Raw genomic sequence first — 107,169 nt, forward strand, 5'->3', positions numbered from 1 at the left:
CGACGCTGGGAGCATTTCTCCTCAAGGTTAGCGCCTCATTTCCCCACGATGGGTCTGCGGGGCCACACCAGATGCATTGTGGGAGCTGGGGGGCGCGAGTTAGGACAGGTGTCCGCCACCTTGGATATCTCCCCTCGCAGCTGGCACCAGCTGGCACCCCCAGTGCCCCATCCGGACGGTCTGCTCTCCCTTCTCCGTGGAGTAGAAGGAGGAGGAGTAGAGGGGGGCATGTCAAGGGCAGACCTGGTACAAGCTCACTCACAGGGCACCCATGCCATGACATGACCTGGCCACTAGGGGACCTGCCAGCAGTGAGAGGTAGGAGTAATGTGGTGCAGCCATGCCCGTTTGGAGACCTGCTCCAGCATCCCTAATGGACCGGCAATGATGAGGCCCAGCAGTGCCAGAGGGTCAGAGGCAGCTTCTGTGGAGGACGCTGCACTTCCCACTAGAGAGCTGAGGATGTCATGTCTGAAGGTAGTCTCTCTGGATGTGCAGCAGTCATTTTGCCACGAGGTAAATGAAAGAACAATCTTTGAATTTCTCAGGTATTTACTGTAAATTTGCCACATGCACATATAATAAAAACTACACCTGCAGGAATCATATATAAGATGTACTATTTACAAACATTATGAGCTCCCAATATTTACATATTTTGTTTTTTCTGACTAAAGCCAATTTAAGACAGATTTTATATAATACAAAAGCTACACAATTTACTTTAGGTTAGTTTAGTATAACATTACCATTTTTGTGTTACTATGTGTGACACAAATCTCATCCACAATTTATAATTATGTGGACCTACAGTTACCTATGTAAAATCTGAAATAAAAATTTGATACTAAACATTTTGTGTTCATGCAATTTCCGCTTACGTGGCAGACTGCATACATTACACAAGTTCAGCTATTATATTTCATCATGTATGTTGATTTTTAATTATACAGATAGAAAAAATAATGTGTGTAGTGAAGGGCTAGTGGTGTAGGGTTAAAGTAAATTATTATGAATGTAAACTAGCTGACTTGTCTCCAGTCTGGAGAAATCACTTCACATTATAAGCACATTATGTTCCAGGCAATACCACACAGTGGTTTCCTACTCATGATGTGAGTTAACTTAATATGTCTTTAATGGGGAGAGGCTTTTCTTTGTATAAAATGGTTTCCACACTGACCATTATCTGAAATCAAGCCTAATGATGGCTCTGGTTTATGATAATGACCATTATCACACAGACCACCATCATGTCTGCCAAATGATCAAATGATCTTGTGTTTCTTACTTGCAGTCTGCATTCATTAGTCATGTAAATTTAAGCCCGCAACACTACCACCACCCCCCACCACCCCAATATCTCCTCACACCGTTATATATAATATTGGACATCTGATGCTTTTGCTTCTGTTGTTAAGACCAAATATTGAGGGCTACTTTTAAAATTGCATGTAGTATATCATCTTTGCCCTCATTCACCCTAAAGGGCCACCCCCCACCCCCCTCGCGTTAGTTAACATAGTCATCATTTTCAGTATATATGGGTAACTATGAGGTTATAAGAATAATTTGCAATAACACACACTGGCTCTTGGTATCTGATGCCACATGAATCCTTTGAAGTGCAGACTGTTGATTACTGTAAATGAGAGCTGTTTCAGGGTGGATTGTGGGTAATTATATGCAGTGCACCCCAGGGAGCAGTGCTAGGACCCAGGGGACAGCAGTTCCACAGGAGAGTGAAGCAGAGACAGAGCAACACATGCTGGGCCACCGATTCCCAGCATGAAACAAGTCAACAGGCCTGTCTTTTATTTCTAATGTCTGTGATTTACATGAAAGAACCACTGTCATCCAACCGCAACAGACTGTTGTATACCGCAGTTTGATTGACAGGATTTCATATTTCACTTGTCCCTGCACCCCCCACTCCCTCCCAGAACAACTTGATGATGATTGCAGTATTATAACATTGAACATATTGCCAGTTTAGCTGCTGTGAAATTGAACTCCTCTGCATTTAGCATGTGCTATGGACAGCCAATGATTACCAGTTACCATGCCAAATCTAAAATAGAATATAAATTATTAACTGTAAGTGTAAATTTAAATTTAGAATGTCAACTTTTGAGATAAGAGGACATTTCATGGTTCATGTATAAAAAGGAAATAGTAATTGACAAACAAAAACATTACATTGTGTAATGCTTTACTTTAATGTATTATATAAATAATTGATAAGTAGTTTATAACCCACTATAATGTGCTTGTCAACAGATAAATTAAGATTTCTAAATCTATATTTATGTACATTATTCACTAACAATTAAAGCTTCCTCCATGAAGACATAGTATGCAAATAGTACTACAAATGTGTTTAGAATGTTGTCATTCATTATCTGTCTATAAATCCACCTCCACTGATTTTTATATTTTATTTATCATACATAGGATGTGTTTTATTAGCTCTAGTTTATGATCAGTGTGTAAACATTTGATAAATGAGTTATAAAACACTGTAGCTGTAAAGAGCATGTATTAAAGTATTTAGTATGAATAGCTTTACCTCCTGTAAGCAGCCCTTAAATAGAGACTGTTTATTTATAATTTCTCACTCATTGTAAAATACTTATGTATAATAGTATAAAACATGTCTTCACAGAGAAAGTTATCATTGTTGGTAATTATTAATATTAATTAATCATTAAATAAAACAATTTATTTATAGCTGTTTACAAGTTTATAATTAACCTGTTATTAAATGTTTATGTAGTGCTTATAAATGCAAACAGGGGAATTTAAGTCAGCAATTTTTCTCAGCGCATATTTTGTAATTGTCCTTATCTATTACAAATACATTGAAAATTGAATTCAAATTAGGATGCAACGTGAGGCAAAGTTTCCAATCATGCTGGGATCCCTGCAATCTCTTTCTCTTCACTTGAGCTCATTTCTTCACTAATGACTTTGCCCTCTGATGCAAGCCAAGGGATCATCAAAGGTCCTTGAAACAAAAAGGGAAATATAGCAATTACTGGGACTTTCAACGGCAAGAAAGAGATTAAAAACCCAGAGGTTGTATAAGCACCCAAAAAGCAAAGTGAGATCTGTTTCACCATTAAATGTATATTCAAGCACTTCACTGCAGACGTTATTCATCATCGTGTTCTTCTTTTCACCGCCTTCATTCATTTTTTTTTCCAAATGCATGATAATAGAATCAAATGTATTATGTATTACTAATCACATGATAAAAGCCTGTGGTGCTAGCAATGCATGTAGATTCCAAAATGCTGTGCATGTACAAGAAAAGTCATTGCCTTTTTAACAGTGGCCTGAGGGAATGGAATTGTCCCTTAGCCTCCATAACCATTGACACAAAAGGTCCCCAAACAATTTCAAATTACTGCTTTATTTCTCTCTCTTATATAATCCACCCACATTATTAAATCTACCACCTTCTGGGACTTTACTGATACAATAATATTACATTGCTAAGATGTTTACATTCGAGACCGCCAGCTTTCCTTGTTATAAACATGTATGCCCTTAGGACTTGTACAATATGTATGCATACTACTTGGCCTAAATGAGGCAAAGGTCATTTTGTTTTTAAGAGGTCAATATTACCTCAAGCAAAAGGGCCAAGGCCAACACCAGAACCTGACTGAGCAGAAAATGGCTCCTGATACTCACAGATGAGATCTATTATACATTAAACATGCTTGTAAATATTCACTAGTCAGACCATTCAAATGGAAAATATGGTTTAGGTCAAAGGTCTATGAAAATGTTGTCTCCAGAGGTCCCCCTAGAATAGAGGCAATGATGATAACAGGGAGAAACACCCATAGGGGACTCAGGAGAACATTAAGAGTTGTTTTACATGTTTGACTGTGAGACCGCGATGATACCAGGGAGATAGATGATGGGCACTTATCAGACTGGACTGACCCAGAGTTATGTACCAAGACTAATGGAATGTAACACTCCCATAAATTATACACAGCCAGACGGAATTACAATGAATTAATGTCTACCACGGTTTTCTAAATAATTCTGTTCAATCATTTTATTAGCATAAACAATTAACACCACATTAGACCACACAAATATTAGGAATACTTCCAGAATAGGTAGGCTTCGTGAAGACAACAACACTCATTGAAATCTGTGAATTGCAGATTTCACTGGGCACATAATAATACTTGGGTGTCAGTTTTATTAGTGGTTTGCCTCACTGACAGGATCACATGGCTTGAAAATTATTTCATCATGTTCAAGTCCAACTGTGGGACTACGGTGTTATCTTCTATTTTTGTCTCTCATGGCCGTATATTTCAGAGGCCAGAAACAATGTAGTCTGACAGACATATTCTTTATGAGGGGCTCGTGGTCTCTCTAATTTGACACAGTTGTCAGAGATAAAGCTCCTTAGAGAGTGTGGCCATGCTCTGGGTAAGAATGGGGATTAAATTAACACCCCCACCTTCACATCCTCTGACCCCAATACCGGAGAATAAAACATACATGGTGACTCACTTCAGAAGCCCACATTTGCCAACTTCATCTTCGAACATATTTAAATAAAACAATAATATACTGCTCAGGTTCTGACTGCCAAAAACAAAAATTTAAGACATGTCTGTAAACATGGATTAAGGACAGATTAATTAATTACTTAATCCAATACAAATAATTATATGAATAATAATTGAGATTGGTTCAATAAAATATAATTATTGTATGAAAAAATAAAGCTGTTTACCAACACGTTTCTTGGCTCTAAATGTAGCCAGTGGGAATGAAATGACACCACATACAGCTTACATTGTTAAACAATACGCTACCTCTCCTTGGTAGTTTCCTCTCAAATGACCCGAGCACATAAAATCAAATCAACACTGGAATGGATCATATCAAATTCTAATGAAAACATAATGTGCTCTTAAAATGTGTGTTGCCCCGGTAGCCAGTCATCCAGAGAGTCTCCCCCAGATGACGTGATGAATAGGGAACACCGATGGAATATGCATCAAAGTCGAGCTCATGATTTATGTAATAGCAGTCACTTGGACACTGATTAGCTGCTCTGTCAAGCGTGTAATACGAGAGGCACAACCCCTGGTTTATCAGTCATTTATCTGAAGTGCGTCCTGATATTATCACTGGATCCTAATGTCATCATTATGCCGCACAGCATGTGCGGGCCAGTGTGTCATGGTGCCGGCGACACTGCCTGTCAGGAGTTCAAGCCTCTTCATTTGCAAAGTGCTCAGACATTCATAGCACTATGTCAACAGTAAAATAGAGAAAGCACATCATATCAGAGATGGCGGGACGCAGGCACACAGGCACACTAAATAAGTGGGCACAAGAGAGTACAGACAAATTTTGTCACGTCTGTGTGGTCACGGCAGTGCTTATATGATGATCAGGCTAATTCTTTAGAGAGGAGTGGAATAACAACGTATCAGAATAAAAACAACAAAATAACAGGTTGCTTTTTTCATGCCTGCTCCATGGTTTGATTTAGAGGAACAGACATAACATCTACTGTACAATGGGTATACACAACAAGAACACCCAGACCTCCTCGATGTGCAATGTGAGGCCCACAGAGCCATTTCTCCTGATTAAAATGCACACTCACACACACTACTGTGTGAGAGGATGGTGGTTGTTCAGCCTGTCAGGACATTCCTGCTCTCGTAGAGAATATCTGATATCATAAATGACTTCAACTCCTCCCACGCCAACATGAGAGTGAGATTGCGAACACAGGAAAAGAGGGAAAGACACAGACAGGCAGTATATGACTGAGCTATGACAATCATATATGACCGGATGGACAAAACTGCTAATAAACAGTTTCTGTCATTAAGACAAAAAAGGTTAGGGTTGTTATTCTCACAAACATCTGGTGCCGTACACTAAAAGGAAGCTGTGCAACGTATAAGTCTCTCAACACCTTACACAAACAAAAATAGTGAGGGAAACTGAACAGGAAAAGGAGCTCTTTGAGTCTCAAACAAAAGATATCAGCCCGGCTGCCAACACAGACAGGGCACCACACCTTGGCAATGATGCTGCTCACAATCAAAGGAACAGTCGTCACCAGTGGACCCATGTTTTTAAAGGATATCTTAAAATGATTGAAAATATGTGTCATTATGGAAAACAATTGAGGCTGGAACCTTTAGTACACCAGGTTGTTATGTCACTTGCACGTACTTCAGGCTGTTTATTTCAGCACAGCGTGACTAAAGTATTTCCTGTTTTTAAATAAATTATTTGCACTTATTTGAATTAAGAAATGTAACCATGCAAACAAAATGTAACATGTGCAAAAGTGCCTTGATGTGCAAGCGGCAATAAAATTTTATTTTTCAATAAACACAGTATTACAACAAGCAAATGCTGTCTTTAAATAAATTTAAAATGGCACATTTGATGCAACTTTTTTAGTAAACATAATAAAACAATACAACCACATTAACTGTGACTGCCACATATGATGATTGTCTGGCCACTGAAAGCAGCATTAAAATGATTTCAAACAGTATGGCTCAGAAGATCCAGCAGAGGGGGCTGCTTACTGCAATCATATGCTGATTAATTGAGCTTGATTCTCCCCATGCTGCGAACATAAGTTGTCCCACACTGTAGGCTACATGTTGGTATGTGGGTAAAGGTTACAAGGCTTTATCGAAGTCACCTTTTACCACAGGTAGCCCCTCACATCATTTTTGATGAATATTAAGAAAACAGTGATTTTCTGATTATCCCTCATCAAGCCTATATCAAACTAGGTTATGTTCATTTTTATTAATTGTGCATGTTGCTCTCTAATTAGCTAATGAGAGACAAAAAGCAGGTTTAGAGCAGAAAAATGCAAATGACTCTTAGAAAATAGCACAAAAAATTAAATGGCAAGGCTGAGAATCATCCTTCATTGAAATGTCAGAGATAAATGGCTCAAATGTCACATCAATTAAAACGGGGGACAGTTAGTAGTTCATTAAAGAGAGAGCCATATTGCACCGTCGGGTACCGTTGCCAACCCTTACTATCTGGGGCAGACTGGCAGCGGGTCCAGATGGCACGGAAATCCTCACAGATTTCAAAATGGTCTCTGCAGGGGTGGCGTTTTCTCCCCCACTCCCACCCTCACCGCTGAGATGGGGTGTGGGCCACAGGCCCATGCCGGCCTACACATTCCAAGCGGTAGCATGCAGAGAACTGAAGGCACTACAAAAATAAAAATAAAGCTGCAGGACAATGTGCACTTTTAAACAATACATAACTGATGCCACACACTTGGTCATAATGACTGAAATATGTACTCCAGCTGAATCTATGACTTATCCAGTCAACATAAAGCAGCTCCCTCTGCTTTAAACTGCAGCAACCTCTAATAAAAGGATTGTGTACTGCCTTGTGCTGCTCGTAATATCATGCTGACTTTATTAGTTGGTAATACATAGGATGTTATTGGCTGTTGATTCACATAGGTGTTTTTTTATCCACAAACACTATACCCGGGACCCTAAAGGCCTCATCGAGAAGTTGGCACTGGAGATAAAGAATTAGATAAATGTCTCAGCTATAACTAGAGAGATAACATTGTTTGAAATTAATGTTGAAAATATGCAATATCATATTTTTCACGCTGTAAAACATCAGGAAAATCAAATATCTAAATCACTACCATTACTAGTCTTCGGTGTGCTTGGGACCCCTGAAGGACCCCAAATCCCACTTTGAGACCTATTAGACAAGCCTTCTGTGTCTGTCCCTGGCAGAGGGAGGAGCGGAGACTTACAGAGACATGCCGACCAATGGCAGAGCGAGGGCAGACTTTTTCCTCCTGTGATAGGTCAGCTAGACCACACTGTCTAGAGAAACAGGAAGAGACTTTCCTTCACGTTTCTTTTGCAGGGGAAAGACAGACGGGCAACAAAAATCATATCGATTGAAAAAAAAAAAAAAAAACTTCTGCGTAAGCTACAGGGATAATTTTCGCTGTTAAACTTACCATACAAAGTCGGAAGTGCGATTTATCTGTTTATTTTAAAAAATACCAAGGGCTGTCTGTTGAAAAAGTAAGTGTAGGCCTTCTTAGACGAATCTGCGCGAATGTTTTCGACATTTTAAGTGCACACTAACTATTAACGGTGTGTTTTTGCCACTTTTAACACATTTGCATAACGCAACAATTGCCACACTCGTCGTCTATTTTTCGGCACAAATTTACTTTACCTAAAATAGCACAATAAGGACACATGTTGCATTTTCACACCTGCGCAGCTTTATACTCAATTAATCACGCCGGTTTGACCAGGAACTAGTCTAATGAGAAACGAGTCAGATGATTGACGAGCATGAGGAAGCTGCCAGTGATTTTTAACAACACAAGCTGCTTATTGTTTGTTGTTCCTCACCGTGAAGAGCTGGGTAAACATTCAGGCATTCCAGTAGTTACTTAGACTAGTCTACTGCACCGAAAACGGCACAAAACAAACATGAGAGCATTATTTTTAATCAGTTTAGGCTATTAGCCAAAGCCATTATTGCCAAAGTCCATTGTTCTATCTATGAGTCTATTACCAGCTTGCTAAATGGCAGGCGCCGTGTGCAGCGCTTATCCAAAGTGCACTGTACCATTGTTTGGCTCAGAAATTTCTCGCCTTTATTGTCAGTTCAGGCAAACCCCTGATGAATACAGTGAGAGCTGCAAAAGTAGAAACAAGAAAGTTGAAGCAGACGCATTTGTGATCGCATACCATGACAGATGTGTGTGTGTGTGTGAGAGAGAGAGAGAGAGAGAGAGAGAGAGATGAGATGAGATGGGGGGGGGGGCGCAACTGAAAGTTTAAATGAAAAACCGTAAATGCATGACTTGTTTTTTTTTTATCACATTACTTTTGTTTAATCTAAAAATAAATACATCAGCTCTTAATTTAAAAGTGCAGGACACATTGAGTAGTGGAGCATTTTATTTATTTTCAGAGTATTTTTTTGGTTGCTTTACAGCTGCATGTAATGATTTTAAATATCGCATAGTACAGTACAAGACCATATGTTTTGTATGTTGTTTGTATATTAATATATATATATATATATATATATATATATATATATATATATATATGTGTATGCATATGAATAGAATTATATACATTTGTATTAGAAGAAAAGGGAAATTTATTATTATTGTTTGATTGGGTAACTAGTTTACATGATTCCATCTAATAGAGATTACTAGTACATTTTGAGAATAAAGGTTTATCTTTAAATCACCATAAGACCTACTGATGGAAAAAAAAAAACCTTGTCATCATAATTTTAAAATATCAGTCTTGCAGAGAGAGTTCTTAGAAAAACTGCCACATCTGTTGCTATACTGGAAGTTCAAAGATTTGTCTGTTGATTAATCAATGGACAAAATATTTTAATTTTTTTAAAATAATTAATTATTCATTATTAGGTCCACTTTTGTAGGCAAAACCTTTGGTTTTGGACTGTTTGGACAGTCGTACATACCAGGGTATTTGACAACATCAACTTTGAAACTTTAACAGACATTTCAACAATTTTTCTGAAATTTAAAAGTTAGATGAGTGAGAAAAGAATGTTCAAATTAAGTAATAATTAAAATAATGGTTAGCGGTGGTTCCGCTGTACAATAAATATACAAACATATGAGTTAAAATGTATGAATGTTGATTACTTTGAAAAGTAAAAAGGTAAATATGTTGTATTTGTACACTTTAGACACTTTACAGATCAGGGTTGCGGAAAGGAAAGGTTTCCTTAGTTGAAACTCCTACAATCAATGTGACCTTTATTTATTATAACCCCCATCTCTCAAAAACTCACATATAACATAGTCAATCATCTCTCCTTCCCTCAAAGTAAAAATAAAAAAGGAACTGCTGTCTGGTTATTGCCAGTATCCATCTCAGTCGTCAGAAAAGCTGCACGTTTTTGCTGTTGTTAAGGGCTGGAAACCAGAATCCCATCGGAGTTGCACCCTAAGGAACAAATTTAATGCTAGAAAAACATCCCGGCCATCAACCAAAAATGACGGATTGAAAATAATGTCGAGCTATCTTGGGAATCCCCCACCAGACAAGGGAACAGACTGCATTGTTTTTCTCATTTATGTGATATATAGAACAGAAAGAGGGGAAAAAATGGGCGATTTATTGGTTAGATAGGCGTATTCTTTTCCATGCACAAAAGAAATATTGGATAGTAATGTAGGGATCAAGTCACATCATGACATTGTTTGGAGGCTAGGTGTTCAAATATGTAAGTCATCATCCATTGGTGGCCCGCTAGGTTTTCAATAGATCATTCAATGCAAATATGTGTGGGAAAGTGAAAGTTGCCACATGAATATGTCAATGAACAGAGTGTAATTTGTGCTTCCTTAGCAGGGCAGTGAGATGAAAAAGCAGAGGGAGAGCCAGTGCACTCAGAAGACCATCTCATTGCTGAGCCCCCTGGGGACGATCCAAGTCAGTGGATGTGAGAATGGTGTGCACACCATCCAGATCCTAATGGATGTCGCACCTGCTGAAAGGTACTGTACAACAGCCGGGCTGGTGACGTGATAAACAAAGGTGTGAAATTTACAGGCAGACAGAATCCACTCCTGTGATGGAGTGCCACCATTCCTCATTGGAAGCAGGGCATTTTTGTAGATCCCACAAGAAATATCCTGGAGAAAGTTGGGCAAATATGAGCAGGCACTAGAAATATGAGGGGCACTAGAATACAGTTGGGCTTGAAATTAGATTTCTGATGGCATGTGGTTGTGATTCTTCCCGCAGTATATTTGAAATTTCAGAAAAATAACTTGTTTATTACCCACTAGGGAGTTGATTAGAGCTGATGTCTGTAGGGTCAGCAAAGGCCATGGGGAGCGTGGACTGTTCGCTCCTGTTTATTTATGTTTCCACCTAGTTGTATGCCGTGGTTTGGAGTGTCAAACAGCACTCAGTAATGTAATATGTGATTGCATTTCATGCCCTACCCATCCCTCAAAATTGTTAGAATGTTGACAGTCTTACTGAAGCGATTGAAACTGATTAAACTCAGCATTAATAAGCACTTATTCCTTATTTTTACAGGTCCACATCCTACATCTCAGATTAGTTTTGATTAGATTGAAATTAAATATCCATGTATCACAGATTTGCATTTGATAAACTTGAATGGTTTGGGAAATTAAACCATTTTCAAATGCACCCAGATAGCAAGTTATCCCTTTGAAAACGTATGTTCAAATTCTAATTTATGGAAACCCATTAATGACCTTGTATATTATACCTCAACATGTGTTTCCTTCTCCACTGTCTGCTATTTCCTAAAATTCATCAAGCAGTAAAACATTCCACTTGTTGTTAATGAGTTGAAGTGAGAAAATTAATAATATGGAATTTTGATCATGGAAGATGTCCTGTAACCATCCGCAAGCACCTTTCTCCATCTCCTAGTGAACAGGGTTTAATTTGTGTGTTCAGGTTCAGTAGGAATATGCAAATTAATTTAATGATTCGCATCACTAGATCATTTCTCAGTTTAATATCATTTGCTATGTCGGTCATCAGTGAAGTTTCTATCACGTCGCTATCTGTATGTTGTCAAAGGTGTGAAGAAGAAGTTATTAAACCAAATGTTTAGACTTTATCACAACCAGTTGAAACAATGTTGTTATCATAGGACGACTGAACTAGAGCCATCTCAGATATATGGAGTAATGCAATGTAAACAGGCATTAAGGGAGGCGAGATAAAGTGACAAAATATAGGCTTATCTTTGCAAGCGGCTTTACATGTAGATCTCACAAAAGCCTGCCTGTAGCAGTAATAGTTCAGATCAGCCATTTCCATTGATTTATTTATGACATACTAAACAAGGTTCTTTCCAGCTTTGGATGTGGTGTGGCACCAGCTTAGGAAGTCAGTGTGATAAATGATCTCTAAGAGCACATTTTGGATAAGGGAAATAGATAACATCTATGCATAACATAAAGGGAGACCTACAGTAGATATTAGTGAGCAGGTTGAAGATTTGAAGGCTTATGAAACCATGTTTGTTTTTCAGAATTCACTGTTGCCTGCTGTTGGAACAGCCGGAGCAGCAACAAAAGCATTTGTGGCATTGATAGATAGTTATTGATAAATGCCATTATGGCAACATAAACGCCCTTGAAGTATTGCTTACACACCATGACCGTCAGCTCTTTCTAATAGAAATGTCTCAAGCCCCTTTTGCTTCCTAACTGATCTTAGGAACATTTCCTGAAATCAACCTCCTCTGCCAGTCTAACGACAGCCCTGAAGGCACCATCAGATGAACAAATTCATTACATCTCAACAACCCCTGTTGGGGCCCTACGCACCAGCCTCCCTGTTAACCAGCTTTTCCCCCTTTTAGTTTTTTAGCATGGCCTCAGCGTTCACAGAAAAATGACATGCATTTTGTTTACAGGAGATTACTATTATCTGAAATATGATACTTCTTGCCTCTTTCACACAGAGCACAGACACATAATACAGAGGAAGTCATAGAGCACTTTTTTATTAGGGTGAAAAATGAAAAAAGGGCTGGACTCCTGCCCCGAGACATTTTGTGAGCATATTATTTTACAGTGCTTTGATCAATTTGTCTGTCAAGCTGGCTGAGATGTGGGGGAGCAGGAAAAAAGCAATTTAGCTTGTGAGGTCCTCAATAGAAATGTACTACAGGAGCCTGTGTATGACATGTTGCATTAGAACCTGAGTAGCCTTTATTGCCTGATAATGTCGCAAGGCAATGCTGATATCAATCACCCTTTAACAGCCAGTGTGATGTGTTTTTATGAAACGAAAAAAAAATAATGCATGAAGCATTTCTTGGAAAATAATTGATTTAATTCTGAGCTGAGGGATTTCTACTTTTAACAGTATGAAAATATTGTCTTGGAAGAAAAACAGGCACAAAATGTGCTAGAAGCTAAAAATTGTTACGAACAAGCTCTTTGCATATGCTCCTATAGAAAATTGTAATTAATTTTACAAGGATAAACATTCTGTCTCATTAGCATATAGATATAAACAATATATTTGTGCATCTGAATTCCCAGCACACTTGGGTCACGTGATGTGTTTAAAATCCTAAGTGGCTAAAACCAAAAATTATCATTATATTTCCCTGGCCATAAATCCGCCTTTATTCTCTGACACAAAGCCTTATAAATCTGTGTCTGATTTTTCACATTGCACATTGTTTTTAGTTAATGATTTTCATCTGTTTGTTGTTGCTGTGATAGCGAGGAAATGTACCATATGCTCCGGCAAAAGACAAATGATTAGCAAATGAAATTCTGGACAGCTGTCTGACTGAAAGCGTTTGGTTGATAGCATTCTGCTACCATAATTAGCTTAAGCTTTGGGTTAATTAACTTTCTACCTGGATATGCATAATAATAGCATTCTGCAGAAAGCCAAGGAGCTTCCAGTATATCAGCAGCAAAGGCTGGCTTTTTATTTTGTATTTCAGCAGCATATTTCAATTTCAAGAGGCGATTTAGCTCGGGAGCATCGTCAAATATTGTAGATTTTACTCCCCAAGCCAGATAATTCTGAAACAATAGAGGTGTATTATGTGGCAGAAATGCCATTTCTGAATGTAATTAAAGCGGATGAAAGCAATCACCAAATTTTTAAACGCTTTTGTCTAGCATGAGGCCTACTTGTAAAAAATACCCATCAAGAGGAGAAAGGAGGCAAGAGAACCCCCTAGTCCTTATATAAGAGGCCTTTGAGACTGAAGTGAAGTACAACAGTAATTAGTCTTTTGTATGAATTTGCCGGCCATGGTCATGATTAGTTAAGCATATGAGAGGACTGCAGGACTGCATTGCTCTTAAGGAGGAGGGTGTTAAAGTCTATTTATCACCAGTTATCCTCACAGCTTTCCATTATCACTGACAACACTGGATGAAGCCTGAGAACAGCCTAATTGTTCTGAGGTGGAGTGTTGTTGTGTCAAACCCGTCACCCCACTCACATTGGCATTCATAAGCAGCCAGACATTTTCCATCTATCTAGCCCTAATACCCAAGCTGTCGCAACAGCTTTTACACACTAGCAACACTAGTGTGAAATATCTGAGGTGATGCTTTTATCGTTTCTCTCGCACTCATGTAGTGTTGTGAATCAATGTCCTGGTTCACGCTGAATAGTATGGTAGACGTGTTTCCTATTTGCGATCTGCTTACGTGATGTGGTCAAACAGTAGAAGCAATTTCAACAACTTGTTTGTTTTCTTCCACCGTAATTTATCCCTCTTATCTTATGTGTTTCTCACTCTTTCTCTCTTTGGGTTCTGTTATATTTAGTCCAACAAATAATTTTCCTGTGAATTTAGATTATTTTTTGCTTGCTCTAAAGACAGAACAGTGTGCTAAATAAACTGCTTACATTTCTAGCTAAAATGCTTTGTCATACAAACAGTGATCTGCTGAGATATTGAATGAAATCATCAGTAAAGCAGAAGGGAGACTTTTTGGCGTGGTCCCTTTAGAAATGATATGAATTATTCATTGTGTAATGATATTCAGATGATTTTTGTTCTATTTTTTACTACGGCCTTAGAATATTGTTTTGCATGTTGTGAAGTGTAGTACTCAGCTGCGTATTCATTAAGGTGCTGCTCCCACTGGCCCTTGGACCCATCTGTGCTCTATGTTTATGTCTTTGTCTCTCGAGACCGTCCCAATCAGGCTGCATGTGCCATTTCCTGTGTAAACCAACACCTGTGTAACACACTACCTGTAAACTGCCCCACGCAGACGAGACACTGTCGTTCAGTCAGATGAAAATCTGCAAATGTTGTGGTTTCTAAAGCAGAACCTCCAGGGTAAGGACGGGAGCCGAGCGAGAGTTTCCTCTCACAGTAGAGATGCTAAAAGCAGCTCCTGCAGTTGTTTGTGTCCCCCCCCCCCCTGTTGTCGACCGGGAAGTTTTCCGGCGTGAGTGTTGTGCTAGTTTGTTTTAGAACTTGATTGGATTCTATATCTGCAACATGCAGAAGTGTACGGTGTGTGACATACTAAGGCAATATGCAGAGAGATGATTCCACTCTGACATCTTGGAGAGGAGTACGAGTCAATTATGCCCAAGTGTTGTTCTTGCTTATCTTCCTGCGGCACCAAACAAGGATTTAGTCAAGGATTTAGGGGTGAGGGGGCGGTGGTGGGGATCATGGTAAGCGGTTCACAACAAAACACTCAAAACTCCTGGGAGCGGGCACTGATTTAAAAATAAATTACAGAAGACGAAGCGCTAACACTCAAGGGCCCTCAGCAGTGCTGGCGTACACAGGTGAAGATTAGCCTCCTCGCTAATCAGAGGAACAAGGCAGTAATTTGCTCTGAACACAGACAGTAATTAGGACTTGGTGACACTGGATTCCCATAATGCCTTTGTGCTTGACGTGGTCAAATTTTGACAGAGGCTATCCATGCAGGGTCACTGTCCCCCCCAGTCTCTCGGCCCTCTTCAGTTGAGGCTCTAAAAGGTCCCTGCAGTTACAGGGGATCCCTAATGTACTTTATGCCTCCCTCACTGGCTCCTTACCATTCGGGTAATTGGAATCTCTTACTGTGGCACTTGAGAATAGAGGCTAAAAACGCTATTTGAAACTGCTCAGTAGTCTGTTGTAGATAAACATTGCTGCGTCGGGGTGTGGATACACTACATAATGGAGTAAGAGTTAAGGCTCTGGTAATACATGCCTTCACTGACTCCTGTGGCTAGCCAGTTGGGAGAAGACCTAATTGTTGTGTGCATTGTTGCCTACTCTGCAGTATTTTACCACCACCTTTATGTATTGGATTGAGTGTTGCAGCCTCTTTGGTGGACATTTGCTAATAAGAGTTGTTAAATATCTAGAGAGCAGTTTACCCGGCCCAGTTGTTTTTATTTTGAAACAGCGGAGCACAAAACGTGCGCCTCACAACAGAAGAGAAAGCTTTCCTTACAGCTTACCACTCTAAATGCGCTCAACTTCAGTGCTGCAGTAGCTAGATAGGCATCTGAATGATCTTCAAATGGTTGAACGAGCTGCATTGAACAAGTGGCTTACAATTGTATCACAGCCTTTGGCTCAGAGACCATCAGGATCTTGACATTCATAGAGACATGCTGTATTTTTTTCCCTTTTTAGACAGTCATTTTAGGCTTTTTTCATGCTCTCTTGAGTCTTTGACGTCTGTGAGTTAAGTATCTGCAGCTATAAGGCTGAGGAAAATATTGGACTGCTCTTGGCCTTTTCTATTTCATCCTCTGACCCACCATGTTACCCATGATCGGTGAAGGAGAACTCTGGCAGGCTGTGTCAAAAGTGACAGCCAATCGAGTCAGGATGAGCGCCATCACGCTTCACAGGATGGAGGCTTGGGTTCGGAGTTTTTCCCCTTTTTGTGCAATATACCATTACACCCTTCGCCAGATTCCTTTCAATTAGATCCTGTGGTTAACCTGTTTCATTCTTGTGTCTGCGGCTGATAGAAAAAGTCTTACTGAAGTCTTGAGCAGCTAGAGAACCAGAATATGCCAAAGGAAGTTGATGACTTTAATGTCAACTATTCTCTTTTTTTTAACTTTGTCTCCTTTGATTGTTTGTTCCACGTTGAACGAAATAACCTCCAACATTATATAAATGCTCAATTCATTCTTTGTATTAGAGTCGGCAAATAGGTAGAACTCCAAATGACTCCCACTCTACACAGCAATGATTTATGGTAATTGGAAATTGATTGTGACAGGAGCACAATATTAGAAATTTTCTGAAATCAAAATCTTCTATCAAGGGAAATATTCTTTTTAGTGCAGCAGGTCCAGGCGAGTTGGAAATTAGTTTATTTCTTTACCTGTGATGAAATAGTAAATGCCTGAAGTACATGGAAAAATGTGATTTTAACTAGTAAAAAGATAATAAATGACAATTGTTTATCGATTTGATATATTCAAACTTAAACACATGAAATATTGTTTATATCTACCACCAGTTAAACTTATATATTTATATTTTTGACATGGCATTGCATTTACTTTAAGACAATGTAAAGATTGGTCTGCCTTTGCGAATATCTGTGTAATTGCTAACATTTTTTACATATCTCTAATCTTTCATTTGCAAAGTACAATTTCTAATGTGGCAGCCTGGGCTCTATAAAGATCATATGATGCTTCTTGAGTTGGAATTCACTGAAGCAGCTGGAAATGTTGTCAGCACAGGAGCTACATCTCCACTGCCCACATGCTCTTTAGAAACAATCCCCCATCGCACCTAGAGGTGACAGACTTCAGCTCGACTGATGTTGTTCCACCTTTATTTATTTATTTCGGTGTTGTTTACTGGCCATAACATGTACTGCATTGCATTAACTTTTACTACTGTCAATGTTGTATCACTCAAAACACCTTAAAAGTGGATGCATCCATAACGAAAGGCTACGGGGCGAGGAAAATTAGCCATGGTGACAAGTCTGAAGTGTGAGTTGGAGGTCAAAGGTGCCAAGCCTTAAGCAAAGGTGCTCTAGCCTTTGTCCGGTAGATTGTAAGGGCCTGCGGGTCCAACAGGAACATTTCCACACACAATATCCCCGAGCTGTCAGTGTGCAGCGGCTGGAACATCCTCTCAGAGAAAAAGGTGGGGGGGTGCTTTGGGTGTGGAGGGGATGGTGGGGTGTAGAGAGGGAACAGTGGCCTGAAGATCCTTGCTGAGAGAAAGAGAGGTGGGGGGATGGTGGGTGTGTGGTGGGGAGCCAAAAGAGCTGGAGTGGGAGGATAGAGAAATAGAGAGAGGGGAAATGAGGAGGGAGAGCTGGGGGAAGAAGAGGAGGGGAGGGATGGAAAGGAGAGACAATGACAAGTAGGGGCTGGCTGGGCACTCACCCATGCCGACAGAGATTGCCATGAGCCATGGCCATTGTTTGAGCGGGTCTCAGCACAGGACTCGGCGGTGGGTTTCCGACTTCTCACCGCTCAACTATAAACTGCTGTGTGGCTTATTTAGAAATGAGAGTATTTACACCTTTTACTGTATTTACACCCACTGTTAAACGGCACCCAGGAGATTTTCATCACACAGGCACAAACTAGCAGGCAGAGCAGTTCTCTGAAAACTGGACTGCTCAGTCATAACACTCCAGTAAACCTCAGCTTCACATGTCCAATATAAAATGTTGCTCAAACTGTGACCTGCAGAAGTGTAAAAACACTTTAGGGCCGTCTTGTTACGGCAGGCAGGAGGGAGACGCTCTGTGTGTTTAACAAAGTAAATGTCTATTATTAATACTATACAGGATAAGCCAATTTTGAAAAAGGGGCACTTAAATGGTGAAATTATTTATTTATAAGTCCTGTACACCAGTTAATGGAATTGGTGAGCTGCTTTAGATCCTCCACACAGCTTGAGGTCCACTTTGCAGTAATGCACATGCTAAGAAAGGACCTTCCCAGTAGGGTCTTTAAGTGTCAAATATGGGTCAGTCTGCTTGCATTGACCTGGGGGGTGGTCAGCAGCGGAGGGAAATTCAGCTGTTAAGTGATGCCAACTCAACCATCGGCAAATTCCTCCAAGCATCTACTCATGCTAAGATGCACGTCCAAGTGCAGTGCTTTGCTGGCCAGCACCGCTCTGGCCAAAAAATCCATTTATTCTTGTCATGAACTATAAACTAGACCCCTGCAAAGTTGAAACTGTTGTTAACGCTGCCCTCTTAACTTTATCCGTAACAGCTGCAAGATTTTTGAAAACTTTTTTTTTTTTTTTTCAGGAATTGTTCTGCTTCCTTAAAGTTTGAAATAAACTGTTAGCGCCGTTTCTTATGACCTGACAGTGTTTTCTCTTACAATCATGCTGCAGTTCATATAAATGTAAATCTACTGTAAACCATATCTGGATTACTGTCTTCGTATTTACTCAAGCTTCATTCTGTCTTTCACAGCTCTGATATTTGTCGCAGCAGAGTGTCTAACTTTACATTTTAAACACATCTTGATGAACAACTTTAGTTTCAATTTAGCAAATTATGTCATCCTGCATCTGCGTCACCCGTGGTATGTTATTACACTCTTGTGACATTTTAGCACTGTTCAACCAAGGATTGGGTGTTATGATTGCACCTCTGATCCCCACCTCACCTCCCCATCCTGTCTTATATCCCTCACAGGAGCAGCGAGGCCCCCCTGAGCTGTGTGGTCAACGATAGCCTGGCAGAAACGAGCCCCGAGTTGCAGCGCTGCGTTGAATGGCTCCAGGCGTACTTCAGTGAGCCACAGACCACTGGGAGTCTCCCGCTCCCTGCCTTTCACCACCCCGCCCTGCAAGGAGGTCTGTCATGGATAAATATTTGCAGAGCCATGACTGGGATCAGGCTTTCACTCTTAATTGTCAGTTACATCACTTACACTCACTGGCTCAGTGTGTTATAATGAAGTATTTTATGGCTGAGAGAGATGGAGAGAGAGAGAGAAGAAGAAGAGAGCAAGAGCAGAGAAAATGCAAGTGAGGGGGTGAGCGAAGGAGAGAGAACAGAACACAGAGCTGTAACTTGGTTCAGTAATCTGTGGCAGCTCTTACCACGCGTGTTAGTCTTGGCAAGCTTTTCCATGATTCTTGGCACATTCTTTGAAACTGATCGAATTCCACTCTTGACATTTTCAGACAGGAAGCTTTTTCTTTCTTTTTTTTTTTTTTTAATGAGAACATGTGAATGGTGTTAAAGTTTGAATGAGCTTATTGTTGGCTTGACCAGTCACCTAGGGCGAGTAAAAAGAAAGCACCCCAAAAAAATGGACGATTAGTGCCCCTTCGATGGTGGTTGTGACTACAGAGTGAATAATTGATGGCGCTGATGAAAAAAATGAAGAATTTATTATCCCTAGTGTTTTTTGTTTTGAGGAAACAAACAATACACACAGCCTGACAACTCATTTTTGAAATGGTAAACTTATCTTGCTTGTGCCATATTCTAAACAATTACAAACTATTTCTTTGTCAAACTGCGACACTCATTGCATTTTAACTCAGATTTACAGAAGTGCTCATTTAGACCCAGAAGCACACCTACACAGAAAAAAAAACCTCTTAATATATGCATTTAACAATTGTGCCTCTCTTCCCCTGCAATCAGGCCTTAGTTGCTCTCTAATTTCATGCAGATCTGCAGTGCTTGAGTGATGGCATTTTCAATGAGCAGGTACTCCATCGAGACCCTGTATACAGCTATGAGTCCCACGCTCCCGCAAAGGCAATGCAGAAATACATCAGGACCAATTACGATATCAACTTTCAGTGTGATTCCCTTCGCCACCAAGTGCTTGTGTACCAGCCCCAGGCTCTTTCAAATCGCATCTCATCTGAAGTCTTTGGGGTTTTAATTAAATTTCAGGATAGATGGAATTCTTCATTAGTACCTGATCTGAATAGGTGATTGTGCTGTGTTCCACCTCTCTCCCTCGCCTGTTGTTTTGGGGCTCAGTAAATACAGGGTTTAGGCTTAGATTGCTCTCTAAAGTCAGAACCATAGGCCAAACCAGTATAAAAATGTTAAATGTGAGCATCTAGAGTATTTGTCTTTTGAGGGAGGAAAATAGAAGGTTTTTTTCTTTTTCTTTCTTTTTTTTTTTTTTTGTTGATTCACAAATATTAAGGAATACTTACTGCTGTACAAATTCCTACTCGATCTAGTCATGCAGCGGCTGCCTGCCTGGGAAAAAATACAAGTTTAATCAGGTCATTACAATGTGTGACAACCAACTTTTGTTTGTTCAGTTATCTTGTGGGAGAACCTGAATGCGTCAGCGCTCTCGCAGCACTTGTCATGTAATATTGAGTTGTGACCTTCACTTGAAGTGTTGCCATGTTTATTTACACATTTCTGACAAAACAAGCCACTTTTCATATTAACTGTCACGACATACGTGCGCAACAGAGGTGACATGAAAGGAGACGCAAGGTGCAGTTTTCTATACTGTCTGATTGTCATGCTCAACATCACACAGGAGTTTGGTCGTCAGGGGTAGAGGAATTGTGCGTGCATGTGTCGTGCTCAGTGACATTCACATTCGCCCCCCTCAGAAAAACACAGACACTGTTGTGGGTTCTTAAAACGATGCATATTCTTATCTCATTAATTATACATCCATATGTAACAGACGAGAGGATCTTAGTTCGGTAAGCGGCGCAGGGAATGTGCAGGGAGGGGGCCAGGCAAAGGGGGGGAAGGGCACTCTTCAAAGCCCAAATGACTGTGTTCCTGCAGGAGCCTGAACCTCCCCCTGTGCACAGCGCAGGGTGAGATGAGACACTCACCAGGACTCGCCCCTGTGATGTGGAGAGGAATTAGGGAAATGAACGTTTTCAGAATATCGAATAATCAGAGAATCATCAGCACCCCATCAGCCTTCAAAAGTATGGATCCCTCCAGACTCAAGAGACACTTTGACTGAGAGTCAAAGTCTTCCCTCCCATTAAACACAAAGGATAATGAGGTAGCTGCATTTCTACTATTGTCTTTTTGCTCTCACAACTATGTATGAGGTGACTGTCAGCTGGAAGTCATCTCTCCAAATCTGTCATTAGCAGAGTGGATGGAATTCAGTTTATTGTTTTCTTATTTTCCTTTCAAATTGCTCTAATACAACAAATTATGAGCAAATAAATCACATGTCAATATCATCATAATCACTTTTTTTTTTTATTTACTCTGGGTCAATCTATCTCTACCTCTGCAGTGGACCTGCCACCTGGCCTTGTGGTAGGTAATGGCCTGTGACATAATTATGGGATATCTGTAAACATGTAAGTGGATCCTCTCAACTTTTATTTAAACAATTGACACCACTGCACCCCGATCTAAACGGGGTCCTGACCCCAGACACACCGTATTAGGCTCTTTATGAAGTATGGGGCTAGGGGACTGCTCTCGAAATCATTGCTGGTCACCTCGAGTGACCCGCATGAAGGCTCTGTCACTAACACTGATGAGGGCAAAGTTCTTTCACCTCTGTATCTGCAGATAAAAGCACAGACACTTGTTTTTGTCCAGAACCGTTGGAGATGCAAAACCTTCCAGGAGAAACAGCTGCTCAGGATTTGTAAAAGGTGTAAACAGCACAGCAGCTTGTTGCTTGGTCTGCTTGTAGGCCAAAGTGCTCAGCAGTGTGTGTTTGTGAGAGAGACACTTTGGTTGTTTGTCAATACCGATTTCATCAGCAGGGATTTGTCATAGCCACATTCTGGGAAAACTATCGGCTACCCACTAGTTACAAAGCGTTATCACTATGTACCATGTATATAATGTGGCCACCTCAAAGCCTCATCCGTGAGAATAGTGTATAAAAGGAATTTCAGGGTTGTATCTTATCTCCTCATAACATTAAGTCTGTCTGCATAAGAGCCCGTCATCTCGTTGACAGCGTGATTATTACCTGAAAAATTATTAAACAGTACCTACGGGCCTTGTTCAAGACAAAGAACTCACATGGGTGCGCATCAATCAAATGTATCCCCTTTAGGTTTTACACTTATTCCCCCCAGTTTAGGCAAATTGCCTTGTTCGCGTGGCTTTGTGTAGCGGAGAGTGACTATAAGGTAGCGAGGGAGCCTGGGGAGCAAAGGATGTTCACTCTGTAGAAGAGAGACAGGGGTGTGACATGTTTTCACACAATGCCAATTTGGAGGGATTTCTCATAGATCACTTGTCATGTGCTCTCTTAGACCATATAAATGAGAGAGAATGGGAGATCACTAATTGAATTTTCATGACTGAGTACATGTATATACTAGAAGAATTTCACCCCCTCTTGATAACGAGACTATTGTTCCCCATCTTGTTCTCTCTGCACAAAAAAAGTGTTGTTCACTTGCTACAAAAGCTCAGTGCATCAATGTCTGAAGGTTTTGGGATGCTTCAAATACCTCTTCTTTGGCAATCACAGCTAGACAAACATGCCTCTCACTCACTGCCTGGTAATCCAGAATAAAGATAATGCTACTGCTAAAGTGCTAATGAAATCAGAGCCGTTAATGTGGTCGGTTAAGCTGCAGATGATTTGAAGAATTCCGCCATTTAAGTGAAGATGATATAATGAATCTACTCTGAATAGAAAGCAATTAAAAGGACAAATTGGTCTGATTAACCTCAAAGTCATCCCACTGCCACAAATGCTGTGCAACATTCAAATTATTATTATTATATTGCAGTCTTTTTGGCCTCTCTTAATCCTTTTAAATGAAGGAGCGAACTTTTTTAATTTTAGCTGTGACCTTTCAAAGCATAACCTAGATTTTTATGCCATAGAAATAATTTTCTCATATCATCGTCTGTAGCATGTTAATACTAGTTCTAAGGTCAAACAGAGCGACTACTTTCTATTTAGTTCTTTAATGAGTGTTATAAAGAAGAAAAGAGGGGATCATAGAAGAAGAATTTGACCTGAAACGCATGTTTAGACAGTATGAAAAACTATTTAGTGGATCAAAATGTTGTTGTGATAATTGTGATTCAGAACATTAGTTTGTTATTAAAAGATTATAATTGACATTGTAGTAAGCTGTCATCAGCGTTCAGTCACCTGAGCTTGATTGATTATATAAGGGACTGTCTCCCCTTCTGTTTTCTCTCTTCCACTCTGTCCTCTGCTTTGTGGTGAAGACGCCTTCACCAGCCGCGTGTTGCAGGTACTTCTGAAGGGCGTGAAGTTTGGAGAGACGGTGTCGTACAAACGGCTCGCTGAGATGGCGGGAAACCCCAGAGCGGTGCGGGCGGTGGGAGGGGCCATGAGGAGGAACCCGGTGAGTGAGCATGACATTGATTGACAGGATTCTCTCTTACTTACTTTATTTATGCACGTAGAGAAAGCATTTTATAGCTTTATAGTTTATCTGATTTTAATGGTTGCTGCATCTGAATCTGTTGTGTGTGGACAAACACTCAAAGTTAATTAGCAGTTTTAGAACAGTAATAACTAAAGAATTTGTTAGTAGTACTGGAAACATAGTGACATAATTTACTGTTTTAAATACAGAGCTGCAAAAATTTCTGATTTGCGTGACAGATAATTAATCAAATTGCAAATAATTTAGATAATCTATTAATGATTTGAATCACTTTTTTATTCAGTCATTCAGCTACAACTTCCAAAATGTGATGAATTGCCGATTTCCTCTGTTTTACATTATTGTAAACTGATTATCATGTGGCTTTGGGCTTTTAGTTATAAAGGGCATACGTGTGAAATTATTACACTTAATTTGAAACAGTGGGAGCTTTCCCTGTTTTGTAATGCTTTATTCACTTAATTAATTGATTATTGGGAAATAAATTGCACATTAATCAGTTGTGGGTCTAGTTAAATATTTGAGTTGCAGTAGATTTAATGGTTTTAAGTCGGTGTTTATGTTATAGTTGCATGGTTGCAACGGTTTCAAGGAAATAAAATGGATGATTTACTAATAAAGTAAATAAACAGAAATAAATGAATATGCATGCAATATATACACTGTACAGTTTATATATGGGATCACTTAACATTTTGAAAATGTATAATATACAGTAAATAAATAATTTACTGTATAGAGGCACTACCTTCAAAGACAACTTGTCTACTCAACTGGAGTTTGCCAATAAGATGTTTTTTTAAAATCTTCCTTGATACAGGATATGTATCATAAACTGTAGGTGTGCGTGAATATGTGCGATGGTGAAATAAACGCCCCCTCACAGAACGGCTAAGAAGTGAAAGTCTACCTACAGGTTTTAAGCCCACACCTTTTGTTCCTGTTCTCTTAAGTCTTTACTGTAGATGTTCGGTGCAAATCTCTCATTCTTGTAGGAAACCTGGCCTGCATCATTTTGCCCATGAATCCACTGTGTACAAAATGGAGGGCTAGAGGGCAAGTGGTGTGTCTTCTTTTGATCAAACCCTTTGATCAAAGCCCATTTAGCTCTGCCCATGTAGTGCTGTGGGCACCACCGGTGTGCTCTGTGAGGCAGAGAACACTTCTTGTACAAAAATGCAGTGAGATCTTCTTCCTCATATGTGCTGTGAAATAGCTGTTGTATATCCAAATATTAAAGCTATAATACAGTGTTGCGGTTAAATTAGCAGTAAGTTATAATAAAAGGAAGCAATTTATTTCTCTAGATATAGGCAAATAAACCATAAAATAACATTTTATGAATGTTATTTTATTTTAAGCAGAATGACTATTTTTACTATATACTTTATATGTTACATTAGCCAATGGCATTGCTGCTGGTTGGCTGTAAAATACTTCTCAGTCTCATGTTTTACAGACATTTCTTTCCTTTCGTCAGGGAGGCTGGGAGCCTGAGCCCTTAGCTCCTGATACAGATCCAGAGTCAGATTGTCAGTGTCAATTACTTGTCAGCAGCGCTGCTCCACTCGGGCTTCAGCTGTGAAAAGCTCAGTGTGTTCAATCGATTCTCGCCTCTCTGTGGCACTTCTTCACCAGGATTTGAGTATTGATAAGCCTGGTGTAGTGCTCTTTTCCCCCCGAAGTGAAGAGGCAGATCCGAAGGCCTTGAGGGTACCCTGCTCTCCCTCCAAACCCGGGGAACAGTATTGATCCAAATACTCAAGCAGTATTTCTCTGTCTGCAAGGTTAATCTGGGGCTCGGAAAGTTTTATTGCTGTTGATATGGGAGCGGGTTTAATGATGGATTTGAACCGAAACACACAAATGTCCAACTTTTAAATAAAGTGCTGTGCAGCCATCAAATCTGGATAACTCGTTTAAATTGGAGGAATAAAGTCACAATGCTGCTGTTGTTTTTCTGTTTAGTGTAATATTAACAATATTTTTAAAGAAATAATTGCTGTGTTACACTCCAACCATTGCCACTGTTCTTGTTCAGACTTCACAATGATCGAAGTGTTTTAGGCTTGCTTGTTTAATCTTTCTCCAGCCATTTAGTTTACAAAGAACTCGGGACCCCCCTGGCAGTCGTCTGCAACAAGAGTAAACGCACCACCGACTTCTTCTTTTTAATGATCACAGGGTTATCAGATCTTAATGTTGACACCCTCTCGATTGAATATTCATCCTGCTGGTGTTTTTGCCCATTAATTTTTGATTGCTTCTTTGCTTTACACTATTAAAGAGTAAAAAACATTTACACCCAAAGACTGAGCCATCACCCTGAATGTGAATTTGTACAGGATCAAACCAGACACTTTCTGGTGCAGCACTTTGTTTTCATGCAATGCATGAACATAAAAAGCCCCCCCCCCAAGAAAAAGTGCAGATTCATATTTTCCGCACGTTGGTTACTTTTAACTCGCAGCGTTTATGTGGTAAATCAGAGATCCTTTTGTACATAATACATATCCACTATCAACACTTCCAACTAGTGTGCTGCAGTGACAATAAATGTCAACCACAGAATAAGAGAGCATTTCGTTTTTAAAGCTCCAATCCGTATGCGCTTTATTTAAATATTAGTTTTGTACTAAGCCATCGTAGTTTTGTGTTCACCGGCAATTTAAAACATGTATGCTAAAAATGAGTTTATAAAATGACTTTTTTTTTTAATAAAAAAGAAGCAAACATTTTTAAAAAATCCCTCTGTCTGCATGTAAAAAATGTCCTTGCATAATATTTTCAAAAGCTGCACATGTTTATTTCCTCAGAGTTAAATTCCTCTCTGTCTGTCTGTGCCAGGTTCCTCTCCTCATCCCCTGTCACCGAGTCATTTCAAGCAATGGACAGAGTGGGCCGTACATGAGCGGCAAGGGCGACCATCTCAAACAATGGCTGCTCACCCATGAGAGGCAGAGAGGGGAAGAGTAAAGCATGACAGAGGCCAACTGTCCTTCATTTAGTACACACACACACACACATATACAAGGCCATTTTTTTTAAGAACACAAAACAGGGCCATAAAGTTTAGCGTGTTTGGCAGACACTGTGGAACAACTGGAGCTACTTGTAAATATTCAGTTTATATTGTTTTTTTTTTTATCTAAGAATAGAGATGCTGCATAGTTAATGTGATACAGAGTTGTTGCAGAATTAGAATGTACAAAAATAACTTAAACAGAGAACAGTAGGAATTACAAACATATGCTCCCGTGGGTCTCCGTTGCGTTTGCCAGATAGTGCTGGAATGGTTTTTCTAAAGAATTATTATTCCCTTAAAAATATGTCTCTTGCATTGTTGTTGTTGTTGTTTTTTTTTCCTAAGCAGAATTAGTCTTTGTACCTCTCGTTGGTTTTTTAATTTCCTGCCAAGTGAATGCTTTGTTCAACATCCAGTGATAAAGGCTCTGAATTTTACTGCTACAAAGCTTTGTAGTGAAGCATTTGTTTTGTCTTCATTTAGATTGTTTGCTCTAGCCTTATAATCTACCTAGAGTGGAGATGTCTTATGCATTATATACAGTACTTTTGTTGCATTAGACATGTTTAAATAAATACATATTCAAATGACAAATCCTGCCTTTTCATCATTTTAATTGTATTTAATTTAAAATTTGATTCCATGTAGTGTTCACTCAGTTCAGCTCATAATTAATTATGCTGTATGTCTTCTTTCCTCGCTGCAGCTCAGCACGTCAGAGCTTCTTGTTTTATTTCTGAGTGGTATTTTCCATTAGAGGGCAGTACAGAACGGGAAACAGAAGTCAACATTTCAACCTTGAATTCATCCTGCACATTTAATTTGTAACTTAAATGTTTATGTTATTTTGTTTTCAGCACAACCCAGTTTAATCCCTTTGGGATAAATTATTATTTCTTAAAAAGACCATATGGAGAGGACAGCACTGGTGGTATGTGTTGAGAAAAATGTTGCTTTAATTGAACATGTTCAATACTTTTATTTTTCATTTTTACTTTTTATTATTTCCCCCTAAATTTTTGATTCACCTCACTGTCTTATTACAGCTACAGAGTGACCCTTACTTGCCTATAGTTATTCTTCTTCTGTTCAGCCCAGGTAACCTAATAATCCACCCTCCAAAAATAACCTCAGCTCTAACCTTTACAGAGCCAATTCAAGTGGCCCACTCGCTGAATACAATTGAACTTCTGCATTTTTGAATTTCTTATCCGCTCAGCTCTATGTGACCGTCCTGCCGTGCTTCTGGACTCACTTACTCTGCCATTGGAGCACTATTGCAGCGTAGATGTTGAGGCAGCAGACAGGCAGATGAAGAATGAGACTCAGTCTGTGGTTTCACACAGGGCTAATGATGCCTGTGGTGACTACAGGCTACAGTCAGCCCCTTAACGAAGGGAGCTGTGACACAGCCACAAGGGGTCCCATTTAAGCCGGGCGTACTCTGAAGTGCACTGTAAGCACCCTCCTTTTTTGCTTGTGGCTAAGTAAATTCTATGGAATGCTACGAATTTAGCAGCCAGAGATACTGATGTCTGCATAGTTCTATGCTTGATGTTAAAAAACAAGTCCAGCATCAAAGCCTCAGACACGTTGGCAGTAATTAGCAGTCTAATAGTTTTCGTACCCTTGGTCTTGAGAAAATTCTCACCTTTCATTTTCTCCTCTCATTTTTAAATTGTGTAGGTGTTTTATTATTTATCTGTATTGGTAACAGTGTTATTATTATGTCTATGTTATTTTGCCGTTTTATTTTCACCTTGTGTACCACTTCTGTATCACGCTGGCTCAGAGATAAAAAAGAATTAGATTAAAGGAGGCTGAGACGATCTCATCATCCGCACTGTTAATCTCTGTGAAACCTTTAATTTTGGCCTAATATCTGCCCCCATTTCAGACAGAGAGACTACTTGAGTGCATGTGCGTGTGCATGCGGGTGAGTGTGGGAGCATGTGGCCATGCGTGTTGTGCACATGTGTATGTCCATATGTGTGTGGGTGAAGTGGATGATATTGAGTCTGACTTCATAAATCACCCAGACACTGATAAACTCCCCATGCACCCACACACCGCTAATGGGCAACCCTTAAGGAGTGTGAGTGTCTCGTGCGGCATTTGATTCAACATTTATTAACCCCCTCACACACACATACACTCTCTCAGCTACGACACACACTCATTTGAGCCCCAGAAAGAGCAAGGATATGGTTGGTGGCATCCGTAGCATTAGTGCGGGGTTTTGACCTGGCTGAGCTGTATTAATCATGGACGATAGTAGTACGATACATTTTAGCTTATACAGCCACAACAACAACTGCTGCATTTCCTAACATTAGTTTCCTTCTCATAACTTATATCCTGTCTCCAACTCCCCACTTCCCATCTCATATCCTGGCACCCCTCCTCATTATAGAACAATTTTCTGCCCCCACATCAAAAACAAACACTCTCTGTTCTTCCATCTCCTGCTCTTCATACATGTTGGCTCATAATTCCACTGTTATCACAACCTGCACCCCTTGGTACAAGTTGCAAGCTTAGCGGGGAGCCTGCAGAAGTTAATCCTGCAGCCACATCAGTGATTCATAAATAGCTGCTTTTATTCTTGCTAAGAAGTTTGTGTTCTTAAAAAAAAAAAATGAGTGAAACTTTTGGAACCTAATAACTTCGCTGCAAACAGTGCACTGCTGCGGGTAAGCCAGAGGAGTATCCAGCATGTAGATAGGCAGTGTCCAACAGTCAGACAGACACAGGGATAGATAGCTGGATAGACAGACATTAGAGTGAGGCTTGGCTGTGCTATCAGGTTTCCTCCCCCTCTGTCTGTCTGCCGGGACACCCTGGCCTCGGAGGCCCTGACACTGAGGCACCACGCAGCCAGGCACGACAGCTGCCACAGCAGCATCTAATACCAACACACTCCACGCTATGCCACAACTACAAAGAGAAATTTCATTTCAAACATGGCATACTTTGATGCTATTGTAATGATCTTTGTGTTTTGAGAGAGAAATCAGGAGGATGGAGGATTTGTATGGTGCCTTTTTTGTTTTGCTTTCTGTCTTTAGAACAAAGGGACCACCCCCCCCCCATCTGCATGAGCAAGTTTAAGACAGTCGAGTCGAATGAAATGACAAAGTAAGAGAAACCCTGAGAAGTATCAGCATGCACGTCTAAGTGTATGTGGATTACAATGACACACACTGGTACAAGGTTGGCAATTTTGTAACAGTGTGTCATTGTAACCTTTTGAACTCCAGTGTTGGTCTGGGGGTCTCTAATTAGGAACGGCTGATGAACTGCCATGCGTTATGTGGGAGCGGGTGCCTCTGAGTGTGTATTCCTGCATATATCAATCTGTGACTATGTAGCGTGGTTGTCAGCGTGGTAAGCAGAGTGTCTCAGCCTGGAGAAAGTGCAGATCTAGCCTTGGTCATGTTGACGGAGGGGCGGCACTTCAGAGGCTCCAGGACCCCATGGCACCAGTCTCCCCAGTCCCCCCAGACAGACTGGGAGCATCTGGGCTCTGTCAGCGCCTCTGGCCCCTGCAGTCTCCGATCCATATGACGGTGAGAGGAGTGGATTGGATCACGGAGTGGGAAAATATGAGCTAGATACCTCAGCCTTGTGCAAAATTCATGCTTTGTATGTGTGTGTGTGTGTGGTTGCATTAAGACATGATAATAGGTCATAGTGATTAATTTTGTATGAAGTGAGATGTGATGTGAGAGGTCATTGATTAGTGACCAACATTGGAAAACTCTTCTCTATAAACTGTCCAATTAGGCATTAATTAAAAGTGTGCAGCTAAAAATATGCAAAGCTTTTTCTGAGCGAAAACATCAAGATTGGACTGACAGATATCATTCCAGAGTTTACTTATGAAAGCAAGCAATGATTTGATCAAGTGGATATAGCTCCTAAGCTCTGCCACATGGAAGCTGATACACACACTTGCCAAGACTAATTAATCCATACACTAAATTAGGAATATAAATTGTTGTCCCAATTTAACAAGGTCAGTCTTAACTTCTCTCTTTACACTTTATTTAACTGTGTAGGAGAAAAAAGAAGCCCTATCAATGTGCTTCGCTTATTATGATTGACGATTGATGATTAAGTCCTCCAGCTGACACACACCACCAAAGCCGGTGAGTTGGAATTGGATGTGACACATACACAGTTCTGCGTGTTAGGTAATTCGTTGACGAGGGGCCAAATTCATTTATGGAACAGCGGTATTGGCAGGCATGGACACTCTCTGCAAAAACAACGATAATCACAGAGGTTTGGCGCGGCGTGACAAGGACTCTTCAGGGAAAGGCCCTTACACGCTGCTTTGTTGGCCGTTCCTCCCTAAGATGGAGGGAAACATCCGCCACTGTTCCTAAGATGAGAGCCGCTAGGAGCAGGAGCAGAGAGGTTTGTGTAAGGTGTGGACGATGTTTAAAGGGCTTGATTAGCATTTGCTGGACATGTTTTGGTGGAATACACTGGAAAGCAAATATTCAAAAATGCTTCAGTTACACTATTTAATTTTGGGAGGGGGGGTAAGCACTACCTTTTTAAATATAGAATTGATGAAATAAAGGCTCTGATAAAACCTCGGTAATGAAACATGAGGGGAACCCCGTCTCAAGCCATTTAATCTCTTTTTGCATTCTCCATTTTTTCTGCTAATGAGCCTTATTGACAATCAAACAGAAGCTGTCATCCCCCAGGATGCAACACTCCCAGCCCCTGCGTGTTTGTCATAGTGTCCTGGCAATCAGAGCTGCCTGCAAGACCAGGCTGGCAGTTAGTGGTTCTCACAGCAGCGCTGCCTGAAAATGGCACACTTCCTGTAGAGTTGCAGCTGCCACCTCTGCTACTTCCATTACTTTCTATAGCATGCAGATGTTGTATCAACATTCCCTGCCAAGGGGACTGCAATAACTGTGAGATTCATGCCATGTTTCAGAGGCACGTCAATTTCTCAAGTGGCACAATTAAAGAGGGAAATACAGTACCAGGTTTTTCGCAGGCGCTGAAAACGGAAAAGGGCTTTTTCACTTTTTTTCCAAAGGGGGGCTGTTTCATAAGGGTTCACAAATCCGCCCAATTTTTACAGCCCTTTTCCTGAGTTGAGCTGTTCTGTGAGGCTTTGTGCGGCAGACCTGTCGTGACCCACAGCGGATATGGAAATGGGGCTAAGGTTTTATGGGCCAAACGGATTGGACACAGTCAAGCTCAGGGGGCATGAATATTGGATGTTATTTCTGCTCCCTTTTTATGTAATCCATTGCCAATACATTATTAATAGATGATATCATATCCAGAACTACTGGACAAAGCACTACAGAGGGGTGCTATGAAAGGAGCTCTATGTGGTGGAGACTGTGGCAGAAAATACAGTTCATGTGATAGTATTTTATATCACTAACGCTCCCTGACCAGGCAATCTCTACAATGTAATTTTTGGACTAAGTGAAGTTCACAGAAGTAAAATATGGTGAATACTGTAGTTCTAGCAGGGGTAAATCCTGCATCTGTGGGTTTGAAATACACTGAAACATTGATGAAGTATCAAATGACACCCAAATACAAGTTTAATGGATTTTGAAGCACTGGGATACTTTGCTCATCCTTCTTGACTGCAGTGAGTGAAGTGGAAATCTTTGCGAGGATCTAGAGTTTTCCTTGCAAAGCTGACTCCCAGTGTACAGTAGCAGGGGAGCAGTGTCTTATCTGATGTACCGATTCACAGACAGGAGACTGTGCTAATGTGGGACTATTATTAAAAAAAAGGGTCAGATTCCTTGTTTTGATTTAAATGTGCAATTGTTCAAAAAAGGTCAGACTCCCTATTTTGATTCATTGTCATCTCAAAGTTATGATCTCTGGTTGTGCAGTTTTTCTGAGTCACAGCAGCAGTATCGTACTCATGTAAAAACTTCAGGAGAGTTGCAGCTTTTATTCCCACACAAAACACATCACTCAGCGGTTACACAAATCCTGTCTGACCAAGAGCAAATCCTTAAAAAGTACTTCTCAGCACTGCCCATCGAGCACAGAAGATAAACTACCGTTCACCTTTCAGTTTTACGGCCGGTCGTGATACTGTACACATGTTGGCACTAAGGTATTATCACATAATCATCCATTAAAATTGAACGTATAAGCCCCTCAATAAGGGTTACATAGGGAGTGGGTGCGTAAGGTAATATTCTCCTTTTAAGGTCAGTTTGAATTGTTTTTTCTCATGGGAAACGGCAGATTGATAAAGAGCAAACAAAACCTCTTTTCTGAATGCTTGTCCTCCATGGCCTCAATGAAGGTTTCATTCCTTTATATCATCCAGCCCAATTCCCAGCATGCGGCCATTGTGGCTCTTTCAACTGGAGCTCTCCATTGACTGGCTCATTGTCCGGCCACTCTTTTGTGCGTGCTATCACCGGGGCACAATCTTTCACCTGAACAGCACAGGAGCGCAGCCTGGATATGGTCACGCAGAGCTACAGAGTCACCCATGTAGATGCCAGGCAACAATTGACCCGACACTAATGAAGAAATATTTATTATCAACTTTTAAAAATCTCCTGTGACGCTTGTTAATAACTTGGATATTAGTCATGCTCAGGCAGCCTGCGTCAGGCTGAGATGTTCAATATCACCGCTCAAGCTCATATTATTGAGAGGAAGTGATTTTGTTTTTTGCTTTTTTGAAATGTTACAATGCATGAGCAGATGTTTGTAGTGCAGCCCTCGGCAACACAAGGCTAGTTAAGATCAATATTGCTTTCAATATTTCTTTCATTTGACAGATAACCAGCGCTGAGGAAATCTTGATAAGAGTGGCAACATATGGATGTGGCGAGCCTCGCTTTCTTTTGATTGCGTGACCCCTTGACCTTTGCCTGTGTTTGAGAGGGAGGCTGCCACATGGTATAGTGGGGGTCTGTCAGGCTCTGGTTATGGGGCATTATTGACCCAGGATTTATAAATATTTAATGCACACATTAAGATCATGGTTGAGGGTGGCCATTAGAGTTTTCCAATAAAGAGGCTCTCATGATGATTGAGTGGTGTGGCAGAGCTAGTGGCTGGTCGTTGGCTGCAGAGAAACCTGCTGAGGCAATATACTGTACCTCAAGCCCGCCTGCCAGGCTTCTGAGCTCTTACAACTGGCAACAACTGAGCAAACTTGCCGCATTTTGATTGTACTTTTAAACGCTGATTTTCTCTGTCTCTCTCTGCGTGTCGGGCTTTCTTCCACTGGTTATTATTTTTGCAATGAGAGGCAGTTTCCTTTACAGAGCAAATATACAGTTAGTGCTGATTTTGTCTTTGAATATTAAAGACAGCAGTAAGCAAGGTGATAGATCCGAACCTGCGCGTGTGTATCTGAAACAGATAATGCAGTGTCAGGAAGCGGTTTTGTGGCTATTGTTATCAGACACATTAGATTATCGAGGGAATGATTTAAAGCACGAGGCGATCGCAGCTGAAAATTAAATCGCTCTTTTGAGTGTATCTGTCCTTTGCGCTATCAGCAACTGCTGGACTATCTGCCGTGCCGTGAGATCCCTCTGCATGCTGCTTGACATAATAAGTTGTGATATGCTGATTGCCACTCAGGTTACCGTGGTTTAATTGTACACTAAAGGCAGAGGTGGCCTCGGACAATGTTGCCTTGATGAGAAATTGACATTTTGTGACCTGCTCTCCGTGACCACTCAGGATGCCAGATAAGATGTTCGGTTGTTTTTAAGGAGAACCACTATTCTTCCCTCAAACACTTCTATCCTTCTGTTTGACCCACTTGATGAGTATAGATTTCACGGCGGCCCCCCTTTCAGCGCTCAAACTATAAGAGGTTCAAAACGATACCAGCCCTTATAGACAAAGGATAACCTTGCTCTTTCAATGTATTGATTCTTTATTAACTAGGTGGCTTAATGCAATGAAATGAGGGATTTGAATGAGCCCCATTTGGGGTGCTTTGAATAAAAAGCTCGCACTGTTTATGAATGACTACAATGAACCTTTGAAGCACCACAGATGCAGGATGTGCTGATACAGAGAGCAGTAGGAATATGAAACAATGCCAGAGTGGTTTGCTGAAAGAATATGAGTAAAGAGCAGTTTTCATCTTTTATGGATGTTACACTTTTCCACAGGTTTCAAACAGTTATCTCTATGGCAAAGTCTAAACACTACAACTTACAGACAAATCACAGGTTTGTCCTCAGAAGCTTCTAATGTCTTTTTCTTGGTCCTGATTGTCAGTTTGTCTGCCAGCCAAACTGTACTTAAAACTGAAAAAGTCCACAGTTGAGGAACTATTGTGTTTTTACTGAAAATTTTAATAAAACATCACTTATTCATTTCTGTTTCCATTCCAAATGTTGACATTTTTAAATTTTCTTCCCTGTAAACACATGTAAGCTATGTGGCAGAGTCATAAGTGGTGAGTAAAAATGACTTCTATACATTCTACAAAACAGAAAAAATACAACCACAAATGGAGTGTTTTTTTATCTCCAAGGTTGTCCCTCATGCACATTAGTCTCTATTGGATCTTAACAACTATCATATGGGTCACAAACAATTTATTTGACAATACAACCAACAAAGTTTTCTCCAAAATGGTCTGTATAGATAATTTAAAATCAATATAAAAATAAACAATGAAGTTTGACTTCCCCTTTAAAAAAATGGACAGAGAGTCTTGACGGAGTAACACAAATTTTAGGATACACATGAAACATATGCACATTGCATTTCATCAAATACAAAAAGAAAACAAATGAAGGCAACAGTTCTTGGCTGAATTATCTGTGCTGCATCACTATATTAAGGGCATGACGATTAATACATACATAATGAAAAGCAATATACAAAATTTCAGAGATAAATACATTATTTATAGTTGATATGTTACAAAATTTCCCTCAGTGAGCGCAAGTGTGTGTTTGAACAGAAATATGACAATGAACTACTGTACTCCTACATTCTCATTGGATTTTAATTTTGTTTTTAAAATGTTTTTTGTTGATCTAAAAGAACATGAAAAAGACAGATGTATAAATATTTAGCACAAGTTTGGCAATATCACAATAGTCTACAATTTTTAACCACATATAAAACACATAGGGGAGTTGGAGCTAGAAGGGGGAGACTGCTCCTCATCAACAAGAAACAGACTTCACAGTAGCCTAGGAATGCATTAATATACAGTGCTAGCAAAAAAGTTGAAAAACATGGCAAAACACACTTGCTTAAAAGGAAGCTCTAGACATGGAAGTACATCATATTCATCAACAGAGCAGTGTTTTGTACACGTCAGTGTGCTTGTTGAATCAAAGAGGATTTTTTTTTTTTTAACTTTTGAAGATGATTTCTAGCTACAATAAATTACAAAATTTAAGTTAAAATGCAGGAATGAAACATGATACAACCTTACCCACCCAGCCCCACCCTATTTTACTTGTATGTGTTGTACTTTAATGATCAATTTTCTACATTATATATCTCATATATTTTCCAGTTGAAATTCAAACTGTCTTGGCCCCTGTGTATTTTTCTCACACATAAAAATACAAAAAGTCACATTATAAAGACACACAACTGTTGTGAATCTATTAAAAGAGAGTTGAAACAGAAAAACAATTTCTGAGGCAAACAAGTTCATTGGCAAATGTACTGTACATCAGTGTTTTTACTTTACAACCAGATGGTGAGTCCACAGAGTCCCTTCCAGTATCGAACGTGTGGTGGACATATCTGAGGCCGAAGCACAACCCAACAGGTATACAAAATAAACCCTTCATCATCCCATGTCCACTTTAAGGGTGATAAAATGGAGGGGCGAAAAAAAAAAAAAAATCCCACAGAAAAAATATTGTTCCTTTTGAAATCCTTTTTTTTTCTGTAGGTTGTGGAAGTCATTTAAAAGAAAAAAAAATTTTTTCTTCTTTTTTTCTTCATCTTTGAAAACAGAATGAGCGGTTGACTATACATTACACCAGCGTTTTGCTGTGTGCTGAGGGGGTGTCCTGTGAAGTGGTAGTGTGTTGACTGGTGCTTGAAATGATGAAAGTGCATTTACATTGGAGGGACAACCAGGCCGGACATGGCTGGGGGAAAAAAGAGAGAGAAATAAAAAAAAAAGATTAATTTACTGACGTAAATCGAGCTCTATATAACTATAAATATGAAATATTATTAAAATGTTGTTAGTGGATGTGTGTGTGTGTGTGCGTTTGTGTGTGTGCGTGTGTGTGTGTGCATGTGCGCGCAGCCACCTGACAGTGCACAAGTGTATGAATGTATGCCTTAATGTGCCTGTTTGCGTATGTGCCTGAGAGTGTTTGCCGTGTCCGCCAGCCTGCTGCTGCATGTCCTCTTTACGGGGAGAGTTTGAAAACCTCCCTCCTGCTCTGACATTTCAGCCCCCAGCACGCCAGTCTTGCTATGTGTGATATTTCTCCTGGCATTGGGGTAATGGCAAACAGTGGCCCAGACTCCCAGGAGACCTAGCCGTGGTGACGGCAGAGCAACAACACGGTCACTTCCCACAATGCCACAATGCTACAGTACTAGACACTCCCCAGACTCCCCTCAGATTCTTTCTATCGCTTATTTTCCTCCCCTCATCTCTTTATCCTCAACTCTCCAACACTGTACAGTGCATTAGTCCTACATTCCCCAAGTCGTGCCTCTGCGTCATTATCCAAGAGAGATTAGGCAAGATCAAAGGTAGCTTCCGTTATTTTACCAAGACCATCTGCTTAGGATATCATTAGCAACTGTACCTCACCCAGAGAGTTTATATATTCAGTATTTTCACACGTTTTAACAATTAGGCGACTAGTGAAGTGCTGGGATGATATATTATTATATTGCTCTGAGTATATTTGTAGAGTCATGGTTGAAATGCTTTTAAGTTTGCCAGCGCAGATGATGGCAAGGCATTGCTCATTAATTTCTGCACAACATGTATTAATAAGTATGAACGTGTAGCAAGATGAACTTTAATTTCCCACTTCATTAAGCCCAATGTTATTAATCTTGGGGCACACACTACGGCTAAGCTTGTTTTCAAAGCAATCATGTTGGTCATGACACATGCACAAAACCTAATAAACATAATTACTAAAACAATTCTGGGAAGGTCTTTTCCTGCGACATCAGGAGGGGATCATTTGTATGAAAGGGCAACAAGGATGTACGTTTGCATGTATGTTTGCAGAGACATGAGATGACGCTTGCAGTCCTATGTATGTGTAAAGACATGCTCTGTGTGAGTGTGTGTCTGTGTGTTTAACAGAAAAGTGTAAATTGGCCTGTCAAAATGCATATATTTGTAATGATTAATCCCTCACCAAACCGGACAGAGGCCTGAGCAGCAGTATCTGACCAGTAGTCCGTAGGGAAGGGATGAGGGGGTGAGGGGGGCTCACCTTGCAGTCCGTTGCCGTTGGCGCTGGTGCAGGAGGGGGGTGGGGAGGCCTGGGGTCGGACCACAGGGGCGAAGGCGCTCTTTTGTTTAACTGCAGAGACGATAGGGAGGGAAAGGGAAGGAGGGAGGGTGAGAGTGAGAACGTGCTGTGAGTAGTGCTCGAGAGGGAGAGGGCAGTTAAGGTAAGGCTAGGATAGTGTTTCTGCCAGGGGGGATACACGATCAGTACTCACAGGCCCCTACCATCAACATCTTGTCCGATTGAACAAATACAGGTGGCATATAGTATGAATGCACATAAAATGAATATTTCTTCTTTTCTGAGCTACACTTGTGTTCTGCGAAGTACTAAAATGAAACAAGCCTCCGTGAATGAAGAGTAATATATTATCACCATCAATAATGTTATAACCCTGTCACGAGTGATTCATAGAAGTGAAAATGAATGTGGGAGCTGGAATTAAATCAGCAGCAGCTTAGTGCTACTACAGCATGCGATAGTGGCAAGCTACTCACTTCCATATGGGGAGTTGGCAGAGGATCCGTTGAGGAACCCAGGGGAGCTTGGCACTCCCAGGTTCATGCCGGCATTGCCGTAGCCATTCATGCTGTTGCTGACGGTGTTGTAGCTTGACTGCTGCGGGGTGCTGCTGGAGATGTAGCCCCGGGGGGACACACTGCTGGTGTTCCGGCTGTAGCCCACTGAATAACACGAGTGGAAGATGAAAAGGGAAGTTTGTTCATCTCTTTTCTTCTGTACAGTATTTACCAGGGAAATTACAGCACTCATTGATTCACTGATTGCAGCAAATGATAATGGTAAATTACAGCTGCAATCAAACATTTTTATATCAGCACATGCTGCAGATGTCACTTTAATAAGGAAAGACTTAATTGGACCCTTTATCTGCCGCTATTGTAGGTGAAAATGCAGGGAGTGAACCCAGGGATCAAAAACAAAATTTTCTATCAATTTTCTCATTTTAATGAGCGAAAAAAGAGTAAATTTTAGCAATTTTACGTTTTGCTGCCAACCCCCTTAAATCCCCTCATGGACCACCGCAGGTCCCTGAACCCCACTTTTGAGAACCACTGAGTTATGGAGCTGTACCCTAAATCACATACCTTGGTCATTCCCTTGTGACTCAGACACATTGACTGCTAGCTGGCTGCTGAAGGAGTTGACTCCCATCATGCCGTGGGAGGCTGTGTTAGCGAGAGAGGGGATCTGGTTGTGGTTGCGGGGAACGCTGTACAGGGCCTCTGCAATGTCAGCTGCCCTCTTCAGAATGATCTCCTGAGAAGCGAAGACAAGGCAGAGGTTTAGTTATTTATGTTTTTTTTTTTTTTTGCTGTGCTTTTGCTTTGATGCATTGTTCATGGCTATATGGTTAACTCTCAACACATGTAGCCTACGTTGCTCCAGATATAGTGGTGAAAATACCCTTTGGTCATACTATCAGTGAAATTTCAATTGTTTATTATTTAGGGGTGATGTAAGCATGCCGAAGCAGCTGCGTGACTACAGACCTGATTGTTGTGGGGCATTCCATACAGGGCTTCGACGAGATCAGCCGCCCTCTTCAGTAATACCTCCTGATGAGGAAAAACAGGAAGCGTAAATGTTAAAACGCAAACAGATAATGTTTGAACCCCAAGTGGCCCGTACACTGAAAAACGATATCAAAAATAACACAACGCAGCAGGGTCGTGCAGAGCTTTACAAATGTTTACATATTCAACCACCTAAATAAAAGCCAGCCTGATTTAAGAGGCACCAGTGTTGCATTTATACAGCGCTACCACTTTGCTCCTTCCAACCATGCAGAGCAGTGAATAATGTTCCCTATCTTAATTAAACTGGCATAGTCCTTTAAAAACAACACCTCACCCCTGATTCTGGGCTTCACGTTTGCTTTGGAGTTCAGCGTTGAGTCCCCTCTCTTCAGAACAATAAAGTGAATTAGCTCTGGGTTAATCTAGTTCTGTTGTAATGACATTAAGGAATTTTTCAATTAACCTCTTTGACTGGCTGTTGCAAAGGACTTCACAAATGACTTCCCATCCAGCAAGAGCTGGGTGCTTGTGCCTTAGGGACACGGATGCTCAGGATGTGGTCTTATCCATGTCTGCATGCTTGCCCCCGCTTGACAATGCGGATTAGCTGTGTTGCTTTGGCTCTTAACACTGAAAATGAGTTGGCCTCGGATCCCGTTCCCCCCACTCTGTTTCGGGCTTTCAGCTAGGTGGGGTTTGGCCCGAGTGTGTCTTTATCTGCTCTTTGAATTCAGCACTTACAAATCAAATCCCTCTCAAGCAACCAGACTGCTCTCTTTGTTTTCCATAATACAGAAGGCAATATGCTGTATGAAAACCCTCTTCTCCTTTTTGAGTGCATTTAATCTGACAAAGGCAAGTTGCAGACATGGCTGTTGCATGTGTTTTTAAAATGCTTGCTTGTTGTCACCTGCTGTAGAGCAGAGATTTGTCGACTGTGCTGTTAGAACCCTGGTTAAAAGCAATGCAAATCTGTCACCAGAAACATCTCAGATGGCGCTTGTTTTCTTCCCACATTCGCTGTGTTTTCTTTTGCGGGCCTCGGTAATTTGTCTGAAGTGTTCCATCACTTGGCAATAGCAGTGTGGGATTAAGACGGCAGCTGCCGTAAATGAATGTAAACACAGCCTTCGCGCCTTCAAACAGCGGCCTCCAAGACTTGGCCTGCATTTCCAAGGCACAGTGTATGTAGTGTGTACGGAGAGTGTGTATGGGCCCTTTCATCCTGAGGAGCATATCTACCACAGTCCTTGATTTATCAAGATGAATCACTGTAGAAGCCACTTCCAGCATATGCCATGCTCTCTTATAGAAACATATCGCTTAATCCACCCCAAGTTACCGGATGGGTGGCTCTTAGAATGGGCATTTACCTCTGAAATTGGTGTGTATGCTCAACGTTGCATGCATCTAGTTTGCATACAAATAAAGAATTATGGTTGTCGTGAGGCAGGTAGACTAAATGAGAGGACCAGCTGTCTTGATGTGTTCTCATCAGGCAGAACAGATTTCTCTCTCTCTTGCTGAGTGAGATAAAGTGGTTTTCTTTCTTTTTGTCTGCAGTTAATAATTACCAATAATCTATTCTATCATATTTCAAGATCTCCTACATGGCTCTCAATTTTAAACAACAATTAAAGCAATTAAGACTGTCGCATTCACATGCCATGTTTCATTCTCTGTAAAACGTCCTCTCCCTCCTTGTCCATATGGTACTTTGCAGCAGTGACATAAGGACAGCTTGGAAAAAGGAGGAGAGAGAACGTTATTGCCTCTCATCCTTAATCTGTCGTTTACCGCGTGGTGTCTTAACTAACCAAGCTCACTCGCAAGGCTATGCTTAAGTGGCAACCTAGTCATATCCGAGGATGATGAGAAGTGCTGCACCCAATCAAGGAAGAAGTTTGTTTTCTTCTGACGAGATGCTTTCATGCGTATCAAGCTCACGCTGTGAATACGATTAACACGGAATAGTGTTCTGAGGGCATTTCCATGTAAATCTCAATACTACTCCAGCATAAGTGTAATTGGCTTTCTTGTCATGGAGACATATCAGAACACACCATGGTAAATTGAAACAATTAAAGGCCTCAAATGATTTCTGTTGTTATGTGACAAATGCATGACAGATTTCTGCTATTGTTTGCCTCGCTTTGCATAAAGGTCCCGTGTTCAACAACTGTTTAAATGAGGCTGCTCAGATGACAGATCACCAAAGATTTAGAAGCTGTTTTACGTTATTGCCGAGAAATGAGAGGAAGCCATAACAAATGATGTGTTGCAAAAAATACCTAACAATAAGGAGATGTGGTCTAAAACAGCTCAAATGTGATTCTTCAAGCACTAGATTAACATGGATGTTGTATTTATATTATCACAGTTAATAAAAGAGGGCCTAGGTTATGTAGCTTGGAGTGCTAATGCCATTATAAAACTGTAAGGCAATTACTCTGTTAGCTCTAGCCTGAGGTAATGAATGCATTTAGAAGCATAGGGCCATTAGATGAAGGTACTTCAAAGAGCACAGGAAGAGAGATTCATTTAAATACATGGGTAATTGCTTGACATGAACACATTTGTAATATTTTCTCCTTGTGGATTACACAAAGAATTGGAAAAGAATGGGCTTATGCTCATTTTGGGAGGAAAGAAAAGAATCCAAAGCAATCAGCTTAATAATAAAACAATATTGAGTTTCCACTTTTAATTTCATAATGAATCTAATTTGTTACAGAAGAGAGAAATTGAGTGTGATATAATGTGATATCCAGTCTATTTGTCCATTACTGCCAGAGGGCACAAAATGGTATTATAAATTGTCTTTTTTATATTATGAATAGAAAATTGTTTTATAACAAGATCTTAAAAAGGAGGGTGAATTCCAAAGTCTCTCTTCACTTAACGCGATGCCCGCAAACCAATCTCCTTTCTCATCACTTGACTGCTCACACTTATTACTTTCATATTCACTCTGGACTTTGCATTGAATTTTTATATCTCCACTCCTCCCACAGGGTCAGACTGTCATCTACGATGTTGTCTTAGAATTACGAGGTAAACTTCAATCAGAGGCAGCTTCCCCCCTTTTTTCTCTGTGTAGCAACAATATTAGCGTGCATCCCTTGCTATCCATGAGCACTCCCATATTGGCTTTCTGTCTCCTTACAATTACCACGTGTCTTACTGGTCCCAGGGAGAAGGCTGGTGGAAATCAATAGCGCAGTAATATTATCAACTGGAGGGTGAAGTCATGGAAGGGAGGGGGTAGAGGCGGTGAGTGGGCCTGGTGTCGATTTGCCTTTCTGCTAATGCACACCGCGCGTCCTCCAGCTTTATCTTCTTTTTATAGAGTCTCCCCGCCTCACCTGCACCCTGTAATGGCTGTTACTATATGCTGTTTCTGTTCTCATTCCAAATGTACACGCCGGGCTCAGCTCACCGCAGGCTGTTTTATTGGGAATGTGCTTTTGACCCCGAGAGCTGACCCTCAGATGGCAAGCTTAACAATGACGAATCACTTGGTTGGATCATTTACATGCCCCCTGAACCCCATATTTGGGTCCATTAGAGAGCAAATCAAATATTTATGTTGTTTATTGGAAGTGCAGGGTTTCATCTCACTCTGTGATTGTTTCATGCAAAGGCCCGGAGACCGTGCTATATTAAGTATACGCACACCCAGGAAACTAATCTTGGGTTCAGTGTCAAAATCTGTATCCCAGCCAACAACGCTTTGTATTCAACGAAAGAAGTAAGGTTTCTCTGTAATAAAGCTGTGTTTAACATTGTTCTTCTCTTTGTTCAGAAGATTTCACAAAGACACTGTGACTTTATGAAATTAAAGCAGTGGAGCTAGATTGACCGGTGATGACCGCGGAGACAGAGAGGGCCATGTAGATATTAAAGGTAAGCGTACCTTACCTTTTGGGCTGCGTTTACAGTTGAAATTAGAGTAACATTTCATGCCTAGGTGTTGTTTCCTGTCTCCACAGGGACTGAGTCTAATTGAAACACTTCATATACTGAACCAGGGACTAGCTGTGATGTTCCATTTCTCTACATTGCCTTGGTCAAATGTCTATAGCTACCACACAGTCTGTTCTTTATTAAATTGTCCGTTGGACGTTAATGATATTGCTGTGTTGCATGCTGGGATTTAATAGATAAGGTCTTTAAAGGTTTTAGAGTATTATTAAAACTCTGAGGTGGCCACCACTTTACTACATGCCAAGGGGTTCTGAGTGTACTAATCAGTCATATTATTACACTTGACACATCTGGAACGTCGCAGCAATTAGTGAAAACAGAGATTGTATCAATAGGAAATGGAAAGAGTAAGAGCATCAAAAAGAATGAGAAGAATAAAAGAATCAAAGAGTTTCTACGGGGGGCGCGGGGGGGGGGAGAAAGTCTACACCTTAGTTTTCATGCTCAGGTCTTGGATATGGTAGCTTATTAATGTGCCAACCTAGTGTCTAAAACTGTTGTGGCTTTTAACTCCTTCACTCAGGTTCAAAAGAAAACAATAAGAAAGCCAAAGCATAATAACATGCGGTCTTTGTCTATTAGTTGCAGTCAGACTAGGGGGTTTACAGCACAGGGTTCTGTAAACAAAAGATTAAACCAAATCAAGCTGCAGAAAATGAAAGGAAAACATGAGTGGGGTAATGAGGGTGCAGACGTCGTTTCTGACCAGATTACCATCTCCACAGACTACTGGAGAGGAAAACGCCTGATTGAGCTATTTTACCACACAGAGAGTTTACGCCTCTCTCCACACAGAAAAACCAATACCATTACCATGCTGGTTAGTACGTAAGCCACATTTGTTACGGAAAGCTGTTATGGTTCGGGGTCACAGTACTCTGCCTTCATGGTAATGTGGTTTTGCTCATTTGTAACTTTTAGAATAGTTAGGCACTATAAGCCACACTGGTTTGTCCCATTTCTGCACTGACCTTTGGTAACCTCTCAGGGTCGCCGGGGTGTCTGGGGATGACCTTCTGCAGCCTCTGGAAACCATAGTCAATGGTTGGCTCATTCAGGGCTGAAAGAAAGAAAAAGAGGATGAAAATTAGAACCATTTCAGTGCTAATTTTGCCAGAGACAGAAAGAAACTAATTGAAAAATCTGTTAGAGTTTACAGTACAGAAGTCATTTCAGAATGCCTAATTTCAAAGAAACCTCAGGGGTGAGAGAGTGTTTTATGAAACATTGGCAGCTCTGGAGGGTGAGTGATAGAAAATGACACCGGTTCCTCTGACACTTGTGTCACCAAGTGTTATTCCATTAACAGCCATGATGACCTACATCAGTCTGAGAATCCTTCAGAGGGACCCTCCCCCTTTTTATCTACTTGAGAATATTGACTACAGCAAACTACATAGCAGGGGTCTTTTAATCTAACAGAGCTTTAATAATCTGTGAAAGGCTGTCCACACATTGATCTAGTGTAAGTTGCTGTCATTTCACTCTTCTGCACCAACTGTACTGCAACACTGGGCCTGTGAAATACGGCAGCACATCCCATGGAGCCATTAATCTCTCCCACCCCTCAAATAGTAATCTGGGGCATGAGGCATATTGGGCGATGAATCAGAGGCACAAAGTAAATGAATCATAACCCAGACTTTGGTGAGAGCAGGGCGTTTTATGTCTGACAGTCCTAATGGGTAATTGAAGGCTTCCTTACAGCTCCGCCTGATTCTAAACAATCATGTGTACACTCATAGGCAGGACAAGACGAGGGAGGGAGGGCAGAGGAGAGAAGGAGGGGAGGGAAGGAGGAGAGCAGTGTAAAGGGGGAAGGAACGACTTAATAGGGAACATCACTTCTCAATGTAGATATCATTTTCAGGAGAGTAACTCCACCGAGCAAGGCGCTTCATAAATCAATGGCTTTCTATGGAGACTAATAAGAGCTGCCTGCCTCTATTCATTGTTCAGCCTGTAATTTGGCCCATCACTCATTACTCAGCATGTAATTTCAGCATTAACACCGCACAGCTCGCTGAACCTGCTGAACACCAGAGAATGTGAAAGCAAGCAAATACCCCCCTACACACGCACACACACACACACACACACACACAGGCAGGGCCACTGAAGCACAAGCCAGGGAGTCATGGCAGGAAAATGAACATTTATGTTTTTTTGTTCCCTCTCATCTAAATACGTGCAAGCATGTTCATAGAAACTCACAAACACACCACACAAACACAAACACACACACATACTGTGCCTACTCATGCATACCTACAGTAGCCATGTACTCACACGGATGTACAATCGAACACGTGGACCACTTCGGGCCAAAACCTGAATACAGTAATTGCCAACTCGACCATGATCAAATAGAGCAATTATGTGTTCAAGCATGGACAATGCAGGATGCTAATCGATAGCAAGGATCTAGCTCGCAAATACAGTGGTATTCAGCCGCGTTGTCCAGGCATACCGGAATAAACCCCACACCACAACAACACTGCTAGAAATCTGATTTGACATGTCATCACGCATCCCACAATGACAAAGGTCTGCCTTAAAATGTGGGGGAACGCCACCGTCCCTTTAATAAAGGACTGATCTTGCGTATTGATCGTACATGACAGGGCTGTAGTGAGGAATTTGCCCCCTTTCTTTTGTTATTTCCACCCCCTTTCTTATCTATGCACTCTGGCAATCCCATACATGTGTACACACAGGAGCATGCATATGTGTGTGAGTGTGTGAGCGCCAGTGCCCGGCTGTGAGAGTGTATGTGCACGGCAGCCCTGCCAGACCCCGCTGCTCAGTGTGATGTAAATTGTGTATGTGTAAAAAGCACTCCATAATCAGGCCATCCATCATCAGAGGCTGTCAGTGGGCTCTCTCAGGGTGATACATCACGCTCTCCTGTCCTCTGCCTCAGCTGGGGACTACACAACCCGCCAGGCATGCTGGGAACACAGCCGGAGAGACGTACAGTACAGGACAAGACCTAGGTTAGGAGAGGTGTTCGGTTTGATGTGCCTTTCCTATGATAATGATGCCCCACTATAAATGCGGACCTAAGAATTATAATGAATGTGATTTGGAGGGTAGGATACTCTAGCAAAACTGAATTTTACCAGCAGTTTGTATAGTTTATATACAGTATTAACAGTTTATATGAACATTTCCAATAACAAAAATCATATTTAGACTAATATCTGTCTAGGCTTCCAACGTGACTATGTGCTGTGCAGTCTCAGTCCAAGCGTCAGGCATGATCTCTACATGTCGACATGTCGCCATCTCATCTATCATGGAGATGATCTTTGTAACGACCCCAGCGTAATGAAATTGGTGACACACACCGCCATCTGCTATTGATTTCATGCAAATGCTTTTGACAGCTGATGGAGACTTGCATTAGCGCTAAACGGTGCTGTCAGTTGATGAGTTGACAGTTTTGTAGTCATAGCATGTACATGGGTGAAGACAGACACAGACAATGTCAATAATCCTGTAAGAGCTGCTGATGATATATACTGAGCACTTATCTTCAATCTGGATAATAAATGTGTTATGTGTGTATTCATTGCACTGCTCTGAATACTTTTTCTTCCAAGCAAAGATTTTCTTTCATCTGCTATGCTTTTACAAGAATCATCAGGACTACCCCTCTTACTTTTTCTTACACCACACACATTGACAGCAGCCTCTCGCCCCCTTTTACTCTCACCCAGTCTCTTTTTTAATCTTAACACATCATTATGTTCCAACTTCACACTCCGTCGTAAACTTTACTCTCTCTTAAAAATGTATCGGGCAAATCTAGCTCTGTGGTGCCCTTGCATGACTCCATGCATGCCAAATTTAGTTTAGCCCCCCTTGCCCTTCCAACATAATATGGTGAAACAGGGGAGCAGGAGGTGTGGAAGTAGCAAGCTGTCCCCCACCCCCACCCCCCACCCCACACACACACTTTTTTTTTTACCCCTCATGTAAGCATTCTCAGTCACTGCAAGGAAACATGAAACCCACCACACACATCCCATAAATTCAGCACTGGGTGGGGAGTCTAGCCAAGGGGAGGAGGGACCGAGAAAGGTGGTGTGCGTGTGTGTGTGGGGACTAGAGGGGAGGTATGATAGGACTGGATGGGGGGGTGGGGGATCGCTGGCACGTTCCAGTCACGCCCGCTTCCCGGCTCGCGGCCAATCAATACCACTTTCCTGTTTTAGAGGCGGGTAATTATGAGGTGGAGAGATTGTGTGACCTCTCACCCCTGCTGCATTACTCGCCTGATATTAAGATAAATTGCCTGATTTTGGGTAAACATATGCTGCAATTCAAACTGTCAGCACTGGTTTGCTCAGGGATAATTTGTATTGATCTCCTGGCTTCTTCCCCATTTTGCTTACTGACCTCATGGATAATTAGAGAAAAAGAGACACGGGGAGGTAAGGCAGGGCTTGCATTTGAATACTTTGTAGAAGAGATGAAGAGCACATGGGAGGGGGGAGGGCAGAGTGAACATTATGGACTAATATAATTTTCATTTTCTCTCATCTTCTGCTCAGATTTAGACAGGTTACATGTTTCGTTCAATTACAATAATTACAGCTTTTTCCCTGCATGTGTTAAATATACAGAGATAGAATTGTTCATACATTTGTTTCCATGGTTTAATTTCAGAGATGATTGGAATTCTAACAAAAGTAATGAGATAAGCAAACATGCCTCAAATTTAACAAGTGATAACAAAAAGACTTGAGTACAACAAGCTGACAAAAGAACAAGGCTGCTGGAGAGTCGGCTTTGCCTTCATGAAGGTTTAGAAGAAAATATTTATGAATATCTGAGCAATTTTCTCACTCTAGAGAGTGAATGATCATGTTTCAGAATATGAAGAAATGGAATGCATGACTCGGTGTGCAGCTGTGACCATGTCATTTCCAATTTTGAATATCACGCATGCGCACAAGTGTTTGTGGCAGGCCTTCAGTGGAATTCCTCTGACTGCAATGTGCGCTTCCCAATCTTATTTTGATCTGACACCTTAATCTGCCTGTCCTTTCATGTCTCAAACATATTTTCTCTGAGAGCCCCTTTAGCCGCCTCAGTCTAGCCACTTTACTTAAAATGTAGAGTGGATGGCGTGTACATGGCATCTGACTGTGGTCTGCTGCTCCTTCTCCATGTTCTCTAGAAATAGGACATGAGTAACAGCTCTACAGGAACAGTGTAACATGGCCGACGTTGGCAGCCAGAAGTGCTTACATGGCAATACACCACTGTGCCCTCAGACTATACTGTATGGAAGTGGATTGAACACATGTATTGGCTTACAGTATTGGGGTATAAACATGGGGAAATGTTTGAGCAAAGCAGTAAATTTAAGGAAATTGTTCCTTGTTAAGTCTATGAGCCTGAATGGAAGCTTGCACAGAGTACTAGCATTCCTGCCAGCCATTACAGCTTATTACGATAACTCTATCTTTCCAGGAGATAAAAACCTAGCCTTGTTGCCATTTGCCAGCTATTACTTTCGCTAATTATACTTAACTGCTTCGAGCTTATCTCCACTCCTCCTACACCATTGAGCAGTTATTTTTTCTTTCCCCTTAACACAAATTAGAGGTGGAGTGGGAGTTGGAAGGGGGGAGACAGATAAACAGCACAGGCAGAAGTTCATTCAAGTGTTATTGCATTTGTGACTTGTCAAACAGTCTAACTGAAGCCTTCTAGGCACCTGCAGTCTGTTAGATGGATGCACTTCAGAACAGCATCAACACACATAATGACCTTTTCTTGTTGATGCTCAGGAGTCTACTAGAGGCGAGGATAAAGTGAATATGTTCTTAGTGTTACTGTAAGGAGTTAACATTGAATATTGTGCCTAAAATGAAGATAAAATATTTCGAAGACATGCTGCTGCGCCAAAGTATAAATATGTTCCAGTTTTGAGAGAATAGAAAACTTGCATGCACATGTAAAGACTAACTCAAAAAAAAAACCCAAAACCAAGCCAAAGTGGAAATTTCACAGCAAACCCACGCAAAGCAAACCTCATCTGTTTTAACACTGACCATATCATCTCCATCCACTGTATCCAGTTATTACTGAGTGATTCCATGTCCAGCAGTCTCAAGATGAACAGGAAATTAAAATTTCAAAGATCTGCAGTTAAGATAAATCAATGGAGACAGATCAATGTTCATTGAAATTTCATGAACTTGGAGCCAATACAGATGAAAAAACCTAGACAGTTACAGTCTCCAGCAGATATTGCTCCTGCAACAGATAAAATGTAATTAACACGGTTAAAAGGGAGCAATGTTACAGATTGCACATCTATAATTTCAGACTCCCTTCATATTGGTTGTATTATTAGAAAGGGCCAAAGACAGCTGTTCAATCCTCTTAGATGACATCTATAGTATGTGTGCCACTTCTTTAAGGACATCGGCGGACTTTCACACATTACCAGCCAACAGAAATCAAATGGGTTCCCTTCACAGCTGATTGCAAGCGCAAATTAATATTGTAAAATGAAGATCAATACATGGACGGGGCACGGATCGATGACGGCTAAATTACGACCGCGTTTTCCCCCTCATTCAAGATGAGTTGTGTTTTCCTCTCAAAGTCAATACCGTCCTGCCTCCCTCATTCATTTCTCAATAAACTTGCCGATGAATTTCAATGAAAATGCAGCAGTGGAGGAAGGAGGGGGGAGAGGTGGAGTTCTTTTAAAGCCCGTTGGGTGTGGATCACAGAGAAATTGGGGCAAGAAGAGGAGGTAGAGAAAAGAGGAGGGAGGGGAAAGATTCTCGTCTATCAGCAGCACCCCTCACCACTTCCTCTGAGTATCTTTGCTGTGGCAGAGGACTAATGCTGTGACTTAGTGAGGACAATCCATTTTAAGAACCATTACAAAACAGACCTCTAACAATACTGTGGGACAAAAAGTGGGTCCAATTAAAATTAAATCAATGAATACCATCCTTACCGGGAGAAAAAACACACCCATACTTTAATTTTCCTCTTAAAAGATACCCACAATGCATTTCCCACAGAGATGTAATAGGGGAAAATACATACTCAACTGCAAGTACTTATTTCAATCAATTTCCCTGAGATGGATTTCACAGGTCACTTGCTGATAACATGCTGTGGAATAATGCCACAGTGTGCTTCTCAAAGCCTACCTGACAAGCTGCCTGACAGCGGGGGAGTGTGAGCACGTGTCACGTCAGCCCTCTAATTGGACACAAGGACCTTCCTCCGTGGAACCTTGTCACGCTCCACACAAGCTCACAAGGCCTTCAAACCAAGCCCATCTAACTTGGCAACGAGTGTCTGCTCCACTCCTGTGGAGCTAGTGCTAAATACCAGAGTTGTAATGAGACAGGCAGCTATGGGGGATAGGGCTAGTGGATAACATGGTCTGACACATGCTAAAACTGTTGTGCCAATTGGTTACAACCCACTTGACTGTGGCAATGACATTTATAAATGCCTATGTCATCCTTTCTCATTGTAGCACTTCATACTGCAGAATGAATTTTTTCAAAGTATCTGCAGATGAATTTATGATAATGCTGTGAGCATTTCAGATATACACTGTAGTCTTTAAACTTTATATACAGTATTTGGCGTGTGTTTAGCAGTCCTCCCCTAAAGGGGATGTTTACATACCTCACTGAATGCCTTTGATTATAGCATATCTTTACTGTAGGCCACACCCCATCAGTGACCAGCAACCAGTGGAGTACCAAACCCAACCCTGCAGGAAGGGAAATGAAAAGGAAGCTCTTCATCTGATCAGCTTCTGAGTCTGGAACTTCAAAGTGACAGCAGGGCGTAGAGGAGACATAAGGAATGGCCCGATTCACAGGCTGAACAGCACAGGGCCATATCTGATGTGCTCCGATAAAGACGTCTCTGTTTGTTTATTTAATTTTTTATTTTTTTTTAAAGGGAGACAGAGAGAAAGAGAGAGGAGGGTCCAAGACTACATAGCATGTTCTTCCTTTTGCTAAGAATGAACAGGAAGTGAGTTTAATTTTGGAATTTGAAGACTGGACATCGCTATTTTTACCTCTGACTTTCGCAGTCGATTTTGCTTGTTTGGACATGCATAAAAAGACAAAAATTGGGTTGTTTTTTTTTTACATCCTTAAAGTAAGAAATTGTAGTGACTAAAAAAGAAAAATTACTTCTACACTATCAACATCTTCCTTTTCCATCCCTTACAGGACTGACATTTCTTGATCTCCACCAGTATTGAGTGAAGCACAGATGACCCCTTTGTCCTTATGTTGATGAATGACTGCCTCATACCCATTTTGTCAGATTTTGGTGCAGTGGAGTCGATAGCGTCACCTTGACGAGGAAAGTTTGTGATCCATCAGCCCTCAAGGCTGTCTGGCCTCAACTAAGGCCTGGCAAAAGCAGCTCACTGTATGGGGCTTCTGCTACATCCAAAATCCTTCACCCAGTGTGTTGCAATCTTGTGAGGTCGAACGAATGGCTCTTATTACTGCCGCTTTAAAGTGAGGAGAAAAAAAAAAAACACTTGACTTGTACTAATAGCTGAGAAGCCATGCTGGTCACCAAAGGTCTGAAGACGAAGCACCCTGTCAATGCCCAGCTTGGGAAATTAGCAAATAATGTTCCCTTCCCCCTGACAAATGTGTGACAGCTCGCCTTCGCCAATCATTCTCTCCTAACGTTATGATGCATGTCCTGGATCCCCACTGGAGGATACAGGCGAAGTTTACTGACCCTCAATTTACCCATGACAAATGGGGTCCTGGTAAATGTGCGTTTTCTGGGGCGCGGAAGGGGGTTCATTTTAAGCAATCCTGGTTATGTGGATGTCACTGATTAGGATAAATAGTGGCTGAGTGTGTTTAGGACTGCTTGCAGAACCATATTACGAAGGGGCTGCATCGTTGCCCCCAGAGGGGAGCTCTTGTGGAAACTTGGCCAAGATAGAAAACCAAAAGCTCTGATGCAATTAGGAGCTTGAATTGGATAAACTGTATGGTCAAAGTTTTTTTTCATGATTCAGTCTCTCAAATAAGACTGTAACTATGGAGTAAAAATGTTAAGATGATGGAAACAAGGCTGAAAATTGAGACATTTTGTTTAAAAAATATATCAAACCAGCCTGTACCGTTTGCAGTATTTAATAAAGTGTAAAGTATAATAAAGTATTGACTCAGGTACAGCCAGGACTTTCTCCTTTTGATTTTCTACAACCTTGCTGACAGCTGGTTTTACCAGTCCTATCCTGACCAATGGATAACCAATACATGGATTAGACAGAGGACAAGCTAGCAAACTCCAAGGGACAATACTTTGTTAGAAGATAAAAGGTATAGACAGTAAAAATAGCCAACATGTCATTCCTTTAAAAATGTGCCAATTAAAGTAAAGATATAAGCTTCTTGGACCAGTCCGTGAACTACAGCCTGCTGAAGTTTTCTAAAGTATGTACGTTATCTCATTATTGTTTTAACTATCAATAGCCAATGCCAACAGGATTATTTGACAAACACTGCAGGGTCCTCTCTTTCTGAGAATGGATTGTGAGTTTTGGAGTCATTCCAGGGTACTAACCCGAGTGAGTACGTGTCCCTCTGCTGTTCGAATTGACTGAAGTCTCCTCTGTGTTGACTCTTGGTAATTTGTGATAATTTCTTAAATTGAGCGAGTTAAATCTCCACAATTAGGGTGGTGGTGCAAGAAGAGTCAACATGAAAAAAATAAAAAAGTCGAAAAAGGGCCTCCTCTCAAGCCGTGGTCTCGACGCTTGAAGCCATATGCTTTGATAACTAGACCTTTGATATGCACATGTTCCTCTCCAATATGACACAGGAACATTATGTGCCTCTTAGACAACTCTGTATCGCTACATGCCCTTTTCAGTCTATGCAATTTGCTATTGTTACTCCAGGTCATTTCAAATCTATTTGCTTGTGTAGTGCCGCTTGTTCAATTGCTGTTACGCAGAAAGAAAAGCTGTGGTTTCAAATGAGTTATTTAACTCTTAAATACATGATCTGCTCTCCTGCACCCAATGCATCAGCCTATTCCCTTTTTAATGTCTAAGAGAAGTAGCTAACATCCTTTCACCTAGCAATTACTGTACATATGGATACCTAATTCTAGCGTTATGCATTCTGCTCTCTTCGTAGGTTTCATTCTCTCGAGTGTCAACCCTTGTACAATCAGGGTGAGCCACACAGGGAATAGAATAGCAGAGGAACTGGACCTGTCTATTGGTGACTTTCTCTTTTAATTCACCACACTAATCAATTGTACCACCGTTGCCTCCAGGGGTAATTGTATCTTTATACTAACTGGAAGTGAGTAGGAACCCAGAGAAGACAGAGAGGAAGAATGGGGGGAGGGAACCAACAAAGATAGAGAGAAGGGGACACGTTTCCCCAGTAAAACCTGATGGTAATCATCCCAATCCGCTTAGCCTCTGTGACTAATGGGGTCTGTTCTTAAGGGACCTGGCACTTTCACCAGGGTGCTATAGAAGCCATTAATGTCTTAACTTATACACCTTCTCAGGGCTGTGCAATAACACACGTACACACACAGACACACACTGCCGCGCGCACACGTTTTCCGTCTTACTCGCTCTCACGCTTTCACACAAACAGACACACATACACTTACGCAGCCACACTACACTCCTGTTTCATTATCCCGGTGCCTTGTTGGCCTCTGCTCCACTCCTGCTAGGGAGGTTAAATGCAGGAGAGCTAGGCCAGACTGCATGGTTGGAGGAGAAGGGGACGGATGGCTGGGGGTGGTAGTGATGGTGGTGATGGTGGAGGTTTTGGGAGGGAGGGAGGGGGGGGGGGGGGGGCTTGATGAGAAAAAGCTGCCCCAGGACGGATGGGTCTGGACGGGGGTTTTGGGGTGGGGGGTTGATTCTGCTCTGCTCAAGGCCAGGGCTGTGCTGGAGGCTGGAGGCTTTGGGTTGCAGGGGGAAGTAAGAGTGCCCCCATTTCATTTTGTCCAGAGTTGGAACAGACAGAGTCTTCCAGGTCAGACAGGCTCTGACCCCCACAACCTCTGTCTCCTCACCAATGATGACAGATAAGACCACCACTTCCTTCTGTTAGCCAAGATAATCAGATCCCTTACTTATAGTGTGACACACACACCCTTTCTCCCTCTCACATACACATCGCTGTCATTTCTTGTCTCACTTTCTCTCCTATTGAACACAAATGAGAATAACTTCAGACACACTGATGCACTTAACCTAGATACTGCTTCTCTAATCTGATTCATAAAAAAATTAAACCACATTTTGCTTTACAAAATCAACAAATTAGCAGAAAGCATTATCTGTCTCAGAGTGGGGTAGATACTGAGAATTGGGAGAATGAGTTTTCCTGACAGCTTGGGTTTAACAGAGCTTGGCAGCACCCTTGTATGATGGCAGGTCAGAGGAGGATCGAGTTGCACTTGTAGAAGCCCCTCAAAAAAAAAAACCTTTCACCAGCAGTTCAGATCTCACACATTTAACATTTAGCAAGCAGAGCCATGGTTAGTTCATTATTAGCAGCTAGACTTGGGGCCAAGGGCTCCATCCAGAGGAGGGAGAAGGAGGGGGTGGTGCAAAGGAGAAGCCTGTGGAAACAGAGGGAGAGAGGAAGAAAGGGTTGTTGCTCACCAGTATAGACAAATCTCCCAGGGGCACCTTTGCAGAACTGCTTGGACTTGTAGGACAGCGTGACTTCCACAACACCAGGGATGTGCCGAGGTGGAGTCTGGACGCGGATGGCATGGGGAGTTATCAGCTGGATTACAATGGAAAGGAAAATAAATAATGAACCCTCTGCAATAACACGCTGGAGTCTTGAATACAATATTTATTTATTTTTTTAAACAAAACACCTGACTTTTCATTATTTTGTCAGAATTTCACTTCAGCACTTCAGCATGTACAGCTATTAATCATACCTCACTCCATACGAGCATGGTGCCAAACACGACTTGTAGACCATCAAAAAAGTTGTCCCCTATGATGATGACAGTGGCTCCACCAGTGGTCCATCCCTCACTGGGGCTGATAGCCTTGATGCATGGGGTGGCTGCTTATCCAAGACAAAAAGAAGAGCAAATTCAGCACCTAGGCTTCAAAACTCGGGCCCATGTCTCTTTCCACACAGACACATTACTGCATCCCCTCCACATTCAGCCCTCCATGCCTCTCTCACAAAGACATATCATGGAAATTGCCCCTGGAAAAAAATGATGGATTTGTCCTTTAAGGCATGAGAATCAAAATCATTTATCAGCGCGCTGGAGTGGTGTAGTTAAGCAGACCCTTCAAATGGTCCACTTCACAAAGGCTAAACGCTGGGCTCGCCAGGAAAATGATTTGATGGAGCAAATTATGTGTCAGGGCAAATGTAGCTATCAGAATTGATTAAACATGCACCCACATGTACAGTAAAATTTCAAAGTTGAACACATCTTAAATGAGTCAAGAATACAGCCTGTTAAAGTGGAAATGACAAGCTAAAGCTTTGCTGGTACATGTTATTTCATTACCTTTGTTCTGAATATGCAGTACAGTGCAGGCACACTGAGTATAGTTTCAGGTTTCATAATGTGAAATGCACTTATGAATTATTCAGATAAAGTTTTTTTTTTCTTTCTTTTTGTGATCGATTCAATCCATTTCATATTGTTTATTACAATGCTTTTCATCTGGCATGACTTCTGCTACGTAGCTCTACCATTCATCAACAGTCTGGGTTGTTATTATAATCTAATTTGAGTGATCTGGTGCCTCACACTCACTGTCATTTGATGCATTACCTTAATATGGTGTTCAGCACAACACCGTGTTTACAACAGAAATAGCATGACAGCTAGCCATAAAATAGCAATATCAAATTTAATCTATATACATCAATATCTTTTAATACACTATGAATTGTGCATGTTTTGCCTACTCCTCAGAGCAACTATTTTAGCAAGTTTCCTTCTTTACAAGCTCAGTTCTAAAGCTCTATTATCCTTTCCATCCAGTAAGTAAATCACAGTCGGCCATTGTTGTATGGATCACCTCAGACAAGACATCTCCCTTTGTTTGCCTTGCTGTTGGGTCTGTTCAGGTCATGTTTGCTCTTTCTCCCTGCTCATAAAGTGCACACACACACATTGGTACTACAGGGAATCTGACTTTAACAGGCGCTGTTGACTTCATGCTAATCACCTCGTACAGATTTTCATTTGTGAGGCCTGGAGGAGTGACATTTGCTTTCCTTAATTGCGAAGCGGAGCGTCTGAAAGAGGACCAACCCTCTATGGGCATGCTGGGCCCCCTCTAAGGGCCTGACCTTCATCAGTGCGGACGATTACAGCAAATAATTCACCCTTCAAAATTACTGTAAACAAATTGACTTTGGGAATGGGGCGGGGGGGTTGGGCAGGAAGGAGGGGGGGCAAGAAGAGGGCCTGATGGTAATGGTGACTGTTGGGGGGCAGCTGCAGTCTAAAACGTACGACAGGCATACACAATCATGCTCACACACACAAACACAGACGCAGGACCTCGGAAATCCCTGTGCCCCCTCCCACACACAGAAGGACCCGTGGAGAGGCAGCGACTGAGGCCCTAAGCCGTCCACCCTTCTGCCTGAAAATTTGCATATGTCTCAATGACATGACAGAGAGGGGAGCATGTGCTGAATGGGGACCGTGGCAAAGTGGATTACACAGTCAGCGCAGGCGATCTGATGACAGACACGCACAATGCCCCCTCAGCAGATGATAGGTATCATGACGAGTGGACGGATGAAGATGCAAAGCATGTCGGTCTGAGTGTTGTATCACTAAATCTTTGCAAACTTTGTGCTACAGTAACAAAATAAACTTGATTTGAATTCATATGTCACAGCTTCTTTGAATTTCTTGTGCTAAATTGTTACACTGTCTATTTATTTGTGTGTCTAAATGTATTTCCAGATCCACTTTGCTGCATGAAATGACCGCAGGCAGCTGATCTATGATCTGCCCTAATGTTTTCCTCTCTGGTTAGGGTTAGCTGTAATGGACGTCAAAACTGATCCAAGATCTGAGCAGAGGAGGTCCCATCTCTACTATTGTGACACTCAAACAGGTCTGATGTGGCCCCGCGAAGCCGTCCTTTGTTCTGCCTGCTGAAATGTGTTGTAATTGTGCTGTGGGATGTCCAGATGGTCGGTTGATAGTGCAGCTGATGGGATTATACCTTTTACCTCTCCCTGGGCCATCTGTTCCCTTTGACTCTCTCTCTCTCTTTCTGTCTCTCTCTCTCTCTCTGCCTCTCTCACACTCTCAACCTCTCTCTCTCACACTCTCTCCTTCGCTTTCTCCTTTCCTCCTTTCCCCCCTTCTTTCCCCCTCTCTTTCTTCCTCTTAGGCCCAGCAGTCTGGATTCACTTGTCTTTATTGCATAAACCCTAACAGCATTACAGCCACTTGGCATGCAAATGAGGCAGGCGCTGCAGGCTCTATGCTGAGTCTCCTATATTGTCTGGGGCTCTATAATGGTGAAACTGAGCTAAGGAACGTGTGTGTGTGTGTGAAAAAGAGCGATGGAGTCAGTGTGTGTCTGAGCTGTCCGAGTGTGTCTGTATGTGCGGAGAGGTGATGTTGTGTGTGAAACACTCGACTATTTTTGAGCATGTTTATGCACCTATGAGTCTGAATCTATACATGTTTGAGTGACAGGCAGTCACAAAGCACAGTCGTGTCTGAATGCATTCAGTGCCTGTTGTGTGACAATCCACACAAGTGAACAAAAATGACACATGGTGGGATTCCGTCTGTCATCCACACGCTATCCCTTCTCTCCACCAATAGGGGGCAGCCCCTCTTGATCAATGGAAGGCAGTTGGTCGCAAGTGCAGTATGAACTGTGGGAAGGATGCCTGTCTGTTGCAGCCCCACAGTCCGTCACTCAGTTAGCCAGCCACATATCTAAGGCTTCTCCCCCAAAGAAGTCTTGAGGAAGAATGTGTTGCTAATTTAAAGCACACTGTCTGTCTGCTTGCTAGTTGTCACTGCACTATGGAGGGCATGGCTGGAATTACATTTTATGACTGGCTCTCTTTTTCTCATGTGTCACATCTCTGTTTGTTAAAGGTGACTCAAACAAAGCGAGCGATTGTTGTTGATGCGTGTTAAATTAGTTTGTTATGGAGCTGAGTCTATGAGGTGGTGAAAAAAAAAACATCTCAACTTGTGAGAGCACACACGGTTAAACAGAGGGAAGGTGTATTAAAGTTATTAGACAAAGACATGTTCAACTGGGCGGTTGACAATAGCTTCTTTTCTTGCTTTACGGGGTGTCACTCTGCTGCTTTGAAGAGTGTGGTGAAGAGAGGAAGAAAAGGATGGGTTGAGGTAACCTGTAAAGAACACAAGCACACCCACACACATACGTAGACACACACAAAACACAGGGGGTCCCATGGGAGCCAGGGAACATGGAGGCGAGGGCTCAACCTCTTTAATTGCTCTCCTCATTAAGAAACTGGTTGCTAGGCGATCCACACCTATCGTGTCATAAACGTGAAACACACAAACAGAACGTCAGCGAACATAATGACTTTGGTGCTCCGGGCAGGACTTTAATTATTTGATTTTGTTCTCCAGTAGAGGAGTCATTAATAAAGACAAAAACAAATAGATTAGCTTTTTCCCCCACTAGGACTGGAGAGCACTGAGATATATTAATTGTCTAGTCTTTTTTTTTATTAGTAGTTGTTGTATTAAACATTACATTTGCTTTTGGTGATAGAACCATTAATGCCCATTAATGTGTAGAGAAGCTTGTTTTAGTCAGTGGTGTATATAAACTGTTTGCCCAGCCATAATTGGCTCTTGAAATCTGAAGATAAGCAATTTGCACAATTTGCCCAAGTCAGTTTTCTCCTTTTTTTCTTACAATGTTTCAGCTGTGCGTGCTCCCATCTGCACACGGAGGCCATGAGGGTCATAAGGTTATGTTTAGTGCATTTTACTTTTTGGATTTCCCATGGTTTGGTGGTCCTTCTTTTCTTTCTTTTGGCTGAGCAGGCAATCAGTCTATCATATGGAATCAGTTGGAAGAAAAACAGTAAGTTCTGTTTTTCTCATAGGCCCCCACCTTGCATGCGCACACACACACACACTTGTGCACGTTCTACCCACCATCCCCTCTCCCCTTCTTTCTCTCTTTCTCCTTCCTCCCACTGTTTCAGCTCTCTCACAGTTAATTCTGCAGAGCCCAATGACAGGAAATTGACCTCACAGCCAAATTCTTAAGCAATTTGATCATGTTTTACGTGGGCTTTTAGGAAAAATGTAGGTGGATTAGGAGATTAGAAGAAGTATAACACTTCAAAATCATAAATTTGTGATTATTAATATCATTTTTAGGAATATTGAAATGATACATACACTTGATAATGCAAACTATTTCCAGTCAAGAGATAACAATATTTATGAGGGAGGCAAAAAGCAACTTAAAAAGCAAAAATGAGGCAACTACACTAGGTGTGTGACTGGTAAAGTGGGAAGATGGCTGAAAGAAACTAATGGGGAAAAAAAAAGAGCTTAGCAAATTATAAGATGTAAAAATGTGCCTACCATTCTCCAGATAAGGAGGCGTACCTTCTGAAGGGTCGAGTCTGCGAGCCCTTCGCCCATGCTTGGAATTGTTGTGTACGAACATGTTGTCAGAGACAGCCAAGACATGGCCATCCACATTGACGGTCGTCGATACGACAACCTGCAAGAGGAGTAAAGGTGAAACATGTAATTCTTGTTATTGTATGATGATAAAGAATAGTTTCCACCACAGTCTCAGTAGTATTGTGGGAAAAGGGGATGCTTGAAAAAAATTCTGTTCTGTCCAGGTAAATGCCTGTGTGCTATTGATTACTATTGTCCGACCTCTGGAAGTGGTTGTTCTCTTTGGATATATCACATTACAGTTACCCGGCTTCACAGCCATTTTGCTTTTTAGTGTCTTGCATTTGTGTACAGCTAATTGACTTTTCAATCACTAAAATACCATTTCCGTTTAGCCACTCTACCAACTGTCATCATAGCCGAAGCTCAGAATTATTGATCAGCTTGTCCATCTATTTGAGGATGGAAGGCCTCCCTTTTAAAATGTTACTAGAGTCATTAGCAACTCAACCGTACTCCATCCCATCACTCAACAAACATTTTACCAGGATCAGATTCCAAGCCACACTCCATATTTCATAATGCTTATTTTTGTTGTTGTTTTCTTGGCTACCACATCTCCAAACAGTGAGCCACATGTGAATGGCCAAAGTGTTTCTGAGCCGGAAACAGAGAGCCCCTGTAAGCTTTGCTTCGCCGGTAAGTGACCTCAATGTAGCAGTGGAATTTAGGGGGGTGCTTTTTTTTGGGTTGGTTTGGGAAAGGTGGGGGTGCATGGGGTGGAGGGGAAAGAAGGGGAAGTGAAAGGGCTCCATTCTTGTGTGCAGGTTCAGACCTGGGCCAAGCTGAGGATGATGGATTGGGCCCTCTCTGGCCTCCAGCTGGTTTTGGGGGGTAATAAGTGGAGTGGAAGGCATGCAGAATACACAACTTTAGCGAGTGAAATACCTATGGTGGAGCATCTGGGAAATCTATTTAGGGGAAAATGTCATACTAAATGCTTAACTAAAGACTAGCTATGATCATAAAGCAAAACAATCCAGAATCTTGTTGTTCTACACATCGTATGAACATTTTGGTTTTACAAAAAAAATTCATGCTACAACTTAGTTCTCGCATTCCTTTTGACACATAGGAGTAAGAGGTGAAAGCCCTTGGTGGCTGTCATGCATCAGTCCACATTCACCCTGAGGGAAGATTTGAGAAAGCAGGGGAAGTCTGATGGTGGTGACATCAGGAGGGACACCCTGTCTTGTCTGTTTCATGTCTGGGCTTTCTCCTGAAGGATGCTGGTTTGTGTGTCTATCACACAACAGTGCTGTCAGAGACAGATGCCGTCCTGTAGTTTGTCGTTGTCCTTATAGAACAAATCACACTAAACTCTCTCTCTCTCACCTTGACCTAGTGGGCTGTTTGTGGTGAAAATGTCTGGGTAGGATGGATGGATGGTGGAATAAATGGATCAGCAGGGGGTCAATAATTTCAAGCCTCAACTACTTGACACATTAGAAGCAAGAGGGTTAAACAAGCAGTAAAAGTGCTCAACAGTCAGTTCCTTTTAAATTGCATTTTATCAGCCTGCAATAATGATTTTTCAGTTGACCATTGGCCATATAAAGAATTGCATATGTGACTGTATGCATATGTAATGTGGGCGGGAACGAGAGAGGGATTTGAGAAAGCAAATATATGCACTCCGGGCATGTATGTGCATTCTTCCATATGTGTATGCGTGCTTGCGCATATGTGTGTGTAAGAAGGTATGTGTTTCCGCTGCCAGACAGATCCTGAGTTAACACTGTTGTTACATGTGGTTGGATCGTCCTCCCCTCTGCGCTGAGGCTCAGAAAGCTGTCAGGAACCCAATTGATGGCACTCTTAAATCCTATATCCTTATTTGTGTCAGATGGTATTCCTTAATAAATATTTTGTCCAGGGCACAGAGGACACAAAATCCCTCAGTCTCCTTTTTTCCCTGGTTTTTACCTCCTTCAGTGCCAGTAACAGAATTGTATTCATATGTGAATGTGTGTCAACGAGACTTTGTGTAGTGCAGTTGTGCATTTGTTCACCTGTGTTTGCGCGCACTAAAAAAGAGACAGACAGTGAGAGACAGAGACAGAAATAGACAGAGCATATGTGTGAAATAGATTTCAGTCACCTGGAATCTGCGCATGTCTCGTGGATTGCCTGCATTCTTCAGACAGTTTTGATTGCACTTGAGAAAGAACTTTAGAAAGAATCTGAAAAAGAGCACAAAACAAAACAAAACAAATGTTATTAAATATATCTTTAACGGTGATGGGTTAAACAGCTAAGTGATATAATATTTAAATACGATTTCTCACATTTGATCTATTAACCAAGTCGGCCGAAAACATTTGTTGTTGGAAGTCACTCTATTTATTATTCACTCAAAATCAAGAGCATAAGTCTCTTTGTCACTTCATGCCCTCACCTGAGTTCATGGGTCTTTCCCAACACCCATCTGCCACTAACATACAGGAAGTCACTTGATATTCCACCCACCTCTTTAATCCCAGGACACCCCTTGTGCAATTAAAGTTCTCCTGTTCAATAGGGAAGCAAATGAGGCCCACCTGTGACCAGGTCTTGTTTGAAGAGCATCAGGGATAAAGGACCTAACAAGGTGAGAGCGCGCCACAAAACTTATAGTCCTGTCAGGCAATTAGGGGGACACTCCTGGGACCACCGTATGCCACACACACACAGACACACACGCATAACGCATACACACACCCATGCACTTGTGGGTGGGTGAGGCAATTATGCCACAAATTACAACCTGGCTAATCGTCTCTGAACAAATGTCACGTCTGAGTGAGATCTGGGCTTGGTTCGTTCGTAAGCTGCCTTTCCTCTCCTGCTTCCCCTCGGGTCTCACTGAATTTATTGATAAAGCTGTGTATTGAGAGCTGTATATCAGATGTGGCCTCACAGACACAAAATAGTTAAGCAGAGGAAGATTAACAACAAGGCCAATAGGAAAAAAAAAGTCTCAAATGTAGCCTATTGTGTAAAGTCTTACACAACCACACAGAATAAACAATGAAATTGACTTGTTTTTGCAAATTCCCCCCACAGAAACATGACTGATGGCGCCTTTGCTTTCTCCGATGCATTATAAATACTGTGCTGTGATATTTATTTTTCATCACATTGCGCTAGCATTACTATATGCAATGCTGTGGTTTCTATTGTAATACCGACTTGGCTCAAAGAATCACAGCGACTCGCTGGATTACCATAGATTGCACCATAGATTGCATGACCATTTCATTCAGTTAAATACAGTGGCTTGTGTGGCCTATGACGACGCTTTCACAACACTTAAGACTTCTCGTTCGCCCAGTGGGATCCTGGCCAGGCCATAAATCAGAGTCTGGAATGACCCTTCTAACCCTGGCCACATTAACACATGCACTGGTCATTTAGAAGTGTTCTTCAATAGACTCCTATACCTTGTGCTTCAGTGAGGACCCAAGAGGGAAAGGAGAGGTGAGAAAATATTTTCACTCCACATCCAAGGAGCTTTGGCTTAGACATCAATAAAAGACGTTTTAACCCATGCCAGAATGCTGATTGCCTGTCGGTGTGTGGTGAGGCCATAAAAAACCTGACTTGTCATTAGTGCATTTCGCTTGATTGTGTTCACTGTGTTTTCGGGTTGCATCTGTTGGCTGATCATCAAAATGACCATTATGTACTCTAATTCCCTGACCCTGTTTTTATTTCCCCAAAGAGTCATAATGTAGAGCAGCAGACATCTGCGGAAAGCAGACCTGAAATACGACTTTTATTTGTCTGTCGCCTCTCATACAGATTGGGTAAGACCAGTGTGTGTGTGTGTTTTTGTATGTGCACATGTGTTAGTCTGTTTGCTTGCACCTCTACACTTGCATGTGCATGTGTGAGCATGTATGTGTACATCATCAGCCGATCGTAGATGTGTAGTCAAAAGATAGAATACATTTCCCCACCAATCCATTGACTTTATAAAAGAAAGACATTACTTCTAGAGTAAGTCTTGTCTTTTTTCTTAGCTACTTTAATGCTTTTACATACTGTTTCTACTACAGCAAAACCAAAAGTTAAGAAACAATAAACACAAGAAATTGAGTGCCCACGCAATCATAAAGTAGCTCCTTTATGTTTACTGTTATGAAGGCAATTAAGCACAATTTCTCTGCTAAAAAGATAAGCTTAATTTTTATATTCCACAACAGTGGCAGTGCTATAGCATCCATTACATTTGAGTTGGTTAAGATTCTCCATGAGCACAGTGCAAATTGGTCCTTGGTGAAAAGGAGAGCAATTAAGACAAGGCCCCTCTTTCTCTCTTTTACTTCTTAAATATCTACAGAAGTTTGTGCTGGTGTTTTGGCACGCACAGAGACAAAAGGAGGTTGTTTAATTGTTTTTTAATGGGATATCAAGTCGTCGCTGCCATTAGATGTTGGCAATGGAGGGCAAAGGGGGATAGAGAGAAAGAATGAACTGCAATTAGGTTTGATTAAAGCTATCCTTCTCAATAATCAGCTGTTCTGACAGGACAGGGGGACCCTGGTGGCCGCTGAGATGGAGGAAGGTGTTGAGTGATATTAAGGCCAATGAAGGGGATATTAACATGGCTAATTAAAGCTCTTCCAAAGCCGGGAGAGGAGGCTCTCAGTGGACCGCACTGGATGAAATAATCGGCCAAGGCAGCTATCAGTTGGAGGAGAGAGAGAAAGGGAGTGCGGGAAGGGGTGGGGTGTAGTCCATCTGAGGGAAGGGGGGAGTTGAGGGAGGGATAGTGGGAGGCGTAAAGGAAAACTATGAAGTGTGAAGAAAGACAAAGAGGAAGACATCGACAGGCATATAGAGAAAGACTTCCAGGGCAGCTGAGGAAGCTCATTTTGACATCAACCTTCTCTGTCTGTGTGCCCGATGTCTGCCAGTATAACTAAGACCTGACATCAGCTTTTATCTCCGACAGCTAGTCATACAGGTCCACAAATCAGCGTTAAAACAATCCTGCTCATGCCTTGGTCTAAGGCAATTAATACGATTCTCCTGTAGTACCTCCATGCTCGCCCACTGCCGAAGCTACTAATCATGCCATAATGATTTCTCTCCCTCTGGTCAAAGGGGAAATAGATTGTCTCTTTAGTAATGCAGCAGGCTCTGCGCCTTCCACTCCCTGGCTTCACAGACCCGGTAATTGAGGAGAAAAAGGCCGACTTTGGCACTTTGACTGATTTGAGGGCTGCTAGACCCTCTTATCTTTACTCTGATCATTTTAGGCTGACACTCAAAGGAAGACCCATCGCCCTAATTCTAGCTCACCCTCTCCCATCATCAAACAGAGGGGGAACAGAAAAAAGAGAAGCGGGAGAGGGAAAAAACAAACAGGGAAGGTGAGGAAGGCCTTCTCTCTCATTTAAATGGCCAACTTAATTGCCGGGTTGATGTCACTCATAGATAAATGTCCATCCCTTTGATTTAAATGAAGAGGGCAAATAAGAAAAATGTTGTATTATTAAAAAGGCTCAATTGACTGTGAAGGCTATCTGTTCTGTGAATTTCATTTATCCATTCATTTGCAGATTTTTACCATTTTTAATGACTTGTAAAAAAATTTACTGTTAACTTTGAGCTATTTGAAATTATGATCGCTGACTGGTTTCTTAAAATATATGTCTGAGAGTTTTTCCTCTTCTTCAATAGTACACCTTATTCTTATTGTACAAAAGGGCTTCCATTTGTTTAGCCTGTTACACAATACGCTGACAGATGGCCACAGTATCTGTAAGAGTCAGGTATTGACAACTCTAAGCTCCTGATTGGTGCCCCGGCACTAATGACTAGCATGCAGTGTCCACTGCCGGCAGCCATGACAGTGAGGTCATCCGTTGCAGAACGGTGAGTATCGATCACCACCCAGCTCCAGCCCATCAGGCCCCAGCTGCCTCCCAGACTCAATGGGCCCCTGTTACAGGAGCCCTGTAAGAAACGGCTCCCAACACTAGACTACAATCTGCTGACACCAGATCTCTACGCTGAGATAGTAGTACACGGGTCAATAGCGTATCGGATTTCCAAAACGCCAGGGTCTTAATGTCAAGCCTCCTGCCTTTCCTACCTACTGCTCCAGTTATTAGGCACTCCACTGAACTGCATTCAGATCCATGTTGTGACAAGGCGGAGCAGGTAAAACGAGAAATAGAGACACTTATAGATCTTAATCTGCCCAAACACTTATTTATGCAACACAAATATATATATATATATATATATATATATATATATATATATATATATATATATATATATATATATAAAGTCCCTGAGAGTCAGAGCCAAGCTGTATGACCATTCCTGTCGTATTCTGGTTCGCCGCTGTCTTCTCTCGTCAAGCAGGGCTGTTTTTCTCGCCTTAGCTGAAGTAAACCACAGCACATTAACAATATTTGCTCTACCCCTGTACAAGCGCCGAGGGACCAGACCCACAGATCCTATCACTTCTTTATCAGGGAACAAGTGCCTCACTATCCAACCTTATTGGGTTTGGAAGATTAACCCCTTCCGTTCACGGGCTCGGCCCATGTCCGACGACAGCAGCAAGGCAGATGTCACTGTGATTATTGTTGTTCGACATTAAATGTCCCAACTACATGTTTTGCAGAATTTATTGGGTATTTCCAAGGCCTTTTTGTTTTTATTTCTTTATTTTTGCCAGTTCATTTTGTTGCTCTATATTTCATATTTTTGTTAGTGGTGTGTGTGTCACAAATAATTGATGTGCTTCCTCTGCACCCTAAGATGTAGCTGTGTCCCTCCATTCATCCCTCTTTACCCTCTCCTCCACCATCCCCCTTTCTCTCTAATGGGCAGAGTGGCATTGACATTATTTCACTTGAGGATCCCTCACTCTGTCAATCCCTCTTCATTTACTCCATGGCTACAGGACTCATTATGGTATCTCTTCCTCCTTCTCTCCGTCTCGTACTCTCACTCATTCTCCTCACCTCCTGTCTCGCTCACTAGCTCTCACTCTCTGGACACTGTTAGTTTCTTACTTAAGAGAATCGCTCGTCTTCACAAATGGTTTCACGTCAAACCTACTCCTAGCTAACCCCCACTGATTCCCTTCAGGGTTTGGCGCAGGTTTACTGTAACAGATTAGACGAAGACTCCAAGCTCCTGCTAAGTATCCATCACTTGCTAACAGTGGACTAAGGCTGTGTGCTTTATGCAGCTTTTAGCTCCAGCCCGCCACATACTGCATGTTTAGCCCCAAGCTTTCTCTCTGCTTCACCCAGCCCCTCACATCAAGATACTGCTGAGGCTGTGTACTGTTGCACGCTGTTCTTTGTTTTACTCTGAATACGGCTTTTCTCTACCAGGACTTTGAACACAATATAATAAGACACGAACCATAAATAATTCTGCGTTGTTTTGTCTTGTGGCCCTGTTGTAAATATGAATCAAACAGGGGTTCCTGCTATAGATTCAACATGAACTACACCCAATCTTGTATTCATAAGTACTATTTAATCATCAACAGTGCATACAAAATCAATGAATCATTGATGATGAACACCGATAACAGCTAGGACTGTCTTAACAATGTAAGTCATGGGTTTGCTGACATTACAAAATAGTCATGTAAAACAACACTGTCCTTAAGAATATTTATTCTGTTCACCACATGGCAGAGAGGTATCTCCTTATTTCTATGCAGGAGAAGAAATATGGGGCTTTGATTACTGGTCAGCATTGGAGCTTGGAGCCTTGAGGAAATACCAGTCAGCACCTCCCTGCACTAGTGAGATGGAAGATAAGCATATGTTGGAGTAACTGGCATGGGTGAATGGTGGTATTTAGGGTGTTGGAAATGGGGTTCTGGAAGGCCCCAGAGCCGGCCTACAATGAGAGCCATACAGCGCAGTCTCTCTCCCCCGTGGCACCATGGAGTGATCAGACCCAGGCAAGATGCAAAGGAACGCAGCTGGACAGGGAAGGCTAGCAGGGGGGCTCTGACCATTCACCAGCAGCCACACTGGATCTAGCAGGACAGCAGGAGCTTATTTGCATGTGTTTGTATGTCTTACATGTAGGTCGATGAGTCAGTGGTTTTGCTGTCTGTCCATGCATGCTCAAATGTATGCAAGTGTATTTCTACATCATATTATTACTAATGTATAATAGATACATCTAAAGTGGCTGTCAGGACTGGTCAGTCATCATAAAACATGAGGCAGCCACTCTGACATCGCCGCCACATTAACGTGTTCTCAGAAGAGGAAGAAAAAAACATCCACTGTGGACTGTCATGTAGGCAGGGGGGATAGAGACAGAAAGACAGAGAGCGGGTCGGTGCTTAAAGCTAACAGGTAACCTTTCTGTGCACCTAGGACAAAGGCAGGGGGAAAAAGAAAATGTCAAATTAAGAGAGGCCAGGCAGAGAGACGTGGCTGCCATATTTGTGTGAAAGCCCAGTGCTGTTGGCAGCAGAGATGGCTGCTTTCTGATTCATCTGGGGCCGTATGGCAAAGCTTTGTCAGTCTGTGCGAGGTATAAATAATTCAGGGTGAGAGATGGCAATTACAGGGCCCTGCACAACCAAAATGAATATTTTATAAGGACTAAAACTGCCCTGGAATGAATCACACACATGGAGTCACACACACATACACACTCACACAAACGCACACACGGGTATAAGTGAATGTGTGCACATGCACACACGTACACACATGCACCCAAACACACACAAAAAGGTAGCACATATGAACCCTTAGCACTGCTGTTGTATTGTTGACAATATAACTATTGTATTAAAAAAAAAACAAAAAAAAAAACAAGCATTGTGGGTTAATAATTTTTAATATGCTTGCATGTGTGACTTCTCATAATATTTGCTTAAGGGTGAAGAAGCAGGTCAGTTCTCTTGTTCTGGATTGGTATTTAGTTGCGGAAAACATTTATTTATACTACAAACAAATACACATGTTTCAGATTTTGGTAAACTATTCAGCAGCTCATATAAAATACATTAACAGATAATAAAAGCAAAAAGTGTTGTCAATATATGGTAAAGATCTACACAAAAAGCAGCCTCCAGAGACTCAGAGCCTTTACTTTTGACCCTGTAAATATGCTCTTTGTGTGTGAGCAAGGGGGTGGAGGGAAGGGGGTGGGGGGGGCAAAATGCTAATGGGAAAAGATTAAACCCAAAAGCCGCCTGGAGCATTTACCTCTAAAGGGTTTTGTCTGTCAGGTTTCCTGCAAAACTCTGTCTTTATAATTCTGAGACAAAAAATAACATTGTTCCCTAGTCCTGAGGAGTGCTGTGGCTTGGTTGAATGGGCATTGTGTGGGCCTAGCTAATGATACCTTAGCTTTTGTGAGAGGGAGGCCAGGTAGGTCTGTGACATCAGCACCACACAAGTGCTCCTCTGTCCGGATGTTTAGGGAAGGATTTCGTCCGTTGTGGGAAAAGGGTATAGAGAATAAACAGGTCTTGTTTTGGTACCAGCATTTTGAAACCCTCTGCCTAAGACAGAGGTATCCTGAGAAAAAAAATATTCTTTTAAAATAGCTTTTTGTTTGTTTTAAATCAGTAAAATAACATTATACCTAATTATGTGAATTTTATATATGCACATGAATTTTTGAAAGAAGTGCTTCAGCAGAGAATGATGTAATTCCAGGAGAGCCCCCCCCCCGCCGCCCTTTTTTTTGTATTTCAGCGGCAGTGTGTGGGCGTTTTATTTGTCAGTCCAAAGGGAAGATGGCAACCCTCTGAGGGAGGAGAGACCCCAAGCATGAAGACACAGATCGCATGTGTTGGAAAAAGTGACAGCAAGGCAAATGCTAAGAGAAAGCTGCTTCCTTACAGAACTGCACACTGTTAGCGATATAGCTAGCTGTTGTGAAGGCAGCTGACAAAACCATAGCGTGGCATGTCTCGCCCCGTTTGTGAGTTTTCAAAGAGTGTGATTTGCAAATAACATGAGTCTCTGGGCATAGACTGGGCATGTAAGTACGGTGAATAAAGCCCCCCTGCTCTGCTGAGGGAAACCCTTCCTTGTCAGCTCAGTTCTTTGTCAGGAACCTGACAGATAAATAGACAGTGTTTTGCCGCTCACTTCTCCTGCCTTATGTACACAGAGGCGTGTGTCTGCTTCCACATACAGGTTGACTTGCTTTAGGGGAGGAATTTGTTGAAAGACACCCCACCGCTTCTCAGGGCAATGACTGAAAATATTTTGGGCCACTTCAGACAGCCTCAAACAACAAACAATGGGGGTTGATGTGTAACCAGATAAAACACAGATCGAATAGCTGGGTCTAAGCACCACTACAGGGCTTATTTTTCATGCAAATTACTACTAATGAGCTTCCTGAAATCTGACTAATTATATCAAAGTGATTTCTTTAATTAGTTTGTAATAATTCCTCGCATAAGCATCATAGTAAACAGATTAAGCTATATAAAAATATCAATTTGTCACACTTTATATGAGATGTGGTGAAGTTGACGCTAGTCTTGCTTTTCCAAAATGTAAACATTTATTAAAGAACTAAATACATACATAAAGAATGTTTGGTAACATTAGGGAAGTATATCTTTGGCATATTTGCCCTGGTTTCTCCACAGTTATCTCATACATAAAATTACATAAAATACCATAATGAAGTGAGCATAATGTCTTACACATATGTAGTTGGTGAGAGTCCAGTAATAATTCAATATCATAATTTACAATTATATAATTAAACTCATATATTATTGCATGAGTGTCCAACTCACACAGAGCTAATGTTATTGTTATGTTATTGCAACTGACATCAGAGATTACACCATTAAGCGACGGAAAATACTGCCTGTCAAAGCCAAATACCTATTTGAAAAATAACAGACAACTTCTGAAAAGATAAGAAATTGCATTTATCTACCACTTTGCACCTCTTGTTAATCCAGCAACATTCTTCAAACCCCTGAAGAGTAAAAATATCTAATATACTACCAGTCACAAGAGAACTCATACGACTACCGATCTTTCTGATACCCTCAATCTGCACTGAGATGGATTAAACATTCAATTTGTTACTTGCCAGACCACCACCTAGGTTCACCGCTTACCATACAAATGGAAAACACGCTAGTAATCTATTAGCCTGCCTGGCCTGACACTGTATTATGTTGTATTTGTATTATATTTACTTCAGGGAAATTACAATTCAAGTCATATTTATCTTCATGTGGAAATGTGTGTCTAAATGGAAATCACCTATAGTGCGAGGGTGGATGTAGAGCAATACTAATGTGATCCATGAACCATGCGATTTAGTCACCCTCTATGGATGCACTATGGGCTGATTCTACATATCAAACATGCTCTCCCCCTGTTAAAGCCCATACCCAGAGCCCCCGATGCTGTTTGATAATTATTACGCTTACATTACAATACAAGACCTTGCCTGTGGAGCTGGAAGAGACGCCCCCTTTCCCGTTAACACACACACACACATGCACACACGCACACACACACACACACGTGCATGCACACCCTTTGTCATATACAGTAGTAAACAGCTTCCCAGTAAGCTGTTTGCACTTCACTGCCCGCTCTAGGAAATAAAAACAAAGAGCAAATTGGGGGTTTTGCGTCTCACTGAATAAATAAGGTTGTTTTAGTCACAGAATCCATTACCTTTTAAAATATGTGCCTAATGCGTTGAGCCTTTCATTTTACAAACAAAGCCTAAATTAGGAATTAAATACATTCGTATTTAGATAACGGCATTAGCTTTATGACAGCAATGTGAAAAAGTTGGACGCCATCCATATCATTCCCATGCTTCCATTGTTACGTTAAATTGCAATATTAATCCTGGCTCAAACCAAGGTACTGTAGCTTTTATGCAGTACACTTGAATTATGCTATTGAAGTAATTGATAGTGATTCAGTCATTGAAGGTACTAATCCCATGATTCAGTTCATCTCTCTCAGTGCCATTTACCTCCAGATGTTTAGAGTTTGGGGTAATCAATAAAGAGGGAATAAAGATTGGCATTCACAATACTCCCCTTGACAAGCTCCAGCCGAATGTTTGTCAAGCAAATTAAACACACTTAGACTTTTCACCTGCTCCTACAACGACACCACATATGGCCGTGAAGTTAAAAATAAGAAACTGTGCATACATTACCATGCATAATGCAGAACTCCCTCCATTTAATATGCAAATTTTGTAAAATATTACTGAATACCTTCTGTTCGGAATGAATAAATTTGAATTGCAATTAGAATAATCTTGTATAATTAATGAAAACTGTCAATTTTGGTTCCGAAGTAATTTGATTAGCATGTTGATAGGACACTTATCAAGTTCAGTAAACTGTTAGATTAAGAAGATGAAAAAAAAAAGATTCTAAGGATATTTTTCTCAACGGCTCTGACATTTTCCCTTGGCATTGTAAACAAAGACAGTAGCTGGCAAACTTCCTGAATCGAGGGGCGAGAAAGGGAGGGTGGAGAAACCGAAAAAGAGAAATAGAGACGAGGACAGAGATAGAGAGCCTCTTGAGATAATCTGTGAATCTCAGTCCACAGATGAAAAGCAGTCTATCGTCAAGGCTCCTGAGTGAGCTACTCATCTCTGCCCTCTGCACTCCAGCTAAGCCCAAGTTTATGGGATTTATCTCATGAACCATTTGTAGTTTTCACATCACATGATGAGTTAAAAACAGCACACAGCTTTTCTAAATGTTTCGAGGCTATAAATGTAGAGTTCTCAGCTAAAACCCACAGACAACTGATCCCAGTCTGCAATTCATCAGAGAGTAGCTATCTATTAGCGATCAACAAATTGATGTATGCCATTGTTGTATTGTATAAAACAGAACCATCTGTACTGTCTACAGATGAACAGAGCTAGTGACCTCCTTTTCCCCTCTCTTTCTCTGCTCATTAGCTATCCTGAACCTCTTTCTCTCCTGCTTTCAGTTTTCAAACCCCCAAATGAGACCTAAATCGCTTGCAATACAGGTTAGCTTGAGGAGGGGGGGCAAACATCTGTCGTGCTAGGTACCCGCACGCAGCTCGGGGTATCTCCTGCGAGGAACTTTGGGGATGTTTAATTCATAAACGCTGTCATCCATGTAAACCTCCTGATTTCATAATGACTAACTCTTGGTGGTTTAATTAATTTAATAATGCCTTTCAGAAGCCATAAATGAAAGGGTCTCTGAAGTGGTGCATTAATTAGCCGGCACCGATGCTAGCCCTGTCAGACTGGTGGCTGTCAAATGCTGGGCAAAGCGGAGGATGGGCACAGCTGACATCCTAAGGTCACAGGTCATGCCAATCATGCTCCTCGCTACATTTAATGACTCATAATTTTTGTCTAGTATACACATATATTAGGGCCAACCTGTGGTCATGTCCATAATTCTCTCCCCTTGCCAGACTACGTGAAAATAACTGGCGGTGTGACAAGGTAGTTACATTCTCAGTAATAAGCTGTGGCACGGCCACATTATGTTGCTACTTGTATTTACATGGCAGCTACCACTGTGGCTACAATCCATCAGTGAAGCTTTACCTTTTTATAAAGTTGATGTCCTTGCTGTCTACATGTTCTGTTACAGGATTTGGTTTAATTACAATGTTAGCGTTTAGTCGCTCAAAAGGTTATAACATGGCATAAATGAAACTTCATTAAAAGTCTCTGCAACTCAACGCATGAGCACACAAAATCATCACAGAACCAACCAGATTATATTCCAAACTAACTCCATGCATCTCATAAAGTGGTTGTTTTCCTTTTTCATATTTCATAAATATGAACCAGGGAGGTTTGTGTCTGTGCCTGTCCATTTATTACCATAAAAATCAGCTGACTGAAGTATCTCACTATCAGTGGAGGCAATTAACTGTTTTGAGAGAATGCGTAATACGGGACTTTGTAATGGTATCATTTGGAGTCAAGGCACAGATGCGCCGTGCGGAGCCATACTGTAATTAGAGAGAAACGCTGTACAGGTTTTCCACTAATTAGCAAATTATGCTGAAAATAGCATCAAGCTAATTAACAGTTATTATGGCATTTTTGAAAGTATGACTTTAATTAGCAAAGTCCTGACGCAGGCAATTTCAAACTCGTCTCCGAGAAGATGAGGAAGAAAAGAAAAAAAGAGAAACATGGGGCATGATCAAGAAGATACCCAGATTATTATGATGCCGTCAAAAACTAAAGCAAGGGGAGAAAAAACAGGAGGGGAAAAGAGAGACTGAGTGAGTGAGGGAGGGAAAGGAGGAGGAGGACTTGGGGGGTAAAGCTTTTGTGTGTTGTGTCTGAATCTCCATCCAAATGAGGGGACATGTGTGCTGTGCCACGTTGCCAAGAGGAGCCCTGAGCCGTGTGCCCAGTGTCAGGTGGCAGCGGCTCACCCCTCAGCTACCAGGCGAAGACGAGAGTGAGCTCAGCTGGTGCCCACAGCCACTCACTTATTCTACTCCGCTGCACATTAAAGGAGCCCTCGAGTGGAGCCAAGCAACGCCAGCCAGCCAACCTGACAACAACACTCCACCTCCTTCTCATTTCCAACAGTTCCTCTTAGCACATCCAGGGACCCACCTTGGACCTAATGATGATCAGTGATAGCAGATAAACCTGAAGAGTTCTACATCCGCTTGGTTTAAAGAATGAAAATAGCGCTGTTTAAAATAACTTCTGTTTGGAGAACAGTAATTTGTTAACATCACAATTTGTGATACAAGTGAGTATTTTGGAGGCATTTGATGGAGAAATGTGTTTAAGACACCTGTGTAGAATCTTCTGAAGGGAGGAAGTGTCACTAATGGAAATGGGGAAAAGAGTAAAAGAGGAGTGGAAGAGATGGATGAAGAGAGGAGAGAAGGAGAGGGGTGGACTGAAGGGTCTTTGAAGGCCCAGTGTGTGAGAGAGAACAGAAGTGTGCCTAGCCCCAGGCAGCCTACGGCTCAGGCCCATTAGCTAGACTGACCTTGCCCGCGCCTTTGTCTTTGTGCTCTCCTCCCGCTGCTTCCCCTTCTCAAGCATTCCCTTTTTGTTGTCTCCGAGTGAAATTGGGAAGGGGGCCATATCTTCCAGCTTTCTAAACCTCCCTACCCCCCATCTACCACTCCAACCCACCACACACCCCTATGCTTTGCCTGAAGCTTGTGCCCCAGAGGACTCAGTACAGTGACACCCCTAGCCGGTGGCCACCTCTGCCCCGACAAGAACTTGGCTGGAGTGGTCAGTGCCCCCAAGACCCCCAGAGAAAATGCAACATATCAGGGGGCCCAAATCATGGCGCTGCAGGCCTCACATACGTGCACCCAGTCTGGGCAGCCTGCCTCTTTATTGCCTGCCTCTCATTTGAGAGGATGGAGCCTGGCTGCCAAGTTTTGACACCGCCACATATGGCCTCCTCCATCAATCGGACTAATCAAGCATCAAGGGGAGGCAGGACCAGCTTAATTGCCAGCCAGATATAGCTGCTCTCACTTGACGTGCAACCTGAAATAGAAACAGGTCTGAGGAGACATGACAGAAGATAAATGAATACGGCCATTGTTCTAATAATTATATCAAAATACACTTCTTCTCAATCCACGCTTTACAGTGCAAAAGATGCCTTTGCTTCAACATGACTAATCAACACTATTGCAAATATTGCCTTAATATAGCATCATCTACTCATTAAAATGTGGATTATGTTCACATTTGTAACGTTTGGTACCTCGGGTTAGAGAAGTGTACTGTAAGTTGTTAAGGAGTTTTTTTTCCCATGCAGGCTGCAGTGCTCTGCTCCTCCAGAGTCCTTGAGGCATTCTGTCTGCCTCAGCCTTCCTCTCTCAACTTCCTGTTTCCCTACACCCCCCACTGGGGGTAGCAGCCACGGAATAACTTAGCACATGGAATGAGAAGGAGAGATCAACAGCAGTGATCCATTCATCTTGGGTTTTTCCTGTCACTCTCTCTTTCCGTTTGTAAACACTGTGGGTCTGTGGTCAGAATGGCCTTTTGTCCACTGTGTTTTTCTGCATCCCTCTCTTATTCACTTCAAAGGTAACAAGTGACAGATGTCTGTCTTCTCTGCAGTCTTAAACACTGAGGCTCCGTGATAGCATCTGGGCTGAATGTCAAACTGTGAATCTTCCCCAAGAACGTACTGTGGTTATGCCAAGCTCATTGTTATTAATGTCAGGGACACTGCCTACAGAAGTATTTAAAATGCTCCCCATAGTTCACAGGAGGGTGCGTGCTGGGGTGCGCATGTGTTTGTGTGTTGTTAGGTGATTTTACATACATAAAAAATGATGGACAATGATTATTAGAAAAAACATTTCAAATAGATAAATAACAACAAATGACAAAGTTAATGAAATAACAGTTCAATTGGATCTATAACAATATTTCCTGGTGGGTGTGCAATTTCCTAAGGAGTCTGACTCTGTGTGAATCAATATAGCCACAGGAGATGATAATAAACAAAAAGAAAATATAAAGAAACATATAATGTATAAAAACAGAAGTTTAGCTAGACTTCAGAGCTCTGAACTAAAAATAGGTGGCAAAGGTGGTGGTGTTTTTGAGCATGCAATCACAGCACGGTGCTGTATTTACTTAACTTTCTCATCTCCATTGCTGCCTGCTTTTGGTATTTACATGTTTAATTGAGAAGTGTGCTGCCGGTTTCTTCTGCCCATCTGCCGAGTCCCTTCCTCTTATCAGCCTCATTCCTCAAACTGACAGCTCTCCCTTTCTGCATATCTCTCTTTCACTCCTGTGCCACTACACCCCTAACTCCTCACTCTCCCTTGTCCCTGTCCCTCTTCGATCTGTCAAGGCCGGATATGAGTAATGACAATGCATTTTCCCTCAAATCAAACCAATAAGTACAAACACACACAGGCAGCTTCACAAGAAAATTCTGTACCAAGGGGTTCACATCATGAAACTCTCTGTTGTGCAGTCCAGGTTTTTTTTTTTTTTAAGCCCACGTCTAAATCACCGCCTGTCAGACGCAACATGTGTGTCATTGTATCCCCATCAGCGTGTTTCATTGTACACACTACCACCTCTGAAGAGCTGCCTCTTATCAGTCGAGTGTCAGAAAGCCCCCAGCACCACCACCTCCTCCCCTGCTGCCTTTCTAAATGCTTTTCTATTAAGAGCAGTGTTGTGTCCCTCTGATAGCAGCAGCTTCTCCACTTCATCATTCACAATCCCAATGGGCATCAATGGACTCTATAGCCTCGCCATCCACACCAAAGGCTTTGTCATTCAGTGCAAATGAAAACAACCTAAATGAGAGTGAGAATCTGAGGAATGCACTATAAGAGACAAGGAAATGGTCCAATAGGCCCAAGCACTCCAATCATGAATAGTCCACTCCACAGCAAGGCATTGGCGATACCTCACATGTTTGGAGTGGGCTTTCAGTGGGCTTTGATTCTTTTTAGATGACATAAAACATATGGAGGGCTTTTCACAAGTGTAAACTGATACTACTTTTGCTCTTTGTCTTTAACTGTTGTTCTATTTTAGCTTACTGCGTGGTATGACAGAGAAAAAAACAATAGATTCCCTGGGGTGGACAAGTGCTCTTCAAATCAAGCAATGGAAGCCATATGTGAAAACAAGGAAGAAAAATCTCCACTACTCTCACCACTACTCTGCATTATAGTGATGGCGAAGACTAACTTTCACACAGCTCAAAAAGTCTAAAATGATGTTCCCGCCCTTCCCAGCATGCAGAAATCCCGCTGGGGGCCTCAATGTGATCAGCAGCATCCCCACCACGTCTCCTCATTATTGAGTAAATAGGTTTGGGCATGTCCTCAGTAAACAAAGCCAAGACTGACAGTTAAGGGAGTGAGGGGAGTGGGAGGCAGCCTCGTTCCCAATTAGAGTCGCCTCAGGCAAAACTTTAAAGAGGAGATCAATCCTACAGATCGCTAAACTGATCCTGTCACAGGCTGGGGATATTTAAACCGTGGTGCAGAGCAGAGCGGTGCAGGGCAGTTCTCAGTACAGTTTGACTGTGTGTGCTAATGATTTGGGGGTAGGCTCTCTCACCAGGACACACACCCCACAGCGAGGCAGCCATGATTGACGGGTGAAATCGGACCTCAGCTGCAGTTCTCGGCGCAGTAGGGGCCAGATGGGAAAATAGTGATTTGCGTTTTTTAGTATGCAGCTCCTGCACTTACGGATATTCCCTAATTGTCTCCCTTACTTACCTGTGAGGCTGTTTCCCATCACAGATGCAGAGTACATTTCAAATTAACCCAGGATGTTTTGATTTTTTTTCTCACCCTACACCTTTGAAGCAGACTTATTAAAATGTGCCAGTGGGGCTCATCCTGGTCCATCTAGTCAAGGCAAAAAGTTAGTTCTCACGAATGTTGAGACAAAATAAAGGGACGAGCGCGAGGTGAGCGAAGCTGGTGGAGATGACACCTGACTTTAATTGCGTCGTCAATTCTTGACACCCCGCTAAAGCAGGGGATACTGTATCTTAGGCTACAAGTGAGTAGCTGGCACTCCAACTCTCAGGCACACATGGGTAATGTGTAATGAGCTACCAAGCTCTCTGCAACTGCAGAGGAACTGAACATTTAAATGAGCAAATGATGCATTATGTATATCACAGAGGTTCCTGTGCAGGAATTAATCATGACCATAAAAGCCAAAGACAAAACAACATACTCAGGCCTTTGCTGAATTGTTGTGATCAAATGCAAAGCAAATTCATTTTTCATGCCATTAAAGATAAAGAAAATCTTAAAAGGTTTGGTTTTGCTTGTCTGCGTCTCTTATTGAGAGTCATTCACTTTCAACTTTATTTGCGGATTATTGCAAATCCCCGGTACAAATCATATCATGAAATCATGTAGCTGGGACATTGGATGTGTTCTGCTAATGCTCAAGGAAGATCCCCTGAGGGAGCCATTGAGTGGGGGAGAAGGGAAAGAACGCAAGAGGAAGGCTGATAGAGGGAGAGAAAGCAAAAGGGAGGTGGAGAGCAAGTTGCAGGATAGGGAAGGGAGAGAAGGGCGAGAAAGAAAGACAGAGAGGAAGGGAGGGCGGCAGCAGTCAAGCTGCACTTTATCCTGACAGATCTCCTTTACACACTAATTTCCTTGTTAAAGAAGAGAAAATGGCACTCAATCCAGAGAAATCCTTTTCTCCTGGAGCAGGCCTGTCAGCTGTGGGATGAGTGGATACAAGCAGAGCTTTCCTCCTCAGGCTAGCTCCCCCTGGCACACAGCAGCCTGGCTACCGCTCACAGCAGACCTCTCTATCTATAGCCATAATTAATACACCATCGGAATATAATGAACCATACCATGATACATGAATTTCAGTAGGTGCTGTTGACAGCAGTCATTTAACCGCGTACTGGAAATCAAATGAGAAGTGAATTGATTTTTTGACGATGTCATCTGCATCAGAAATGGCAAACAAATGGTGTACAAACATTTCATGCTCAGTTGCTGTTTGTAAGTATTTCCCATGACAAAATAATAAGCCCTGCTTCATTCATGGTTACCAGCAAAGATGACAAAATCCAGCAAAATCACATCTTTCACTGCAACATATTTATCACTGAATTTGTAATTCACCAAAGTGCATTAGCTTGGATTTGAAAAAGGAAGAAAAGAAAAGCCTCTTTTATTTTAAATCAGGGGTGTTAGCTGTTCAGTCTGGATGTTCCCATCTCCCAAGATTACTATTCGCAGGGTGTGTGTCAAGACTACTTCTCAGAAATCTCGGTAACAATTCAGATGCGATCGATAAGGAGTGACAGTTTATTCTAAGGCTTAGCACAGGCCAAGAAAAGAACGAGTGAAGCATCAAGTTTAGAGGAATGAATTTGTTTTGTATTTGATTTTTCCATTAAATTTATCACCACTTTGACTCTCTCTTTCCCCCTATCCTTCTTGGTCCTTCTCTCTCACTTTTTACTCCTCACTCCGTCACTCACATCAACAACAAGGCTTTAAACGGCTGTCAATTTCTCATCTGTGATTTCCATGTCTTCACTTCCATCCATTTTTGATTGCTTCACACCCTGTACCTATGATGCTTTTAGTGCTCATCTGTGACCTTGTGAGATGATGGAGAAAATTATAAAATAAATTTTCAGTGGCAGACTGCTACTGCCCTTTATAACACTTCATTATATCTGCTGTGGACGGAAAATAGTTGAGAAACATTTTCTTGCAAAACTGCCTAATGCTGGTTTGGCACAAAATCCTATGGTAAATCTATTACCACTTTGTCAAGAGAAACCACTTGAGGTTTCCCACAGTGTAGCAGCAGGCAAAGTGGGAAATTGTAACCCTGAAACTACTGTCTGATTTCTCTTATTAAAGTGTTTTCCAAATCTTCTTCTTTTTTGGATTTAAGGGTCATTGCGAAAGCCAATCAGAGGGACAGGCCAGTCAGAGAGCCAGCGACGTGAACAGGACAGGAACCAGATGATGAAATTCATCCATACTTCTCACTTATGATGACATGATTGATTTTCCCTCAGAGTGCTCAAATGTAGGATTGTCTTCCTACCCCCATCTCCTCCTCCATCCCGCCTCAATCTGCCCACCCACCCACCAAGCCAACAGCTAATGGATAAAGCCTCTGTCTGTCTCAGGCATGGCGGAGAGTTGACGAGTGGAAGAACAACTGCAACGAATGAAGGGTGAAATCTGAGAGTGCAATTTTCCGTCTGTCAATCTCCCTTCAAGAGAACAAGTTGACCACCAATCAGCAGAGTCGATTCGGGGCTGGTGGTTGATGGGAGCATTCTGAGTGACAGCATCATGTCACTACATTAACACAGCAATGAAAGACATAAAAAGGATTTTTTTTTTTTTTCGGGGGACTGGCCAGTTATTCGGTTTCTGAATGTGGTTTGGAGGGCTGGGATCATATATTTTTCCCTTAGCAAATGAACAAACCGACAGATTAATGCATAACATACCACTCTATAATTCATGGTTCTGAATTTGGGAGACTCCTATCATCCACTAGGTGCTTCAAAATACAACCAATTAAACTTTACTTAATTATTAAAGGTAGAAAGTGAGGGAGAAACATGCCTTAAAAACTCCTGCTTGCAGTCAATTACGATAAAACTTTAATGAGCCTGGATAGAGAGCCATAAAAACTGATAGCCCCTCCGTCATGAATTATATATCCATATCGATTTTGTTTCTTTGCTATAAGAATTGCAGGTAATCGTATGTTACCACATGTAAAGTGCACTTCCCTTGCGAGGATAAATATTAACTATCAAATATATATGAGGTGCGTGTGCATTTATGACCAAGCTCATGTAGAAAATGAAGAGCAGAGATCTCGAAGCAAGGGCCATTGGGAATGGATGAAGGGTGCCATATCTGACAGTAAGAGAGACCCTTAGTGGTGCTGGCTTGATATGTTACCTAGTTAGCGTCACAGAGAGAGGAATAAATAGTTCTTTATTATTTGTGGTTGCCATCATGTCTCTCCTAATAGACAGGCTATACTGAGTTTAAACCACATTATCCTCTGCGAGACCATCGCAATTACTCTTGAGAGCTAGGTCTGATGTGTGGATAAGGCAGGTCGCCCATGTCTTAATGAACACAAACAATGTGAAATGGAGGAATGGAGCAGTGGGGGGAAAGATAATGGCAGGGGAGGGCTTGTTTTAATAGAGACAGCACTAAGTTGTTTGCTATGATCTATGTGAAGACTGAGAATGCTGAAAACCCCCAATGTTAGTTTGTAGAGATCTTTTTTCACAATCCTATTACCCAATCAATCCACACCCTTTTCTCTGCATTTTACCAGCAAACAGCGGGCACAAATCCTGTTTAGAGGATCTCCAGTTGTGGACTTTTGTGTCTTGCTGTCATTCTCACCCAGACTTGCCTTGTTGGACACTCATGGAGGTTAAAGGGCACCAAACTGGATCACTGTGACACCCAGCACGAGCCTCATCCCTAGCACAAATGGCTCAGTGCTGGGTTAATTGATAAACTGCCGCTTCACTTCATTAGTCAGACAGACCGGGCTTAACGAACGAACACAGAGAGAGTGGCACTCTGAATATGTTAATCATGACTGGCCATTATGGGGCTCTTCCCTCTACTTTCTTGTCTCAATCTCTGATAAACTGCAAAGACATGGGTTGTGGACTCACTTCAAACTCTGTGTACGCTTGTACAGTGCAAGGCTATTTATCAGTGACAGTAGAAAAAAAAAAACAAGAGACAGACAGACATAAGAGTGGTCCTTGGTGTTATTGAATATAAATATATAATAACCATGTAAAAAATGCATCATTTGGCCTTTTCACAAAGGCAGTTGTAATATAGCGCTAGGTGAGCACTGTACTTGACGTACACACTGGAGGTGAGGGTGTCAGGGGAGAGCTCGCTGGAGCGAGAGGAGGTTTTATTGTTGCCCAGCCCTTCCGCTTAAGTGCACATGGCTGGGAGGAAGCCGGGACCTCCAGCTCTGACCTCTGCGCATGTATATTTAATAGGCCATCAGTTGGCCGGGGCAGCGCTCTGATCAGGATTCAGAGAGGGGCTTTGAACACCCCTGTGTATTCCTGAGCGTGCAGCCTCAAGCTGCTCTCCCCAGCTGTGTCAATCCGACAGCACTGTTACAGGCACCCAGACAAGGTGCTGGGCACTCCACTGCTACCGCCTAATGACTACAGAAAAAAAGCAAAACAAACAGAAAAACAATAACATTTGGCTTATGGAACGCTGCTACCATCTAATGAGTGGTTTTAAAAACTGAAATATTATGCCACTTGATATACCTGTAGGGTGCGTGGGATGTGTTTGGATTACATCAGCTATACTATACAATGCCATGTTCCCATTAATAATAACAAAAAGGCAATCTCACGGTGACTGCACTACACACGCCGGTAACGATTGCAGAAACAAGACAGCAAACAGAGAAGTGCCACTCGTGTGTCTTTTCTTCTAACAAGGTATCACTACTCTTTGAATCAAATCGGCTGTGTGTGTGTGTGTGTGTGTGTGTGTGTGTTTGTGTGTGGGCGTGTGTGCATGTGTTTGTGTGTGAGTGTATGAACATTACAGTGCATGTGTGTGTGTGTCTGTGTGAGGGCAGCTTAACGAGGGTGGTTCATTTGACAGGCAATTAGTTTGCGGAGCTGCTATTGACAGCCCCTGTGCTTGTGTTTGTTCAACAGCTCTGGGTGAGTTCCACGCTCCCTGGGCTACGTGACAAAGCACCTCCGACAGGGAGCTCCTGATCTCCACCGAGGCTCGGAGGCTCGCACTGTGAGGGGGGTGGATATGTGACAGCCTAGCAGAGAGAAGAGAGAAGAGAGAAAGGGGGAGAGATATAAAACCCACAAGGGTCTATTAGGGGGTTGTTGCAAGTTAATGTAGCTACAACACACTTTTTGTGTCGTATTTTGAAAAGGCCTGAGCAATGATGCTGTCATTTGTTGTTTGATTGCGGGGATAGCGGAGGGTAATCTTAGGAGACACATAGGCTCTCACACTACATGCACACACATAAATGCAGAAAGAGAAGACAAGGAGGTGGGGGAAAGCTAGAGGGAGATGGAGGAGAGGAAAATATAACAAGATCCAAACACTCTTTTATCCTCGAAAATCCCATATTCTAATGCAAGGGCCCATCCCTCTTTTAGTTGCAACCGTTTCGTTTGTAGAGCCAAGCTCCAATCAATATCATTATTTTCACAGAGGATCGAAGCGCCTTCACCGAGTTAATGGGGGATTGAGGTGGTAAACGTTTACCCTCTCACTGTCAGCAGAGCAGTGGTCCATAGTGGGCCCAGATGACAGCACTGGCCCCACTGTGGACACACTATGTGGAGATGTCCTGTGGGTAGACAGGCTGCATGGACTGTCAACTGCCTGCCATGCCCTAGATGGCCTAACATATCAGCCACTTGAGTTAGAGCAGCAGCATGGGCTTTGACTTCTGCTTGAGCTAACAGAAACAAACCGGCCAGTGCTGGCAGCAGCATTACTGCACCGCTTGACATTGTTATTGTTGATACAGGAAAAACTGGAAGTAGAATCTGTTTTTCCTGTGTTATTTCAACAAAATATTTCAATGTAGAACAGAATTAATTAAGTTAAATATTAAATATCATTGTGCATTTAGATAAAACATTGTTTTGGCCAACGCTTGCCACCTTAAACCATGCATCAGCTGTTCTGTTGGATATTTTAGAAATGAAGACTAATCTGCAGCTGGCAGCAGCAAAGCAAATTCTCCCATATAGCAGCATATGCTAAATAGCTCTTCAAGTGCGCAGATGCATTGCTGTAAAATACTTCTCCTGTCTGCGTATCTGCATCTCCCAGATGGGTCCCAAGCTGTGCCAAACTGCATCTCATCAACTGCTATGAACTATGGCATCACATGACCGCAGAAGATATGTGGAGTCCTATTCTGTTTTGCCTTGGCACAACACGGTCAAGCGATGCATCATCAGGAAGCCCGCACTTTGTCAAAGAGGAGGCGAGGCAGAGGAGAGAGTCCATTTTCTGCTCAAAGTTGTGTTCAGTAAACAAGAGATAAGAACAAGACTTTGGTCTGATTTCTTGTTTTTTCAGTTTGAAAAACGAAAGACTAATCCAAAAAGTTTGAGTTGATTTGAGTTAGCATGAGGGTGTGACAGAACAGGGACAGATTTCATGGGACATTGCCCCATGATTCACTGAGTTATTGGTTTCCGCCCTGTTTTAATCGCTGGTGGGCTTGAGCCAAAAAATCTCGGAGGATTCCGAAGAGCTCTTTTCTCCACCGTTCAGCAGAATGGAATTTGGTCTGCAAGTGCCTCACGTCATTCGAGGCGTCCTTCACAGTTTCAGGGGCCCTAATTCAAACCACATGTAGGCCAGCGTCCGGTTACGGACCTCTGCAAAAAAGGACACATTCCCATTGGCTGCTTTAGGATGGGAAATGGGGTATCTTGATGGAAAAAGATAACAAACACATCTAAGTAGAAGTCACAACATTGCCAAAACACACACATATTCACATGCATAAATATACATACACATGTACATACACAGGGACATATGCAAATATACATGGATACACAAATACACATAGGCTCAGATACATACACTTATGGGCCTGCAAAAGCCGTTTGCTTGACATGATGGAGGAATGAGCAGCAGGCTCTGTAATATTGCTCCTATTCTTCATTGACAAGCATATATATTTTTTGCTGTTCCCAACTGACTTTGCAGCGCTGAACTCCATTTATGAATTATCTGACATATTTCCTGCTATTTTTTTGACAGGAGTACTCAGAGGAAATTTCAAGGCACCTTTCTCCTGACAAGTAGAAATATCAATATTTGAATAAATTGCAGATTTGGATCTCCTCACATGGATGCTCTCCAGTAAGTGTGTGTGTGTGCAAGGCTGGGTGAATGTGTGTTTGCGTGTGTATGTTTTGTGTGTGTGTTTGTATGTGGGTGAGTGAAGGGAATGGGAAGGGGTTTGTTTCATTCTGTTACCACGGTCTTATCCCCCTGAGCCCGCAGGCAGAAATCTGTATGCAGCATTTCATTAGGAGAGAGCTCGACTGAGTGACATGTGAAGCACACCTCGCCGTCGACCTGATGAAGTTTACTTCTCTCAAACGACAAAAAGCCACTTTGTAGACTAGCCCTTTTTTCCACAGAGGAAGAGAGGGGGTGATGGCTGAGCACCAATAAAAGAATCATGAATGTTGTTTCACAGAATGACAGGCCTATCTGTACACAAATATTTCTCTTCCAGAAAAATGTAAGCTTCAGAGCTTTCTTCCACTCCTCTTTTTAAAGTTGATTTGACTTGATAGAACTGACAGTGTTCAAAATATGATCACCTAAATTCAAAGCCTTGTAGAAAACAGCTGACAAAAAGAACAAAAGGTAGAATAAAAACAGATTGTTCTTGTCTTACAAAAGTGGCAAGTGTTGTTTGAGGAAAATAGCATTTCACCCAGTGAACTAAATAATTTACAAACAAATACACCGTTGTCCTACAAGCTTGATAAATACAACATCTCTGTATAGGTCAATGTCAAGCATCCATAACACTCAGTGCTGTCTCCTTAAAGCTCCTGGTGTTACGTATGAGAGACTTGTGCCTATCTGTCTCACTCTGTTTAGCTGCAGTAGCTGCCATGCTGTCTGCATGTCTGCTGCTGCTGCTGATAGATCACTCTCTTGCCCACTTCTTCAACCTACCCCCTCCTCTTCACACCCCACCATCATTTCAGGGAGCCTGAGAAATGGCTTAGCCATGTGAGGTTACTCAGGTACCAAAAAGGCTGTGACCCCTTGACCCTCAGAGCTGACTTTCCTGACCTGAACATCATACTTTCTCCCTCTCCAGCAGAAAACAAAAACAAATCTTATCATGTGCCTCCACTGCTCTAAGAAAAAAAGAAAGACCTTATATCAATGTGGTGCTTTGACAATAATCTATCCACATGACCTGTGATTTCTCCGACAGGGTCTGCTTGACACTTACAACAGAGAGGTGACGGCACACAGGTTGTCCATCTCTCGCCTCGGCTGCCCTTATCTTCCCTCCTCTCCATCTCTTTCCTCACTCCTCCTTGTGTGCACAACTTAATAAGCAAGCAAGGGGTAGATTCCCATTATGGAAACCCTGGAAAATGGCCCGGACATTTCCCCCCATATCTGGGATCTCCATCTGGAGAAGGCACTCTCGCTCTCACTGCCCCCCTCGTCCAATCACTATGTGTGTGTTCTGGTGAGCCTATGCTGCAGAGATGGCTTTCACTCTCCACTGGCTACAATGAGATTGGCCCACCAGGTTGAATCTATTCGAATCGACAACCCATTTCAATAACGTAACACAACAGAACAGAGTGGTGATGTTGAATAAAACATTTTAGAGAAGTGCCCAGGGGGAAATATCTGGGTCTTAAATTATCTAAATCTGTAAGACTTTCGGGAACACTTTAGCAGAAACATACATTTATCTAAACATAACATGAAGTAATCTGTTAGGTATTGATTTAATAATAGCATGCATCTGTGTCACTGCACTCACAGGGTTGTCTGCTTCAAAACTAGAGTATTTGGTTAACAGACTAATAAAGATTATACTGAGGTCACCAAGTCACTAATCCCCAGCGTTATTAGTAAAAACAAAGCCTACAGCTGTAGCCATGCACCCCAACACAAGTCCGAACATAATATGGTGTGACTTAAACCACACAATGAGAAGAGAAAATAAATATGCTAAGAGCAGCAGGGGTGGACCGAGCCAAGCCTCTGCGGACCTATGTCATCACTCCCTCTGGTTTCTGCTGTGCTCCCCACCCGAGCGAAAGGCTCAATGATTACTGAGGCTCAGCTTCCCTCTAAGAAAGCAAACCGGAGCTGCAGTCCAAACAAGGCAGAGTCAGCAGCGAGGGAGCACTGCTACACCAGGCAGCTCGGGTTTACCGTCGCCTCCGACCTGGCTGGCCCCTGGGCTTGCATTAGTCCCCTAGCCCAGCCTCTCTAGGACAAACAAACAACCACCACTTACACAGTCAGGGACGAGCAGTGAGCCAAGGAGAACTGGTGCCACCAGCGCTGTGTGGAGGGGAACCTGACCCAATTGGATTTGCTTTATCACCCCTTATAATGACTCCCAGACTGGTGTGTTACACTGGTAGAAAATAAAAGATTATTAAAAAAAAATCTGCCTGCCTGCCATTCTGAGTTTGGCCCAAAATGGGCAGTTCCCCCAAAACAGATGGGGAGGCATCTCAAAAATGTTCTCTGCCTCTGGGGACATGTGGTTTTCCCCATCATTATATAACTGTAAACTCCTGGATGTCAGAGATTGGGGATAATAACTTTCAGATGTTGGCAGCCTGGGCCAACACTGGGACCTGCTGGATGGGAACAGTTATTTGGCAGAGGGGAGGAAGTCCGAGAGATTAGGACTAAGATGTGACAGGGAGAAAAGTGGATCTGGACTGATGCTGAATAAGTCACCTTAGTCTGTTTCAGTGCATTTTGCATTGTATTGGACCCTAATGAGGACGGTGTGGGAGGTAAAGACCCTTTGTGTGTGTGTTTGTGTGAGTAAGTGCGTTTGTGTGTGTGTGTGTGTGTGTGTGTTTGTGTGTGTGTGTTTGTGTGCAGGCAAAATAGAGAACGAAACAAAAATTAATATCAAAACCACAGGAAATCATGTCATCGTGTTAACATGCTAAAATCAAGCTAAAGTGCCCTGGCTTGATCCCCCACTTTTAGCATTCCATTTCAATTTTCAGATAAATTTGATATGACAGTTTTAGCACTCCCCATTGCAGTGCAGATGTGCCACTAATTCAGAAACAGACACACCTCCTTCAATAAATGAGTTCTTATAGAAGTGTCATCCTGTTAAACCATTTTTATTGGTTTGTCTCACACGGTGGGACAGGATCATTGTTCACAGCGGACATGCTTGCTGGTTCCCGGTGTGGTCAAGGTTTGGTCACTGAAACTCATACACCTCTAATGAAATGAAACATCTCCTCACATTTTTATGCTTTCCAGATGTATAGTAAAAAAGCACAATTTTGTTTTTCCTCCTTTTTTTTGTGCTTTAAAGTATCGATCGCGGTGCTGAACAAGCAGAGGAGTGTTTTTTATTGTAAATCAATACTGATCGATCGGCAGCCTGGGTGTTGAATATGGATCAATATCACACCAGGCTGTGGAAGAGATCTGATTTCAATTGGCAAGAGAAGCCCGCAGCAGGTTTCCATCAAGCGGTAATTCAAGACATGGGAACATAAGTCAGATGGATTGATATAGACTAGCCAGGACCTTTCTTGCCACTGAACCAGCACAAGGAAATTTCTGTCATATATCATTAATGCAGTTGGGGCAGGCAGTAAAAAAAAGGAGGTGCAGAATACCTCAGTGACCCTCAATGAAGAGCATTGGTCAAACATTGAATAAATACTTCATCATTAGCATGATTTGTATTTTTTTTTTTCATTGAGAAACTCCAGAATAAAGTGCAACCAACTTAAACACTAAAATAGACTACTCTCTATGCACACATGCACCGCAGTGCGGTCATGTTCTGTGGAACTTCTGGTACTCATTATGCAGAGGTCAGCTTGAGATTCATTCTGTAAGCTGTTATTAATTTACTGAACAAATGTCCTGGAGAAATCTGGTGAATGGTAAAATAGTTTTTTTCACTTATCATACAGTTGATCTTTATTAAACTTGCACATTTGTTTAATTTAAGCACCCTAACAAAATGCACGATGTAATTTAATGGCACACATGTCGCTGAAGTGCATTAGGCATGTGTGTATGTTAAAAAGCAGGCCACCTTGTTCATTCATCACTTGTTTGTGATTCCTGAACAGAGGGGCACTGTTCCAAATGACAGCATTGTAAAACAATAAAAACAGAGCTATAGTTAGAAATAACTTGTCACTTTTAATAAATGACACTGGTTCAGGGCTCTTTCTCTGGGGCTTCTCCTCCGATACATCCCAGGCACCCCTGGGGCCAACAGAGCAGCCAGCAGACCAGCTCGTTTCCCCGAGGTAACTGATGACCCTATCCCTGAATTCCCCCATCTTTGTCCTGTGACCTCACACCAGCGGGAGCAGGACCATGTCCGATGAAATCTTCAGACTGCTTCCCATCCTAATCTTGCCCGTGTCACACTACAAATTGCTACATTCAGAAAATGGAAATAGATTGAGGTGGAAATGGAGGGAGGGACTGACAGAGGTAGGGAAAAAGGGAAAGGTTGGGAGGGTGGGGGGAGTGGAGGAGTGTGCATCGACAACCAGTCCCCTAAGAAAAATACTTGAGGAAAGAACGACTCGGGAGATCCCGACAAGGAATCACATCTCAGTGAACATATTGATCTGATTTACAAAACCTCTACTCTAATGCGAAACAAATGGCGTGGGCGTGAACTGGTACTTAACCATAAAACCCCAGCATTACTCCGTCTCTGATGAAATACCACATATATCCCTCACCAGGGCCTAATGTGCTGTTTTACGGCCAGATACGACTGAGGTTGACCCAACAGTTTGTTTGACAATTAGGGGAAACCTAATAAGGATTGAATGGGAGTAAGAACACGCCAAGAGAAAGAAAGGAGACCCTTTTTCAAAAGAAAAAATGCCTTTAAAAAACACTAGTTTGACTGACCTAAATGTGATTCACAGAATCAGAAACTCTTTGACAAAGCTCTTGTGTCATTAATGCTGTAAGAAAACCAAACAACATCTTCAAAACAGCTACAAAGTTTAATTATAAAGGAGAGCTGCTAAATATTTGAGTCAGACTGGCATGTTTTATGAACTTCAGATTTAATTTTAATAATGTAAGAGTTTTACCATAGTGGCTTATAGCAGCAGTGTGTCAAAGAAATGTAAATAAATCTTGATAGTTTCCTAAAATAAATCACTTACATTGCTCTACAGCTGAATTTAAATCACATTTACGCAGCACTAAACCAAGTCAGTGAATGCAACGGAACATAGTAAACTTTAACAACATATAAAAACATACACCAAAAAAAAAAAACAACTTTGATAACCTCTTCTTATTTCTCTTTGGCATGTGTGTGTGTGTGTGTGTATACAAGGTCCAGTGTTGCTCTTGGCCCAGAATTCATCCCATCACCCCAGCTCTGGCCTTGTTTCTGTCAGCAGTGAACCACTGGAGTAAAAGAGTGGGGGGTAGAGGAGAGCAAGAGAAGGAGAGGAAGAGAAGGAAAGAGGGAAAGAGAAGGGGTGGTGAAGGGGGGAGGGGTTGTCTCCATGGACAGATGGACTGCTCTTTCTCAACACATGTGGAACCATGTTTCTTCTTTCACTGCCGTCAAGCTGGAGCCGAATCCGTCGCACTGTTGGCCCGCGCCACTCTTTCGTACTGCACACCTCTCTCTTTAGCAGAGCACACTTACACACGCAAGTGTGCAAACACACACATGCATGCAAGAGCGTGCATGCACAGAGACACACATGAAGCACAAGCACACATGCCACACAAACATCTCCGTCTTTCTCGGCACACATGTTAAAGTCATCACCCCTGCTCAGCGCTAGTAAAACACAACACCCCCGGCTTCTCTGCTGTTGTCAAGTCTTGCCATTAGCTGATGCCACTGGGGAATCCTACCCTAGTGAGGTGGGTCTCCCTCGGGAACGTCAGGCACCACGTTACGTTCAGCCGCCACTCATGTGAACCCAAACATGTGAGCATAATTTGGAAAATATCATTTATACTGTGCGTCTTTGTACGTGTCTTGACATTTACAAACTGCGATAAAACCGACATGAGGGAGGAGGGAATAGAAAACAGGGCGAGAATAATTTGAGGTAATGTTTTGCTTAGTGAACAGTATTACCCAATCCTGGATGTTGGAGCACTGGGAAGGAGGTTCTGGCTCTGGAGCTGCAGAGAGGGTCTGGGTTTCATTTTTCGGCAAGTGCAAGCCAAAGGAGAGCTGCCAAGTACAGCTTTCGCTCTCAACACTTCCTGCTCTTCCTACACTGGCTCAAGAGTTCAGGCTTCACTCAAACATCACGTTGACTTAGGCCAGTTTATTCTCCTATTTCTCAATGGGCGTCAAAAACTCACATCTGTCAGATGAATTACACCAAAGACGGGCATAAATAAAAAAGCCACAATGGCCACAAACAGCCCCACATATGCGCAGGTGTTTGTATGCATGTGTGTAAATACTGCAAGAGACTATTTCCTATACAGGTTAACAGCTTTAAGTGACTCACTGTAGCACCTTAAAAACATTGCAGTGCAGGTCCCACAGCTCAGCTATATAATGTGGAAAAAAACAGAAGGAACACCTGCAGCAATCAACTCTCAATCACAGCAGCACTGACACCATCCACTGCATCATTTTCATTATGGATGGTGGGAGCACAATGCTAGATTAACACTACCTACCAAGTGCCATCTTAATTGGCCCTCTGCAGATGCAGTGAAAACATGTCGTTTAGGTACTTCATAAACAGACTTCTCTTTGCAGGTTATCAAAACAGCCGCTCAATGAAAATACACCCTCTTTTCCAATTCTGATGTGCAATTAAAATGGTTTTAGAAATCCTCTTTGACAGTCCAGGGCTTAGCCAAAAATGTAAATGACATTAAAGGAGACAATGAATTTAATTTTGTTTAATGTCCCCTTTCGCTGATTCTCATTTACATCACATTTCCACATAAAGGGCTGACCTTATAAATACTGGCATTTGTTCAGCTTTTGGAGGTAATCACGGTTTTGCAAAAACCAGATGGGAGCACACAAATTTTCCGATTTGTTTCTTAGAAGGCCGAGGTAACCACATGCGAGACGTTCTAAGGCTGTGGTCTTTTGTTTCTCGTAAACAACTTGACAACAAGTCAAGTGCACTCTGGGAAATGACCTCGTAGGTGTTCCACAAATGAACGATAACGCAAAGTCATTTAGAAAATACAGGCTTACTAATGAGGGACATAACGGAAAGCTAAGCAAAATTTACATTAGGCCAAAATTTAATTGCATTAACACACAAACAGGTGCGGTGAGGCCTTTATAAATGAGCTAAATGAATAAAAGCTTCCCACAGCACAACCATGTGTGCTGACCAAAAAAGAGACAAGGGGAAAAATAAGGGGAAAAACAAGTCAATGTCATGAATTATTCAGTGGCTGGGCTGCACTCCAAAGGTCAGTGCTCTTTGACCTTTCTGACAGGAAGTGAAAAGGAGTGCCGTAGCCGCTGGAATAAATGGAGCTGACATGTTTAGATCTGGTCCAGAATCTGTTTCTGAATGGCAGCGTAAATTGACACAGGATGTTAAACTGTATGAACAGACATTAAATTCAAAATTCATATATGGGTAGAATACACACCGGTAACGCATTGTCTGTCTGTCTCAATGCTACTTGCATAAATTGCTCCAGCCTCTCAGAGTAAAATGTGACCTTTAAACTCTAACACACAGAACGGGTCATTTTCTCTCCTCTTTCAACGGCGTGCTGTCTTATTCCATGCGCGAGTCCGAACAATGTATCTAATCTTTCACACAAGAGAAGACAAAGTCAATATGCAAGAGAGGGGAGACAGATACTAGACCAGCATAGACATCGCAAATTGAGTTATGTTTGCCTATAGACCACATGCACTGTAAATGGGAAAACCATCTAATCAGATATTGGGCACCTCATCACTATAATTCTAAGGACTCAAATTACAGAGTGAATAAACCTACACCCCCACTTACTTTAAGGCACCATTAACTTATGAGTGTGACATCTGTAGCCCTGCTGGATTTATAAACAGGAGAAATGATTACACTAAACGGCAATGAGATGCGGTCATAGCAACAGTGCTACAACTAGTAACGAAAAAAATTACCCTTTTCTTTGATGAGTGGCAACTGACTTTAAAATTCTTATTTTTTTTTGTTTTATCTTTTAAAAAAGAAAAAAAAGGATGCTTCCACTGTTTAAAGGCAAAAGCAAAAATTAACTCACTTTATTGAAATTGGAGTCACAACACATATAAATTCACCCAAATGCAATAAAAATAGGGCTTTTCTTCATCCAAAAAAAGAGTATGAATAATGCAAGGGCATCAAATGTAAGTGCTGAAATATTTAAAGACCAAGCAGTGCTGAAACTTTGTGACAGCTGTTGGGCCTATATCTAACCAACATTTTTTTTAAGAGAATCCTTCCTCTTCAAAAATCTGACTGAAAATCTGTATCAAAAGTCTGAGAGAAAATAGGGTAAACAGATGTCTGGCTTGACCGCAGGAAAATAGGACACATTTGGAATGATAAGTTTCCCAAACTCCATTGGATATGCCAGATCCATGGGAACGCCAGTTAATGTCTTGCTAGATGCCAGCTAGCTGTGTGCGCTTTCCCCTCTTACCATCTGGGAAAATGTTACAGCGAATGAACGCCATCAATGATTCACTCCAAATCTGTTTCTTAAGGTTCGGCCATGCTACTGTTTCTCTAGGAAATGTGGCAGTGCTAGCTGGTTTTCATACTGTAATTGTAGACAGATGAGACATGCCTGATTCAACAATCAAACCTCTCCTCTAGGTTTATGTCACTCAACTATGTTCTACTCAATTGGAAATAATCAGTTTCTGCCAGCAGCGACCGCAGCACAGGTGCCTGTAATGATGTGCATGAGAAAATGACAGATGTAACAGAAATGGCTGTAAAACACGGAAGCTTGAACGGAAAGCTTAGCGGGAACACTCAAGTAATTGCAGTAAATAATCTTACATAGCAAGCCTACAGTGTGATCTGGTCATGTCCGTAACTCTTGCTAAACCCTGCAACCTTTCACAAGCGCCCCACTCTGCAAGACTCCTTCAGTCACTGGGAACCTGCGTGGGTCTGTTAGGGTGAGCTGACAGGCTCATAGTTACGACATGGAGACAATGGGAGGGTCTAATGAGGAACATATGCTTTTGTGTTTCAACAGAGCTGCTCATTGTGCAAGGAAAGGGATACTCTACTCCTATTCAGACTCGTCACAATGAAAATCCGAGCCCTCCCTGAGCCAGTTGAGCTTACAATATCCATCCGTTTCTTTTTTCCCTGTTCTTTTTTTTCCCACCCCTTTTCTTGACTTTAATTCTCAATGCATTCATTTCGCTTATTGTACTTATGTTACATGTTTTGTCCTGCAGATTGAAGAACAATGGTGTGCGAAACTCCAAACAGTGAAAGGCAGCAGAGTAGCACAAAGCAAAGATCAAAGCAGCGGAAATTAGCCAAAGTAGACGTCTCAAGTTATATATTAATGTTCACATTGTTTTCCTTCACCACCAGATGTACCTGACTATTAAATGAAGCAATCCATTTGGTGCAAGATACAGCAACAAAAAACTCTCTTAACAACAAAGCACTAAATACCTCACTACTTTTTGTGTAGTTGCTGTGACAGTCATAGTGAACATTCAACTAGAGCAATGGCAGTGACAACATGAAAGTGGCGCGCGAGGATGTTCATGCATGTCTGTCCGCATGTCTGTTTGTCTGTCTGTCTGTCTGTCTGTGTCCGTGACCTCAAGCAAATCTGCGTTTATCTATGTGTGTGTGTGTATGAGTTTGAGTTCAGACAGCAGTAGCTCTGGTAATCCATCCAGGCTCCCAGGGCAGCCAGCTCCTACTTCCTGATGCATGAGAAGCCGCTGGAGTGGAGTGGCAGCAACAACTGCTCAGCCCTATTTGATTACTAATAAGAGAGTTGTCCCCTCTGTCAGATACCAGGCATTCTCCGCTAAGCAAACAGTGATTCCGGCTAGTCAAACATTAGCATTGCTGTCTCTCCCTACTACGTGGTGAGAGTTGCATTGAGATTGACGCTCAAACGACACCCCCTACCTCACCCTTATATCCACGCACACACACACACACACACACACACACGAACACCCTCATACAACTACTTAAACATAGTCAAACTGAGCAGGACATATATGCCTGAAAGAAGATCAATTATTCTCCCTCTTTAGAAAGTGATGAAGGTGAAATAAATTATATGTGGCAGATGTAAGTTGCCTGAAGGTGCAGAACAAAACAGCAGACATAAAATGTTTATCCCTTTTAAAATGAAACTTTAGCAGCACCTAGGTCTTAGCTAACTCGAGAAAAGGAAACAGTCAATGAAAAACAACTATTGACAGTGTGAGCATTACTGTCGTAAACAAAGAGCGAGAGCCAGCCAAATAAATGTGAACCTGCCTAAGCTAATTAGATGCATTCTTGCCATGATCCTCTAGTGATTGAACCACCTGTGATTGAACAAACCCTATCCAGGTGGTGACCGCCCCTCAGTGCACAAGTACCTGGGAAAGACGCCCCTCAGCCACTCACACAGGATCACCCACAGTTCCCACAATGTGGGCTATAAGATGCAAGTCAGCCCAACAGGACCGTCTGGCACACCAGGAGGGAACTCATTTGTTCACTAGCTCAACCATTCAGTCACTCATCCATTTAGTCAGCCAGACACTCACTCGTTCACTTACTCATTCCCCTGTTCACAAACACAGTAGAAGCTGCACACAACCTACCTGTCAATGATCACAGGGTCTGATGGGGTCTCGTTCCTGTTTCCACAGCTTTTCTTGTCACAGCATCGGCTATAGGAGCACAGACAATGTGCGTCAGAACAAGGAATACTTTTCTAAATAAATAAAAAAGAAATAAATAGTGCACACAAAACAGCATACATGTATGAAGTGCCTTGGAGTGCTTTTGATATTGGGGAAAAATTGCCATGAGATTTCCTTCACTCAATCTATCCTTTCCATTGATGCTGATGGCTGATAAAAATGGTGAAAACAACATGTTGTGTTGTTTGGCTTAGTGTTGGAGGGGAGGGGAGTGGGGATTGGGCCAGGAGGCAGGGGAGTCACTTTTCACAGCTTCAGCTTTTGTTTACCTCTAATTGCCAAGCTGCTATTTCTGAGGGAGATGCAAGGTGCCACCCTCAACCAATATTTCTGCAGGGCATTTATCAATTATGGCCTCAAAAGCACTAATCTATCTTCCACCGTGTTTCAGCCATCTCCTCCCTAAGCCTATAGCTAGCTGCTTTTCACTTCTTTGATTGGGACTTAAATCAAATAGGCAAAAACAAATACATCATCGTAGCTTTCATTCGAAATGAAAACATATAAAAATATGTGAACAAGAGTGATTTATGCCATATGGTGCAGAAAGCAAAACAAAGATTTTGTGTAAAGCTACTGTCAGTCAACTACACACTATTTAAATATGTCTGATTTACATGACATTCTAACACCAATAATAAAGGTATGTTTTATAGCTGAGGCGCTGCAGGATATTAGAGCAAAAATACAACTTAAAACTACTGTATTACAATCATAGAAAATAAGATAAATTAGAAGATTAGCCTTATTATAAGTTTTTATTATGCATATCTGCTTATCTGATAATATGTAGCAGTTAAAAAAGCTCTTTATTCTGCAGCAAAACACACTTCCTCTTGACAAAACAAAATATTACCTCTAGAGCATGAGCATATTCAACATGTCCCAAATAAGTGATGGATGCATGTATAAATTGAGCATGAGTGATGAGTTTATGCATGGAAAAAGACAAATCATTCTCTGCTCACATGCTGTACTTGCTCTCAACCAGTAACTTGGAACAATGCACCGGTGCAACAAAGGAGAGGTTAACTGACAGTATCCGAATTCAGTGTTCACAAAGCTCACGCTGAGCTCAACAATAACAACAAAAGACGTTTTTCCTTTTAGTATCAATGACACCGGTGAATAGCAGCGCAATATAAGAGGTTGAGATTTATGTGGTTAAATGACGCTAAAAGGCTTGCTGATCATTGTTGACAGGTGGGATCAACCAAGAACTGAAGCTTTGCTAAAAAAAAAAAAAAAAAAAAAAAAAGATGCATAACATGCAGAGTCTATGCATAACTTAACAGAAAACACATTGTTTCTGGCAGCCATAAATGATGACATAGAATTCATGAAATATAAAAATAAGTAAACTAGAAATTAAAAAAGCATAACTTATGTACTGTGTCACTGACAGTTTATTATACAATCAGTTTCCTTTCACTGCTAACGACAGTTCATTTTCACTGTCACATTCATATCAAAGTTGAATCACATCATATCAGAGTTAAAAAACGATAGCAGCTTTGTGTATGTGTCTGTGTCTGTGTGTGTGTGAGTGAGTGTGTGTATGTATATGTGTGTGTGTTTGAGTGCTGAAGGACCACAGGACACTCTGAATTGCTGCATCACATCATGAGTGTCAAAACTTATTGAAGGGGAGGGAATTACTTTTTGCCTAGATCTGCAAAATGGACAGAACAAAAATAATGCTTACCTGCACATAATTTCATGTGTAAGAAGAACTCTGCACATTTCTGGATTCTTGTCTTGGCCCTCATAAACTATGGCCTTTGAGAGGAAATGAGATGGAAATAAAGTGAAAACACAGTAATCTCTCAAACACATGTTAATTTGCATGAATTCACAAATAACTGGACTAGCATATCTGCTGTTTTTGCACTTAATAAAATAAATCAGGGCATGAATACACATGATGTCAGGACAACACAATATATTAGATGAGTGCAAAGGCTGAGTAAGAAATATGGTTAAGATAATCACATCAGTCCCAAGCGTTATTTATATTCATTTATATATAAACATCAATTACATGCACTTAAATTAAAAATATATATAAAAATGACAATTACTGGTAATAATAGCAACTACAATATTTTTAGTGACAGTAATCACTAAAATATAATTATACAAATTAATGCAAACGATAATAATAAAATTGTACTTTTTATTAATCTAGATAATATCCTGTGGCTCAGGCAGACAGAGAAATAGGAAGAGACAGAGGGATTTTCATAAGGAGAGATCCAATAGAAGTGTCATCAATATGCTTATAATCTGGGGATATTTGGGGGAAAGTGTTAATGGGCAATCTGTTGTTTATTTTGAGCCGCTAACAATGATCTTTCTGTGGATAAAAAGCGGTGTCTGGCGGTACGGTTGAGTAATTTTTGAGCATTGGCTGAAACAGATGGCGTGGAGCTATCAGTTCTGCCGCTCTTCCCTCGATCCCTCCCTCCTTCTTCCATTTCTAAGGATAGACACTTTACTCCCTCGTACTGAACCGGCACCAAGTGAAAACGCAAGCAAATAACCACATTAGAGACACAATATTTAAAAATCTACATAAAGGAAATATACAATAAATAAACAGCAGGACGTTTCTTTGTTTTTTGTTGCAATAAATTTATAGTCTGTAATATATATGTATACATATATGTACACACACACATATTAATATATGTATGTGTATATATATATATATATATATATATATATTTTTTTTTTTTTTTTTTTTTTTTTTTTGGACGCTTCAGGCCAATGTGAGAGTGACTTTGAAAAGTGACATATCTGAACCAGGTCGCATTACTCTGCCGCTTTTAAAAGCTGTCCTACTAGACTGGTGCTTTTTTTTCCGGGAACCGGCGGATTATCTATATTGGTTTGATTTATGTCGCTATTTGCAGCTGTAGAAACAGAAATCCATAAATTGCTTGTTCTGCGTCATTGACTCGGATCATTCGCGCAGGAATGTTGTCTGTGACCAGTGGCCCTGGCTTCACGGCTCTATTCAGAAGGCTACACCTAAACACTCCATTTAATAACAAAAAGTGGAGCTGAAGAACAAAAATAAAGAAGTCAGATTTTATTTCCATATCTATAATCAAGTTTTCAAATCTTTGCCTTGGCTGAAAATGTGCATGTACACTTAATAACGTTTTGTGCGTTTGAGTCTGGGTTAAAAGTCACCAAAATGCCTATGAGACACATGAGCGAAAAGCACCTCAGCCCAGTATTATATATATTTATAAGTATAATATTTGATGCAAATTTTTAAAATACATTTAGAGCGTCACCTCTGACTCTTTGCAGGGAAAGCCAAATCAGATCAGAAGGAGCAGACGTAGTGTTTAAATTTTAATGCTGGACAAACTGAGCCTAACTCTGGCAGAGGGAAATTGACTTTAGTCTTGCAATATGATATGGCCAAATGTAAACAGTCAAAATAGACGGTCTCTTCTGGTTACACTGGTAATTCGATTTTATTTTGTGCCACAACTGGCTTTTTTTCTCGCTGATTTTTTCTTTCTTTCTATCTTTCTTCCTTTTATTTATTTTTATTTATTTTTTTGGTGGGGGGGGCGTATGTACATCTCAGGTGTGACAATTTTCCCGGCGTGTTAAGAGTTTTACACACGTGAACCAAGCCTGTGATCAGCACTGCACTGTGCGTAGTAGCAAATGTAACAGCAGCTTACCTGCTTCGTCATGGAATCGATTAACCGTATGTAAAGATCCTGTTCTGTTCTGACGCCTGGGGAGAGAAAAACAAGACCACGTGTGAATTGTGAGAAACCGTTGGCAATAAATAATAAAGAAAGAAATCTCTCTAAAATAAAGTTTGGTAAAATGTCATAAAAAATGTAGAGTTCAGTTTTATAAAATTATCAGACTACTAAATAAAACTATTATTGTTATTATTATTTTTTATTATTGTTGATGTGTTTTTTTTTGCATTCAGACAAACTGTTATTTGATATATTTGCACGTGTTTGCAAAATGTTAAAGACACTTTAACTTACCATTGCTGTACAATAACTGTAGTTTGTAATGTATCCCATTGTTAGTTTTTTCACTGGTTGGTTCCTGCAGAAGACAACAGTTTGTGAAAATCAACAACAAAACAACTGACAGTCATTACCACACGTGTCTGTGCTGAAAAATATTTAGAGTTTTTGTGCGAAGGACGAGAAACAGCATTAGCTGTTAAAAGGACTCTCTGTCATCAAGAAATTGAGCTTTTTTTTTAAAATCAATATTACACGTGACTGCCCCTTAGTAACCCATTGCCATTTCAGAGAACATAATTTCAATACATGTTGTGCTCATTATGTATTTCTAAAATACGCCGCTTACTTTTTCTTTCTCCACAAAGTCCACAAAAGCTGTCCTTTCGATCTCCACGGGCTGACCTTGTCTGTCATACAGCGCCAGGACGAAATGGAAAAAATTGGATTTTCTGAGGTTGGAAGGGGGCTGCTTTTCATAATGTGCCCGTGCCAAGCCGACACCGCTGCGGGGAGAAAACAAGAGACCATCTCGGTTAAGCACCGGACACCGGGGATACTAGATGATGGAGAAGCTGATGGAAACATTGGAGATGCAGAAGCACGCTTGAGTACTGGGGAGATTTCTTGATTTGTCACAATAATGGGTAATCTGATGTAATGAAAGAAGGGAAAGCCGAAGGGGGGGCATTTATTGGGAGACCGTAATTGATACAGAGTATTCAGGGGATTGAGGGGTCGATATGATGAGGAGGGAATGCGTGAGAAAAATCAGATGCTTTTGGCATGCGTACCTTTGGGCGGCTGTGTGTGCATCCACCACCCCAGCTGTGTGCATCCAGGAGCGGACCGAGTTCAGTCCACCCAGCGGTTCCTCCTTCATCGTCGTCCCACCCCGCGGTATAGTTTCCTGAATCCCAAACATTTAGAACAATTTGCGTGAAAAAGAGACTCCTGCGAAATCAGGGAAATAAACGTCCAAGCGTGTTATCCTTCAGGGTTTTTTTTTTTCACGGGATAAGTAGCGAGAGCCGATTCAGACTTGCGAGGGAAAACCCGGTCCACAGGTCTTGCCTCCCTCTTCAGTCCGTCCGATGTGAACAATTCTCAAAGTGCTGTACTTAGTTAGAGCGGTATCCACAGACTGGAAAAGTGAATTGTTCAATAGACAAGATTTTTTTGTGTTGCTATTGTTCCTCTTTGTTTTTTCTTTTTTTCTTTTTTTTGTGCTATTCACAGAAAAATCGATGGCAGTTGTTTGTGTTTGTGGGTGATGCTGCTCTCAAAGTGCCCACATCCCTGAAGCACCGCATCCAAAACCTTCAGGACTTCTTCTTGAATAAAAAACCCACTCCTGAAAAGGTGCTGCTGCTTCTCCACAAGACAAACACAGGCAAAGGCTGATCACCAGTGGAGGTGTTCCTAGTACACAGGAGAGGTGGATAAGGGGCCCTTTCGCGTCGTGCAGGATGGATGGGAACATGCAAAACTAAGCCCTCTTTCCCCGAGGACTGAAATCTTTCCCGGGAGCCAAAACTCTAAACCCACGGGAGAGGCGCTGTCAGAATATGACGCGGAGGAGGCGTGGTTTTGACCATATATGGCGCTCTGACGGTTCCTGTCAGGCAGTGGCGCTCCACTGTACTGGTACAGCCCTATAGTGCAGCAGCCTGAGAACACTCATTCGCTCCACTTTTCCTCTTGCTTAGGCCCTATATGTGGTGAGTTTGATTTTTTTGATGATATGGAAAATTCAACCGGGTGTAACCATCACATAAAACGAGGAAGCAAATAAAAAAAAAAAGCATTATAATAACTCGGAATTCAACATTCATTGCGTGGTAGTTTTAGTTGGCCTAATTGTTGCCATTTCAGTTATTACTTTTATTAAAGTAGATTAAAATGAATAGTATTTGATATCTTTATTCGATAAATTTTGATATTATTATTATTATTAAAAACTGGCTTTATGAGATTGATTGTACACTAATGTACCGAAAGCATTTCAATAGATGTGACAATACTGGTCATAAATAATATTTCTTCTAAAGCAGATCATTTTTTTTCCTATAGCTATCACTTTTCATGTGCACTTTTACCCCTACGCAGTGGTTTATTTTAGGTAATTTTATGCAATTAATATAACGCTTTTTTCAGATAATCAGACGTGATTAGAAATCCATTAATTTGCATTACCTTTCAATGAGAATTTTTAACAACCGATAATTGGCTTCGTGTGTTTTGCTGTGTATCGCTCAACAGATCAATGCTTTATTTATATGTGTAAAAAAATAAAATATGAAAAAAGTTTGAAAATCATATTTTTTTAAGTGTCCATATTAATAATGTCAAAACAAGTCAGTCAAAGCGCTGCTATCCATGGATGATAAAGTCAGGTCTTCTGACCTGTTTTTGGGGGGCTACAAATCAGAGCCACGGTGTCTCAGGACATTAAACAAACTTCAGGAAATCCATGGTTCTGTGTCTTCTTTATTTCATGCTCGTCATGGAAAATCAGTAATAATCAGAAACATCTTAATCATTTTTAAAGAGCAAACTGCCTACATGTCCGACTCTGTCCGAGAGGGGCAAGCGAGCAATTCGGTTCATTAGTGGTGAAAAGGAGGAGAGGATGGAGGGAGAGAGGGGAGGGTGCGAGAAAGAGAGATGTGTGCTATATCCTGAGCAATCTATCTAGCTGGTGCTGAGGGTTAATAGCTGCTGCCAAAGATAAGTGAATTATAAGCTGTTGCTTTCACCTTTACACAATCTATTGCCAAATTGCCCAGTCACAAAATGAGGGTGTGGATATTTACGTTTTTTTATTATTTAAGAGAAACCCAAAATTTCTATGTGTGGGGTATAAAAGAAATATCAGGAACAACTGAAAACGGGCCTCTTTGTTAAAACGTGAGCCTTTTTTCTCTTAGATGAAACAAACCGAGACGCGTGTTGTAAGTGTTTTGTCTGTTTAACCAAGATTGCAAATATCTTTTTTGCACAGAACTCCTTTTACTTTTTGCACAGTTTCAAGTCGCTTATTAGAACTTAACCCCTGATTACACGCACCAAGGCGATTTAAATCTGATTATCAAATTAGGAGACTTTGAGACAAATCCTCTTAGATCTGATACTGTTGACTGGAGAGGGAAAATGGATCTCCACACCCGTCACGTAGGTAACGATGCTGTCCTGAAAGGGAGTTTTAAACCGTATTTGACAACAAATGCAGCTGCCCCGCTATTTCAGAAGATATTAGAGGAAAATGAATGCAAATCTGTGTGCAGGAGCCATCTGGACGTGGAGAGAGGGAGTCAGCTGCTCCACACACTGAGGCGCGGAGCCTGAATCCGTCTCAGCTCATTCTGTGGGATCATCTGCGTGGTGGGCTTACACCGTGGAGAATGCGCTCTCCATCATTAGGTGAAATGTTAGCATCAAAATAAAGGAAATGTTCATCCCCGTTTGTTTCAGTGCATGAGAACTTTGCAGGGTGTGGAATTGAAGGGCCTTAGTCACATTTTCTCATTTCTCATCCAAAAATTAAAAAAACAGACTGTTTCTCGTCAGCACGCTGGAGGTAAGTGCTGGGTGACAAGAGGGGAAACAAGTGCAAACTGTTTGCTTGATCTCTGCTTCTTGGCCGCACTGAGCCTGGCTGAATGCTCCTTTAAATGACCGGTTGATGACACGGGGGCCTGTTATCTCATTCTCCTATTCAGTGCCCACAAAGAATGAACCCCCAAAGATTTGGACCTGACCACTGATATAAAACCAAACTCTCGGGACGCGTGGGTCCCAATAAAAACGTACACGGTGACTCCGAAGACCTCCCGTCTCGACGGGACGAGCCTCCTCCGTATTGAGGGTGACGTCTTCTTTTTTTGTGTGAATTTACGGGGCGAAGCCCTCATGATCTCCCTACATTTGCATGTAAATGGCGACATCAGCCTATACGCGTGCCAGGGGCCAGCGGGCCTCCCAGATGTCAAAGCAAAGTCAATCAGCCGGCCGCTGCCCAGCTGTCCATCGATGCACTTTATTGGGACAACAGTTTCATTATGCTCACCTGCATTGTTTCATAATGGGTTGATTGGCAAAAGGGGGGGAGAGAAGAAATCTTATTAGCACCCACCGAGCAAGTTCGCTCACGGGTTTATCACAGAGGTTATTTTAAAGTGATTTTGTCGATTAAATATTAATCTAATACGCCTACAGATAAGCTGCATTTCAAATTCCATATGGAACAAATAGGCAGTCAGCCCAATTACTGTTTACAGCAACTCCACTGATTTTTGTCTCATTGTTTAGACTTTTAATATTTAGTGCATGCATTTTAACTTAAAATATACGAATTTGTTTAATTGTTTACTTATGCTCGTGTGGCCCGTGCAACACATTTACTGTTATGCACCAGTTGTTTTCAAATTTCTGACTTGTAGCACGTGCATTAAAATATCGTCTTCAGTTTATATTTGTTTGTTGGGAGTTTCCTCGTATTTGGACAAATTGGAAAATATTTATTATTATTATTATAAAAAATAAAAAATATATTAAATAGCTTTACCTATTCCACAGTGAAATAAAAGCCTCCTTGCAAACTTTTATTAATTTTTTTCCAGAAGCAATTGGCGTTGAGTCTAATAAATGCACGTCCGAAATTCGATATGACATATTCAAATATCATATTAAAATACAGTTTACACGTTATTTTTTAATTATAGGAGTAAAACGCAAATGGCCAACAGTGATGAGATCAATCATGTTGGCTATCCGTGTCAAGTACTTATAGCTGATAGACGGACAGCGCCCCTCGTTGGTTACACTTGAGATCATTGTGTCGATATGAGGCAGCTGTGTTCTTCAGTGACAAGATAGCTAAATCTCAACATAGGTTTATTTAACAACCCCTCCCCAGCACCCTGAGCGACCAAAAAAAAAAAAACTATTATTTCAGGTCTGAGGGACAACTTATCTTGGTAATAAAAGTATATTTAACAACAGAATTTTTGCTTAAAAAAAAAGAAAAGAAAAAGAAAAAAAAGCTGACCAGCGTGTAAATTAAGATCAAACACATGTTTGTGGAGGTGTAGGATTAAAGCGAGTAGACCCGTTATGTACGCGAAATAACATTTAATTGTAACACATATTATTATTATTATTATTATTATTATTATTATTATTATTATTATTATTATTATTATTATTATTATTACATAGTTTGAGTTTCGTTAGATGTAGGACTGGCATAAATAAACACAACCATATTATCTGACACACAGCTGGTGTGACCTCACATTTCGTCACTAACTTCTGTCAGTGCTCATGTTAATTGTGTGCAGTGGTGAGTTCTGTCAAGGGCATTGCCCGTGCGCACAATTTGCATTTCCATTCTGCTGTGGAAATGATGAGAGAGTTTCTGCGCGGTTTAGAGCCTCGCGGCGCAGTCTGTGGGCGAATTACATTTAAAGAAGGCGAGAGAAATTAAATAAGAAACCGAGACCACTTCAGGGCTATTAACATCTAAAATATCCCCTGGAAAATTAGACCAAAATACACATGACCAAATACCCAGGGTACCCTCGCTCTTATGCAGCACCCGTCTTGATTGTGTCCATCACTGTTTTGTAGGCCTATCTCAAATTCCTTATTTAAAAAAGTTATCACACCGCCTCACATTTCTCAGTGGTGCTGATGGAAGTGAGGTAAATTTGATTATTCAGCCCTAAATCGGAACATGTTAACTTATAATATAGGCGCATTAATGCTAAACGGAGTGTGCCACTCATGGTGCAAAAATCTGCCTTTAAAGGTCATTTAAAAATCTCTTTAGTAAGTATGATGTGGGCACATGTTGCATCGGGCAATGTGGCCTCCAAAACGGTTGGTATCAGCTTTAACCTTGTTTTTTTTTTTTGGAGAGCGCATGTGCATTACCAAACAGGGAGCAGCCTCTGCCTCAGTACACAAGAGAACGTTAATTTGCCCGCTGACCTCTGTGATGGAGCTACTGCCAACCTATAGTTATGCTGCCCCACCTGCAGGAGTCCAACAATTCTCAAGACACTCACATCAAAATGTACATTTCCAACATGTTGCATCAGTGACTCTAATTTAACACCACTGGCATTAGCATCATTTAGAAGATCCAAAAATGATGATGATTGGCAGGGCGTCTCACATACCAGCTACGAAATACAATTCATTTTCCCTCTACGGCTGAATTTTGATTTTAGATCCTTATTAATATTGAACTGTGTTACTATTAACAG

The 107,169-nt window shown here is 41.6% G+C and overlaps 2 protein-coding genes across 12 annotated transcripts; one reads left to right on the top strand and one right to left on the bottom strand.

The window, feature by feature from the left end:
- Window positions 1–7,916: 7,916 nt before the first annotated feature.
- Window positions 7,917–27,532, top strand: mgmt (O-6-methylguanine-DNA methyltransferase). 4 transcript variants are annotated; one of them, XM_067518126.1, is made up of 5 exons: window positions 7,917–8,108; window positions 10,446–10,594; window positions 19,241–19,401; window positions 23,729–23,868; window positions 26,761–27,532. In XM_067518126.1, exons 2-5 carry the CDS (start codon window positions 10,458–10,460, stop codon window positions 26,887–26,889), a joined length of 567 nt encoding a protein of 188 aa, XP_067374227.1. In that variant the 5' UTR covers window positions 7,917–8,108; window positions 10,446–10,457; the 3' UTR covers window positions 26,890–27,532. The 4 variants fall into 4 exon arrangements, with proteins under 4 accessions (XP_067374227.1, XP_067374236.1, XP_067374255.1 ...); XM_067518135.1 differs by having other exon boundaries at window positions 10,449–10,594; XM_067518154.1 differs by having other exon boundaries at window positions 7,988–8,005.
- Window positions 27,533–35,262: 7,730 nt separating this feature from the next.
- ebf3b (EBF transcription factor 3b) lies at window positions 35,263–102,352 on the bottom strand. 8 transcript variants are annotated; one of them, XM_067518180.1, is made up of 16 exons: window positions 101,692–102,352; window positions 101,247–101,403; window positions 100,913–100,976; window positions 100,589–100,644; window positions 98,587–98,660; window positions 96,780–96,848; window positions 62,776–62,857; window positions 60,570–60,711; window positions 55,905–56,035; window positions 55,615–55,741; window positions 44,897–44,985; window positions 39,912–39,977; window positions 39,507–39,678; window positions 38,898–39,083; window positions 38,305–38,472; window positions 35,263–37,056 (listed from the first exon to the last, which is right to left on the bottom strand). In XM_067518180.1, the coding sequence occupies exons 1-16, from the start codon at window positions 101,820–101,822 to the stop codon at window positions 37,025–37,027; spliced, it is 1,746 nt and encodes a 581-aa protein (XP_067374281.1). In that variant the 5' UTR covers window positions 101,823–102,352; the 3' UTR covers window positions 35,263–37,024. The 8 variants fall into 8 exon arrangements, with proteins under 8 accessions (XP_067374281.1, XP_067374270.1, XP_067374300.1 ...); XM_067518169.1 differs by having other exon boundaries at window positions 55,905–56,038; XM_067518199.1 differs by having other exon boundaries at window positions 60,594–60,711; window positions 101,692–102,351.
- Window positions 102,353–107,169: the final 4,817 nt, after the last annotated feature.

The sequence above is a fragment of the Channa argus genome, chromosome 1 (assembly GCF_033026475.1).
Source record: "Channa argus isolate prfri chromosome 1, Channa argus male v1.0, whole genome shotgun sequence".
NCBI lineage: Eukaryota > Metazoa > Chordata > Actinopteri > Anabantiformes > Channidae > Channa > Channa argus.

Coding starts and splice junctions, on each gene's coding strand:
- mgmt (XM_067518126.1), top strand. CDS start 10,458: ATGAAAAAGCAGAGGGAGAGCCAGTGCACTCAGAAGACCATCTCATTG. Junction 10,595..19,240: donor GATGTCGCACCTGCTGAAAG/GTACTGTACAAC, acceptor TATCCCTCACAG/GAGCAGCGAGGCCCCCCTGA. Junction 19,402..23,728: donor CCACCCCGCCCTGCAAGGAG/GTCTGTCATGGA, acceptor TTTGTGGTGAAG/ACGCCTTCACCAGCCGCGTG.
- ebf3b (XM_067518169.1), bottom strand. CDS start 101,822: ATGTTTGGGATTCAGGAAACTATACCGCGGGGTGGGACGACGATGAAG. Junction 39,679..39,911: donor GAATGCCCCACAACAATCAG/GTCTGTAGTCAC, acceptor TTCGCTTCTCAG/GAGATCATTCTGAAGAGGGC. Junction 39,084..39,506: donor GTCACAAGGGAATGACCAAG/GTATGTGATTTA, acceptor CGTGTTATTCAG/TGGGCTACAGCCGGAACACC.